The sequence below is a fragment of the Schistocerca americana genome, chromosome X (assembly GCF_021461395.2).
Source record: "Schistocerca americana isolate TAMUIC-IGC-003095 chromosome X, iqSchAmer2.1, whole genome shotgun sequence".
Classification (NCBI taxonomy): Eukaryota; Metazoa; Arthropoda; class Insecta; order Orthoptera; family Acrididae; genus Schistocerca; species Schistocerca americana.
Window position 1 is genome coordinate 191,436,747 of NC_060130.1, and position 144,179 is coordinate 191,580,925.

At 39.5% G+C, this 144,179-nt stretch overlaps 1 protein-coding gene across 1 annotated transcript; it reads right to left on the reverse strand.

The window, feature by feature from the left end:
- Window positions 1–444: 444 nt before the first annotated feature.
- On the reverse strand, window positions 445–68,523 carry LOC124555898 (unconventional myosin-Vb-like). Its single transcript, XM_047129957.1, has 8 exons — window positions 68,479–68,523; window positions 65,672–65,765; window positions 65,388–65,556; window positions 64,935–65,271; window positions 39,034–39,291; window positions 20,497–20,619; window positions 17,686–17,802; window positions 445–570 (listed from the first exon to the last, which is right to left on the reverse strand). Exons 1-8 carry the CDS (start codon window positions 68,521–68,523, stop codon window positions 445–447), a joined length of 1,269 nt encoding a protein of 422 aa, XP_046985913.1.
- Between the last annotated feature and the right edge of the window lie 75,656 nt (window positions 68,524–144,179).

The following is a 144,179-nucleotide window of genomic DNA, read 5'->3' on the forward strand; positions in this document are numbered from 1 at the left end:
TGAATTAGGACATTATACAGATCCAAACACACACAAAACACGACTACCTTCCCTCCCCCCCCCCCCCCCACACACACACACACACACACACACACCAATGAAAGCCAAACATTAATCACATATTTCAACAAAAGCCATATGCACACAAATTGCAAATATTTTAAATAATTATAAAAGATATTTTATATATAATTTTGATGAACAAAAAAACTGTAAGCAGATAGCTTAACATTATAACGAAATATTCAGAATGAAATGAACATTAGAGTGAAGGAATAAAGAAGTTTACATTTATAGGATGCTGATGACTGTTTAACATTAAATACATATATCATTACAATTTTTACATTTATTACTTCAGAACCCAGATCTCCAGAAGGAAATCTATGTAACCTTGTAGTAGGGCACATTTCTGTTTTCCCGATGAACTAGTGTCTCACAAGTTTAAACTTTTTTTAGCATTGGTAGGTTCAACACCTCTGGTACTTCTATATCTTCAAGATGGATTTTTGATGGATTAAAAGGAAATCTTACTGGGAACATGAATTTTGTGTCCATCAGCAATGTGGCCTGCAAGAGCAACAAGGTTATGCAAATAGTGATGAATAAAATACACAACATGAACCAGTGTACTTCCATAGCAAAACACAGATGATGTGACTTACCGAATGAAAGTGCTGGCAGGTCGATAGACACACAAACAAACACCAACATACACATGAAATTCAAGCTTTTGCAACAAACTGTTGCCTCATCAGGAAAGAGGGAAGGAGAGGGAAAGACAAAAGGATGTGAGTTTTAAGGGAGAGGGTAAGGAGTCATTCCAATCCCGGGAGCGGAAAGACTTACCTTAGGGGGAAAGAAGGGGCACACACACACACACACACACACACACACACACACACACACACACACACACAATGTGTACATGCGGATGGATATGTATGTGTGTGTGAGTGGGGGGGGGGGGGTGCGCGCGCGAGTGTATACCCCTTCTTTGTCCCTAAGGTAAGTCTTTCCGCTCCTGGGATTGGAATGACTCCTTACCCTCTCCCTTAAAACCCACATCCTTTTGTCTTTCCCTCTCCTTCCCTCTTTCCTAATGAGGCAACAGTTTGTTGCGAAAGCTTGAATTTCATGTGTATGTTTGTGTGTCTGTCGACGTGCCAGCACTTTCGTTCGGTAAGTCACATCATCTGTGTTTTTAGATATGTTTTTCCCACGTGGAATGTTTCCCTCTATTATATATATAAACTTCTGGAGGGGAGATGATGTATTCCCTTACCACAATGAGCAATTATGGGTACCAGGAAATGCCCACAGCATGCAGCACCATATTGCACAACATCAGTTCACAGCTAACATGTGGGTGGGTTTGGTCAGTGAGTGCTTCATTGAGCAGTACCTTTTACCATCCCACTTATTATCAGACTTTTCTGGAACAGGTTCTTCCCAGTTTGCTTGAAAATGCTACAGTAAATGTGACGCACAGCATGTGGTTCCAGCATAATGGGGTGCATGCTCATTTTGGATTGGCTATTCATAGGTCTTTGAATAAGTCATTACTGCATTAAGTGATTGGGCATGGTGGACCAGGTCACTGGATTTATTGAGTCTTGGTTTCTTTCTGTGAGAGCCATGAAATCTCTCATGTATCGTAAGCTTGTGTAGTCTGAAATGGATCTCGTCACAAGAATTTTCTTTGCAGGTGTTGCAATCAAAGAAACTCCTGGTGTGTTAGACCATGTCTGGCAATCAATGCATACTTTGATTTCATCATTGTTGAATGCTAAAATTATACTTTTATACTTGATGCTTGCCAATCAAATGAAATAATGTGGAAACGAACTCATCAGTCGGCATGTTAATGATTTCATGAATGTATTCAGAAAGAGTATTGCCCTGGGGGTCCTGAATAAACACAAAACATCTATGCCTTTTTGTAATATAAATATGTTATAATCACTAAATAGCACTTAACAGGAAAAACTGTACATTAACTCCTCACATTGGTGAAGAGCCTTCACACTTTTTTTTAACGTATTTGTTAAATCTTCTCAAAACATACCCAGCTGAAGTTCAACTGCTTGAGTTTTAGTACTCCTATAGCTACATGTCAACTTTTGCAGCCGGTCCTTAACATATGATAATCACAATTTGTTTGCCCTGTATTTTTTACTCATTTGTTAAAATACTATGATAGTACAAACTCACTGTTAAATTATCATATCTGTGCTTGTTTGTAATGTACCACTCTACACATCACTTCTGTAGCTTGGTAAGACAGTTTATATTTCTTATGAACTACTAGTGAATGCAACTCCCACAAACATTTGTATTTATTAGGGCCATGTGGAAGGCCCAGGCAAAGCTTTGGCCTAGTTGTACACCATGGAGGTGTACGTGAATAGTCCTCAAGTATAGGTGGTAAAGGCAAGGACTCCACTTCAGACAGAAGAGATCGGATGCAAACTGCACTTGTAAGCCCTGACCTGGGCTTCCAATGTGGGAATGAACCCCTGTGCATGCCTAACCTTCAATGGAGGGACTCCGGCCTCCACCAGGAAGCTGGTCACTGGACTCATGCTAAAAGCTCCTGTTGCTAGTTGAATGCCACGATGGTGTACTGGGTCGAGTAAATGCAATGCTGAGGGCACCGGTGTACCATAAATGAGACTCCCATATTCAAGGCAGGATTGAGCAAGGTCTCTGTAGAGCTGCAGCAGCATAGATCGATCTGCATCCCAGTTGGTGTTCCTCAGGCAGCAGAAGGCATTCAGGTGCTGCCAGCACTTCCATTTCAGCTGATGAAGATGAGGAAGCCACGTCAGTCGGGCATCAAAAACCAGTCTTAAGAATCTATACGTATCCACTACAGTGAGTGGATCATCATTAAGTTAAAAGATCTGGATGAATGGTACGACACTGACAGAAGTGCAAGACGCGCGACTTCACGGCTGAAAACTGGAAACACTGGGCTACAGCCCATGACTGCACCTTGTGGATGGCTCCCTGTAGGTGCCGCTTGTAACACCAGTACTGGAGGAGGTCATCTGCATACAGAGAAGGTGAGACCAACACCCGGCAGCTGCTGCTAAGACAGTTAATAGCCACTAAAAATAGAGATACACTCAATACAGAGCCCTGCGAGATCCCATTCTCCTGGATATGGGGGAACTATGGGAGGTGCCAACTTGGACACGGAAAGTACTGAGCAATAGGAAATTTAGGATAAAAATCTGGAGCGGGCTCTGGAGACCTCACTCATATAATGCGGCAAGGATATGATGTCACCAGGTCGTGTTGTAAGCTTTTCATTATTCAAAAAATTAGGTAACCAGATGTTGGTTTCTGGAAAAGGCTGTTCAGATTACAGACTTGAGGGAAACAGGTTATCAGTGGAAGAGTGACCCTGGTGGAAATCGCCCTGGCATGGAGCCAGTAGGCCACGTCCCTCCAGAACCTAACACAAACGCTGACTTACCATACATTCTAACAGCTTACAAAGAACGTTGGTGAGGCTGATGGGCCGATACCTATCCATATCAAGCGGGATTTTACTGGATTTGAGCACTGGAGTGATGGTGCTCTCCCATCATTGCGATGGAAAGATGCTATCGCACCAGATCTGGTTGAAGATGACAAGGAGATGTAGCTTGTAGTCAGACAAGAGATGTTTGATCATGTGACTGCAGATCTGATCTCACCCAGGAACTGTGTCAGGGCAACGTGCAAGGACGCAGAGGAGCTCCGACTTTGTAAATGGAGCATTATAAGGTCCATGGTGACACTGAGTGAACGAGAGGGCTTTCCTTTCCATCTGCTGTTTGAGGGTGCAAAATGCTGGGGGATAATTCTCCGACATGGAGGTTGGAGCATAATGCTCAGCAAAGTGCTCGGAAATTGCGTTTGTGTCAGTAGGTAACATGCCATTGATGTTAATGCCAGTAACACCTGTCATGGTCTGGTACCCACAAACACATCTGATCTTCATTCAGATTTGGGAAGGTGATATATGGCACCGAACGGTCGAGACACACCTCTCCCAACACGCCTGTTTCCATCTTTTTATAAGGTGGCAAACTGTTTTAAAAGCTATTAGGTGCTCTAGGGAAGGGTGCTGCTTATGTCGCTGTACAGCTCGCCGACACTCTTTAATGGCCTCAGCAATTTCTGATGACCACCAAGGTATTGACTTTCACTGGAGGGAACCCTAAAGAACAAGGGATTGTTTTTTTCGCCACAGGAATGATCATTATAGTGACCTGCTCAACTACCATTGATGGCACCTTGTGGGGGAGATTGAGTGGTGACAGCAGAAGTGAAAGCTTCCCAGTCTGCCTTGTTTAAAGCCCATCTTGTTGGACGTCCAGGAAGATGGGAAATTGGTCACTACCACACAAGTCGTCGTGGGCTCTCCAGTGGACAGGTGGGACAAGTCCTGGGCTGCAGAAGGATAAATCAATGATCGAATAAGTGCCATGAGCCACACTGAAATGTGTGGTGGCCCCAGTATTTAAGAGGCAGAGGTCGAGTTGAAACAGGAAAGTTTTGACATCTCTACCTCGGCCAGTAAGCACAGTGCCACCCCACTAGGGGATATGGCCATTCAAATCTCCCAAAAGTAGGAAAGGTTTAGGAAGTTGATGAATCAGTGCAGCCAATGTGTTCAGGGGTACTGCACCATCTGGAAGAAGATATATGTTGCAGACAGTTATTTCCTGTGTAGTTCTTTTCCTGACAGCCACGGCTTCAAGAAGGGTTTGAAGGGGCTCAGTTTCACTGCATATTGAGTTCAGGACATAGACACAAACTCTACCTGACACACTATAATAGGCAGTGCAGAAAGCAGGTGTAAAGCTTAACAGTTGCCGTAGCTCAGCCAGGTGGTAGAAGAAACCACAGCAATTCCACTGGAGGATGACGATATCGTGAGGTTGGAAAGGCATGAAGCATGCAATGAGGCAGGTTACGCCTCAGGATCACCTGCTGCCACCGATTGAGTATTTGTATCCATTCCTATTGTGGATGACGTGTCAGTGAGATCCAGGTCCTTAAGGGATAGCGAGATATCCACCTCAACTGCAGGTGCATAATTGGTCTCTGGAGGGTCCTTTTTCTTAGCAAACTTGTTTGTTTGCTTGCCCTCTTGCTTCTCTTTATGGGCTGGCTGGGAGTACTTCTCTGAAGTAGTTTCAGGCACAGAGGAAGACCGAGACGCTCTTCGTCAAGCAGCTTTTGGCTCCTTTAGCCACTGGTGTGTGTGTCCCCCCTGTGTCATTAGTAGACACCTTGAGAGAGAGGGTACCAAAGGACCCCTTCTGCATGAGAGGAGCTGGAGGAGGCTGTTGCTTCTCTGGCTGGAGAGAGGGGACTGATGTCCCCTGCATTTGGGGGGCCTTGCTCCCGAAGTAGGTACTATGGGAGAAACGAAAGGAGATTTTCCCCCTACCACCAAGGGGGCAGATGTATTCTGGTGGCCTGGAGGGCACCTGTTCGTGGCGCACAGTGTGTGGTATGGCTGGTACTTGTGATGGCAATTGTAATGTAGCAGCAGCACATGTGGACATCAACCAAATGGGGTGTTATCGATCAAATTTACATTTAGCCTCTTAGTAAGTCAACCAGTCCAAGGTCTTGTATTTCATGATTTTTAGCTCCTTTTGGAGTACTGTGCAGTCTGGTGAGCAGGGGGAGTGCTGCTCTCCACAGTTGATACACGTGGTAGGGAGTGTCTGGATGCAGTGGATGTCTGCAGTCTTGTCATGTGGCGGTGGAAATGCAGTGCCTGAATTTCCAGCATTAAATCACTGCATAGGGGGAGAGATGTATGGTTTATCATCACAGTGGTAAACCATCACCTTGACCTTTTCAGGCAATGAATCACCCTCAAAGGCCAAGATGAAGGCACCAGTAGCAACACTGTTGTCTTTGGGTCCCCTGTAAACGCACTAGATGAAATGAACACCCCGCCAATCTAGATTGCCACGTAGCTCATCATCAGACTGCAAGAATAGATCGGAATGGAAAATAATCTGCTGGACCATGTTGAGGCTTTCACGGGGAGTGATGGAAACTGGAATATCATGCAGCTGGTCACAAGCGAGTAACGCCCAGGATTGGGCTGGGGTGCTGTCTGAATCAAGACTGCACCACTGCTCATCTTGCACAGTGCTGTCACTTCCCCAAGCTTATCCTCAAGATGTTCAACAAAAAATTGAAGCTTCATAGGTAGAAAGGAGTCCCCGTCTATTCTGCTACAGACTAAATACCGAGGTGAATATGGCTCTCTTCTTTCTGTAGCCCACTGTTCCTCGCATGGTGTAGTGAGGGAGGGAAACAATTTAGTGTCATATCTGTCAGTATTCTACTTGATCTTGCCCTTCGCAGAGATTGCTGGTGGCATATGGTCACCAGCCTGAGATGGCTTAGTCAACTTCATTGCAGGTCATCTGCCCTGATGCCACCCTCTCCGATCAGGGGCTCTCCCCACAGGTGACACCCAGCCACAGCAAAGGCCACCTGGCATGATGACCATTGCTAGGAGTCCTGATGCTGCAGGAAGACAGGCATCTACTTCTTGGCATGCATGGGGAGTTTACAGTTCAGGCATCAGCAGTGCAATCCCTGTGTTGTCAGGGGGCTACTACCAAATGGGTACATGACAGCCCCACTACAATGGAGTGGCTACCATGCTGGATAGTGGGTGCAGAGAAATACAATACTGTCATGGGGGCGAATGAGGACAGGAGACAACAGAAGCAAGTTACATACCCTGTAAAGTGTCCTCGCGCAAATACTTGAGTTGCAGGTGGATATGCAAAGCCATGACAAGAGGTTCAGGAGATCGAATCTAAGGGCACTATGGACAACTCTTGCACCATGTAAGGTGTCCTTCCCCATATGGCCTGCACTTCTGTAGAATTTGCAAAGTGGCAGGTCAAATCAAAAAATGGGACCTGAACTTAAAGCGCCAAAAAGTGCGAGATTCCTTTTAGTCACCTATTACAACAGGCAGGGATACCTCAGTCCTATTCTAACCCCCGGACCCGCAGGGGGATCTCTGAACAGTCAAAGGGACTGTGTCTGTGATACAATATCCACAGTCAACCTCTCTCTTTAGGAGTTCTGGGAACCGGGGTGATGCAAAATGTTTTTTGATGTTTGTATAATCAGAACCAGCCAAGACCAAACCTTGTTAAGACAAGTCTGTGCATTTCATCTGTGGGGTGGAGCAACTCATTGTGAGCTACATATAGTATTGTCAGGAACCAGATTGAAGCATTGTTATGCTAGTAAATGTCTAGGTTCAAATCAGGTGAATCTGGTGGTAAAGACATCAACGTGAGGTAACTGTATTGCCTCCTAGATCACTACAGGATGTTTCCAGGCATGAGACATGGAAAGTTATGTTGGAAGATGCCATCACTGGCAGAAAGAAATCAAGCATGAAGGAATGTAAATGGTCTACAACAGTGTCCATATACTCCATAGCGTTAATGTGTCTTTGATTATTACTATACTTCCCACGAAAAACAAGGTGAATGTCCAACAGAGAATAAAACTACTCCAATTGGCCTGCATCCTGGCCTGTATATCCAGACACAATTACTGATCTTGTGTAACAAGAAATGTGAGCCATCTAACTAAGCAAGACATTTACATTGATTCATGGCTTAATCTCTCTGATTCTGTGGCCACTGCAATCACAACTGGCAGTGTCATTGGGTCAACATGTGAACACACAAGGGTTGTCTGTTGTGGCGGCTTATTTTCAATAATGTGCACAAAACTATGCATCCCTTAACACTTCTGCCTGTTCAGCACTGTGTCATCAGATCTACCACTGAGCACTCCCTGTCTGCCTTTACAGAGCTGGCAAGTCTCTGACCTCCACATTCTATGATCAGCCATGGTGATTCAGCATCTCATCACCTACCAGTGCTTTCGCCATCCTTCAACCACCACTTTCTGTAGGTGCTCATAACAGTTGCATGTTATAGGTGACCTTGGGGTGGACAGTTGGCTATGATGTCAGTATGGGAGACAGTGGGGAGTTCATGGCTGGTGAAGGACGAGGGAGAAGAGACTGTCAAAATTAATGTTTTATTCTGCACTGTTACATTATCACTGTGTCTATACTGGGAGATGGCCTTGCCCCATTCTATGGGTGTCAGCAATGCATGAAAGTGAAGAGTAATCTTGCAGAGGTAGCCAATCCTGCAAATGAGTTACTGCACCCAGGCAGCCTCTGCATGTGGCGCAGAGGCATGTCCACTGCAGTGGTGAGAAACAGCTGCTGTGCATAGGTTGCAATTTGTTGCCTTGTTGCCATCATGACAGGAGTTGGGCTGCTGCTGGAGTGAGCCAGGAAGGTCTGCTGCACTGTGGTACTAAATCTGAAGCACAGACTCCATGTCATCTCCTTGTCTGCTATAGCCCTGTGCCCTTGTGGAACTGCTGCTTGAGTAAAACTGCTACAAAATTGATGACACTAATGGGGGAAAAGAATTGCAACACCAAAAAATAATTGTATACTCTATAACTATTCATTTTCACTTTGTTACCTATCATGTTTGGTTGGTTACTTTGTTTAAAGGCAGGAGAAGGGACCAATCTATGAGGTCATCAGTCCCTTGTTCCTAACAACATAATGCCACAAGTGTGAGAATAAAACGGACGAAACATATAACACAAAACAGAAAGAAAGGAAAAGCCACAAGAATGAAGGGAAGGCAATGAACACTAAAAGGAACAAAAGAGGACAAGGAAACAACACGGACGCTAGAAACAGAAGAGAGTAAAACATGAAAGCAGATTACAGTGGCTAGCCAACCACGAGAAAAAAAGGGAAAGCCAGTCACTCTGCAACACATTAAAACCTCCACTCTAAAAGCACTACGGTGGAGGACACAAAGGGTCAAAGGACATGTACTAAAACCTAGATAGAAGTATAAAACCCACTCTCATGGATAAAATGTAAAACTAAAGCTGCTGTGGAGGCATTGTTCACCAACACCAAAGTCAGGGTGCTGGGAAAGTTAAAAGTCTGCTGCAGAGTGGCTAAAAGTGGACAGTCCGGCAAGAGGTGGACAATTGTCATTTAGGGGGCCACAGTGACACTGAGGTGGGTCCTCGCAATGGAGTAACCATGCGTTAGCCACATATGGCCAATGCGGAGCCGGCAGAGGACAACTGATTCCCTGCGAGAGGCTTGCATGGGTGACTTCCACACATTCATAGTGTCCTCAATGACATGCAGTTTGTTATGCATGCTGTTATCCATTCCGTCTCCCAAAGCCGGAAAAACCTGTGGTGTAAGACAGAACGCAGGTCAGCTTCGGAGATGCCTACCTCCAGAAGCGGTTTCTGCATTGCCTGTTTGGCCAGCCTGTCAGCAAGTTCGTTGCCGGGGATTCTGACGTATCCTGGCGTCCACACTACGACCACGGAACGGCGGGACTGTTCCAGAGGATAGATAGACTCCTGAAAGGACGCTACCAGAGGGTGGCAAGGGTAGCACTGGTCGATAGCTTGTAGGCTGCACAATGTGTCAGTTCACAGGAGAAATGACTCGCCACGGCATGAGTGGATGTACTCAAGAGCACGAGATATGGCCATCAGCTCTGAAGTGAAAACACTGCAGTCAACTGGCAAGGAGTGCTGCTCAGCATGTCCTCCATGAACATATGTGAAGCCTACATGACCATCAGCCATTGAGCCATCGGTGTAAACCGCTTCAGAGCCCCGGGACACGTCAAGAATTGGGAGGAAAGTGACAGTCGAGAGCGGCAAGGTTAACGCAGTCCTTAGGGCCATGCAAAAGGTCCAGACGAAGCTGCAGCCAAGGTGTACACCATGGAGGCATACGTGAACGGACCGCAACTAGAGCTGGTAAAGGGAAGGACTCCAGTTTGGAGAGAAGGGACCGCACGCAAACCACAATCATTAGCCCTGATCTGGGCCGCCGATGCGGGAGATGGACTGCCGCGGGCAGGAAAAGGAGATGGTAATTCGGATGCTCAGGGTAACTATGAGCAGTTGCGCACGTCCGATCTACAGTGGAGGGCACCAGCCTCCACCAGGACACTGGTCACTGGACTCGTACTAAAAGCTCGTGTCGCTAATAAAATCCCACAGTGGTGCACAGGGTGAGTAAATGCAATGTTGAAGGCACTGCTTAACCACAAACCACACTCCCATAGTCAATTAAGGTTTGGACAAGGGCTCTGTAGAGCTGCAGCAGTGTAGAGCAATCTGCACCCAAATTGATGTTGCTCAGGCATCGGAGGGCATTGAGATGCTGCCAGCACTTCTGCTTAAAGCTGACAAAGATGAGGGAGCCAAGTCAATCAAGCGTTGAAAAAAGTCCTAGGAATTGATATGTGTCTACTACAGTGAGTGAATCATCATTAAGGTAAAGTGCGGGTTCAGGATGAACAGTACGACGCCGACAGAAGTGCATGACACACAACTTTGTTGCTGAAAACTGGAAGCCATGGGCTAGAGCCCATGACTGTGCCTTGTGGATGGCTCCCTGTATGCGCCGCTCGGCAACAACAGTACTTTTGCAGCAGTACGAAATGCAGAAGTCGTCTGCAAACAGAGAAGGTGAGACAGAGGGCCCAACAGCTGCTGCTAGACCGTAAATCGCCACTAAAAATAGAGAGACACTCAATACAGAGCCCTGAGGGACTCCATTCTCCTGGATATGGATGGAACTATTGAGAGGCACCAACTTGGACATGGAAAGTACGGAGCGACAGGAAGTTTTGGATAAAAATCAGGAGTGGTCCATGGAGACCCCACTCATACAATGTGGCAAGGATATGATGTCGCCAAGTTGTGTCTTATGCTTTATGTAAGTAAAAAAAGACGGCAATCAGGTGTTGCTGTCTAGAAAAGGCCGTTCAGATGGCAGAATCTATGGACACCAGATTATCAGTGGTAGAGCGACCCTGGCGAAAGCCGCCCTGACATGGAGCCAGCAAGCCATGTGACTCGAGGACCCAGCCCAAACGCCGACATACCAGACATGCCAACAGCTTACAAAGAACGTTGGTGAGGCTGATGGGCCGATAGCTATCCACATCGAGCGGGTTTTTACCGGTTTTGAGTACCGGAATGATGGTGCTCTTCCGCCATTGCAATGGAAAGATGCCATAGCACCAGAGCTGGTTGAAGATGACGAGAAGATGTCACTTTTCGTCAGATCAGAGATGTTTAATTATCTGGCTGTGGATGTGATCAGGCCCAGGAGCTGTATCAGGGCAATGCACAAGGGCACAGAGGCACTCCCACTCTGTAAATGGGGCATTATAGGATTCACTGCAGCATGTAGTGAATGAGAGAACATTCTCTTCCAGCCGCTGTTTAAGTGTGCGAAAGGCTGCAGGGTAATTCTCCGACGCAAAGCGCAGGGCAAAGTGCAGGGCAAAGCGCTCAGCAATTGCCTTTGCGTCGGTACATAACTCACCATTTATGGTAACACCAGGGACAGCTGTTGGGGCCAGGTACCTGAAAAGACGTTTGATCTTTGCCCAGACTTGCGAAGGTGCCATGTGGCACCCAGTGGTGGAGACTTATCTCTCCCAACACTCCTTCTTCCGTTGTTTGATAAGGTAGTGAACACGGGCACGGAGCTGTTTAAAAGGTATGAGGTGCTCCAGGGAAGGGTGCCGCTTATGCTGCCGTAGAACTCGCTGACGCTCCTAAATTGCTTCAGCGACTTCCGGTGACCACCGAGTGACTGCCTTATGCCTCAGGCTGCCTGAAGAGTGAGGGATCGCGTTTTCTGCTGCAGAAACAATTGTGTTAGTCACCTGCTCAACCATCACATCGATGTTACCATGTGGGGGAGCTTCAGTGGTGATGGCAGAGCTGAAAGTTCCCCAGTCTACCTTTTTCAAAGCCCATCTGGGCAGGCGTCCTTGTGCCTGACGCTGGGGCAGTGACAGGAAGATGGGGAAGTGGTCACTATCACACAGGTAGCCATGTGCTATTCAGTGGATAGATAGGAGAAGTCCTGTGGTGCAAATTGATAAATCAATGGCTGAGTAACTACCATGAGCCACACTGAAATGTGTGGCGGCCCCATTATTTAAGAGGCAGATGTCGAATTGCGACAGTAAAGTTTCGACATCTCTGCCTCAGCCAGTAAGCATGGTACCACCCCGCAAGGGGTTATGGACATTAAAATCTGCCAGAAGTAGGAAAGGTTTAGGGAGTTGATCAATTAGTGCAGCTAATACATTCAGGGGCACTGCACCATCCATACATTGCAGACAGTTATTTCCTGCGTCGTCGTCGTTCTGACAACCACAGCTTCAAGAGGGGTTTGAAGGGGCACATGTTCACTACAGACTGAGTTTAGGACATAAACACAAACTCCACCTGACACACTATTATCGTTGTTATGGTTCCTGTAATATCCCTTATAGCCGCAGAGGGCAGGGGTTCGCATTGCTGGGAACCTGGTTTCGTGGAGTGTAATGCAGATAGCAGGTGTAAAGCTTAACAGTTGCCGTAGCTCAGCCAGGCAGTGGAAAAACAAGCCGTAGTTCGACTTGAGGATGACATCATGGGACTGGGAAGACATGGAACATTCAATGAGGCAGTTTAAGCCTCAGAGTCACCTGCTGCCTCCGATTTATTGCCTGAGCAGTCTATATCCATTGTGTCTGAGGGTCTGGTGAGATCTAGGTCCTCAGCAGACGCCTGAATCTCCACCTCATCATCAGACGCAGAGCTTGTAGGTAGCAGTGGTGTGGGTGCCACTGCAATTTCCTTCGTCTTAGGGGTTTTCTTTTTGGATTTCTCTCGCTGCTCCTTGTGTTTCCTGGCTGGGAGGACTTCACTGGCTCAGTCTCCGGGACTGATGATGAGCGTGAAGCCCTACGACCAGCTGCTTTTGGGCTCTTCAGCCACTGGCGGGCATCATCTTTCCCACTAGAAGAAACCTGGGAAGGGAGTGATCCAAGGGACCCCTTCCTAGCCAGAGAAGCTGAAGAAGACTTATGCTTCTCTGGCTTAGAAGTGGGGACGGACGTTCCCGATGGTTGGTGGAGTGTTGCTCCGAAAGTAGGTGGTGCAGGAGCAACAGGGAGGGAAATGCCCTCACCACCAAGGGGGCAGGTGTAGTCTTCTGGCTCTGAGAGGTGACTGGGGTTGGAGGAGCTGATGGTGCCAGAACTGTTGTAGCAGTGGTGTAAGATGATTTCATACACGCAGCATGCAAGCGTTCAAATTTTCTCTTAGCCTCAGTGTAGGTCAGACTGTCCAGGGTCTTGTACTCCATGATTTTCCTTTTTTACTGGAGAATCCTGCAGTCAGGCGAGCAAGGCGAGTGGTGCTCTCCACAGTTGACACAGATGGGAGATGGGGCACACGGAATATTGGGATGTAATGGGCGTCTGCAATCTCAGCACGTGACGCTGGAAATACAGCGGGAAGACATATGGCCGAACTTCCAGCACTTAAAGCACCACATCGGCGGAGTGATATAGGGCTTTACATCACACCATTAGACCATCACCTTGACCTTCTTGGGCATGGTATCACCGTCAAAGGCCAAGATGAAGGCACCGGTGGCAACCTGATTATCCTTCGGACCCCAGTGGACACGCCGGACGAAATGTACACCTCGCCACTCTAAATTGGCGCGCAGCTCATCGTCGGACTGCACAAGAAGGTCTCTGTGATATGATACCCTGGACCATATGTAAGCTCTTGTGGGGCATGATGGTTGCAGAAACATCCCCCAGCTTGTCACAACCAAGTAACTCCTGTGACTGGACAGAGGATGCGGTTTTGATCAAGACTGACCCAGATCTCATTTTGGACAAGCCCTCCACCTCCACGAACTTGTCCTCTAAATGCTCAACAAAAAAGTGAGGATTCATCGTCATGAAAGATTCCCCATCAGCTCTCGAACATTCAAGGTACTGGGGTGAATAAGATCCGTCGCCATTCTTAGCCTGACGTTCCTCCCATGGTGTGGCCGGGGAGGATAACGATTCTTATTCATAATTCTGTGCGTTGAATTTAGCTTGTGATCGCTTAGAGGCTGCTAGTGTTTCACCACCAGCAAGAGATGATGGACTACTCTTCATCGCTTGTCATTCACCCTGATGCCACCAACTCCGACCAGGGACCCTCCCCACGGGCGCCACCCAGCTGCAGTAAAGGCCACCTGGCAGGATGGCCATTGCTGGGAGACCCGATGCCCCAGGAGGATGGGCATCTACCACTTGGCATATATGGGGAGTTAATGGCACAGGCATCAACAGAGCGGTCCCTGTGTGGTCAGGGGCTACAACCAACAGGGTACATGGCAGCCCCACCATAACGGACTGGCTACCGTGCTGGATTTCAGGTGCCAAGAAGTCAACGCAGACATTGACACTGCGTAGTGCATGGTGGAACACGCACCCAGGAAGGTGTCCTCACCCAAGAGATGGAGAATGGGCAGGACTGCAATGCGACGACAAGAAAGTGGGCTAAAGATCTCAATGCATGATGGACACGATGTACCTTGTAAGACACCCTTCACCAATTGGCTCGCTGTTTGGGAAAATTTTTGAGAATGGAGGTCAAACCGTACAGGGGACCATCACATAAAGGCCGAAATGTGTGAAACTCTTTTTAGTCACTTCGTATGCCAGGCAGGAATACCTCACACCTGTTCTAACCCCCATACCTGAAGGGGGGGGGGGGGTATACATGTTTGTTATCTTGATATGGGTCTTATATTTTGGGAAATACCATTTTGACTATATGCATAATTTGAAAATGTATCCCAAGCCAAAACTTGTCAATGAGTAAATGAAAGTGAAATTTTCAACCTTGTCTGTTTTTCCATCGTATTGAATATTTGCTTCATTGTTCTGTCCCAGCTCATATTTATGTACATATTGACCTTGCATATTCTGTTGGCATAATCCGCTATGGCTTGTCAATGCCTCCTTGTAACAGTACTCAATCATTCCTGAAAGAACATTGCACAGCTCTGCTTCTTGTACCTCTTGAGAAGCCCCTAGTTTATCTGCTCAAACATTTATGATTTCTTAGTGCCTCTGTATATCCCACAGTAGTTTTCAGTTCTTCCACTAGATGTAATTTTGACACCAATAACAACTGAACATTGGACTAATCACCAATACCTGCTGACATCATTGGGTCCTCAACAAATACCACCACGTCCTCAGATGACCTTCCAGGAAAAGGATGGGGGGGGGGGGGGGCGTGCAGCAGCTGATCTATTACTTGGTCTGGTGCCTGGAGCAATGCCATTTCCTCATCCTTAACTGCAGTTTGCCCCCATTACTGTTTTATCTGCTGACAACTGTACTATCTTTTCTTTCAAAAAATGAACTGCCTTAAGCTCCAAACTGCACCATGTGTGACTGCCATTGCAACACCTTTACCCATCATCCACACACAATACACAAAGTATAAATATGCAACAGTTCACAACCTGAAAAAATAAATAAATTACAAACTACACCTTATCATTAACACTACACTCCATATACAGCCTTGTAACATGGCCATATTGTAGGACGTAAAGCAAGTTACATATATTCACTCAGCCCACACTGCAGAATTCCCGAGCAGATTACTTTGTGAATATCTAACATGCTCCATACACTGAGCCTTACCATTGTCCTGAAACTCAGACACATTATCCAGTTGCTCTGACCCAAAACAAATAACTTCAAGTTATTGTGATAGTTACTGCTAGATCCCATGTCTGTCACACACAACAAAGATAACCAATAGTTCTCTCATTCCCCCTACTGTGCTGACACTGTAGGCAGTGGTCCAGACATCGTGCTGCTGGGACAATGCACCATCTGGTGCCTATTGGAGACGCCACCAATTCTGGTGCCAATTATAGCCAAGCTTGAGATGGAGGGGCTACTACAATGTAAGGATGGCAGACAGCAAATGGTTGAGGCAAGGTAGCAGGCTGGTGAAGGTTCAGAAAGAGGTGGCTGCCAAAATTAATACTTTATTTCGCACTATTACGTTAGCACTGCATCAGTGCAAGGAGGTGACCATGCCCTCACTTCATGGGAAGAGGGCAGGTGGGCAGCAGGATGACAGCAAGCAATTGGCCAGCTGGCTGCAACCCACTCACACACAGCTATGCTGACACCTGCAGTTGGTGCTTGGCATATGACTGTCACAAGAGCCACAAACAACAGGTGTCAGTGGTGAATGAAGGCGAACAGGAATCTTACAGAGGTAGCCAATGAGTGACCATGCCCAAGTGGCTGCTGCTTGCAGGAACCAATTGCTCCCGGGACAAGAGTCCAGCTGCTGTCCATTGTACAACAATCTGTGCAACTACAGTGACATTATTTTTCTGCCGTGGGATATGCCTCTCCAGTGTGAAAGAGCAATAGATACAGGGCACAATGAAACCTTTAGGCTGACTCAATGCAATAAATTTTATTACCCAGCTGGAATAGTGCCATCCTTTCTACACAAAAAGGGGTAAAGGGGTGGGGTAGATGGGGGTAGGGCGAGAGAAAGGGGGAGGGGGAGGGTGAGGGCGAGGGCGAGAGAAAGGGGGATGGGGAGGGTGAGGGTGAGGGCGAGAGAAAGGGGGAAGGGGAGGGTGAGGGCGAGAGAAAGAGGGAGGGGGAGGGCGAGAGAAAGGGGGAGGTGGAGAGGAAGGGGGAGAGTTGGGCAGATCATGTAACCATTGTGGGGGCATACCCCTCCTACTCAATAGCTGAAGTGCAGGACTAGTTTCTTATGATCTTCCAAGATTCCTGCTGCAACACCTGTGAAGGCAACTTTTTAACTATAGAAGGAGAAACCACTCCGGACCACAGGAGGGCTGCCACTGAAGAGGAGACAGACTTCAAGAATACAGTCTTCAGTGTTATTCAGCAGCAGTTTTTGGTTACATGGATATGCATTTTCAGACTGCTTTTATTTTGCTGATTGCTTTGTTTCATGGTAAATATTTTTTCTTCCCGAAGGCTTATTCTTCCCCTCCCTGCTCCTGTAGAATTCTTACCCATACATATCTATAGGTACTAAGGTGCTGCAAAACTTTTTTTTGTCTTTTGGTAACGATAAACTAGCACTGCGATTTAACAGCTATGGTACTGCAGACACTGTTAGACACCATATCATTCTTTCTAAATGTTGAATATTTATTAGGTACTTACCATCTGCAAAGGGTAAACAGTTAGATGGGATTGAATATGGATATATGGCATTCACAACTAAGTATATTATAAACAAACAATAGTCTAAACCCACATTGCTAACAAAATTTCAGCTGTCATCCTTAGGGAATTGATTGGATGTCGTATCATTCAACCATCTTGCTGATCAGTGATATCACGCACAAAATACTAGATAGTGAGTAATAGTATAGGTCAGGGAGAAACTGTGGGAGATGTCACTGTCAAAACTATCGAGGTGGTCAGTCAGGAATTGGAACACTACTCTCAAAGAGCTCTCCAGGACTAATTAATTTTTATTGGACTACAAAAACATCATACTGCTGAGAGGAATTAAAATGAAGAAGGCTAATTGTGGTACCTTTGTCAGTGTAGAAAATGCAACACATTACATAGTTTATAGACGTCTAACAATTTCTCTAAAAGGTCCAGTAGTTATGAAACATTGCAAGAGCAGCAATTTGCTCTCATTTCTCCATACCTGTTTCTGAGGTTCACTTCTTTCCAGGAGTTTGGCCTGTATTCTACAAATAAAGCTGACAGGAACACATTCTTCAGATTCATCAATGGTTGTATACAGATTGAGTATTTTGATTATCTGAAAAACATGTGTAGCAGTTAGAACCATACAAAATAAAATGCAGTAATAACTACAGCAGAAATATTCATTAAATTAATAGCTGTACTACTACTACTGCTGCAACATTACATTTGTAAGGATGTCAACTTTCTCCTAACTTCAGTATCTGATAAAATGGAGACAGACAAAACTGTTCCTCAAAGAAGAATTTCAGAAGGAAGAATTAATTGTACATACAAATCGTACATAATTCAGAGACAACAGCTGATACTCATTAAGACTTCAAGCACATAAAATTCTGATGATATTCTGTCTGCAAGTATCATGTCACCATATCTGACATAACAAATGCAAACAGATTTGTGTTCTGACACTGACAATGGCAGATATCGTTAGCCATGAAAGCCCCATGCCTTTCTCGCATTTACTAATATAGATGAATGCCTGCAGTGTTGTGTATGCCATGAAGTATTTAATTTTGCCAATATGTATACCATACAACATGACTGTACGAAGACATCCTGAAAAGCAATGCCTCTGAATTTTCTACATGAAAACTCTAAGATTCTTAAATAAAACAAATATTCTTAGCAGTCTGTATCTCTATTCTCAGTATAGTCATCCTGGTAACACATTTCTCCCCGAGACGACAATTTCTTGGTACAGTCATTGCAGAATATTTGACCTGGTTGATGGACTCAGAACCTCACCTCGGCTTGTACCTCTTTTTCATTGTCAAAGTAACATATTTGAAGGTGTTCTTTAAGTTTTGGAAAAATGAAAACTTGATTGTGCCAAGTTGGAATTGTATGGAGGATGATGATGACAGTGAACCAAAGGTGGACGATTGTTTCAGATGTCACAATGCTAATTTGTGATGTACCTTTGTCATCCTAAAGGAGCAGCATGTGTGGACAAACTCTTCTAACCCAGAATCTGATTTTAATATGCTGTTTCTAATCCAGTGACATAATTACATTACTCACCACCATGTTACATCCTACAATTCAGAGACCTCTCATGGCAGAGGGCTGCAAATGTATAGAAATGAAGAATAAATATGTAGAATGTTAATAACATGTGCTTTATTTAAAATGCATTAAGAATTTATGTATAAAAAACTTGGAGGCATAACTTTTCAGCGCACCCTTGTACATGCTCCCACGCAGGGCATTAGGAGCAGATAGAGGGCAAAATACTCAGAGATCTAACAGACTTAAAAGAAAAATATCAAGAGGGTTACATCTGAAAAAAAATAATTTATTGTAGCAGTAAGTCTGGTAGCAGATGCATAATATTTGTCTCTAAAGGAGTTGCAGAGAATTTAAGGAGTTTCCGTTCCCAACAAATTGCAACTCACTGGAACTTGGACATGGCAACCATGGCAGGAGAAAGATATGGATGCAAAGTATGAGGACATACCTAACCACACCACAGTTAGCTTGATTGGTAACTTCTTGTTAATTACTTTCACATTTGTGAGCAAGCTTTTCCTTTTGCCAAAGTGATAGGGAAAGAAGTGTAATATCTGAAAGATTTAAAATGTTTATCAGAGCTAGCATTCCTAGCAGACATGAAAATACATCTGAACAATTTAAAATGTTACTGCAGTGGATGGAAAATTAAATGGTTGACGTGCAAAACAAAATCTGAATGTTCTTGGAAAACCTATGTTTGAGAAACAAATGAGAAACTGCAATTTAACATTTTTGGGTCACCTGGCTTCTTTAAGATTACTAGTTTTACTGATTACCAAGTCAAGATAAACCAGTTAAGCATGTCTTTAAAAAGGGACTGCAGGAGCTCAATATTTTGGAAATGGAAATTAAATTATTCAACAATCCTTTCCTGGTTTCATTCCATGGTCTGTCACCATTACCAAAGTTAAAATATGTGAATCTAGTATTTCTAACTTCAATGAAAGAAAGATACCACAGCACACTGACTTTGTCCTAGTGGGATTTTTCATTACAGCAAAAATGTTTCACAACCTATACAAAAATATGGTCATGATCATGTGCATGTTTGGGCATATATATACTAATGTGATCACTTTTTTTGTCCATAGCAAGAGTAAAAAGCAAAGAAGGGAGTTTTCTTTATGATGTTACAATGAATCTTCCACAGTAACACTGCAAACACTTTGACTCTCAATATTTCCTCTTAAAATGGAAAAACCTCAAACTTCAGAAGCCTAATGAACATATTACATACTATTAATAGAGTTCCTTATTATTTATTTCCCTTGCTTCCTGCATTTTTTAGTTAATGTAACATTCCAAATTTGTTGTTGGCAATAACATAATGTGCACCATTTATAGTTGTCAGATTACAAGGTGCTGCCGTGCAGGCTAATTCAGTTCCTCACTGACACCAACACTGGTTGGAGCAATCCACAAATTATTACAAGCACATAAGTTGGAACAACCTGTTCTAGCTGCAGAGAATTACATCATCAATTGCTGTATAATATACATATGAAGCACCAAGAAATGCAAATTACTTTAATGAAAAAACTACTGTAGCTCACAAGTCTTTATAAATATGTTTCTTCCTAACCCATATGGTATATAAACCAGTCTTTAACATGAGTGGATGCATTACTATGTAAGAACCATCACAATGGGCAATCTAATCATGTGCAAAATTTAATAAATCAGTTATAACTGACACCAATTTGAAACAATGATACAGTTAATTTTGAATACATACCTGCAACATTGAAAGTTTATCACACATATTGCATACATGCTGAACATCTTCATCCAGCTTACGAGCCTGTAGCAAGTGGGCAGCCTGAATTATGGGCTGTAATGTGATTGGCACATCAGTACACTGGAACAAATGTGATAATTAACCATTTAAAACACTGAATTTTGCTGCATTTAAAATTATTAAGAGAACACCAAGTACTATGTTTTGGTCTGTATTGAACAGCAGAATTGAATAGACATCCACAAAAGAAATCTGAATTCTTCAGTTTACCAAATGTGGGCACTGATATAATCAAGAAATCCACAAAAGAAATCTGAATTCTTCAGTTTACCAAATGTGGGCACTGATATAATCAAAAAATTTAATAAATCAGTTATAACTGACACCAATTTGAAACAATGATACAGTTAATTTTGAATACATACCTGCAACATTGAAAGTTTATCACACATATTGCATACATGCTGAACATCTTCATCCAGCTTACAAGCCTGTAGCAAGTGGGCAGCCTGAATTATGGGCTGTAATGTGGTTGGCACATCAGTACAGTGGAACAAATGTGATAATTAACCATTTAAAACACTGAATTTTGCTGCATTTAAAATTATTAAGAGAACACCAAGTACTATGTTTTGGTCTGTATTGAACAGCAGAATTGAATAGACATCCACAAAAGAAATCTGAATTCTTCAGTTTACCAAATGTGGGCACTGATATAATCAAGACATCCACAAAAGAAATCTGAATTCTTCAGTTTACCAAATGTGGGCACTGGACTTCTGCTGGTGATCATCTGAAGTACTATTTTATGTAAAAACTAGTGGAATACTGGTAAAAAAGATCTATGTAGATTCCCATTTCCTTTCAAATTTTAATGCTCTGTTGATAGTACAGCCAGGAAAGGGAGGAACACTTGTGATAATGTGAAAGGGTCAAAAAAGAAATCAGTGGTGAGGAGTAGAAAATTTAGGACTGGTCCTGTATGAAATTCCATGAACAAACACAGATGAATGATTTTAGTGTCACATGGACATCTTTGATTATTATTCACAAAAAAGGGGAGCACTCAACAACACAAATGTAGAGTTGGGTTCCTACAAATGATAGCTTTTCTCCTATAAAACTCTATTCCATGCAGGAGCACACAGATCCACTTCACTGCATTATTAAATCACTTAACTCAGTCACAAATGGGAAACTGGGATGGCTGGTGCAGTTATTCCTACTCACTGAAATGAATGGCTACAGATGACAGTGATAGACCACCAATATGATAGAAATATCAATAAACTGCCAAAACAATACTGATATTCATACATTGCTACTGTACCACTGATATTTTTCTCACTATACTGGCCTTTCATAATTATATTTGATACACATTTTTACTGGATACTGAATTAAATAATCACTGTTTTTCAGGTATCCCTGTTAGAGGGACTCTGTAAAATGAAGACTCATTAAGTACTGTTAATACCAGATTAATATGACACATAATAAAGAAGATTAGAGATTGTTACATTCATAAAATGACCAGTAAATATCAATGTGCAAAGCATGGTGTGCTCTGAAACATTTGTGCTTGCATCAGTGTTGTACTCTGTTGTTGGATCTTTCTTAATCTGTGTTACAGAGCAGACAAACTTTCAATCTCCATGTCCTTTGGTGGGGTGCAGACGTCCAACAATGTCACCTACTCATACTTTCACTGCCCTTCAACCACTTTCCATGGATACTGAGAACAGTAGCACACAAAGAGCTAACCAACTTAGGTTTCAAGTCATGATAACTGCCATTTGTAGTAGTAGTATTAGTAGTAGTAGTAGCAGCAGCAGCAGCAGCAGCAGCAGATTTATTCATCCGTAGATCTCTTATTACAAGGATATTGGACATGTAAAAGTATTTACAAGTTTAGAACAATTTAAAATAAGCTAATTAGTAGACACACACATTTCCAGACTTCTAGTTAGAGACAACCATTAGATTTACTCCTGGTAAAAATAAATTGTTAAATAATGTAATGCCACACTGTTCAGTCACATCTCACTATCAGTCACTGCACATGGGCCGTTTTCTGTACCGCAACTTCCCATTTGCTATCCTGAAAAACTGAATCAGCATTCCTCCATAAAGAGCGAGATATTGAGCTCAGAAAGAGGAAGAGACATTACTATTGTGCCATGCATAGCTTGGGGATAAGTATTTCTAGAAAGGAAAAGAGAAGGAAAAAACTAAGTGAAGGTGTTATGTGGAATGTGGAATGTTGTATGTTTTATCATCATCATCAGCATCATCATCATCATCATCATCATTTATTTATTTATTTATTTGTATAACTTTTTTTTATCAAACCCCTACTCTGTTTTAGCTAAGTAATCCTTCAATGTATAAAATATATTGTATAACAGGCACTTTTAGCTGTCTTTTTAAAGAAGTGTATATCTGCAATTTCTTTAATCTCTTTTGGTAATTTATTGTACAGTTTTATTCCTTGGTAGAAAGTGCTGTTTTGAGTTTTATGTTTCTTTTCTTGGTAAATGTAAGTTGAGTCTATCTCTTGTTGCATGGCCATGGACAGGGCTGTTTGTGCAGTAATTATGAATGTTATTTTTGATGTGTACAATTGACTGGTAAATGAATTCACAAGGAGCAGTTAAAATCCACAGTATTATGAACAGAACTTTACAAGTTTGAAAATTGTGTTCATATTTTGTGCATTTGTTCCCCAAAAAAGAATACCATAGCTAATCATTGAGTGTACATATGAATAATATGTAACTAAATGACACTGCATGTTACACACTGATGATAGGATTCTAAGGGCTGATGACATTCTGTTTGCAAGTACCTTTGTGTGTTCACACCACTTCAACTGAGAATCAATAGTCATTCCTAAAAATTTTGCATTTATTACACAGTCTATAGAGGTAAAATCTACATTTAACATGGTCATTTTTCCTCTTCAAACTGAAATTCATGGCATTAGTTTTCTTCATGTTAAATGTCACTTTATTGCTTATTGACCAATCACAAACTTCCTTGAGAGTTTCATTTGCTTTCTTGGCAAGGAGTTCACTTGTTTTCTCCACGACTATAATATTGCTGTCATCAGCGAAGACCATTTTTTCACCACGAGTAACACAAGTGGGAAAGTCATTGATGTGCTACCTTGTGGAACCACTATATTAGTGTATTTTGGTTCTGATAAGAGTTTTACTAAATGTTTAGTTCTATTTGAAGTATGTGTTCTCTATTCTTTGTGCCCTACCTGCTTCATATGATGGAAACCAGTCATTAGCTACTCCTCTTATTCCTAATGCTTCTAATTTATTTAATAGAATCTTGTGGTTGACTGTATCAAACGCCTTAGAAAGATCCAAAAATATGCCTGTGACATACTCATCTTTATCAAGAGCATCAAGTACAACTTTTGTGAATTCTTCTATCGCTGACTTCGTATTTTTGCCACTTTGTAAACCAAACTGTGATTCGCTTAAAAGATTGTATTTATTCAGGTAATTCATTAATCTGTCTTTCATAATTGCTTCTATTATTTTTGAGAATGCTGACAGCAGGGAAATGGGCTGGTAATTTTCTGTGTCTTCTGCATTATACTGTATTCCTTAAGCAAAGGTACAACTCTTGCCTGCTTTAACTGCTCTGGAAATATCCCTGATGCGAAGGATTCATTTATTATATTTGTTAAGGGGCCTTGTATAATCCCTATGCATTGTTTCAGTACAAACACTGGTACTTTATTTAAGCCTGCTGACAATTTATTTTTTAGTTACTGAACAGTTTTATTAACTTCATTCTCTGTGGTTGGAAAAAACATCATTGTATTTAGTGCAACATTATTTACAGGTGTTATATTTGTTTTGGGGAATTTTTGCTGTAACTTGTTGGCAATACTTGAAAAATGCTCATTTATATAGTTTTCTAAGCGTTGTGGATCATTTATTACCTTATCCCGCTCCCTTCGCAGTATGTTATTCTGCATTTGTTTGCCTCTCTCCATTTCCTTTTTTTATAACATCCAAGACTGTTTTGCTTTTATTCTCTGCATTATATATTATTTTATCATTAAATGACTTTTCTGCAGAAATCAGCACATTCCTGTAGGATCTTTTTGTATCTATGATAGAAATTTAAGAATTCTGGATCATTGCAAATCTTTTTGTTGGAACTGAGTTGTTTAAGTGTTTGGGAGGACTTCCTAATACCTGCTGTTATCCATCTGTTTTTGTGAGATGTTCATACAGACATGTCTACTTTTGGAAATGCCTTTTCAAAGTTAAATTCAAACAATGTGGAGAATTTAGAGAATTTCATATTCACATTGGTTTCCTTCTGATAGATGTCATTTGTAGACTTGGAGTTTAGGGAATGATTTGATGCCTGATTTTATTACTGTTATTTGACAGAGATTGTCTGATAGTTTGAGATCTTTTACAGCTAAATCACATTTTTCCCTGTCCATATTTGTGGCCACATGGTCAATTACTGATGCAGTCATTGTAGTAACCCTTGTTGCACTATTGACCAATAGGGACATGCCAAAACTTTGAAGGATGTTTATGAAGGTGCTGCTGGATTCATCTATGATATTAGTGTTTATGTTAATGTCCCCACACAGAATTACGTTGACCTTTGCACTTCAGACTACTTCTAGAACTTCTGTTAATTTATTGAAAAAAATGTCCACACTACTACTGGGAGATCTATACTCACACAAAAGGATTAATTTCTTGGTGATATCAAGCCCTGTTAATTCAGTAGCTGATATTTCAAAGTGTTTGTCTTCACTTACTGTACTGAGGTCATGTCTTCATTTGAACTGTATTCCTTTTCTAATATAAATGCATGATCCTCCACCTCTTGAAGTAGTTGCCATTTCATACAGTGATAATACTACATATTCGATTTCTATGTTTCTACACCAGTGCTCAGTAATACAAACTACTGTGCAGTTCAAAGATTGGAGCTCAACTTCTAATAGTTGTATTTTAATTTTTATTGATTGCATGTTTTGATGGAGGATTGTTAAGTCTGTGAAATGCCCCATGTTACTCTTTCCAATGGTTTATTTTTCTTTGCGACATCTGGTACGTGTGAAATTTGAAGTGTTAAAATATGTCTTGTGAGTGATTGTTTCAGTATTTTTTAAACTGCTCGAGATAATCTCTATGAGGGGAACCTGGTGTCTGGATTTATCCTAAAAAAGACCTACTTTTCCTACCTATGACATCAGTTATTTGACCATGTGTTGCCCAAGATCCACTCCCTATACTTTCATGAATCAGCTGTATCAATCTTCCCTTCCCAGTCCTGTTTAGGTGCAGGCCATGCCTAGTGAAACCCCATCTGTTGATAATCCCGATGGGCAGCAGAGAAACATGAGCAAAGTTGGTTGTCCTCAGAGCCATCCTTAACCCCACATTGATTCACCTCACAGCTCCATCAAGGTGTGGTTGATCATGAAGCAGGAACAGCTCAACAAAGTGTACGTTGGTGCCATGAGTCAGGGAAGCTATCTTGTCCATGTCACCACCTATGTCATATGCCCCATCCCTGTCCAAACTGTTTCCCATCCCACCCACTATCACTACATGGTCCTCTTCTGTGAAGTCCCTACATAAAGACCCTAGGTCCTCTATCAAATGACTTAGCCCTGCATTTGGATTGAAGATACTGGTGGCCTGGTACGCTGCCCCGAAACTTTCCTTTAGCTGAGGACCTACACCTCAACCATGGCTACTACCTAGCAGCAGCACTTTCTTCTTCCTAACACTTTGTACATTCCTAGGCTTCTTGGCCATGGTTGAAGTGTGCTGCATATTTCCTGCTCCTCATTCTACCTGAGGCACTTCTCCATGTAACTCTGGTAGTGGTAGATGCCTGTTTTTGCTGTTGACGATAAAACTGTCAGATCATGTTCTCTTTCTTCCTATCCTCCTACCAGCTGCCACTTCCCATCCACCCTCATCCCCCTATTTCCCTTGATCCTTATGAATTCCTTCCTTGCTCCCTCTGACTGTGTCTGAAGGGCATAGATTTTCCTTTCCTGTTCCCCAATCAAAATGTTCCTACTGCATACTCTGCAGTTCCAGGAGAGAGCCTCTTCTGTTCTCCCAAAATTCTCCCCATTTCTATGTTTGCTGTTTATTGTACATGAATAAACAAACATTGTTCTTTGGGCCACACTATTGTTTATGTCTAACATTATGACACAATTGGTGTTGAGTGTGATGTTCACTTCATCATGCTCAGTGTATTTGGTTTTTCTGTCAGTTCTCATGTCCATGCAAGCAGTGCTGAAATCTCTCCTTTAGGAAAAGGAGGCCCTTTCAGTTGCTACCACAAATTTGTCAGCCACACTGACTGTGTAGATAGGCTTCTATGTTGTCAGCATAACCACTACCCTTTCCCCATTATGGTGTTGGGTCTGAAGACAATTGGCTTATGAGAAGTGGCTTAGGTAACACCACTTTGTTTTTGGTGTCACCAGTGCAATCATGCTTAAGGCTTTGTTCACTTCTTGGATTTTCCCTCAAATTTACTATTTGTTGTTCCATCTTGTCCCACTCCAGGAACCATCATCACTTTCATTTGATGAAACGTGTAAGTGTGTAATTTCTCCAGTTATCACCAAAAGTGCATGCATGTAATTGCAGCACATGCTGAGTTCTATTGTTGACATAAATAGCCCCATCAGTCCTACGGCCTCAGTTGCAAATATCAGTTTGTTACTGATGCTTGTCAGGATTCACATGCTGAGTCTATGGTCTGTGTTGCCACCATTCGATTGGCTCCAGAAAGGAGGGGCATCAACACAGACTACAGTCTGATAATCTATTTTTGGCTGAAGTGTTGAATATTAGTCAATCTTTTGAGGCATCTCATGCTGTTGGTGATTAGACTGAGGCTTAGTATGATGTCACCACAGCAACTTCTGTTCCTGGTTGTTTGACATCAGTTAGTTCTTGGGGGAAGAAGGAGGGGAGGGTGGAGTATACCAATCAGATTCCTTTCAGAGTATGCGCTTTTCTTAGCAATTGTATACAACCACTCACTTGACGAAAGGTCTGTTCCTAAAGACTGGAAATAAGCACAGGTCACACCAATATTCAAGAAAGGAAATAGGAGTAACCCACTGAACTACAGACCCATATCATTGACCTCAATTTGCAGTAGGATTTTGGAGCATGTACTGTACTCTAACATTATGAATCACCTTTAAGAAAATGACTTATTGATACATAACCAACACGGATTCAGAAAATATTTTTCTTGTGCAATGCAGCTAGCTCTTTATTCCCATGAAGTAATGAGGGCTGTTGACAAGGTATCTCAGATCGATTCCATATTCCTAGATTTCCACAAGGCTTTTGATAGTGTTCCTCACAAGTGACTATTAATCAAATTGCGTGCATATGGAGTATTGTCTCAGTGGTGTGACTGGATTCACGATTTACTCTCAAAGAGGTCACAGTTCGTAGTGATGGACAGTAAATCATCAAGTAGAACAGACGTTATATCTGGTGTTCCACAAGGTAGTGTCATAGGCCCTCTGCTGTCCCTGATGTACATAAATTATCTAGGTGATAATCTGAGCAGCCCCCTTAGACTGTTTGCAGATGATGCTGTAATTTACTGTCTATTAAAATCATCAGACGATCAATTCCAATTACAAAATGATCTAGAGAGAATTTCTGTATGGTGGAAAAAGTGGCAATTGGCACCAAACAAAGAAAATTGTGAGGTCATCCACATGGGTACTAAAAGAAATCCAATAAACTTTGGGTATATGATAAATCGCACAAATCTAAAGCCTGTCAATTCAACTAAATACCTAGGAATTACAAGTATGAGTAACTTAAATTGGAAAGACCACATAGATAATATTTTTGGGGAAGGCGAAACAAAGACTGCGCTTTGTTGGCAGAATACTTAGAAGATACGACAAACCAACTAAAGAGACAGCCTACATTACACTTGTTCATCCTCTGCTGGAATATTGCTGTGCAGTGTGGGATCCTTACCACGTGGCATTGACGGAGGACATAGAAAAAGTGCAGGAAAGGGCAGCTTGTTTCGTGTTATTGCATAATAGGGGTGAGAGTGTCACCTGACATGATACGTGAGTTGGGGTGGCAGTCACTGAAACAAAGGCAGTTTTCTTTATGGCAAGATCTATTTATGAAAGTTCAATCACCAACTTTCTCTTACGAATGCGAAAATATTTTGTTGACAACCACCTATGTAGAGAGGAATGATCATCATAATAAAATAAGAGCTCGAATGGAAAGATTTAGGTGTTCTTGTTTCTGATGCACCCTTTGAGAGTGGAATGGTAGAAAAGTAGTATGAAAATGGTTCGATGAACCCTCTGCCAGGCACTTAAGTGTGAATTGCATAGTAACCATGTAGATGTAGATGGCAAGTTGCCCAGTGCCTAGGGCACATAGCCTTGACATGCTACATGAAACAGTGTGGGAAAGATGGGTGAGGTGGTTGGTTGTCATTTGTCACTGTCGATGAGGGTGCAGACGCTGCGTGCACTGTATATAATATTTTGCATGCATCATTCCAAGCCCTCTTCTGCAGGTGTTAATTGTGTGTCTCCAATGCTTATGACTTTTAACAAACTGTTTATTGAAGTGTGAGTAATAGACAAAGAGTTCAGGCAACAAGTGGACACACATACGCAGCTCTGACATTGCTAAACTTGTGAACCTATGTTAATTTGGTATGTTTGGCATTGTGTCTGTGTACTTAACATCTGGCGAGTTACAACTGAACAACGTATTCCAGCTTTGGGGCAATTTACAGCTTGCACTGTGTATAAATCTGTGGTTCATTCCTTAACTCTTCTGGTAGTGGATGATGCTGGTGCCAACAATTTATTTAGTCTGGATGCTTTCCATGTTTCTGGTTTTTTATTGCAGGTGCAGTGCACCTTGCTTCTGATGAGGTCCCTTTAGCAGCAGTCAGATTCGCAGATTCTGAGTTCACATTTTTTTATGTTTTAGGTTGTGCCACTAATTTTGCAGCCCACATTACCTTGAAACCTACTGTGCAGCCACATTTTTACATGTGTGCCCTATTCCTGTAGCTTCGAACAAACAAATGAAATCAGAATTGTATAGGCTGATGATTTTGGGGTCTTACAGCCTATTACAACAAATATGTGGCCTACCCTAACTGTCTGCTAAAAAATCAAATGGTGAATAGCGCCTCTGCAGTGACTATAAAGTTTCCGATAACACTCACACTATTATTGACACTCACCCTTTGCCCCATCAGGATGAGTTGTTGGTCAGACTTATAGGAGGCTAGTTATTTGCTAAAACTGAATTATCTGTAACCTATTTACAGGTTGCATTGGATGAGGATCCAAAAAGGCTCCTTGTGACTGGGATGCCCTTTGGGATATACCAAAATCAGTGCCTCCCATTTGGTGTGGCTGGCACACCTGTGATTTTTCAGCATTTTTGGAACAATTGATGATGTCTGTTCTGGCATGCATCAACTATCCTGATGATATTGTCATGATGGGTGCATCCAAGGAAGAGCATTTATGCAACTTATGCTACTTGGTCACGGCCTTACATACTGCACCCATCAATTGTGTATTTGGGGTTTGAGTTCTCTCAGGATAACATAAAGCAGGGTTGATCAAGATTTCAGCTCCCAGGCCATGCCCAGACACGAGGGCCAAAGTGCTCAGCCTCCCTTCATGTTTCCCCTATTGCCATGATACACTGTCTCAGTGCAAGGTGGGATAAGAGGGGAAAACGGAACACACCTCATTTAAATGGCAGTGCAAGCACACTGCATACTACGTGGTTTTATATTTCACATTTACCAACAACATAGCTAACAAAAAAACAAATTTTCGGTATTATTTAATTATTTTTGGCTCATTGAAGACATAATTTTTATCTGGTAGCAACTGTTGGTATATGGACAGATGCAGACAATTTCACAGTTTTGCACTCAAGTTGCCACATAATTGTGATTTATTTAGTTTCATAGTCAAAAAAATGTTTTCCACACAAATATGATGATTGAAGCATTGTAGCACTTTTGTAATCTCATTATGATGACTTTGAAACTCTACCTGGTGAAATATAGACATTCTGGTCAGTTTTAATGCAGAAAGATTTGTAATGAAAACTAGAATTACAAGGCAGTTCAATCAATTGCATCTGTATAAGATTAGGGGCACTTTCAACTGAAACAAAGGGTCTAAGAAATAGATGTACAATTGACAGTGTCCTCAAAATCTTTATAAAACTATCCTTGTAATTCTTGCAAGGCCACAATGGATTCCTCAAACCTTGTATTTTCTTCAATGCTAGTCAGCTTATGGAACTGGACTGTCTTTGCCAGAATGTATCCCTTCTACAACATGATTTTCTTTTCAAATGCATCCACATAAAATCAGAAAGAAGTGTGGATAGTGTGCAGTCGAGTCTACTTCAAATGCAAAGTCTGTACTCCATTGTGGATGTTCAAATTTTCATTCCTGCTCTCCTTTTTCCTTCATAAATTCAATAATAGTGACTTTTAAGTCAAGAAATCATTCCAGGCATGCCCCTTGACTTAATGAATGTACTTTCAGTAATATATGAAATCTCTGCACCCTTTGTTCAGGCCGGCCGAGGTGGCCGTGTGGTTCTAGGCGCTGCAGTTCGGAACCGCGGGACTGCTACGGTCGCAGGTTCAAATCCTGCCTCAGGCATGGATGTGTGTGATGTCCTTAGGTTAGTTAGGTTTAAGTAGTTCTACGTTCTAGGGGACTGATGACCTAAGATGTTAAGTCCCATAGTGCTCAGAGCCATTTGCACCCTTTGTTCGGTTCTATTGAAATCTATTGCAACTGACAATGGAATAATGTGTGTGACTTCAGAAATTTTACTGGTCATACCAGCAATTTCTTTAGGCACTCCTGGCCTGCAAATGCTATTTGACTTACAGAACAATGAATCCCATCTGTATCATCACAGTTTTTTGCTCTTTCATTGTCAACTAAACCTTCAAATTCTTGTTGCATAGTATTGTAATTTCATTTCATAGCAAATATACAGTACCTGTCACTTATGCGAACAGAGAATTCTCATCCCTCTCTTCTGTCATTCCTATTCACTTTAAAGGATTGCAGTGATGGATTGCTAGACTGCCTCTTTTTGTAAAACAACCAGTGGACCTTTGAACATCCTTCCATACCATCAACAAACAGCAAAGGTTAAACAGCACTGACAGTGCAATTCTGCCAAACTCAGAACTGAAAAATGCTGCACCACACTAGTAAATGAAATGTCACAACATTCCCTGTATGTCCAAGGAGGACTGAGCAAAGCCAAGTGACAGGCTGGGCCTTGTCCTGCCCGCAGTCCACACCCGTTGCATGCGTGAAATTTGGCACAATGTGGCTGGCCCTGTTGTAAAGCCTTCATGTCATCATGTTGCTGTCACAGCTCTTTGCCTCACCCTTCCAATGTCAAAGAACACCCAACTGCTTTTAGGGAAAATTGCTTACTACCATAAATTCATTCTGGCTGTGCCCACAGCGGACCATCCCCTCCACAAATTTCACCACAAGGACATTTCTTTTCACTGAACATCGGCCTGGCAGCATGCATTAATGCTTCTGAAATGTATGCTGCATTCTTCTCCTGGCATCCTGGCCACCAAATGGTCTTGGCTACAGGCTCCTCTAAGTATGGCCTGATGGTCGTGAGGATGGTTCTTAATGTCTGATAGTTGACATGTCAAAAATGCTCAATTCCACTCAGCAGCACTACTGCCTAGTTGAGGAGGAGGCATTGCTATCATCTATACCCTCAAAAAGTTTGATGTATTCTTGTATGGATCTAAGTTCCACCTCATTACTTACCACAAGCCCATGGTTCTGTTGTTTAGTCCTTCTGCTTTGTACTTTGACAAAGCAGCAGATTGCCTCCAGTGTGGGGCCTTGTTTCTGTCTCACTACAACTATGAAATACATTTTTGGCCTACTGCACAGCATGTCAATGTCAATGCACTGTCCCTGATTCTGACAGGGCCATACCCTACTTTTGATCAGGAAGAGTGCCTTTGTTTTCATTTAGATGTTGAGGCATAATGTATAGTGGAAGGGTTTCCTATTGCAGGCTTCTGGATTGCAGCTGCTGTTGCTGTCAACCTGACTTTGCACCAAGTTGTTCAACTTGGTTGGCCAGACAGGTCTTTGGGCAGGACTTCTGATTTTTTATGTAGCTATTCTGTCCTTTGTCACCACCTTCCAGTGTGTAATGGTGGTTTTCTCTTAGCAAATGATGGGCTGTCATCCAGGGTTGTGATTTCAGTGGCTGTAGAGTATGGTGTGCTTCAGTTCCTACAGCTGGGAAAGTGGAGGGCTCTTTTATACCAAGTCACTGACCCATCGACACATCTTCTGGCCTGGCATTGACGAAGACATTGTGCGTCTTGTCACGGCCTGCTGTCAGTGTGCAACCCATCAGGTGGTAAAGCTCTCTTCCTGGCCTAGGTGGTTAGTGACTTCAGCATTGGTGCAGTTCTGCCACTCTGAGGACCCAGATGTCTAGATGCTACCAACACCATTCTCACCGGCCCTCACTTATGGCACTTTGCAAGAGGTGGCCACTGCACATGTCAGGGGCCATGTCACTTCCACCTTTACTCATCAGTTCCAGGCCAGAATCTCCTCCCACATCCACCAGCATCTCCGATGCCCACCACATAGGTCATGGTTGTGTCATCATTTGCCCCAATTCCGTCATCAGATGAAAGCCCTTTTGGTAAGGGGGAGGGGTGCTATAATCCTGTACATATGGATATGATCCATGTTACCAGGTTACCAGTGCACTACACTCATGCTCTACCAATGGCATCTGTGCGAGATGGCCACCAGAGGCTGCCCGTAATTTGGGCATATGGTATGGCACATGGTGCATCTGCTGGAGATCTCCTCCATATAAGGACAGCACAGCAGGTGCTCATCCTCAGATTATGTTCTACTGTTTATTGTACCATTTGTGTGTTTGCTGTTTACTTGTATGTGGATAAACTAACTTTGTTCTTTGTGGCAGCACAACAGACAGGTAACAGCCAATCATCACAACTGTAGATAGAATGATATGGCATCTACACAATATTATTGAAACACATATGAAGATATATAAAATGATGAGACAGAGTGTCATTGTATGGTAACTGTTATATTTGACAAAAAAGATTGATGAAATTGATTTTAATGTTCTAATCTAACATCTGCATAAATGAACCTTAATTTGAAATGAGAATGAAAACTGTTTTGTCATTCAAAACTAAGGTGGTATTCTATATCATACGTTTATTGATTTAAACTATCCATTTACCTTTTTTCTTAAAGTCATGTAAAATGTTGCAGCACACATCTTAATGCATTATTTTCTTTTAAGAGATGTTGTGCAAGGTTGAACCCATCTTCCATAGTGTCCATCTTCTCTGGTGTTCTGACAACCTAACTGCCACAGATCTGCTTGACTGACCACTTATACTTTTCCAATATGTTTGCAGTTGATTTTGTACACACTGATCTGCTCTTAATATTTCATTGTGTCTTTAATTTAAAATAATGATTAAGTTATGGATATTGTTTGAAAATCAGATTTGGGTAATGGAACCAGTGAGAGGTGACACACCAAAGGAACTGAAAGCTGCTTACTTGTGACTGGATGGTACCATCCTGCACAGGTCACAGTAGAAGTAGCTGTTTTTCTGTAAGTGATAAGTAGACCTTTAATTGTGTTAATGGGAGATCCTTCTATGAAACATTTGCCAGATCACAATTAGAAAGTGCTGCTGCCAATAGTGATGCTATTTTGTGTGGTAAAATTAATACAATTATCAAGTTCAAGAGGAAACTTGTGTCTAGCGATGTTATCACTAACAAAGTCAAAAAATAAAAATGATTAAATAATTCTAAATTTCACAATCTGTATGAAGATCCAACTGCAGCTTCTAACAACCAAGAGGAACAAAACACTATAAAATCATGTGAAAATTTCGGTTCAGAAACCAGCAGCTGGACACTTGTAAATATGACTCCAATGGCTCCTAGATGTTTTGGTTTACCTATGTTACATACGTATGACAGCCAGTAGTGTCCAGTTTCTCTGCTTCTTGTTGATTACTATGGAAGAAACTAGATTACATCACAACAAGAAAACAAAACTTAATCTAATATTTGGCATCAGAAATTCCTCAGCTCTTGTAGCTAAAATTCAAACAATATTGGCTTTAACTACACTGCCTGACAAAAAAGTCACTTAATAGCCATGGTCAGATATCAATTTACTTTCATATACATATGCACGATTGTTAAGTAAGTAATGATTAGAGTTGCAGGTAGTCCATTACTGTTGTTTGAGTTAATTGTTGTTACCAAGCCTGGTAGGATATATAAGGAGCATGGACAGTGTAAGATGTTGAATGATCACTGTGAAGAACATGGAGGTGCCACATACTCTTTTTAGACAGTGTTATCAGCACCTGACAGAGTTTGAAAGGGGCCTCATTGTGGGTCTTCAATTGGCTGCCTCATCAGATTGTGCAATATCCAGATCTGATGGCATTTGTATGTGACAGTGACTATGTTTGACTGTATGGGAGTGTGAGGGCTCATATACTTATTGTTAATGTTTCGGTGAACTGCACCTAACCACCGCATAGAGGGACTGTCATAGTTTGCACTAACAACACTGTAACCCCTTCTGACTTACATCTGCCTTCCGAGAACAAATAATGAACTCTTGCTACATTCTGTGTCATTCCATACCATTGGTCAGAAACCGGCAGCAGTTTCTCCAGAGAATTACCATCCCATGAGGTTGTCATTAAAACCACAATAGAGACTTTTTTTTTTTTGGAGGCATGGTACGGCCAGGAAGAATAAATTGCTAATTAATGATGTCACATTGTCTTTGTTGATGAACTGAAGTTTGTACTACCCTGGATAACCATCATTGGTGAGTACAATGCCAGTCTGGGAGAGGTCTCATTCTTTCATGGTTTTGTAGTGGCACAAGGTGTTACTCCTGGCATTACGGAGTGTAAAGCCATTGGGTGTAACTCCAGGTAACAGGTTATACTGACACAGAAAACTCTGAAAGACAATGGTACATCACAGGAATTCTGTGTGTTACCTCTCATGTAAGAAGATTATGGTACCATTTTTCAACAGGATAATGGTCATTCACACATGATGTGTATCTATGAACTGTCTGCATGATGTTGAGGTTTGCCAGTGGCCAACAAAATCCCCAGAACTGCCCCTGATGGAATATGTGTGGAATCAGCTTGGATCTCAACTAACATCCCATGCTGGCATGCAGCATATGAAGGACTAGTTACAACAGTTGTGGGCCAACTTGTCTCAGGAGAGGTCACAAACTCCTTATGACACCTTTTCCAACCAAAGAAGTGCATACGTCCATCTCAGAGGGGTGCAACATCATACTGATAAGTGGACTCCTACTATTAAGCTCTTTGTAAATTTGATTCAGTTTTGTAACCACTGCTGTAACATCACGCAACTTCTCAAACTGTGAAGTTTATTTTTTTCCCCTTCTTGCAGGTTCACTTTCTTTGTCAGGTAGGGTAGTTTCATTTAACATCACTAGCTTGTATACAAATACTCCCACTGATGAGTGTAAAAACAATTCGAGATACCTTTTACACATACCTAAGCTGAATTCCATAGTGCTACACATCAACAATTACCAGTGAAACATATGCAAAACAGAATTATTTTCTGTTTGAGAACACTTACTACAGACCATCTAATGACATAGCTATGGATTTCTTTTATTAGTCCTAACTACATGGTGTTTTACAAACAAATTGAACAAGTGCTCTTCCTGTGAAAGCAACAATGAGCTGAAAAATTAAATACTGGATCAGGTATGTTGGCAATGTGAAGTGTTTATGGAATGGTATCACTAGATAAATGCATTCCTACAACATTTAAAGTCACAATACAAGGTGTACAACTTTGCTTACACTGTTTGCCAATAGGTGGCGACAATAGTAAGTAGCAGTCGAAACAAACAGATCGCAGACATCAGGCAGTTAGCTTGGACCTCAGTCAACATAACCTCAGTCAAACATTAGTCAATTTTTGTCTGCATCATGAAGTTGTACTTGATTGAAAATGTCATTTTATGAGCCTAATTCTCATGATTTGTGGGAGGTGTTACTGTTTTGTTTCAATATGAAGAAAACAGTGGTTGACTCTCATTGAATGCTCTCAAGTATGAATGGTAAGGATGCTATTAGTGAAAGAATGTGTCTTGAGCGGTTTCAATGCATCAAGAACAGTGATTTTAATGTCATTGACTGGCATAGTGGTGGAAGAGAGAGTGTTTTTGAAGATGCAGAATTGGAGACATTGCTGAGTAAAGACTCGTGTCAAACTCAAGAAGAATTGGCACAATTAGTGGGAGTGACACATCTAGCAATTTAAAAACTTCTCAAGGCTATGGGCATGATTCAGAAAGAAGGAAGTTGGGTCCCATGTGAGCTGAAACCAAGAGACGTTTAATGGTGTTTGTGGGTTTGTGAACAGTTGCCTTAAAGGCAAAAACAGAAGGGATTTCTGCATCATATTGTGACCAGGGACGAAAAATGGGTTCATTAAGATAACCCTAAATGCAAAAAATCATGGGGATATCCTGGCCATGCTTGAACATTGATGGCCAAACTGAATATTCATGGCTCCAAGATAATGCTTTGCATTTGGTGGGACCAGCTTGGCATTGTGTACTATGAGGTGTTAAAACCAAGTGAAACAATCACAGATGCTTGCTATCAAATGCAATTAGGTGCATTTGAGCGGAGCATTAGAAGACAAACGGCCGCAATACAGTGAGATGCACAATAAAATGATTTTGCAGCACAACAATGCTCAACCCCACGTTGCAAGAGAGGTCAAAACATTCGTGGAAACATTAAAATGGGAAGTCCTATCCCACCTGCTGTACTCTCCAGACATTGCTCCCTCTGACTATCACCTGTTTAGATCAATGGCACGTGGCCTGGCTGACCAACACTTATGATCTCATGAAGAAGCCACAAACTGGATCAATTCATGGATTGCTTCAAAAGATGAACAATTTTTTTGATGCAGGATTCATACACTGCCTGAAAGATGGGAGAAAGTAGTGGCCAGCAATGGAAAATACTTTGAATGAAACAAGTGTATCCATTTGTTTCATTAAAGCCTCAAATGTTGGGGAAAAATGGCGGAAGCAAAGTTGTACACCTTGTACAATAAAATCCAGTTCACTATGGAGATGGGAGGTTCTTCTGTAAATTATTTCAATACAGATCTACTGCTCCATACAATGAAACATCAGTCATGAAGTTAGTTTAATGTAAGTGTATCTGTCATGTTTTTAGAGTAGAAGGTATCCTATGCACCTGTACTGAGATACCTCACAATATTATCCCATATGACATCAAGGAAGTATATACAATTCAAAGTAAAGTAGTCAAAGCATACCACAGGTGCTGACTGTAGATACTGGTATTATTATTGTAAAGCATGTTATCTACATTCACCATTTGCAGATGAAATGTACATGCCTTCCACAAGAGTTGCCACACTTGTTTTCAGTCCTAGAAGTCTGACGTACCACACTACATGATTAGGACATTATTGATGGCTGTAATAACACCAATCCAAAAGGAATTATTCAATAGAAATTACTTATAGTACATTTTTATTGTAACAGAGTTACACTCTTATATGTGACACATCAACAGATTTCCCTCTGATATGTTATTTGTGGGGCTACATTATGCGGTTCCAGATGACAGTCTATTCCTTATGTTATCTGCAAGTTACTTTGGAGTCATCTGCTACACTTGATGACAAGTCATTGTTGAGTAACAGGAAAAGAGGGTGTCCCAAGGCAAAACACTGTATAATACCCCAAGTAAGTGACCTAATCAGACCAAATTTAATTTTTAGTTACATAATAGTCTAAAACAACATTATTTTTCCCACAACATAATGAGATTAAAGGGACTGCATTGCTTTCCCTAAATCCTTATTGTTGTTGATTTGACAATACAAAAGTGATTCCATAAGCCAAAGCCTATGAATACTCCACGTTTCATTAATGTTGTTCTTTGCAGGGAGGAGGAAAAAAAAATAGACTACTGATAACACTACATGTACCTGTAGTCTCATGTCACGACACCACTGTTCAAGATGTGATAGATTATATCTTATCTGCATTCCTTTACTCTAATGACACAAATCCTTTCGGAGCAGTAGGTTATTCACTGAAATGGCACAGATGAAGTAGAATACCTGCAAAATTAAAACACACAACTTCACTTAAAATGGTAACATTGTCATGGGTATTTTCTTTTATTTCTGGTTTGCAATCTACTAGAGACTTCAGTATTTAAAAAATACAGCAGTTCCCTTATAGTCTAGGATCATGCAACTTACTGTTAGAAAATTGGTCATCTCACCTGCCGAAATATCTGGACAGTAAGTTCTGGGTCAACACCATGGTTCCCCATAATTTTATAGATATAATTTAGTTCCTGCAAGAGTGCATCCAATGACTTCTGTACACCCAAAAATGGCTCAGAATCCCATGATGACAACACAGCTCTTCCTCTCTTTCCACTAGGTATCTGGCTTGTCAAGCCACTTATTTCTTCATGTTCAAGAATAGCTGGCACCACCAGTGGCTCTATCTTTTCTTGTATATGCCCAGCAAGACTCTGAACAATGGCATGTGAATGATATACATTATTTTGGGGACAGTTATTATATACCTTGTAGATGAATTCATAAAACTGCTACTTTCATAGATGAAATGAGACCAAAACAATCTGTTAAGGAAAACACAAAATAGGACTAAAACATGTTCTTACTTCAATCTTTTAATGCAGGTATTCAATCCTCTATATAGCCAACAGAAAAAAATCCCTACTTTATGTCCTCCATGCAATGATTTAAGAATTAATTAATTAATTGACAAAGGAAGCATATAATTGAGTCTGTAATGTTTCTCAGCACTTACATAAGAAAACCAAAGAGAATACAAAGACTATAAACCATGTCTTCAAAACTGAAGAAATTTAAAAAACCCACAAAACTTTAAACAGACCTGATAAACATTGTTTCTTCACCTCTGTGCACCTCTGTTGCATCTCATACTATGGTGTGCAAATCATCTCGGGGTATTACATGCTACACCATTTGGACAGTAATCCCAGAATCAGTCTGCACTTTCTTATCATGTAGCCGTGTAGTAGTTACACACTATAAGGGTACAATATTCAGGAGGTGTAATCTAATTTGAGCTAGAACTTGGGTATTATTTTGAATATTTCATAAATACAATAAGAAAATCAAGTGCCTATCACCCTCATGAAAATTTTCAAGTTTTGCCAAATGAACCTAGCTCCAACTACTCAAAAATTTGACACTGAACTGTGCAGTCTGTGCATGGTTCTTGGTAGAGTCACATTTCCATGATAACACTGTATAAAATTAGCTTGTTTCTTCATTCTTTGAGTACAGTATCTACGTCTTATTCAGTATTTAATCTGCATCAATAAGTTGTATTCCAATTCAAAAGCTATCCTATGCAATGACACACTAAGAAGCTGAGGTTAAGGAGGAGACTAAATTTCAGTTCAGACTAATTCTCATGAGTCTTGCAAGGAGCATATGAAGGTTACACTTGAAATGTAATGAAATCACTTTCTAGGCATAGCCTCATGAGGTAATCAGTTAGGTGGGAATTGTTATATAATACTCTCAGATGAAGAATTATTGCACTGTTAAACACAATGGGAGGACATTAGGTGGTATTTAAGAAAGATTCTCAGAAAGTTAAGATAGATCTGGATTTTGCACATGAAAAATTTAGACAGACACAAAATAGTTAACAGAAATCTATTCTATGGCTTGGGCATGCATAAAATACAGAGCATAAATTTTAATAAGTCACATATAGAGTGAGTAGGGAGAAATTTCAACACATAAATTGCCATGTTTACATTCCAAGTTACAAATATTGCTCAATGTTATGACCACCTGCATCCATGATAGCCTGGATACCATCTCAATTGTTTGCAGCACTTTTTGAACAGAGGACAATGGAATGTTCAGCAGTTGTGGCACAGCTTGAAGATCGTTACTGTGTCCAGCTTTCTCAGCCATGGCAACAGTACATTCTTCAACAACATGTGACACAACTGGCCACCGGCCTTTTTCAGGAGTAATTCCCAAATTGTCGGTTAGTTCTGACTTCTGAATCATATTCTTCAACACTGGTGTAGAAAGAGGACCTCTTCATATTTCTTTAATGCATGAGACTTGTGAAGAGCAGCAACACTAGTGCTGCTGTTTTGATAAAAAAAAGTTCTATGAGTAAAGCTCTGCTCACATGCCCAGACCCTTATTGACTGTCTGCAGCTGTAATGCACATTGATACTTACGTTTCAGCACTTTGTCTCTGTACTAGTATTCCTACTAATGGCAAGTCATGATACTACCACTATTGACAATGCAAATTCTGCAGCACACAGTCTGAACACTGTAAAGTTGGGTACCCATATGGTAAATGGTTTTCCACCTACACCTGCTCAAATAGCGAAGTTCAATAACAATGCTGTCCCTCCCCCTCCCTCTCCCTCTCCCATTTCCTGCCTCCTCCCTGGTTCGAATTCGGGTGTTCTAGAAAGTCATTCAAGTTCTCACTGCCATGAAGCCAAATAACAGAACTATCATCTACGTATCTGAAAAAACATGCTAGTTTGAGCTGCAGACTCCAAGGTGTGTTCCTCGAAATCTTCCATATACAAATTGGTAATGATGGGTGACAATGGGCTTCCCATTACAACTCCATCTGTCTGCTCACAGTACTGGTCATTGAATAAAAAGTAAGTGGGTGTCAACACAGTGCTTACTTTCTGCAGTTTTGCGTTGAAAATGGCAAGGTATGTTCCTGTTGAAGTATCTGCAGTTGTCAACGATGCCATCCAGCTGCATTCTCTTAAGCTATTTGAACACTGTATACGCCAGAAGAAACTAAATCTCACATTGTTAATTTCCTCCCAATAGAACTAATCACTGCTTGTGGAGGTTGGATAAATTCTGCAGCAGTACGGTAAGATTGCAATGTGGAGTGTCGTTTTTACTGCAGTGTTGTGATCAAAATACTGTTCCAACATTTGCCAAAGTAGTGCATCATATTAATTCTCCTGCCACTAGTCTTATCAAGCAATGCACAAGCCTAGATATTGTTTATGAGAGGATCCATTACACTCACTGACAGCTGGATTTTGTTTCCAAGGAATTATTTCAGCTTCATTTATCGCCTGCTTCAAAATTTCAACTTTTTCTTGGGATTGGTGGATGATGCTTCATGGCACTGGGAATTTCATTCTGTAACTGCCTGGCATTTGGCAAAGTTTGAATGTTTCTGTGACTTGGAATCTATACTGTATCTCAACATTCTGTGATATGTCTCATGGAGAAAGCTTTTTGATGAAGCAGCTTTATTGGTGCTCCAAAGCATTTGCCAGTGGTTGATTCTATAAGTTCTTTTGTAGACACTGTTTTTAAACTACCTCCTGATGTTGCAGAATTTACTAGGAGGAAGGCATATTGTGTGTTGACTGGGGGACATACACCCAAGAGTAATATCACAGCAGCTGAGAGGACTGCTTTATGTTCACTGAGAGTTGACCCAAAAAAAGGATGCAGTATTTACTGTCTGATTCCACATATCGCAGGATCGGTTCTTACCCAACAAAAAGTGTTGAGAGAAAGACTAACAACATCCTGGAGAAATTTCCTTATGGCAGGAGAATATCAAGAGCCTCAATTCTTATTGTGCTATTCTCTCTAGGGTACTTGGCCTCCCTAAGGTCCACAGGGAAGAGGCTCCTGTTCATAAGATTGTGATTAAGACTGTTGCTCTGACATTGTGTAGAAAAACACTGTTACTCTGTTGAGTCATATTGTAGGTCAATGTAAGCACCACGTTAAGAACTCAGCAGATTTTGTAGATCAGTTAGAGTGAATGCATTTGAATGACATATTCTTGTAAGTTTTGATGTGGTCTCTCTCTCTCTCTTCACTCATGTACCTCTGTCTGTTTCATTACAGTTGATTGAAGTTAGGATTGGTGCTGAATTAATGAACCCATTTCAACATGTGTTAACTCATTTCCTTTTTATTCAATGAGCAGTACTATGAGCAGACAGATGGAGTTGTCACTTATCATTGCCAGCTTGTTTATGGAAGATTTTGAAGAACTTACCTTTGAGTCTATGGCTTTGAAAACTGCATGTTTTTTTTTTTTCAGATATGTAGAAGATTCTTTTGTTCTTTGGCCTAATGGCAGCGAGAATTTGAATGACTTTCTAGAACACCTGAATTCAACCCACCTCAATATTCACTTCACAACAGTGGTGGAAAAGGATGGCTGTCTTCCATTGTTTGATGTGGTGGTTAGGAGGAAGGTGGATTGTACGTTGGGACATGCCAATCATAGGAAGCCTACCTACACTAACTTGTATCTGCAGGCTAATAGTTTTCACGATACAGCTTAACATAAAAGGGTACTTCAAACCTTGGTTCACAGGGCCCATGTCATCCTTGGCCCTGAGAGTTTGTCAGCAGAGTTAGTCCATCTTGAAGTCACCTTTTGTCAGAATGGTTATAGTGAAAGACAGATAAGACATATGTTGCACTCTTGACCAACTATGCACTGTGTGAGCCATGATAATACTGAGTTGGTACCAAATTCTACAGCTTTTTGGCCTTACACAGGAAGCATTTCAAACAGGATTGGTCATATCCTGTGGAAATACAATGTGATGTGTGTGTTTTAATAACCATTTAAAATTGGGGTCCTTTTAGGTAACATAAAGGATGATCTTGGTTCACGTAAGGTGGTTGTCTACTGTATTCCTTGCAGCTGTTTCATGTCATATATTGGTCAGACTATCAGGACTGTGAAAGGCCAATGTTCTGAGCATAAATGGCATGCACACTTACAACAGCCAAGTAAATCTGCCACTGCAGGACATTGTCTTGACACCAATCATTCTTTGGAATATAACAGAGATTCCTATATGCACTTCAAGCTATTGGGATAGTGTTCCTACGAAAGGTATTGAAATTGAGATATATATATATATATATATATATATATATATATATATATATATATAGATAGATAGAGAGAGAGAGAGAGAGAGAGAGAGAGAGAGAGAGAGAGAGAGAGAGAGAGTGTTGAGTTGGGTTGTTTGGGGGAAGAGACCAAGCAGCGAGGTCATCGGTCTCATCAGACTGGGAAAGGATGGGGAAGGAAGTCAGCCATGCCATTTCAAAGGAACCATCCCAGCATTTGCCTGGAGTGATGTTAGGGAAATCACGGAAAGCCTAAATCAGGATGGCCGGACGTGGGATTGAACAGTCGTCCTCCCGAATGTGAGTCCAGTGAGCCAATGTTATTCAATCTGTATATTGAGCAAGCAGTAGAGGAAACAAAAGAAAAATTCAGAGTAGGTGTTAAAATCCATGGAGAAGAAATAAAAACTTTGAGGTTCACCGATCACATTGTAATTCTGTCAGAGACAGCAAAGGACTTGGAAGAGCAGTTGAACGGAATGGACAGTGTCTTGAAACAAGGATATAAGATGAACATCAACAAAAGCAAAACGAGGATAATGGAATGTAGTCAAATTAAATCAGGTGATGGTGAAGGAATTAGATTAGGAAATGAGACACTTAAAGTAGTAAAGGAGTTTTGCTATTTGGGGAGCAAAATAACTAATGATGGACGAAGTAGAGAGGATATAAAATGTAGACTGGCAATGGCAAGGAAAGAGTTTCTGAAGAAGAGAAATTTGTTGACATCGAGTATAGATTTAAGTGTCAGGAAGTCGTTTCTGAAAGTATTTGTATGGAGTGTAGCCATGTATGGAAGTGAAACATGGACGATAAATACTTTGGACAAGAAGAGAATAGAAGCTTTCAAAATGTGGTGCTACAGAAGAATGCTGAAGATTATATTGGTAGATCACATAACTAATGAGGAGGTATTGAATAGAATTGGGGAGAAGAGGAGTTTGTGGCACAATTTGACAAGAAGAAGGTTCCGATTGGTAGGACATGTTCTGAGGCATCAAAGGATCACAAATTTAGCATTGGCCGGCACTGTGGAGGGTAAAAATCGTAGAGGGAGACCAAGAGATGAATACACTAAGCAGATTCAGAAGGATGTAGGTTGCAGTAAGTACTGGGAGATGAAGAAGCTTGCACAGGATAGGGTAGCATGGAGAGCTGCATCAAACCAGTCTCAGGACTGAAGACCACAACAACGACAACAACAACAACATGCCTTTTTCCACATTCAGACTAAAAAAAGAAAGAAATGTATTAGAGACAATATGGATGTCACGTCAAACCTTATTCTTTTTTAAATTTACAACTTTTTAAGGAAATATCCAGCAAAGTTTAACTTCTTGAACTGATGAAATACCAGGACCACAGAAATAAAAGGCCTCAAATGGCACATCTGATATCTGAAGGCAATGATTTGTTATCGGACCCACTTCAAACAAAATTCCCAATTGAACTACATGACAGAAGCTGTCAATTTCATACAGAGCAACACAGCAAAATCATGTCCACTGCTCATAATAGTTATTCACTACTGAATTTTGCAATGATACATCAAATGAGACGTTATTAGAACCAGCTTCTCTCAAAAGTGGAGAAGTTTTCAGTATGACAGTTCTTATCTAATATACAAGTGAACCTTCCAAATTTCAATCTAAAATACTGTTACACCAAACTTCTTGTTTGCCTATAGTAACTGTTCAGAATGGGAATTGCAATTAAAAATCATGGCAGATGTGGAAAGCCATTAAGTAACATTGCTTTTAGTGGCATAAATACCTCAGTGTCACTGACATTCATTAAAAATAATTATTGTATGGGAACTGAATGTGATGAATGAAGGTGGTGCTCATTGTAATGTGCAATAAGCCATTTGGACCATGTATATTCTCAAATTTACAATCTCATCCATTTTTCAATCTTATTTGAAATGTTTTAAACTCTGACTGTATAATATGTCATGCTAACACAATTAACCCCTGTGATAAAAGAATTTCATAAAAATTACTGTACTACAAAAAACAAAAAAAAAGCTTTGTTCATGTGAATACATATATTATCATAATTGTTCTATTGTGCTGCTGAGTGAATTTCATTTTCTGTAAATTATTCTTGATTTAATGTTCTGTTTTGCTCTTAGTATGCCTAAATCTTTACTGATGTACTATGAAATGATGTGAAGAGGGTGCCAGTTGGTTGTATGTTGTCTGTCGGGAAGAAAGGAAGGAAAAATGTTAAGTTGTCTGGAGTTTCAGACAAATGGAATGTATTTTGCTGAGTGAACATTGTAGTTGACGTCAGCAAGGCATATAGGACTATTAAAATTTAAAACTACATATGAATCAGTTTGTAGTCTATGTCATTTCAAGAAGCATGTCAATCTATAGGGTTTCCAGAACTAAAAGAGAACCTGGCTTCCACACAGAAGAAATTCAAGCAACGGATTGAAGGAGATCCTTTAAAAAAGGAAACAAGAAGAGTATTTTTTCTTTAAATCTACCACTAGATCTGCCCAACAGTATTTCTACTCGATGAACAATTATTACAATTTACAGTCATCCAATGTGCATAACAAAGGAGGTCGTTAAAGTGGTGCCCTTGTGGCCAGGATACTTATACGTTTGGATTTTTGACAGTGTTTATGTTTCAGGTGATCAAAAAGCATATAATTGTGTTGCAAAGTGTAATGATTTTAAACCAAATATTGTTTGACATAGTACATGTTGAGAAGTTTTGGAATGACACAACACTATGGACATACATGGTTTTAAAAGGTTGAAACATTATTACGAAAGTTGACACCACCTACCCAATCCAGGACAATAATAAGCTAAGTACCAATTAAAAATTTATTTTTGTACTTTCTCAGTGCAATGTTGTGTGGACATTCTAACTGGTATTTTTTATAGCACTGATAATTTATGAACAAATTTACAACAAATGGATCATGATCAGAACAATGAAATAAATATGCTGAAGCTACCAGCTTCAACTAATGACTTTAAAAAGGACATAGCCAATAAAGGCATGTTTCAGGATGCATTAGGCAATAGTTGACCAAAACAGTTATATGAAATCCATGCAGAATCGAAATTTTTAGACAGTAGTGTGTTATATTTGAGTCCAGACCATGAGAAACAAGTACAGTTGCACATAAGTGAAACAATGCCGAGTGAAAAACCGAAACAGTTGAATTTACAAGACATGTTTACTGCATTAATGTCATCAATTAAACAAAGAGTGAAAAACTGACATTGATAGAGAAAAATAGTGAAAAAACTGTCATTGGTAGAGAAAAATAGTGAAAAAACTGTCATTGGTAGAGAAAAATAGTGAAAAAACTGTCATTGGTAGAGAAAAATAGTGAAAAAACTGTCATTGACAGAGAAAAATAGTGAAAAAGTTGAAAGTCAATAGTCTGAGAATGTAATGTCATTAGAGCAGAGCTAAATGCACAAATTTCAGATATTAAAAAAGACTTAGTTGGTGTTTTTTCTCAAGTGAAAGCTACAGATGAACATGTGAAAAAAGTAGAGGGGAAGTTAGAGGCTTCAGAATCCAAAATTCAATCATTAGAGACAAAACCATAGGAAGTAGACAAGGGTCTCAGATCTGAGATAGGTGCTTTTGAAGTTAGATGTAACGATGCTGTTGGAGACACTAGTAAACAAGCTGTAAACTTTATAAATAAGCAAAATGAAAAAATAGACAGTGTTGCCTCAGAAACAGATTAAAAAAAGTTCAGAAAATATCTGAGATAACAGACCCAAATGTGTTAGACTTACATAGTGATGTCACTATTATCAAAAAACAAGATGGGCTTATCTAAAAAAATTCTGCAATGTAGGACACCCAAGCTTTCCTACTATACCACTAAAATGTTTCCTCGGTGACAAGCATTTCCATCCAGTTGATTTTATATGACATTGCCATGATAGTTTTCTCCCTGGTATGAGTGATGAATTAAAAATTAAGTTTATTAAAAGATCATTAGAAGGGGAAGGGCTGTCATAGGCCACCCAACTTGACTGTAACAATTTAACCATGGATGAATTCAAAAAGTGTTTCTGGAAAAAGTTTTGGTCTGACACTGAACAGGCACAGATAAAGAGTGAGTTTTTAAATGGTCCGATGTACAGGGAGCAGAATGGGGATATGAAAGAGTTTTGCGAAGACCAGATCATGAAACATTCTCACTTAGACCAACCTTTTCATGAATTAACTCACATAGGTGCACTTAAGAGAAGGCTACCAGAAATAATTGAAATGGGGTTACTCTATGGGCCAGATGATTCTGTAGACCAGTCCTGAAATATGTAGAGACGTTGGACAGGGTGTGTAACAGGTTTGGCCACCACAGTACAGATTCCAGGAGGCTTAACTGGAGTAATCACAATAATAACAGAAATTCAAATAATAATGTCTGTTTTAACCAAGGACATAACAACAACATCCTGGCAAGGAATGACAGGAATCCAAATAATTTTAGAAATTATCAGGATGTAGCATCAAACCATGGGGACCAACAGTTTTATGAGAATAGAAATTCTGGGAACAGAAATGGTGATGGGAATTTTGAAAATAGTGGTGGAAAATGGACAAATAGTAACTAGTCCCCCACACATGTGAGAGATAATGATAGCAGAGGTGATAGATAAAACTGAAACTCTCTCGGTTGGTGGAAACATTGGTGAACAGTCATTTTTGACAGTAAACAGTAACATAAAACATATACAACACTGATTATGTAAAATTCAGAGAGTTAACAACTATTTGATTATTTTATGAGTACAAAAGTAATCAGAAGGATGTTTTTCTGTTTATAGTGAAAAAAGGTTTTTTGATTATAGCAAAAAGGTAAGGTAATGGAATTTTACAAAATGCACAAGTGTATCAAATTATTTTGAGTACCCTGAGCAACCAGTAAACATGAAAGTGTAAAAGGTTGTATAATGGCAGGAGTAATGAGATTAGTACACTGCATGTGCACAATTTTTTGGGAATATTGAGGAAGTATAGGGTATATATAGGTATTAGTAGAAGAATACACCAGAGCTATTTAGCATCATGCACTAGCTTGTAAAGGGTTTGTATAATGTAATAAGTGAAAGTACAGTTGCCTAGTGAAGTGTATTTGAAAGTAATGAAGTGATTGTAGGGAGTGTTACCTTTCAGACCCTTAACCCTTATGTGGTCATGTGGCTTTTCGTAACATTAATAGTCGCGTAGGGTGTTGCTAACACCCAAAATAATAGTGGCTATAATGACACAGTTGTGCAGCATATCACTGATATGAATATGTTTACTTCACAAATGGCTATTTAGAATGTTATCTCCCAGTATATTAGTGTTTTATTTAATATTACTTTAGTATTAAACTGAGTTATTTGAAACATATGCAGTAATTCCCATTTTCTTACAATATTTTGTTTAATTATTTATTTCTGTTATTCTTCATACTGTATTACAGGTGTAAGACATTATACTTATAATTAAAAATTTGTTCAGTCAATTCATACAAACATTTTACGAAATCAGTCACTATCACTGGCTGCAAGGGGTGCGTTATCATAGCTCATTCAAAAAAATAGGGCAAGTGACCAGCGTGTAGTTTTTCTTGAGGTTGAATAAGTAGCGCACATTTCATCTATTGTGTCCACACCTGATTTGGTATTATTGTACATCGTTATAATTTCTTGTTTCTTTTCCTCTGCAGTATTAGTGTCAATGGCACAGTCATGATGCAAAGATGAAAGAAGAATAATGTTTTTGCTCTTCTTTGGCACATATGAAACTATGGTGATATCCTTTCTGAATCCAAAAAGGCTGCTTCTAAGTTCATGACCTCTCGAGCAAACAAAGTCTGGAGGGATCTCCCTCTTATTCTTTCTAAAAGTTCCTACTATTGTACGTTTCTTTTTCAGGAGCTCTTCAGTCAGTGGTATGGAACAAAACCAGTTGTCTAGTGTCACATTGCGTCCTGTGCCTCTGATAGGCTGTACAAGTCTACTTACTATATACTTAGGTGAGTTTGACAGTGCATAGGGACCCTCTGGCTGTTTACCCAACATAGATTTCCATCCCCGAAGTATACCATGTTCTAGCGTCACATAAGGTGAAAATTTTCAAACTACATTTTGCAGGCTTGCTTGGTATATATGGTCGGAAACTGCATTTGCCTCTAAATGCAACCAGTTGTTCATCCACTGTTGTATATTCAGACAGTATAATTACTGACACAGATTGACATGAGTAATTCAAATACTTCTCTGAATGCAGCTAGGTGATAGAATTTCATTCAATTGTTATTTGCTCTCTCGAGCCATTTAACTGTAGCATACCTCTTCATTATTTCACTCACATTTCCAGAAAGTAGTGTAAAGTTTAAGTTGTTGTTTCAGAAAATTCACGCTGTTGTTTCTCTTTACATACAGTTGCGTATAGGCCAAATTTGTGGAATCATATTTTCGTGTTTACCTGTAATTTAATTGACTTATTCTTAATCAACCATTACGTTTATCATGAGTGAAAAGTGCTTGACTTGCCATAGAATCTTAGATCGGTGCTTTGGGGTGACAGGTGCTGTAGTTTTTTCCATGTGGGCGACTGTAGTGGTGTGGGAGTGGGGGAAGTAAATGATACTCTTCAGTGGTTTCATAGGATACGTAGTAGAGGTAGGAAGATACTAGAACAGGAGGGGAAAATTGGCACCCTTCAGGCTGAGTTAGATGAGGCCAGGGGAGATCTTGACATGTTAAGGAGGGAGAAGGGCAAAAACAGGCGAGAAGTGGCAACAGGAGGAACAGGCCTAGAACTTTGTCTGACAGCTTCGTGGTGAATATGGAAAATAGATTTGACCTGTTGCTTCGGTTAGAAGCTGGTGAGCCTCAAGCAGTTGCAGGTGTAGACAGGGCACAACAAACTTTCAGCAGCAAATTGAAAAGTAGGATTGTAGGGAAATCGGTAAAGAGAAAGAGAGTGTTGGTGTTAGGTAGTTCCCATGGAAGAGGTGTTGGCCAAGTTTTGCAGGATGAACTAGGATGAGAATAGCAGGTCACCAATTTTTTTAAATCTAGTGCTGGTCTGGAGCAGGTGACAGAGGATTTAGGATCACTTTGCAAAGATTTCACTACGGAAGACACCGTGGTTACAGTGGGTGGGCCAGGTAAGATATTGACAGAGTTCCTGGGTACAGTACATAGTATGACCTGGCAAAGATTGCATCAGCATCAAACCATACTAGTGTTGAGTCTGTATATGCTCTTGGGCACCATGACCAACCCAATTTGAACTCTTCTGTCAGTAGAGTTAATTTGGAGTTGGAATGGCTGCTTATGTCAGGTACAGGGTCACACATTGCTGTGGTTCCTGTTGGTTCTCTCAATATGTGGGATTATACTAAGCATGGCCTTCACCTCAACAGAAAAGGGAAGGATAAACTGGCTGAGTAAATAGCAGCACAGTTAAAGGGGGGAGGGACTGTCATGAGTGATAAAATACCAGTGGTTATAGTGTTCAGGGAAGACTCTTTTTAGGGTAGGGAGGACAGAAAGAAACCAAGTTTTAAGAGAGGTTAGGATTGAGACAAACCTTCAGTTTGAGAAAGAAACCAAAAAAACATAATTCTAGCTTGTTACATCAGCATAAACAGCTGCTGGTTAAGAATTTTTAACAATCAGCAGAAGTCTCAACTCTACCAAATTTTAACTCTGTCAATGTGAAATGTCAGCTGTTTTTATTGCATCAAAATATTCAAGGACTGAGAAATAACATTAATGAAGTAATTAGCTGCATAGATTAATTAGAGTCCTCAAACCCAGCTGACGTAATCTGCCTCTCTGAAAATCATGTGACCACTGGTATAGTACTTTTAAGTGTTACAGGGTTTAGGTTAGCATGTCACCTTTGTAGAGCAGAAATGGAGAAAGGAGGAGTTGTCACAGTCATCAGGAACTGTCATAAATTTAAGAACATAGACATTCATAAATTTTGCCTAGAATGGCATATGGAAGCATGTGCAACAGAAGCAGAATTTCATAAACAAATCCTTCATAATATTAAGTATATATCGAGCACATGCAGGCAAACTTTAATCTGTTCATAATCCACACTGAATCTGTACTGGCCCAGTTAACAACCAAAAACAACTTCAGTGTAGATTTGCTTGAAGACTCTTCCAATATGAACTTATTTGAGTTAGTAAGACTATAATTCAACTTAACCCCCCTTTAAAGTTCCCAACTAGGGTAGCCAATTACTCACAAACAGCTACTGATAATATCTTTATAGAAAAGTCCAATGAACAAAATTATATTACAAAACCAATAGTCAATGGCCTCTCAGAGCATGGCATGCAGTTCCTTCTGTTAAATGTTAATACTGAACAGGATATAAAATATGTTAAATCTGAACTCAAGAGGGTAATCAATAAGGCAAAAACTGATTATCTTAGGACACTCCTCAGAGACATTCATTGGAGTGATGTTTACAGTGCTCATGACATGAATGAAAAGTATAACACTTTTGCAAATAAAGTGCTTACCTTATTTGAACACACTTTTCCCCTAAAACTAGCCAAGGTTAGAGCACAGTCTACAAAGAAGTCATGGATTACTCAAGGAATAGAGGTATCTTGTAAAACAAAAAGAAAACTGTATCTGTCAATCCAAAACAGTTCTGATGATGATGCTATAACACATCACAAGAGATACTGCAAAATATTAAAGACTGTAATACGGGCATCAAAGCAAATATATTACATGGAAAAGATAGTCATATCAGATAACAAAATAAAGACAACATGGGATATAGTGAAGTGGGAGACTGGTACAACCAGATATGAAGCGGGGCAAATAGCATTAAGAGTAAATAATACATTGGTGACAGATGTGTATAATGTTGCAGAACTTCTTAACAAACATTTTATAACTGTTACTGAAAAGATGGGGTTGCCAGGTTCTGTAGATGCTGCCGTGAGATACCTTAGACCAGACATTTCAAGTAACTTCCATAATATGAATCTGACCCTCACTACCCCAACAGAAGTAATGTCTATTTTGGCCCACCCCATTAGCTGTGCGGTCTAACGCACTGCTAGTCACTGCCAGTCCCTGGCACGAATCTGCCCGATGGATTAGTGTCGAAGTCCGGTATGCCGGCCAGTCTATGGATGGTTTTTAAGGCAGTTTTCCATCTGCCTCAGCGAATGCGGGCTGGTTCCCCTTATTCTGCCTCAGTTACGCTATGTCAGCGATTGCTGTGCAAAAATTTTCTCCGCGTATGTGTACACCATATTTAGTCTACCACAAAAACATAAAACATTGGGGGTACACTCTGGTGTGAAGCGTTACTAGGGAAGAGGGTCCACTGGGGGCCGAACTGCACAATAACTCTGGGTTTGGTGTGGGGCGGTAGTGGGGTGAGTGGACTGCTGTAGCCTGTTGTCGGGTTGTAAACCACTGAGGGCTATGGCATGGATAAAGCCTCTCCATCATTTCTAGGTTCCCAGTTCCACACAATACAATACGATACAACGTCCATCATAAAATCCTGAAAATCAAAAACATCTGGTAAGTATGATGAAATATCAACACAGTTAATTAAAGGATGTGATTCTGAGTTAAGTAATATATTAAGCTATCTGTGTAACCAGTTATTTATCAGTGGAATCTTATCACAAATAACATACTGTCATAGTTGCAGTTCAGATTTCTAAAGGGTTCTGATACTGAGAAGGCTATCTACACTTACAGTGAAAATGTACTTAATTCATTAGACAAAAAAATTGCAAGTAACTGGTATATTTTGTGATCTGTCAGAGGTATTTGACTGTGTAAATCACAATATCCTTTTAAGTAAATTACAGTATTATGGTGTAACAGGAAATGCTGCAAAATGGTTCAAATCTAATATCTCTGGCAGGAAACAAAGGGTGTTATTAAGAAAGAAACATGTATTGAGCTATTAGGCATCAGCCAACTGGGAAGTAATTACGTATGGGGTCCCACGAGGTTCCATCTTAGGGTCCTTACTTTTTCTTGTGTATATCAATGGCCTTTCATCAGTAACATTACCAGATGCCAAGTTCATTTTGTTTGCCGATGATACAAACATTGAAATAAATAGCAAATCAAGTGTAGTCTTAGAAAGACTGGCTAATAAAATATTTGTGGACATTAATCACTGGTTCCTATCCAATTCTTTGTCACTAAACTTCGAAAAAACACACTAAATGCAGTTCAGAACTTGTAAGGAGTGTCCCACGAGTATACGCCTAACAGATGACGACAAGCAGATAGAAGAAGTGGACAGTGTTAAATTCTTAGGATTACAACTTGATAATAAATTCAACTGGGAGGAGCACACCTCAGAACTGCAGAAGTGTCTAACCAAATCTCTATTTTCAATGCGAATTCTGTCAGACATAGGAGATATAAAAATGAAAAACCTGGCATACTATGACTACTTTCACTCCATCATGTCATATGGGATTATTTTTTGGGGTAATTCATCAAGCCAAGCTAAAGCAACGTGCAATAAGAGTTATGTGTGGTATGAACTCAAGAACATCCTGTAGAGGCCTGTTAAGGGAACTAGGGATACTAACTACTGCTTCCCAATATATTTATTCATTAATGAAATTTGTCATTAAAAATATATCACTTTTTCAAAAAAAAAAAAACAGCACAGTTAATGGAATCAATACTACAAATAAGAATAAACTTCACAAGGATTTGACGTCACTTACTCTTGTAAAAAAAGGTGTGCCTTATTCAGGAACACACATTTCCAATAACTTGCCAACAGCCATAAAAAACATAACAACCAATGAAATTCAGTTTAAGAGAAGCCTAAAGGATTTATTGGTGGCCAACTCCTCCTACTCCATTGATGAATTTCTCAGTAGAACCAACAGATTTTTGTGTGTGTTACAATCAAACTTCTGCACCATTTCAGTGCAGTAATGTGTTCATTGTAAATAAGTACTGTAGTAGTTATATGTTTATTACTTTATAAATAAAATAAACATTTTTTAAAAATTTTAAATTCTGTGTATTAATGTGACCTTAGTAGATGAGTGCTGTAAAATGATCCTTTTATATGGTGTTCATTAAAAAAATGACAATCATTCCACTTGGGACCTTTGGAAGGTACATTAGCTTATGTGTTTTAGTTGTAAATACTGTATTTGTCATGTATTATTGTTTGTCTGACATGTTCTACATCCTGGAGGACCTTCTCATTACGAATCAAAAGGAATGACAGTAAATCTAATCTAATGTCTTCTACTACATGACGTTATTTTGTGAAGTTTATCTATTCTGCAGGATGAAGCAGGTGATTTTTGTAGGTGATTATTAGCATCATTATTATTATTATTATTCTTTCTTTTCTCAGACGTTATGTCTGGTCAAAAATGGAAAGTGACGCAGACCTTGGTCAAGCGTCACTTCCTTTTAACTGTACAGTATATGTTACATTGCATTTAAGAACTTTCGGGTAATTGAACATGTATCAATAATTACAGATTTCTGTAGTTGTATATATAAGTTTGGATGTAGCTGTACTGCGTTGATGTACTGGTGGATATTGTGTGGTATGACTCCTGTAGTTGACAGTATAATTGGTATAATGTCACCTTTATCCTGATGCCACATGTCCTTGACTTCCTCAGCCAGTTGGATGTATTTTTCAATTTTTTCTCCTGTTTTCTTTTGTATATTTGTTGTATTGGGTATGGATATTTCGATTAGTTGTGTTGATTTCTTCTTTTTATTGGTGAGTATGATGTCAGGTTTGTTATGTGGTGTTGTTTTATCTGTTATAATGGTTCTGTTCCAGTATAATTTGTATTCATCATTCTCCAGTACACTTTGTGGAGCATACTTGTATGTGGGAACATATTGTTTTATTAGTTTATGTTTTATGGCAAGTTGTTGATGTATTATTTTTGCTACATTGTCATGTCTTCTGGTGTATTCTGTATTTGCTAGTATTGTACATCCGCTTGTGATGTGATCTACTGTCTCTATTTGTTGTTTGCAAAGTCTGCATTTATCTGTTGTGGTGTTGGGATCTTTAATAATATGCTTGCTGTAATATCTGGTGTTTATTGTTTGATCCTGTATTGCAATCATGAACCCTTCCATCTCACTGTAAATATTGCCTTTTGTTAGCCATGTGTTGGATGTGTCTTGATCGATGTGTGGCTGTGTTAGATGATACAGATCACAAAGTACCAGATACCCAGAATTAAAATTTTTAACAGAACAATGACTAGCTGATCAGATCCGTGTAATAATCAAAAGTAACAGGATACCCCAGTCAGAATCAGAAAACATGAAACAACAAGTACAACAAATACTGGAACAAAATAATATGCAATCAGAAGAAGAATAAAATACAGTAATGGACTCAAACAGCCCAGAGCAAACAAACAAAGAACACCATGCATCAATTAAACAATCAGAGGAAAACGAAATCTTAAGACAGCCACCAGAACAAGTACAAATACAACATGAAGTGACACACATGTTAGATATAGAAGAAAAATTTCAGCTGACATATACAGAATACAAAGACACAAATACAGACATTAGACCATTCTTGCATAGACCACCAAATAACCCACAAGTCGAAACAACAATAACAACTATCAACACAATCATACACAACAAAATAATTGAATACAACTATGGAAGAGTTACAACTAACGGTTTATATAGGAGCACTCACTACACTAAATATACACACTAGGTAGAGATCAGAACCAACCAACACACAGATGAAACCCATAAAACCAGCATGGCAACACAGGCTACAGATCAGAATAGAAAAACTGAGAAAAAACATCGGACAGCTAACACAATTTATAAGAAATGAAATATCAGAATATCAGACAAAAATCAAAAATGGTTAGGTAAAATCACACAACAAGAAGTGATAGAGCAATTAGATGAAAAGAAGCAGAAGTTACAAGCATTGGCCAAACATCTTAGAAGATACAAAAAAAGTAAAAATAGAAGGAAACAAAACCAAACATTCAACACAAACCAAAAGAAATTTTACAATACAATAGATAACACACACATTAAAATAGACAATCCACCAAACATAACAGACATGGAACACTTCTGGAGCAACATATGGTCAAACCCGGTACAACATAACAGGCATGCACGGTAGATACAAGCAGAAACAGATACGTACAAGATGATACCACAAATGCCTGAAGTGATAATTTTGCAACATGAAGTCACCCAAGCAATTAACTCTATGCACAATTGGAAAGCCCCTGGAAAAGATAAAATAGCAAATTTCTGGCTAAAGAAGTTCACCTCAACACATTCACATCTAACTAAATTATTTAACAGTTACATTGCAGACCCATACACATTCCCTGATACACTTACACATGGAATAACTTATCTGAAACCTAAAGATCAAGCAGACACAGCAAACCCAGCTAAATATCGCCCCATAACATGCCTACCAACAATATACAAAATATTAACTTCAGTCATTACACAGAAATTAGTGACACATACAACACAGAACAAAATTATAAATGAAGAACAAAAAGGCTGTTGCAAAGGAGCACGAGGATGTAAAGAGCAATTGATAATAGATGCAGAGGTGACATATCAAGCTAAAACTAAACAAAGGTCGCTACACTACGCATACATTGATTACCAAAAAGCTTTTGATGGTGTACCCCATTCATGGTTACTACAAATATTGGAAATATACAAAGTAGATCCTAAATTGATACGGTTCCTAAACATAGTAATGAAAAATTGGAAAACCACACTTAATATCCAAACAAATTCAAATAATATCACATCACAGCCAATGCAGATTAAGCGTGGAACATACCAAGGAGACTCATTAAGTCCTTTCTGGTTCTGCCTTGCTCTGAACCCACAATCCAACATGCTAGATAATACAAATTATGGATACAATATTATTGGAATATACCCACACAAAATCACACATCTGCTGTACATGGATGATCTAAAACTACTGGCAGCAGCAAATCAACAACTCAACGAATTACTAAAGATAACAGAAGTATTCAGCAATGATATAAATATGGCTTTTGGAATGGACAAATGTAAGAAAAGTAGCATAGTCAAGGAAAAACACACTAAACAAGAAGATTATATATTGGATAACCACAGCGACTGCTTAGAAGCGATGGAAAAAACAGATGCCTATAAATATCTAGGATACAGACAAAAAATAGGAATAGATAATACAAATATTAAAGAAGAACTAAAAGAAAAATGTAGACAAAGACTAACAAAAATACTGAAAACAGAATTGACAGCAAGAAACAAGACAAAAGCTATAAATACTTATGCTATACCAATATTGACCTACTCATTTGGAGTAGTGAAATGGAGTAACACAGACCTAGAAGCACTCAACACACTTACACGATCACAATGCCCCAAATATAGAACACATCACATACATTCAGCAACTGAAAGATTCACATTAAGCAGAAAGGAAGGAGGAAGGGGATTTATCGACATAAAAAACCTACCTTATGGACAGGTAGACAATTTAAGAAAATTCTTTCTAGAACAAGCAGAAACTAGCAAAATACACAAAGCAATCACTCATATAAATACATCAGCTACACCACTGCAATTTCATAACCACTTCTACAACCGTTTAGATCACATAACATCAACAGATACGAAGAAAGTAAATTGGAAAAAGAAAACACTACATGGCAAGCACCCGTATCATCTAACACAGCCACACATTGATCAAGACGCATCCAACACATGGCTAACAAAAGGCAATATATACAGTGAGATGGAAGGATTCATGATTGCAATACAGGATCAAACAATAAACACCAGATATTACAGCAAGCGTATTATTAAAGATCCCAATACCACAACAGATAAATGCAGACTTTGCAAACAACAAATAGAAACAGTAGATCACATCACAAGTGGATGTACAATACTAGCAAATACAGAATACCCCAGAAGACATGAAAATGTAGCAAAAATAATACATCAACAGCTTGCCTTACAACATAAACTTATAAAACAACATGTTCCCACATACAAGTATGCACCACAAAATGTACTGGAGAATGATGAATACAAATTATACTGGAACAGAACCATTATAACAGATAAAACAACACCACATAACAAACCTGACATCATACTCACCAATAAAAAGAAGAAATCAACACAACTAATTGAAATATCCATACCCAATACAACAAATATACAAAAGAAAACAGGAGAAAAAATTGAAAAATACATCCAACTGGCTGAGGAAGTCAAGGACATGTGGCATCAGGATAAAGTTGACATTATACCAATTATACTGTCAACTACAGGAGCCATACCACACAATATCCACCAGTACATAAATGCAATACAGCTACATCCAAACTTATATATACAACTACAGAAATCTGTAATTATTGACACTTGTTCATTTACCCGAAAGTTCCTAAATGCAATGTAACATATACTGTACAGTTAAAAGGAAGTCGCGCTTGATCAAGGTCCGCGTCACTTCCATTTTTAACCAGACATAACATCTGAGACAAGAAAGAAATAATAATAATAACAATAATAATCCCCGTGGAGGCCTGGGAAAAGAATAGGCCTCTGGTATGTTCTGCCAGTTGTAAAAGGCGACAAAAAGAACAAACCACTAATAGGGCTAACCCCCCTTTTAGTGTGATTAGTTGGTTCAGGACAGAACTAATGAAGCCTCGGACAAGCGCTGTCATGGTCGGGGACGACACTTGAACCCTATGCCCATCCATAATGGTAATGACACTGCTAGCCACACGAAAAATGAGTTAAATCCCAATAGAGGTGTTTTGCAGGACATGCTTCGTGCAACCACCATAGAAGGAAAACAAAGACAGAGGACGAGATGGTCTGATGAAGTTAACCGACACCTCATGTTCTGTTATTACCAAGCAACAAACTTAGGAACCAACACAACTGGATACAGATCACAATATTTTAATGTGTGTGTTATCTATTATTATTATTATTATTAAGTATTTAATTAAGTTTTTAGTGGAGTAATAAGGTGATATTATGAGGATAATAGGTAAAGTTATTATGTTGATACAATGAGGAGATATTAGATGTATTTAATGAAGTATTTATGTATTACTTATGTGATGAGGAGAATGATGTTGGGTAGGGACTGGATAGGGAACATGTCTTTTTCTTACCGTGGAGAAAGTTTATGAAAGACACATATAGTCAGCAAGGTTTGTAGTGCAAGTTGTTTTTGGTCTGAAGTAACAGATGCAAGTAAATACTCAGTTAAATTTATGCAGAAAGGTTGGGTCTATGTGAAGTGTGACACCTTTTGTAATTAGGCAACATGTCAGTAATCTGTGCACTGGAAAGTGATTAAGTGTCTTGTTGGAAATTAATGTGAAGAATGTGACACTTTCAAATAGGAAGTAAGCTGGAGAATGTTTTTAGGGAATTAACAACTATACCTATACACCACTACATACTTGTACACTGTTGAAAGATAATGAGAAGTCAGAAATGTTTATTTCTGAACTTACGAAATCTTTTTACTTACACTGAATCATACAAGGTAAGTCACGAAAACACATCTGAACACTTGTGGGTAGATGTATTCAATATTCAAAAGGCTCTATAAATTGAACTACTTATTGTATCAGACTATATACTTGAGACATATAACTGTTCTGTTACTATTTCTGAAAATCTGATGAATGATGGGAGTTATATAGTTACTTTTCTGAAAACATGATGAGGTATATACTAAGTTTTTGAAACATTTTACCCCAGATGGCAGACTTATAATGAATTTGTTTTGTGCTTGATGTGCACCAAGTGTTACAACCCAATAGTGGCTTACTGAAACATGTAATGATCAACATTTAATTGTACAGAAATTCTAGTTTTTAAGTTTTTAAAGTGTTTCACCACAACCATATCCCACACAATGACTTTTAAATATCTAAGTGGTGTTACATATTTTCTTTGCTGTTTTGTTATTTATGTAAGCAACTATGAGTATGGGTGTGATTCTTGAATGATACTAACAGGTACAAAGACTACTTTGCCACTGAATACTATACCCACACCGCATAAAAAAAAAACTGCATAACACTATCATTTTTGTAAATACCTTGAAGATACTGTCTGATAACTAGTAATATATGTATACTATTCTTTGTCTTTGAACTACTTGTAAACAGAAGGCACCATGCGATTTTATATAGATGTTTATGACACAAAGCAAGCAAATCCTATTTTCACCGAAGTGCGTAAAAGATATCGGGCGAGTTATTGACATCTGTGGGCACTTGCTTCCCTAAATTTGATACATAATATCATCTGTGTACAGTATATAATTTTGTGTATTACCTTTGTGGACGTTGTCCAATTAAATCCGGTTTTAAGTGAATATTCAACCAGAAATGGTATGTAAATTTCAGACAACACCATGATCTGGAGAGGATATTTTCATTTTTATGGTTTCAGTGTTTGTTATATGACATGTTCTATGGACATTTACCATAGTGTTAATAAATATGTTATTTCATTGATGTTGTATATTATCCTCACCCACGAGTTGAACCAAACTGATAGTGAACTGGGCTGTGTGTTTAAACACACTACATGGTACCCTCAACTGGACTTGGACTTAAATTGTCATAAAGAACTTTTAGTTAAGTGCTAGATTTTACAATGTGGTATCCCGAATTGAAGCTGTGCCATGTTAGCACACCGGACTTATATTTGAACTACTATACACACAATCTAGTATCCTGGAACTGAGTAGTGCTTATGTAGCACACAAAACTTTAACAAATGCCTTGACGTTTTAGTAGTGTCTATGCTGCACACAGTATTTCATGAACTACTGACAATGTAAAATAGTACTGTAGCCACGGTAGTGCCAAAAAGGTACAGAGGACTTGTTTCTAAGATATGGTATCGCATTTTTCAGTAGCGAAATTGGTATAGTAATCTACAATAGTGCAAATGATATAGTATTTTACAGTTATGATGAAAGTAACAGAAAAGACTGTTTTCAAAATAGTATTAACTTTTCAAAAAATTTAGTAACTTTAGGAAGTCAATTGAATAAGAAAACAAATCATTTATCTTAGAATTTTCTGCATCCAAGTTAAAATTTTCAGATTGCTGAGTGTTAGTTTTAGTCTTGTTACCCTTAATGCATTAATATTTGCTTTACAGTTTTTGTCTTAGTGTAAGTATTTTTCTTTAATATTGCTAATTAGTAGTTATACAAAATTCATCAGCATTATGACATCGGACCTTTTTTTTTTTTTTTTTTGCGAGAAGTAACCCATTCAAATTTATTTATTTACTTTTTTCCAGATGAGTTAGTATTTGCTTTTGCCTAAGGGTTTGCCTGGTATTCTTTTCACTCAAACTTCATATCAGTTAAGAAGTCATTTTTATGTTTCTCTGGTTTCTTGTTGAAATGCAGATTCTGAAAGCCTTGTTTATCTTGGAATTTTCTCATGAAATATTTCACATATGTGGTTAGGGAACATTGGATTCTGAATTTTATACACTGAAAAATGTTGTTGGAAATATCCTTGGAGCTGTGTCCACTCCTAAAAATCAAGACCATCAACAGTATGAAGAAATCTTTGTTTATGTGAATATATATTTTCATAATTGTTCCATTGTGATGATGATGATGACAAAAATTGCTGTCCATCTAACACTGGTGGCTCATGCAAAATTTTACCGATGTGCTACAATACTACAAATATAAACAGATTTTTTTTGACTGTATCGTCATGACAGGATTGACTTAATACTGTTGTGATATTAGCTTTACATAACGAACTAAGCTCATGTATGATATTTTTATCTACATCTATGTAGATACTCGGCAGTTGGTCACATGATGCATGGCAGAGTGTAGCCTTCACCAGTGGTAGTCATTCCCTTTCCTGCTACACTCAAAATATAGCAAGGGAGAAATGACTGTCCACCTTTGTGTGGGCCCTAATTTCACATGTCTTATCTTCTTGGTACTCATATGGAAAATATATTTGGTGGCAGTAGAATCATTCTGTAGTCAGAGTCAAATACCATTTCTCTAAATTTTCTCAATAGTTTTCCTCAAAAACATCGTCTTCCCATTTGAGTCGCTAAAGTATCTCCATAATTCTTGTGTGTTGTTCAAACCAACTGCTAACAAGTCTAGCAACACACCTCTGAACTGCTTCAATGTCTTCCTTTAATATGATCTGCTGCAGATCCAAAATACTCAAGCAATATTTGAGAATAGATCACTAGTATCCTATATGACATCCTTTTTTCAGGTAACCACAAAACTGGTTATCATCCACCTTCACTACCACAATCCTCACATGCACATTCCATTTCATATTGCTTTGCAACATTACATTCACATGTTTAAATGATTTGACTATGCCTAGTGGCACACTACTAATGCTGTTACAGAACAATTTTCTTTCCCTGCTCATCCACATTAACTTACATTTTTGTACATGAAGAGATAGCTGCCATTCATGACAACTAGGAATCTTCAAATAAATTTGTAGTTGAAATATGGACAACAAGCAACCCTATAATGGATGACGATAATGAAAATTTGTGCTGGGCTGGGATTTGAACCCTGATTTTCTGCTTATTGCAAGATGTCATCTTACCATTAAGCTATCCAAGCATGCCTCATGGGCAGACTCGATCTTCTATATGTTGTTAACCATGTGTCTATAACCTACACTAGTACATCCATTATGTCTATTCCCATACAGGGGAGACATTTTAAATGAAAGTCACTTGCCCAGTGTTGGCAGTTAAATAAGATATTGCAGTGCCTGTGTTGTTCAGAAGTACAATGTAGTGGTCTGTCTGACATGTATGTATGTCCAGAGGACCACTGCATCACACCTCTTACAAAAACAAGCAGTGCAATATTGTATCTTAAGTAGAAATCTTGTCTAAGGCATCTTGTATCCCATTACAGTCACACAACAGTGAAATCTTTCTGTACATCACAGCATTATCAGTAAATAAACAGATTGCTGCCCACCCAATATGTTTATGATTTCCATTGTTTCTTTTTTGTTAATGCATTGATGTCCTAGATCTTTCACCCCTTCTACCCCATGCATTACTGTTCATGAATAACAAACATGGAAAGCAAATAACACACTGTACACATCACAAACACAAATCCAATGCTCTTCATACACTTTCATACTAAATCTCCTCATATACTCACTTTTTTACCACCACCTACAACCTTTTGACTTACAAGTGTAGTAATCTTAACTAAACTGAATATATTAATTTTACCAATATAAATTTAACTGTTTAAATGTATTTAAAATTTTATAATTGAAACTTTATCATTATGACGGGGGAAAAGAAGCACAGTGCAGCAAGAATCAAATGTGAGCTGACAAACTGCCAGCTGGTATGCTTGACCAGTGCACCATGGAACTGATATGTCAAGTATTGCTCACAAATCCCTCATACTTTACTCACAAATTATTAGAGAGAACTTTACATTTTTTATGGCCCATGCCTTTTGTATGGGATCACGTCCAAATGATTAGGCTATCACGAGTTCTGTGCTCATTGTGTTCCAAAACGACTTTCTGAGAATCACAGAACTCAGCTGATGACTGCTTCTCTTGACAGTCTTCTCTTAATGTGTAGAAATTAGGGATTAAGTTGGGTAAGAGGATTGTTGAGGGAGAATTATGGTGAATTAGTGGGGAGTTACTCTTTGTATAACAGTGCAGATGGAGATGACACAGTGATTAACATGTTGAGAATTGATGGAAGAAGTAATTAGTATCTCTGGTGTAGTGTTTTAGGCTGGAAGCAGTAGACTATAGGTGTTGATAAGCAAGAGTGAAAATTTCTTCAGTGGGTTCATAGCAACAAGCCATAATGAGATGTATTGAATGGTTGGACTTACGAGTTTCAGAAGAAAGTAGAAATTGGTGCACAGGTGGTCTTAGGACTGAGAAATGAGAAATTCCACAGAGTATTTTTTAGAAGCAATTGGAGGCCATGCTACACTTCTTGACTGCAGTCGATGCAGCAAGTCTTGTCTATTGATTACATTACCACCACCAATTATCATCATCATCTGGAATCTGTTGTTTGTACAACAGCTACAAAATTGCAGTAAATATAAGGCATACCTGGTAGATTTCTACAGCTGTATCTGAAAGAACTTCTCTGTATTCAGTGAGATCAAAATTCTGTAGACACTGTTCATTCTGTAGTGATGTGTTTTCAGTTTGGAATGTTTTGTCTCCACTATACTGTTTCAGATTATGCAGAAGCCTCACAGTATTTGAAAGCCACAAAACCATTGTATCAATATCATCATGGCCTTTCTTAGTAACTTTTTCAATGGTGTAGATAGTTGCTGTCAGGAGTAACTGTACTTTCTCATAATCATTTTGACAGTCGGCATGCCTAATGTACATGAACAAAATCCTGGCAGTAATGTTACAGCAATATGTGGCTTTAATTCTGCAATTAAAAGAACGTAAAATTCATAAACAATGGAAGTACTTCAATAAAGAGAACACATGAGTGAACATAATGAAAAATTATTCAGGCATATATATTGACCAAATATCACATGCCTAACAATATGTCTAATATCCTCTTTGTGAAACTCAAAAATTCCTTGGTAATGTCTTTCCTTCTTTCTTATACCTCTTCTGTTATTCCTTTGATCTTGCCTCTTCACTAGCACTTCCTCTATTGAGTTTTCAGCTGTTTCAGCATTGTTATCTAATTTGCTGGAAAACACTAGGGGAAAAAAGTAATATTGTTTCTGGAGCAGTTACACAATCATTATAACAGCACCTCTCAAAATATGGAATAATTTTAACATCCTGTTTATTGGTCTTCAAAATATACTTACACCCTGCATCCCTCAGCACTTCAGTTTGCAATTTTAAGCTGTTCCGGCATTTTGAAAGTTCCTCTTTAGCTAAATCTAATTTTTCTTGAAGAACCTGGAATTTGTACACAACACATTTAGAAATAATTAATATATCCAAAATGTATTTTGCCATTTGCACTGATTGTGGTAAAAGTATAAGGAAACATAACTGTATTTGCAGGCAATGGATTGGGAAAAAATAACAAAAAATAATAAATGTGGGATTAATTATAAAACTGCTGAGGAAATGATTGCACTACAAATTGCATCTATTTGCAAACCATTACAAGAAAAATTCCAGTGATGATGTTAGATGAAAAAGATCTTGCATTTCTCCTTGGACCATACTGATTTTTTCAATAATGATGGATGTGCAGGATTTATGTAAAGTTCCTTATTATCAAGTGAGAAGGTATCATGAAAGGTTATCCTCAGGAGTCACATTCTCTGGCCACATAAGTTGGAACAATATAGTCATAAGATATATTCATTGTATCTCTGTCAATTAAACCTTATACTTATTTCCTCACAAATCATTTGTACATTGGGTGACGTTTAACAAAACACAAGAAACTAAATACAGTTCATCAGCATTCTTAAAATAGGGACTTCATAGTTCAAGGATATATTAAACAGGTTGGGAAGCCACAGAAGATGATCACAGCATTTACAATCATATAGTCATATCAGGAGGGTGAAATCTGTAACTCTGGGCGTACCAAGAGTATCCTGAGAGGAAGCATTCAGTAAGTAATGTAAAGTAGGAGTACAATGCTTTAACATTTCTGGCTCGGTTCTTTACTGCATTATGAACATGAAATCTGCAGCTAAATGACAGATGCAAAGCTGCCATGATTTTTCTATGCTGAAACCAGTAGGTTGTATACCATAATCAAAGAAATGAAGCAGATGATGCAATACTGGTAGAAACTATACTGCTTTCAGAATAAGATTTTCACTCTGCAGCGGAGTGTGTGCCTGTCAGGAAGTTTCACTATACTGCTTGCATATAGTGGCAATGAACTGCTAACTCATTACAAAAACAGCAATAAATTGGATAATAATATTTTAAAATATAACAACTGGAATTTACATAATTATTCGTGGTATTAGCAAAGTTTTCTCAGATGAGCTGCAGCTTGGCACAGGGTAAATGACAGCCAGTTGAGTCTTTAATTAGTACCCAACACATTCAACATGTCTGCAACACATATCATTGTAAATATAATGCTTTCAATCAAAATTTCCATAATCAATCTAATGTTCATGACAATTTTCGTAACACATGTATATCTTCCAACATGCCTGTGTGAGAAGTGAAACCATTACAGATATGTTGACATTACAACATTTTATTTCTGCGTAAAGAATATTTCACATCAAGTTGCTGTTAACCTAATAAAAATGTACTGGTAATCTAATAACTTACATATTCACACACGCCTTATTGCCACATTCTGCAAAGTAGACGTGAAAGTTAATTTAGCATCAGTTCCAGTCAACTCTACTCTTCATGAAAGAATGCCACTGACATAGGAATGAAGGTGAGTGACCATTATGTGGAATCGTGATGAGGTTGGGTGAATGTGCATTGCTGTTGTTCAACTTTTAACATATTGTTTCTCAGCCACTCATGTGCACTAGTCCTGTCCATTATCTTAGTTGCCTCAGCCAGTTTCCAGCTGCAGAGCTTCATGATAAACCAAGTTACTTCTCATACTACAGGAAACAGACTCAGAAGGAGTATGGATTTCAGTTTGAACTTTTCAGTGCTCCAGGCAAGTGTGTTTTTAAGTGCAAGTACATTTCTTAGGTAAGCACAGCCCTTCTATCAGATTGGAGTGACATTAGTTAGCTGGAAATTAGTGTTTGAGACAGTGAGATCAATGTGGGAATGTTTAGCTTCAATAGAAATTTTTAGAGTAATGTCTTTGTGTGAGTCTTTCTCCATTTACATTGACTTTGAACTTCCTTTTTAGTTATTATTGACAACAGCTGCCAGTAGCCAGCTGGAGGTGATGTATTCAACTGACAGCATTTGTCATTTTCCAGTCCAGAGCTCATATCTCTGAATCTGTCCTGAAAGTAGTTTGGTAAGGACAGGGTTTTCAATTATTGACTCTGGAGTAGTGAGAAGTTCAACCCTCTCTCACAGGTCAAGTCAAGGCTGGCAACCCTTATTTCAACTGACTGGGTAGTGTGGCAGTGCCGAGAAGTTATCCAGTTCTACTAATAATGCTTCAGAGTGAATCTACAGAGCAGTAAATCACATTATTTGTGTAGCACACTGGCCATTGCTAAGAGTAGTGCATTCCAACTGCTGCCATGGATGGAATTGCATGCAATGCCACAGAAGCTCTGACATATGGACAAAAAGGATGTTTCAAACCCAACATTGCATAGTAATGAATGCAGCCATAAGGGTGATTGTTGTTTTAGTAATATAGTGGAGTTTAATAGCTGTTATTAAAATAGAATAAAAAGTTATGAAAGTAGTGATAAAATTATAATATGGTTTATAGGAAATTAGGAGTAGCATAGTATACAAATACTAGTTTGACAAAGAGAGAATGAAATTTTTCACAGAAAAAAAACAAACATGAAGAAATTAAGACTGAAGATGAGTTGTGTAACAACTGCAGGTGTAAATTGATTCCAATAGAAAATAAATGGTTTTTTTATTAACAAGAATATGAATTTTATTGGCTGGAAAGACAATTTCTGTCAGAGTTTTGCTTAATTGAATAATAAAGGTAATTATCTCATGTTAGTGCGTAGGTGCTCACCCAGAGGATACCAGCTTCAATGGTGATGATGGAAGAAAGTTTCATCACAGGAATCTGGACAAGGGGATGAGGCAGGGAAAAGGTGGAAGCAGAGAAGAGAGGTGGGGTAACATCCCTAAAGTGTGTCACTCAGTCATTATGAGAGGGTATTTTGTACTGTTGGTTATTCCTCAATCAAATGTGAATGTAAAGTTTTACAAACACCCTCTAAGGATTTGATTTGAAGAATGAAGTATGTGAAGTGAGAGTTTACTTTCATTCCATGCTAATCTGCAATGACAGAAAAATACTGCACTGCAAAAGCACTCAGCACAGTCAACTACACAAGAAAAAAAAGAGAAAAAATGAAAAAAAGAAAGAAGAAAAATGAAATGGACACTTCACTGCTGGGTCACAAGATGAAAGCAACGAACATATTCCACTAGTACCTGACAGAGAAAGCAGCATGGTATTTGTGCCCAGCCATGAAGTTCAGCATTAAGTAAGGGACTAACTGGAAACATCTAAAGAATTGGCATAATTATGAACTCTTAAAAAGACCACAGAAAACTACAAATATTATTGCTGATTTGGCCTCAGTCCTCTATGAATTCTCCTATTGTTAAGTTTTGTTACTCAGAAGAAAGCATAGAATTATACATTGTTTCCCCATTATAGCAGTCTGTATTATCACCTCTTCATGCATGTGTGTTTCCTCCTAAGACATCCTGTACATGCTATAAGCTGTTTTAATGAAGTTTTTAAACATTAATATGATCTGAATTAATATTCACCAGCTTTTCTGAAGTCACTCTTATAATTTCATGTTGCATAAAAGGGGGGGCTTTTAGTTAAGCTTGGAGATAAAAGCTTGTGCTGATTATCATTCTCCTCTCTGAGTTTCTCATTTTCTTGTTGGAGTTGTTCTCTTTCTGCTTGCCACTTATTTTTCTCTTGGTGCAATTCATCTTCCAGCTGCCTACATGAATTTACAGTTTAAAGAGTTAATGATTCCCAGACTTAACTAACAAAAATAAGATATGGTACTGCATTTTTGCACATACCTGTTTATCTTCTTCTGTGCTTCAAATGCCAGTACTAGCTCCACAACCTCATTTATTAAGTGTACATGACTTCCATAGTTGATACTAGCAACATTCTTCAAACTTTCAGTTTGCTTTGCTAGAATACTGTGTAACTGAATGCATTCCTCTCGCCATCTGTCAACTTCAAGTTGCAGCTGATTGTACTGCTCTGAATGAGAAAAAATTTATAACACTGTCATAAATAAATGAAATTAATACTAATTCAAGTATAACAAAATAACACCAGTCGTGTAGAAAATCAGATGTTATGCTGTTGAACAGTCACCTGTGAATGTCAAGTTACCATCCCTAGAGTATTTGGAAACACAGACTTAAAATGCACATCAGGAACACATTCTCAAACATTATATCTATTATATTTGTTTTAGTGTTATAGCAATTTTATACCTTTAGCATGTAGTATGATAGAATAATTATTTCTGTCTAGAACTGGCAGTATTTGTAAAAACCTGCACTTACAGAAGTCCTCAATTATTAGAAAGAGCGTCTATGGAGGGAAAAAAAACTGTTTTTCAGAATGAAAACCATGAACTTGGCCATTTGGGAACAACAGCAACAAGAAAGATCCTTACTATGATGAAGGAACAATTTGAACTTACTTAACAATTCTTCTCGTCCTGGTCCATCATCTAATGTTTGATTAGAACAGCAATCATCGAATGATAGCTGAAGTTTAGTCATATTTGCATGTAATCTTCGATTTTCCACTTCCAGTTGCTGCAACTGAAATTGAAATATAAAAGGTGTCTCAAGAATGATGCCTCAGAGATAACAGATACTTAAAACAGAATTAAACTGACTCAACACTGCTCAGTTTATGTTCCTGGCTCAAAAAAGATTTTTATGTAATGATGTCACTTATCATTTTTTATGTACAATTTGAGGTACCTTAATATGCAGTGGTCTTTGTAGTATTGCATACTTGAGATTACCACAGAGTCTGTCACACATCTATAAGTATGAAGAACATTGTCTCTTAACTGTGTCCACATTGGAGTCTATTTCTCGACAGAGTATTTGTTAAACAGACATGCTGTAAAAATGTCAACTTTCTCTGGTCCTCTTCCATAACAGTTAGTTGAAAATGGAGCTATTTATACTTTTTAACACTACTGGTGAATGGGGTTGTTCATATTAGTAATTGGGTCTTTTGCAGCTCTGTTTATTTTATAATCAGTTTCATCATACCAATAATAAAGACCCACAGCCACTGCACATACCAAATGTTTAACAGTGTCATGTGTAGCCTGCAACATCAAATGTTGCCCAAAGAAATAGTTGTTTTATGTTATGGACTAAAATCTACATCCAAGTTTTATTTCAGTTTCAACACCATGTCTAAATGCCATAATAAACATTTTTAAAATACTCTAATGCTAACTATGAATGAACACTTTTTAAAAAAACAAAAATGATGACATTGTAGCCTCGTTGCCTGGGAGGCCCCATCCAGGAAAGTTCAGCCCCGGGTTGCAAGTCTTATTTCAGGTGACGCAACGTTGGGTGGCTTGCATGTCAGTGGTGGTGGTGGTAGTGGTGGTGGTGATGGTGACACAACACGGCCGGAAATCGAACCTGGGCCCACTGCGTGGCAGGCAAACACATTGCCACTCAGCTAAGCAGGTTGACTACTAATAACAAATCAACATACATACACTGCAGACCACCATATAGTGCACAGCAGAGGATACTTTGTGCCACTATTAATCACTTCCTCTCCTGTTTGACTTGCAAATGGAGCAATGAAGAAATGAATATCTAAAAGCCTCCATACAGGCCCTAATTTCTTACATCTTATCTTCATGATCCTTATGTGAAATGCATGTTGGTAGCAGTAGATTCATTATGTAGTCAGACTCAAATGTTGGTTCTTTAAATTTCAGGAATAATGCCTTGCAGAAAGAGCATTATCTTTCCTCAAGGGATTCTCATTTAAGTTCATAAAGCATCTTCATAACACTTGTGTGCTGATGGTGCCATGTACCCCTCATTCACCTAAAGGGATCAGCAACCCCTCAGACACTGAACCATCATGGGCTTGCATATGTACAAGGTATTGCCTCACTGCATTGAACTGATCACATAAAGGATGACAGACAGCAGGACGAGTACCACCAGAGGTCCTCCACGTCAGGGACCTATTTCCCCAACTGGGTTGTGTGCAGAACTGGATTGGCATGAATGCCTCCATGTCCCATCTATACAGGACAGTGCAAGCCAACACGATTTGACGGTTCACCACACCAGGGTTCTGGGCCAATTCACACACAAGCTCTAAGCAGCTAATCAGTCAGGGCCTGATCAGAAGCCCCCACAGTAGCACTTATAACTTTCCAGTGATATCCTGAGACATACCTGTCAACCAGCTATGTTGAGCACTCAACCTCTGTCATTAGGGACTATCTGTGGCATGGTCTTCATGCCCCACAATGTTTATTCATTGAGTGTTCCAGGTGTGTGCCTGTTAGTGTCAGAGAAGTTGTATTATATTTTATTGAGAAGAGTTTTCCTTTGTTATTAAATCTCTCTATTGTGGTTGTAATAGACCCTTGTTCTTGTTTAGCTGTATCTTACTATTTCTTATGCTTCATGTCTTCCTTTAATCCAACCTGATGGGGATGCCAAATACTTGAATGAATGAATAGCACTAGCATTCTATACACCATCTCCTTTATGGATGAGCTACACTTTGCCAAAATTCTTCAACTAAAATGAAGTCTACCATTCACCTTCCCTACTGCCATTCTGAGGTATTTATTCCACTTCATATCTACATCTACATCCAATCATTTCACTTATGTCATACTGCACAACCACAGAAAAAAAACCTATACAAAGGGTAGAAACTGGCACATCCCCATTATGATTACAAAAGTGGCCTCCTGCTGCTGCTCATTTGATACAGAAGTCTTATGATAACACAGCTATAAAACATTCTCATAAAAATTGGAGTATGCCATGCTGAAACTTTTGCTTCCACTGATAGAAATGCATTGCACAGAAGCTCGTTAAAAAGTGTATAATCAACTGCTTGAAATATTTCTCAATAATAGTTGCAAAGAGGATCCAAGTTTGTACCATTTATCCATCTTATTTGCTAAGTGAATAACAATTTCTGATAATTAGACAAAGTCAATTAGCAACAGTTAGAAAAAGTACCCTTTTAAGAAAGTGTCATTTGCAGCCTGTCTAAGTTTTTTCATTTATCATGGTATAGTTCTCTAACTGGATTCTTTCATGTCATGGTATAGTCCTCTAAATACATGTTTACATTAAGAATATCCCTCCTAACAAATCTTTCTTACTACTATATTGAAAGTCATTACTGAATTGAATCTTTACAATAGGAAATGTTCCCATACATCACAGCTATTAACTACAGGCAGTGTAGATAACTGTTATGAGCCTGTAACAAGAGGACTGAGTGGAGAGCAAAAAGTTTCACTTCTTAATCAATACTGGTTCTATGATACTGGTATAGGATAATTGCGGATTAGAAACTGACATTTGTTTTATGTGGGTGACATGAGCTGCGTACAATTTAATAAAGTATTGAGGAAGATTAGCTCAACATCCTTCTGGTAATGACAAATCAACCATAACCTCCTCAACAGTGATATCTCATCATTCACTATAATTGATTTAGGAAAAATAAAAAACATGTGTTTGAAACCTGGGAAAATAGGCAACTTTATCTCCACAAAAAATTAAGACCTGCCATGCAAGTGCATGAGGTCGGGCTTGCTGATCACAGCTTACTGTAATTGTGATAGTGCTATAGGTTAACATCAACAGTGATCTGATAAACAATTAACCATTATGATAAAATTCTCTTGGCCTCACAATAACATCAAATGGTGTAAAATCATCAAGCCCTTGGGCCAAGTACTCCTCTGCCATTGTCAAGTGGTGACTATCTTTTGGTTGCTGCCATCATACTTATACAGCAGTGCTTCCTTCTTTGTTGTCACTGGTGTTTGCTCCACTGCCATATAGTGTAATACTTTCATTGCACACCCACAGCACCCACTTCAATTTTCTGATGGTAGGGTCCCAAGGCTTGCTTAACTATAGGCCATCAACTTCATTGAGAGTGTTGTTACAAATTTTTATCTCTATTGCTTTTTTAATTATGATATCCTAGAAACAACACATCTGTGTAATAACTGTTGTCTTTTTGAATGAAATGTGATGTCTGTTTTCCAGAGCATGCTCTGCTACCACTGATCCCTCAGGGTAACAAAAGTGAAAGTATCTTGTGTTCTACTCAGCACTGTTCATTAGTATGCACAGTCTGTCCAACATAAAAATATCCACACCCACACAGTATTTTATGTACTACTGGCATCCAAACACCCATACCATCTTTCAAAGGACTGATGAGTTGTGAAACTTTTGTTGGAGCCCTGATGACCGAATCTATTTCATGCCTCTTTAGGAAATGGCTGATCTTTCCCATTATTGAGCCATAGAATGGAAAAAACACAAGCTTATATTTCTTCTCGTGGCCCTTCAGCTTCTATGTTTCCGGGAAGATGGCTTTTGAAATCTGGCGATTGTTGTAGCCGTTTTCCTTGAATACTTTCTGTAAGTGACTCAGTTCCTTTGGCAACCTTCCAGTGTATGAGAGAGCTTTCTATTGATGCACCAAGGTCCTCAGAACAAAACATTTCCGTGACAGATCGTGATAGCTGTTAGCTTGCAGATCCTGATGTGTGTGGGTGGATTTCCAGTAAACACTGTGACTGAGACACACATTGCCTTACAGCAGATTAGGACATCAAGGAACAGCAAGGCACTATAGGTCTCCACCTCAATTGTGAACTTTATATTGTCATGGATATTGTTGATGTGATCCAAGAATTACCCCAGTTTTTTCACATCAATGAGACCAGATGATGAATGTGTCATTGATGTAATGATAAAAGCAAACAGACTTTGCAGGAGGCATGTCCAGCATGATGTTCTCCATAAACAAGTTGGGTATAACTAGAGCTAATGGACTTTCCAATGTGAGGCCGTCCATCTGATTTTGTATGATGGAGAATATAGAATGTTTTAATCAGACAAATGCTTTTCACTGGATGTGGCTCCTGCAAAGCCTAGTTGCTTTTATCATTACATTGACAATACATTCATCATCTGGTCTCATGAATGTAAAAAGCTTGGGGAATTCTTGGACCACATCAACAATATCCATGACAACATCAAATTCACAGTGGAGGTAGAGACTGGTAGCGCCTTGCACTTCCTTGATGTCCTCATCTGCCATAAGGCAATTTGTGTGTCAGCCACAGTGTTTACTGGAAACCCACCCACACATACTGCAGATACCTGCACATTAACAGCTATCACTATCTGTCACAAAAATATTCTGTTCTGAGGATCTTAGTGCATTGTGTGGAAGGTGTCTCAGATGCTGAAAACCTGCTGAAGGAACTGAGCCACATACAGAAAGTATTCAAGGAAAACAGATACACTAGTTACCAGATTTCACAAACCACCTTCCTGAAAACACAGGAGCAGAAGAACCCTGAATAAAACTCAATGAAGCTTATGTTTTTTTCTGTTCTGTGGCTCATTAATCAGAAATATTAGCCACTTCTTAAAGGGGTATGAAACAGATTCAGTCTACAGGCCTCCAACAAAAATTTGACAACTCACGAGACCTGTAAAAGTGATGTAGGCCTCAAAATGCCAGGAGTATATAAAATACTGTGTGAGCATTGACAGTTTTCTGTCAGACAGAACATGAGAGATGCTTTCCCCTGTCATGTCATAAGAAATCAGTGATAGTAGAGCATGCTCTAGAGTATTCACATCATACACGTACATTCACATCATACTGCATTCAAAGAGACATCATTTATTACATGGACTAGTTGTTTCTGGGATAGCATAATTAAAGAAGTGATAGATAAAAGTTTGTGAAAACACCCTCAGCAAAGGTGGTAGCCTACCGTTGAGCAAGGATTGTAAGACAGCCACAGAAAGCTGAAGCAGGTGCAGCAGGGGCGCAATGCAAACATTACCCTATATGGTGCTGGAGTGAGCACCTGTGACATCATGTAAGGCAGTGCAGCAGTAAAGGATGTTAGCGGCAACCAAAAGACAGTCACTACTTGACAGTTGCCAAGGAGCACTTGACTGAAAGCTTGTGAGTTTTAAACTACTTGCTGCAACTGGAAGTTCAAGAGAGTTTTAGTGGTACATATCACTGCAAAACCATGCATTAATATAAATCCTCCACAATATTTTAAATGACTCCACATCATACTTAATCAACATGGAATGAGGTTCAGAAATGTTATATTTATGTATGGCCAACTTCACTGATTTGTACATCACTAAAACTAACCGACTTACAGCTAAGATCTTCCCAATTTCATATTCAAAAAAGATAAAAGGAGCACTAACAACTAGCCCCATGTTAGCACTTTGCCGTCCTCACATCTCGTACAAATTTATACACTTGGCGCCGGCAGCACTAATTCAGATTACTTGGCTTGTCACTGGCCACTTGTCACCTTTCCATAGATGACAAGCTTCTAAAACATTGACTTTTGTGAGCTTTAATTTTCCAGAAATCCTCTATTTTGCCATGTCATTCCACAAACTCAAATTTTCTTTTCAAGTAACTTCTTTACAAGTTCTACACTGTTGTAATAATCAGCCATGCAGAAGTGGTGCCACTTTCCCTCAGAAGGTATCAATAGTTCCATCACTGTTTTTGCTAAAGGCTGTCCAGCACCAGAATATATCTCGAATGAAGAAATGTATCCTGTACTCAAATCACACAGCATCCGAATGAGTATGCTGTATTTCATAATTTTTGATGGATTATAAACTTTAAAATTTAACTGTCCACCCAATGGTGTCATTCCTTCATCAGTTGAGATGTTCTGACTTGGATTAAACATTTCTTCAAACTTTTTGGAATTGCACTTTGACTAGCCGGTCGGCATTATCCGGTTTACTGTTGCTGTTGGAAAAATGTAAAAATGATAATATTTGTCTGAATCGGTTGCAGGACATTACTATGAAATAAACACAAGTGACCTCAACTTACAACATTAGTCTTCCTTCTTCTCTGACTTTTGAACTATGAAAATGAAATGTGCATGTGGCATATTTTGCCAGGGGTACCCTTTCAGGGAGTTTGTCAGCTGCAAGTCGTTTTAGTTGATTTCATTTTGATGACTTACATGCCGGTATTGATGAGGACAAAACAATACCCAGTCCCCAAGCAGAGGAAACTGCTGACTCTGCTGGTAATCAAATCCAGGCCCCTTAAATGTCATTCAGCCACACTGACCACTAAACTATGAAGGTGGGAGTGAACTATGAAATGCAGTTAAAAAAAGTTCATAATTGAAGTATCAAAAATTTCAGTTATATGCTTAAAATAATTAGACATCACTTTTGATTATAGATCTTCACAGTTATTAATTTACAAGATATGTCCACAAAGCAAGTTCCATTTGCTTATATAAAACAAACGTGCACAGACACAGACAGAAAAAATATTTATTGTAAAAAATCTGCAACTGTTAAACTACTTTTTTACATAGCTTCTAAAATTTTGTAGACACTTGTCATACCGTGGCACAAGTTTTTGTATGCCTTCTTCATAGAAGGTTACCACCTGTGTATTCAACTATGTGGTAACATGTTCTTTTAGCTTGTCATTATCATTGAAGTGTTGACTACCAAGGACAGATTTTAGGTGTAAGAAGAGAGCTAGGAGCAAGGTCTGGGCTGTACAGAGGATGATCAAATGCATCCCAGTGAAATTCTCATAAGAGCTGTGAGGTGGGGGAAAAAACACCACCTTTTGACAGTAATCCTTGGCGCTTGTTCTGTATTGCGCGGCACAATTTCTTGATGGTCTCTCAGTAACCATGTGCATTGATTTCTTACCATGAGGCCAATCAATCAATCAATCAGCAAAATGCCTTTTCTGTCCCAAAAAACGGTGCACATGACTTTCAGAGGTGTCAAGATTTGCTTAGGCTTAACCTTTGTTGGGGATGAAGTGTGCCTCCATTCCATTGATTGCTGTTTTGTTTCAGGGGTGTCTTACATTACCCAAGTTTCATCCCCCCCCCCCCCCCCCCATGACTATCTGAGAAAGAAAACCATCGATTTCTTCACTGTACTGTGTCAAAAACTGAAGTGCACTGCCCATCCATTGTTTTTTGTGTTTTTCAGCAAGAAATTTGGGTACCCAACATGAGCAAAGTTTCTGAAGTTTCAGTTTTTCAGTAACAATTTCATGAATTAGTGATAGTGAGATTTGCAGAACTTTCATAGCAAGGGCACTAAGTGTAAACTTATGGTTGTGCTTAATCTTCTCTTAAATTGTGTGAACCAGTTCATCAGTAACCACAGATGGGCGTTCACTCCATTCTTCATCGTGAACTTGATCACGTCCTTCATTTAACAGTCTGACCCATCTTCTAACCATTGAATCACTCATAGCATTTTGTCCATAAACCTCACAGATTTGCCAATGAATTTCCTTTGGTTTAACTTTCTTTGCATTTAGAAAATGAATCACAGATCTGATTTCACACGTGACGGCATTTTCAATTATGGCTGACATTATAAAGAAGCACTACAAAGCACATGTCGGCAGTAGCAATTTGAAAATGGCTTACATGTCCTCTCATTGAGGCAGAGTAAGTGCCACAGATAGAAATAGAAACAGAACTTAATTTGTGGACTACCCTCGTATTATTCAGTGTGGTCATTTAAAGATACAGAAGGGATGAAATTATCATGACTAGACTTTTGAAAATATATTTCTCATTTATCTGAAACAACTCTGTATCTTTATAGTAATTCTACTTTTTTAATAAAAATAAGGAAATGTGATTTTTGGATTATCTTAGAAGAGAATAATTTACAATAAGCACTGTAACTACTCACACCTCAAGTGGAGGGTCATTACTACAGTAGCACCGGCAATGCCTGAATGATAAATTCTGATTTAAAGACCCTGTAGTTAGGTCACTATTCCCATTTAATTCTGTTCTTTGATGTGGCCAGTATTCATGAAGAACATATTTCTGTCAGTCTAATGTGATATTTTATAGTTTTAAACAAATGAAATGGTAGTTTCATCCCAAAAACAACATTGTGGTGTACATACAGAAGGGAAAAAGCAGGGTTAATAGCACTGGGGGGAGTTTAAAATATTGCTTCTTTGGAAACAGCTCATACAAAATAATACCAGTTTTTAAATTTTTCATAAAACACAGTTTTTAAACTAAGTATAGCATCACCTGGTTCCTTTAGCGGCTGTGAGGAAGTACATGAACAATGAGTATTATACAACTATTTTTTAACACTGGTACAGTTTCAAGAAAATCTGCACATGAAAGAAATATTTTATGTACATCATGTTCCTAGCCAAGCATGTTACTCATATTCACTATCCATCAGAACTGCTAAAAACAGTTAAAGTTCAGCACACAGATTATTCCTCGCTGATAAGCTCGGCAATATTTACAGTTAACAGTGACTAAAATAGCTTTTTATGGATTTAAAATTTTTATTCAGTCATAGTCAGAGGAACAATACAATTCGTTTCTACATCTTATGTTCTCAAAGTCTCACACTATTTACTGACAACAGAAGTAAAATTATGCATCTTTCCATAGTATAGTTAACACCATAATCTTGAATTATGATGGAAATAAATTTTTTCAAGTCTCTGTTCCTTTTTACCTACATTTTAGCCCAAGAAATATTTTATACTTCAGCTAAAGCCAATGACTGATGTAGAAATATCTAGTAGGTGTTACACAAAATATATAACAGGAAAAACAAAAAGAGTCATTAAGATGAAAAGTTCACCTCATGCAGATCTTCTCAAAGGGTGGGTCTGCCTATCACATTTATGATGGATTTACTAATAACCTCATTTGTTTTACTTTTAGCCATCTGAGGGCATATTAGTATTAAATTTTTGAAAATAAAAAAGTGATTTTTGATTAACAATCAATAGTAGTCAGCAGAGAAAATAATATTTCAATAATTTACTTGAATTTGCAAGATGAGCACCAAACTTCTGCCTGATACATGATACCCACAGTTAACAAATGTTACATTACAGATTTTAAACCAATACATAATAATAATCTTTCACACAAATAAGAAGATATAAGTAATGTCATTATGTTGAGTCATAAATAGAAAAACATGGCGTAAGAGCAAAAAATAAAAGAATTAGAAACTATCAAAGCAAGTTCATCCCCCCCCCCCTCTCCCCCTTTCAATAGGCAATTACATTTTAAAATCAAAGGTTTACTGTCAGTCATGAATCACAGCAGTTTGACAGCCTCCAGATAATCATGGCTTTCCAAAGTTGCTAAGGCTGCATATGATATGATGTGTTATTTCTTCATTAATTTTCATTTTATTGACAATGAATCATTCTTTGATGTCAAATGTGATTGTCTGTATGAGACACTTGGAACACAGACACAGACACACACACACACACACACACACACACACACACACACACACACACACACTTAATAGGGAGCATGTCCACCGTTTTCACATGGATAACAGCGGTGAGGTGACACATAATGGCATGTAAGCAGTGAGGTCTTGGTAGGTCACTGTAGGGAGCTGGCAATACTTCTGGACACCCAAGGCACCCGATTTCCATAAATTCCAGGGGGGGGGGGGGGATGACCTCTGATGCCACATTCAATCAGGTTCAGATCTGGCTAATTGAGGTGGCCAGCACATCAATTGGAACTCACTACTGTGTTCCTTGAACCATTCTGTCACACTCATGGCCCTGTGATATATCACATTATCTTTTTGAAAAATGCCACTGCTGTCGGTAAACATGATTGTCATGAAGGGATACATGTGGTCTGATACCAATGTACGATACTCCTCATCTATCATGGCCTAGTGTAAGCTCCACTGGACCCGTGAGTGTCTACTTGAATGTTCCCCAAAGCATAATGGAGCCACTGCCAGCTTGTCTCCATTCCAAGTGAAGGTGTGAAGGAGATGTTCCACTGGAAGATGACAGATTTGCACCCACCCATTGGCATGATGATGATGGCATCGGGATTAAATGCTCTGCCACTGCACCAATGTACAGTGCCAATGGTCACTTGCTCTTTTCAATTGTAGTTGTTGATGTTGTGGTGTTAACATGGGCATATGCTTGGGTCATTGGCTGCAGAGGCCCATCATTACGAGTGTTCAGTGCACTGTGTTTTCAGACATACTTGTACTCTGCCTAGTATTTAAGACTGAGGATTGTTTTGCTACAGTTTACTGCCTGTTCTGTTTTACCAGTCTGCTCAGCCTACAACGTCTGACATCTGTTATGAGTGGCAGTCCCTCAACCCCATGACGTTTGGATGTGGTATCACCATGTGTTGAAGGCAATCACCACAGCACTTCTCAAATACCTGACAAGTTGTGGAGTTTCCAATATGCTCATGCTGAGCCTCGGGCCATTACCATCTGCCCTCACTGCCGTCAGTCAAACTCAGACTGCGCACCTTCCCCATTCTACACGCGCACACGCACACATGCACACACAGTGTGTGTGTGTGTGTGTGTGTGTGTGTGTGTGTGTGTGTGTGTAGCAGTCATTCCTCACAAGGTGACACTGCTATTGATGGAAGGTTGGTGACCATAATGTTCTGTGCATGTCAACCAGTAACTTGCAATGTCTCTGTAAAACAATGTTCAAATTACATTATCATGGCGAGTCCCAACAATTTAAAAAATTATATTATTTCTGACAAAAATCACTTACACAGAACAGACAGAAAGAAAGAAGTTAACTTGATTTCTTTATCATCACAGTAATTTCTTTTGTATGGTTGATATGGATATTGTGAAAAAGCAAAATGTTTAAAAAAATGAGACCATACTAACTGATACCCATATGAAATGAAACAGAAAATCCATTTTTAAATATCCTTATCAGGGTACAACTCCTTATTTACCTTTTAACATGAAATGCCTTAGTCTGAATGGAAATCTCTAGCTAAATAATAACAAAGGCTTGCTGGAGGCCCATTATGCACACAGTAACTAGTACAAAATTGATACTAAAAACCAGTCATATCTGTAAATCACTTACACATAGCAGATCTGATATTCATTTACATGGCAGTACTGGCCAGAAACCAAATTCTTGTAACAACTTCCAGACTTATATTTGTACTGTTCATTTGCAGACAAACCACATTATGATTACAACAAAGTAATTTGGCACTCATAAGTGGCTGGAAGTAACTTGTCACTAAAAAAAGGAAAATAAAAAAAGCAGTCCTGCCTGAGTACAGGAGATACAACTTTACATTTAAGAGGCCTGGAGTAAATTATAATAGATACCTAGTTGGCAGACACTGAGGAATGACTACAAATGAAAAACAAGATCATCCTGAAATTAATCATGCAAGTTTTACCTAAGTGTTAATGAGGAACAGATGATGAAGAAGCAGTATAAGAGGAAGAAGGTGGCGAGATAAACAGAATACCAAAGATACGATAGAAATTTTTCTTTCATATTAGGCAAAAGTGAGAATACGGAGGAACAATCAATGTCCTTGAAAGAAAAATGACTTATGTATTTCAGTTTCTTCATGGTTACTGATCTGTCAGATGACAACATTTTATTTCTCTGTCTCCTGAATCCTATTTTTCTTGAAATAATTTTAACAAAAAGGAATAATAGTCTAGTAGTGCCATGACATTTAAATAAACCATCATTGTGGAGAATTAAGAGAGCTTAAAACACTGCTCCACATAGTATATACACATTCTTTGACTTTTAGAACAAAGTTTTGATTTCACAGATAGAGGAAGAAAAATGACAGTTGTGTTGCAAGTAAACAAAGTTGTCATGACAACATCTGTTTTTACATCTGCAAATATTTGTTGTTGACAGTGATTTAGGACATTATACAGATCCAAACACACACACACACACACACACAAAACCCCAGTACCTCCAGCCCTTTCCCCCCCACTCGCACATGAAAGCCAAACATTAATCACATATTTCAACAAAAGCCATATGTACACAAATTGCAAACATTTTAAATAATTATAAAAGATATTTTATATATAATATTTTTGATGAACAAAAAAAACTGTAAGCAGATAGATTAACATAATAACGATATATTAAGAATGAAATGAATATTAGAGTGAAGGAATAAAGAAGTTTACATTTATAGGATGCTGATGACTGTTTAACATTAAATACATATCTCATTACAATTTTTACATTTATTACTTCAGAACTCAGATCTCCAGAAGGAAATCTACGTAAACCTTGTAGTAGGGCACATTTCTGTTTTCCTGATGAACACTACTCTCACAAGTTGAAACTTTCTTCAGCATTGGTAGGTTCAACACCTCTGGTACTTCTATATCTTCAAGCTTGATTTTTGATGGATTAAAAGGAAATCTTACTGGGAACATGAATTTTGTGTCCATCAGCAATGTGGCCTGCAAGAGCAACAAGGTTATGCAAATAGTGATGAATAAAATACACAACATGAACCAGTGTACTTCCATAGCAAAACACCCATATACACACACACACACACACACACACACACACACACACACACACACACACACACACACACACTTCTGGAGGGGAGATGGTGTATTCCTTTACCACAATGAGCAGTTATGGGTACCTTGAAATGCTCGCGGCATGCAGCACCATATTGCACAACATCAATTCACAGCTAACATGTGGGTGGGTTTGGTCAGTGAGTGCTTCATTGAGCAGTACCTTTTACCATCCCACGTATTATCAGACTTTTCTGGAACAGGTTCTTCCCAGTTCGCTTGAAAATGCTACAGTAAATGTGACGCACAGCATGTGATTCCAGCATAATGGGGTGCATGCTCATTTTGGATTGGCTATTCATAGGTGTTTGAATAAGTCATTATTGCATTAATTGATTGGGCATGGTGGACCAGGTCACTCGATTTGAGTCTTGGTTTCTTTCTGGAGAGCCATGAAATCTCTCATGTATCGTAAGCTTGTGTAGTCTGAAATGGATCTCGTCACAAGAATATTCTTTGCAGGTGTTGCAATCAAAGAAAGTCCTGGTGTGTTTGACCATGTCTGGCAGTCAATGCATACTTTGATTTCATCATTGTTGAATGCTAAAATTATACTTTTATACTTGATGCTTGCCAATCAAATGAAATAATGTGGAAACGAACTCATCAGTTGGCATGTTAATAATTTCATGAATGTATTCAAAAAGAGTATTGCCTAGGGGTCCTGAATAAACACAAAACATCTATGGCTTTTTGTAATACAAATATGTTATAATCACTAAATAGCAATTAACAGGAAACACTGTACATTAACTCCTCACATTGGTGAAGAGCCTTCACACTTTTTTTTATGTATTTGTTAAATCTTCTCAAAACATACCCAGCTGAGTTCAACTGCTTGAGTTTTAGTACTCCTATAGCTACATGTCAACTTTTGCAGCCGGTCCTTAACATATGATAATCACAATTTGTTTGCCCTGTATTTTTTACTCATTTGTTAAAATACTATGATAGTACAAACTCACTGTTAAATTATCATATCTGTGCTTGTTTGTAATGTACCACTCCACACATCACTTGTGTAGCTTTGTAAGACAGTTTATATTTCTTATGAACTACTAGTGAATGCAACTCCCACAAACATTTGTATTTATTAGGGCCATGTGGAAGGTCCAGGCAAAGCTTTGGCCTAGTTGTACACCATGGAGGTGTACGTGAATAGACCTCAAGTATATTGTGGTAAAGGCGAGGACTCCACTTCAGATAGAAGAGATCGGATGCAAACTGCACTTGTAAGCCCTGACCTGGGCTTCCAATGTGGGAATGAACCCCTGTACATGCCTAACCTTCAATGGAGGGACTCCGGCCTCCACCAGGAAGCTGGTCACTGGACTTGTGCTAAAAGCTCCCGTTGCTAGTTGAATGCCACGATGGTGTACTGGGTCGAGTAAATGCAATACTGAGGGCACCGGTGTACCATAAACGAGACTCCCATATTCAAGGCAGGATTGAGCAAGGTCTCTGTAGAGCTGCAGTAGCATAGATCGATCTGCATCCCAGTTGGTGTTCCTCAGGCAGCAGAAGGCATTCAGGTGCTGCCAGCACTTCCATTTCAGCTGATGAAGATGAGGAAGCCACGTCAGTCGGGCATCAAAAACCAGTCTTAAGAATCTATACGTATCCTCTACAGTGAGTGGATCATCATTAAGTTAAAAGATCTGGATGAATGGTACGACACTGACAGAAGTGCAAGACGCACGACTTCGCGGCTGAAAACTGGAAGCACTGGGCTACAGCCCATGACTGCACCTTGTGGATGGCTCCCTGTAGGCGCCACTTGTAAAACCAGTACTGGAGGAGGTCATCTGCATACAGAGAAGGCGAGACCAACACCCGGCAGCTGCTTCTAGACAGTTAATAGTCACTAAAAATAGAGATACACTCAATACAGAGCCCTGCGGGATCCCATTCTCCTGGATATGGGGGAACTATGGGAGGTGCCAACTTGGACACGGAAAGTACTGAACAATAGGAAATTTAGGATAAAAATCTGGAGCGGGCCCTGGAGACCTCACTCATATAATGCGGCAAGGATATGATGTCAGCAGGTCATGTTGTAAGCTTTTCATAAATCAAAAAATTCGTCAACCAGATGTTGGTATCTGGAAAAGGCTGTTCAGATTACAGACTTGAGGGAAACAGGTTATCAGTGGAAGAGTGACCCTGGTGGAAATCGCCCTGGCATGGAGCAAGTAGGCCACGCCACTCCAGAACCTAACACAAACGCTGATTTACCATACATTCTAACAGCTTACAAAGAACGTTGGTGAGGCTGATGGGCCGATACCTATCCATATCAAGCGGGATTTTACTGGATTTGAGCACTGGAATGATGGTGCTCTCCCACCATTGCGATGGAAAGATGCTATCGCACCAGATCTGGTTGAAGATGACAAGGAGATGTAGCTTGTAGTCAGACAAGAGATGTTTGATCATGTTACTGCAGATCCGATCTCGTCCAGGAACTGTGTCAGGGCAATGTGCAAGGGTGCAGAGGAGCTCCGACTTTGTAAATGGTGCATTATAAGGTTCATGGTGACATTGAGTCAACGAGAGGGCTTTCCTTTCCATCTACTGTTTGAGGGTGCAATATGCTGGGGGATAATTCTCCGACATGGAGGTTGGGGCATAATGCTCAGCAAAGTGCTCGGAAATTGCATTTGTGTCAGTAGGTAACATGCCATTGATGTTAATGCCAGTAACACCTGTCAGGGTCTGGTACCCACAAACACATCTGATCTTCATTCAGATTTGGGAAGGTGATATATGGCACCGAATAGTCGAGACATACCTCTCCCAACATGCCTGTTTCCATCTTTTTATTAGGTGGTAAACGTGGGCACAGAGCTGTTTTAAAAGCTATTAGGTGCTCTAGGGAAGGGTGCTGCTTATCTCACTGTAGAGCTCGCTGACACTCTTTAATGGCCTCAGTGATTTCTTATTACCACCAAGGTATTGACTTTCACTGGAGGGAACCCTAAAGAACAAGGGATTGTGTTTTTCGCCACAGGAATGATCATTATAGTGACCTGCTCAACTACCATCGATGGCATCTTGTGGGGAGATTCAGTGGTGACAGCAGAAGTGAAAGCTTCCCAGTCTGCCTTGTTTAAAACCCATCTTGTTGGACGTCCAGGAAGATGGGAAAGTGGTCACTACCACACAAGTCGTCGTGGGCTCTCCAGTGGACAGGTGGGACAAGTCCTGGGCTGCAGAAGGATAAATCAATGATCGAATAAGTGCCATGAGCCACACTGAAATGTGTGGTGGCCCCAGTATTTAAGAGGCAGAGGTCGAGTTGAAACAGAAAAGTTTCGACATCTCTACCTTGGCCAGTAAGCACAGTGCCACCCCACTAGGGGATATGGCCATTAAAATCTCCCAAAAGTAGGAAAGGTTTAGGAAGTTGATGAATCAGTGCAGTCAATGTGTTCAGGGGTACTGCACCATCTGGAGGAAGATATATGTTGCAGACAGTTATTTCCTGCGTCGTCCTTTTCCTGACAGCCACAGCTTCAAGATGGGTTTGAAGGGGCTCAGTTTCACTGCATATTGAGTTCAGGACATAGACACAAACTCTACCTGACACACTATAATAGGCACTACTGTTCTTGTAATATCCCGTATAGCCATGGAGGGCAGGGGCTCACATTGCCGGGAACCAAGATTCCTGGAGCGCAGTGCAGAAAGCAGGTGTAAAGCTTAACAGTTGCCATAGCTCAGCCAGGTGGTGGAAAAAACTGCAGCAATTCCACTGGAGGATGACGATATCGTGAGGTTGGGAAGGCATGAAGCATGCAAGGAGGCAGGTTACACCTCAGGGTCACCTGCTGCCACCGATTGAGTATTTTTATCCATTCCTATTGTGGATGACATGTCAGTGAGATCCAGGTCCTTAAGGGATGGTGAGATATCCACCTCAACTGCAGGTGCATAATTGGTCTCTGGAGGGTCCTTTTTCTTAGCAAACTTCTTTGTTTGCTTGCCCTCTTGTTTCTCTTTATGGGCGCTGGGAGTACTTCTCTGAAGTAGTTTCAGGCACAGAGGAAGACCGAGAAGCCCTTCGTCCAGCAGCTTTTGGCTCCTTTAGCCACTGGTGTGTGACCCCCTGTGTCATTAGTAGAGACCTTGGGAGAGAGGGTACCAAAGGACCCCTTCTGCATGAGAGGAGCTGGAGGAGGCTGTTGCTTCTCTGGCTGGAGAGAGGGGTCTGATGTCCCCTGCATTTGGGGGGCCTTGCTCCCGAAGTAGGTACTATGGGAGGAACGAAAGGAGATTTTCCCCCTACCACCAAGGGGGCGAATGTATTCTGGTGGCCTGGAGGGCCCCCTGTTCATGGCGCACAGAGTGTGGTATGGGTGGTTCTTGTGATGGCAATTGTAATATAGCAGCAGCACATGTGGAGATCAACCAAATGGGGTGTTATCGATCAAATTTACGTTTAGCCTCTTAGTATGTCAACCGGTCCAAGGTCTTGTATTTCATGATTTTTAGCTCCTTTTGGAGTACTGTGCAGTCTGGTGAGCAGGGGGAGTGCTGCTCTCCACAGTTGATACACGTGGTAGGGAGTGTCTGGATGCAGTGGATGTCCGCAGTCTTGTCATGTGGTGGTGGAAATGCAATGGGAAGATGTGCCTGAATTTCCAGCATTAAAGCACTGCATAGGGGGAGGGATGTATGGTTTATCACCACAGTGGTAAACCATCACCTTGACCTTTTCAGGCAATGAATCGCCCTCAAAGGCCAAGATGAAGGCACCAGTAGCAACCCTGTTGTCCTTGGGTCCCCTGTAAACGCACTAGATGAAATGAACACCCCACCAATCTAGATTGCCACGTAGCTCATCATCAGACTGCAAGAGTAGATCGCAATGGAAAATAATCCGCTGGACCATGTTGAGGCTTTTATGGGGAGTGATGGAAACTGGAATATCATGCAGCTGGTCACAAGCGAGTAACGCCAGGATTGGGCTGGGGTGCTGTCTGAATAAAGACTGCACCACTGCTCTTCTTGCACAGTGCTGTCACTTCCCCAGGCTTATCCTCAAGATGATCAACAAAAAATTGAAGCTTCATAGGTAGAAAAGAGTCCCCGTCTATTCTGCTACAGACTAAATACCGAGGCGAATATGGCTCTCTTCTTTCTGTAGCCCACTGTTCCTCGCATGGTGTAGTGAGGGGGGGAAACAATTTAGTGTCATATCTGTCAGCATTGTACTCGATCTTGCCCTTCGCAGAGATTGCTGGTGGCATATGGTCACCAGCGAGAGATGACTTAGTCAACTTCATTGCAGGTCATCTGCCCTGATGCCACCCTCTCCGATCAGGGGCTCTCCCCATAGGTGACACCCAGCCACAGCAAAGGCCACCTGGCATGATGACCATTGCCAGGAGTCCTGATGCTGCAGGAAGACAGGCATCTACTTCTTGGCATACATGGGGAGTTTACAGTTCAGGCATCAGCAGTGCAATCCCTGTGATGTCAGGGGACTACTACCAAATGGGTACATGACAGCCCCACTACAACGGACTGGCTACCATGCTGGATAGTGGGTGCAGAGAAATACAATACTGTCATGGGGACGAATGAGGACAGGAGACAACAGAAGCAAGTGACATACCCTGTAAAGTGTCCTCGCGCAAATACTTGAGTTGCAGGTGGATATGCAAAGCCATGACAAGAGGTTCAGGCGATCGAATCTAAGGGCACTATGGACAACTCTTGCACCATGTAAGGTGTCCTTCCCCATATGGCCTGCACTTCTGTGGAATTTGGAAAGTGGCAGGTCAAATCATTAAATGGGACCAGAACTTATAGCGCCAAAAAGTGCGAGATTCCGTTTAGTCACCTATTACGACAGGCAGGGATACCTCAGTCCTATTCTAACCCCTGGACCCGCAGGGGGATCTCTGAACAGTCAAAGGGACTGTGTCTGTGATACAATATCCACAGTCAACATCTATCTTTAGGAGTTCTGGGAACCGGGGTGATGCAAAATGTTTTTTGATGTTTGTATAATCAGAACCAGCCAAGACCAAACCTTGTTAAGACAAGTCTGTGCATTTCATCTGTGGGGTGGAGCAACTCATTGTGAGCTACATATAGTATTGTCAGGAACCAGATTGAAGCATTGTTATGCTACTAAATGTGTAGGTTCAAATCAGGTGAATCTGGTGGTAAAGACATCAACGTAAGGTAACTGTATTGCCTCCTAGATCACTACAGGATGTTTCCAGGCATGAGACATGGAAAGTTATGTTGGAAGATGCCATCACTGGCAGAAAGAAATCAAGCATGAAGGAATGTAAATGGTCTACAACAGTGTCCATATACTCCATAGCTTTAATGTGTCTGATTATTTCTATACTTCCCACGAAAAACAAGGTGAATGTCCAACAGAGAATAAAACTACTCCAATTGGCCTGCATCCTGGCCTGTATATCCAGACACAATTACTGATCTTGTGTAACAAGAAATGTGATCCATCTAACTAAGCAAGACATTTACATTGATTCATGGCTTAATCTCCCTGATTCTGTGGCCACTGCAATCACAACTGGCAGTGTCATTGGGTCAACATGTGAACACACAAGGGTTGTCTGTTGTGGGGGCTTATTTTCAATAATGTGCACAAAACTATGCACCCCTTAACACTTCTGCCTGTTCAGCACTGTGTCATCAGATCTACCACTGAGCACTCCCTGTCTGCCTTTATAGGGCCGGCAAGTCTCTGACCTCCACATTCTATGACCAGCCATGGAGATTCAGCATCTTGTCACCTACCAGTGCTTTCACCATACTTCAACCACCACTTTCTGTAGGTGCTCATAACAGTTGCATGTTATAGGTGACCTTGGGGTGGACAGTTGGCTATGATGTCAGTATGGGAGACAGTGGGGAGTTCATGGTTGGTGAAGGACGAGAGAGAAGAGACTGTCAAAATTAATGTTTTGTTTTGCACTGTTACATTATCACTGTATCTATACTGGGAGATGGCCTTGCCCTGTTCTATGGGTGTCAGCAATGCATGAAGGTGAAGAGTAATCTTGCAGAGGTAGCCAATCCTGCAAATGAGTCACTGCACCCAGGCAGCCTCTGCATGTGGCACAGAGGCATGTCCACTGCGGTGGTGAGAAACAGCTGCTGTGCATAGGTTGCAATTTGTTGCCTCGTTGCCATCATGACAGGAGTTGGGCTGCTGCTGGAGTGAGCCAGGAAGGTCTGCTGCACTGTGGTACTAAATCTGAAGCACAGACTCCATGTCATCTCCTTGTCTGCTATAGCCCTGTGCCCTTGTGGAACTGCTGCTTGAGAAAAACTGCTACAAAATTGATGACACTAATGGGGGAAAAGAATCGCAACCCCAAAAAATAATTGTATACTCTATAACTATTCATTTTCACTTTGTTACCTATCATGTTTGGTTGGTTACTTTGTTTAAAGGCAGGAGAAGGGACCAAACTATGAGGTCATCGGTCCCTTGTTCCTAATAACATAATGCCACAAGTGTGAGAATAAAACGGACGAAACATATAACACAAAACAGAAAGAAAGGAAAAGCCACAAGAATGAAGGGAAGGCAATGAACACTAAAAGGAACAAAAGAGGACAAGGAAACAACACGGACGCTAGAAACAGAAGAGAGTAAAACATGAAAGCAGATTACAGTGGCTAGCCAACCACGAGAAAAAAAGGGAAAGCCAGTCACTCTGCAACACATTAAAACCTCCACCCTAAAAGTACTAGGGTGGAGGACACAAAGGGTCAAAGGACATGTACTAAAACCTAGATAGAAGTATAAAACCCACTCTCATGGATAAAACGTAAAACTAAAGCTGCTGTGGAGGCATTGTTGACCAACACCAAAGTCAGGGTGCTGGGAAAGTTAAAAGTCTGCTGCAGAGTGGCTAAAAGTGGGCAGTCCAGCAAGAGGTGGACAGCTGTCATTTAGGGGGCCACAGTGACACTGAGGTGGGTCCTCGCAGTGGAGTAACCATGCGTTAGCCACATATGGCCAATGCAGAGCTGGCAGAGGACAACTGATTCCCTGCGAGAGGCCTGCATGGAAGACTTCCACACATCCGTAGTGTCCTTAATGACATGCAGTTTGTTGTGCATGCTGTTATCCATTCCGTCTCCCAAAGCCGGAAAACCCTGTGGTGTAGGACAGAACGCAGGTCAGCTTTGGAGATGCCTACCTCCAGAAGCGGTTTCTGCATTGCCTGTTTGGCCAGCCTGTCAGCAACGATTCTGACGTATCCTGGTGTCCACACAAACACCACGGAATGGCGGGACTGTTCCAGAAGATAGATAGACTCCTGAATGGACGCTACCAGAGGGTGGCAAGGGTAGCACTGGTCGATAGCTTGTAGGCTGCTCAATGTGTCAGTTCACAGGAGAAATGACTCGCCACGGCATGAGTGGATGTACTCAAGAGCACGAGATATGGCCATCAGCTCTGAAGTGAAAACACTGCAGTCAACTGGCAAGGAGTGCTGCTCAGCATGTCCTCCATGAACATATGCGAAGCCTACATGACCACCAGCCATTGAGCCATTGGTGTAAACCGCTTCAGAGCCCCGGGACACGTCAAGAATTGAGAGGAAAGTGACAGTCGAGAGTGGCAAGGTTAACGGAGGCCTTAGGGCCATGCAAAAGGTCCAGACGAAGCTGCAGCCTAGGTGTACACCATGGAGGCATACGTGAACAGACCGCAACTAGAGCTGGTAAAGGGAAGGACTCCAGTTTGGAGAGAAGGGACCGCACGCAAACCACAATCATTAGCCCTGATCTGGGCCGCCGATGCGGGAGATGGACTGCCGTGGGCAGGAAAAGGAGATGGTAATTCGGATGCTCAGGGTAACTATGAGCAGTTGCGCACGTCCGATCTACAGTGGAGGGCACCAGCCTCCACCAGGAAACTGGTCACTGGACTCGTACTAAAAGCTCCTGTCGCTAATAAAATCCCACAGTGGTGCACAGGGTCGAGTAAATGCAATGTTGAAGGCGCTGCTTAACCATAAACCACACTCCCATAGTCAATTTAGGATTGGACAAGGGCTCTGTAGAGCTGCAGCAGTGTAGAGCGATCTGCACCCAAATTGGTGTTGCTCAGGCAACGGAGGGCATTGAGGTTCTGCGAGCACTTCTGCTTAAAGCTGACAAAGATGAGGGAGCCAAGTCAATCGAGCGTCGAAAAAAGTCCTAGGAATTCATATGTGTCTACTACAGTGAGTGGATCGTCATTAAGGTAAAGTGCGGGTTCCAGATGAACAGTACAACGCCGACAGAAGTGCATGACACACGACTTTGTGGCTGAAAACTTGAAGCCATGGGCTAGAGCCTATGACTGCACCTTGTGGATGGCTCCCTGTATGTGCCGCTCGGCAACAACAGTACTTCTGCAGCAGTACGAAATGCAGAAGTCGTCTGCAAACAGAGAAGGTGAGACAGAGGGCCCAACAGCTGCTGCTAGACCGTAAATCGCCACTAAAAATAGAGAGACACTCAATACAGAGCCCTGAGGGACTCCATTCTCCTGGATATGGATGGAACTATTGAGATGCACCAGCTTGGACATGGAAAGTACGGAGCGACAGGAAGTTTTGGATAAAAATCAGGAGTGGTCCATGGAGACCCCACTCATACAATGTAGCAAGGATATGATGTCGCCAAGTCATGTCTTATGCTTTATGTAAGTCAAAAAAAGACGGCAATCAGGTGTTGCTGTCAAGAAAAGGCTGTTCAGATGGCAGAATCTATGGACACAAGATTATCAGTGGTAGAGTGACCCTGGTGAAGGCCGCCCTGACATGGAGCCAGCAAGCCACGTGACTCGAGGACCCAGCCCAAATGCCGACATACCAGACATTCCAGCAGCTTACAAAGAACATTGGTGGGGCTGATGGGCCGATAGCTATCCACATCGAGCGGGTTTTTACCGGTTTTGAGTACCGGAATGATGGTGCTTTTGCGCCATTGCGATGGAAAGATGCCATAGCACCAGAGCTGGTTGAAGATGACGAGAAGATGTCACTTTTCGTCAGATCAGAGATGTTTAATTATCTGGCTGTGGATGTGATCAGGCCCAGGAGCTGTGTCAGGGCAATGTACAAGGGCACTGAGGAGCTCCCACTCTGTAAATGGGGCGTTATAGGATTCACTGCAGCATGTAGTGAATGAGAGGACATTCTCTTCCAGCCGCTGTTTAAGTGTGCGAAAGGCTGCAGGGTAATTCTCCAACGCAAAGTGCAGGTCAAAGTGCAGGTCAAAGTGCTTGGCAAAGTGCTCAGCAAAGTGCAGGTCAAAGTGCTCGGCAAAGTGCAGGTCAAAGTGCTCGGCAAAGTGCAGGTCAAAGTGCAGGTCAAAGTGCTCGGCAATTGCTTTTGCGTCGGTACATAACTCGCCATATACGGTAACACCAAGGACAGCTTTTGGGGCCTGGTACCTGAAAAGACGTTTGATCTTTGCCCAGACTTGCGAAGGTGCCATGTGGCACCCAGTGGTGGAGACTTATCTCTCCAAACACTCCTTCTTCCGTTGTTTGATAAGGTAGTGAACATGGACACGGAGCCGTTTAAAAGGTATGAGGCGCTCCAGGGAAGGGTGCCGCTTATGCTGCTGTAGAACTCGCTGATGCTCCTAAATTGCTTCAGCGACATCCGGCGACCACCAAGCGACTGCCTTACGCCTCAGGCAGCCTGAAGAGCGAGGGATCGCGTATTCTGCCGCAGAAACTATTGTGCTAGTCACCTGCTCAACCATCACATCGATGTTACCATGTGGGGGAGCTTCAGCGGTGACGGCAGAGCTGAAAGTTCGCCAGTCCACCTTTTTCAAAGCCCATCTGGGCAGGCGTCCTTGTGCCTGACGCTGGGGAAGTGGTCATTATCACACAAGTCGTCATGTCCTATTCAGTGGATAGATAGGAGAAGTCCTGTGGTGCAAATTGATAAATCAATGGCCGAGTAACTACCATGAGCCACATTGAAATGTGTGGCGGCCCCATTATTTAAGAGGTAGATGTCGAATTGCGACAGTAAAGTTTCGACATCTCTGCCTCAGCCAGTAAGCATGGTACCACCCCGCAAGGGGTTATGGACATTAAAATCTCCCAGAAATAGGAAAGGTTTAGGGAGTTGATCAATTAGTGCAGCTAATACATTCAGGGGCACTGCACCATCCAGAGGAAGATATACATTGCAGACAGTTATTTCGTGCGTTGTCCTTATTCTGACAACCACAGCTTCAAGAGGGGTTTGAAGGAGCACATGTTCACTACAGACTGAGTTTAGGACATAAACGCAAACTCCACCTGACACACTATTATCGTTGCTATGGTTCCTGTAATATCCCTTATAGCTGCAGAGGGCAGGGGTTCACATTGCTGGGAACCAGGTTTCCTGGAGGGTAATGCAGATAGCAGGTGTGAAGCTTAACAGTTGCCGTAGCTCAGCCAGGCGGTGGAAAAACAAGCCGTAGTTCAACTTGAGGATGACATCGTGAGACTGGGAAGACATGGAACATTCACTGAGACAGTTTACGCCTCAGAGTCACCTGCTGCCTCTGATTTATTGCCTGAGCAGTCTATATCCATTGTGTCTGAGGGTCTGGTGAGATCTAGGTCCTCAGCAGACGCCAGAATCTCCACCTCATCGTCAGAGGCAGAGCTTGTAGGTAGCAGTGGTGTGGGTGCCACTGAAATTTCCTTCGTCTTAGGGGTTTTCTTTTTGGATTTCTCTCGCTGCTCCTTGGGTTTCCCTGGCTGGGAGGACTTCACTGGCTCAGTCTCTGGGACTGATGATGAGCATGAAGCCCTACAACCAGCTCCTTTTGGGCTCTTCAGCCACTGGCGGGCGTCATCTTTCCCACTAGAAGAAACCTGGGAAGGGAGTGACCCAAGGGACCCCTTCCTAGCCAGAGAAGCTGAAGAAGACTTATGCTTCTCTGGCTTAGAAGTGGGGACGGACGTTCCCGATGGTTGGTGGAGTGTTGCTCCCAAAGTAGGTGGTGCAGGAGCAACAGGGAAGGAATCGCCCCCACCATCAACGGGGCAGGTGTAGTCTTCTGGCTCTGAGAGGTGACTGGGTTTGGAGGAGCTGATGGTGCCAGAACTGTTGTAGTGGTGGTGTAAGACGATGTCATACACGCAGCATGCAAGCGTTCAAATTTTCTCTTAGCCTCAGTGTAGGTCAGTATGTCCAGGGTCTTGTACTCCATGATTTTCCTTTTTTTCTGGAGAATCCTGCAGTCAGGCGAGCAAGGTGAATGGTGCTCTCCACAGTTGACACAGATGGGAGGTGGGGCACACAGAGTATTGGGATGTAATGGGCGTCTGCAATCTCAGCACGTGACGCTGGAAATACAGCGGGAAGACATATGGCCGAACTTCCAGCACTTAAAGCACCACATCGGCGGAGTGATATAGGGCTTTACATCACACCATTAGACCATCACCTTGGCCTTCTTGGGCAAGGTATCACCGTCAAAGGGCAAGATGAAGGCACCGGTGGCAACCTGATTATCCTTCGGACCCCAGTGGACACACTGGACGAAATGTACAGCTCACCGCTCTAAATTGGCACGCAGCTCATTGTCGGACTGCACAAGAAGGTATCTGTGATATATGATACCCTGGACCATATGTAAGCTCTTGTGGGGCATGATGGTTGCAGTAACATCCCCCAGCTTGTCACAAGCAAGTAACTCCTGTGATTGGACAGAGGATGCGGTTTTGATCAAGACTGACCCAGATCTCATTTTGGACAAGCCCTCCACCTCCATGAACTTGTCCTCTAAATGCTCAACAAAAAAGTGAGGATTCATCGTCATGAAAGATTCCCCATCAGCTCTCGAACATTCAAGGTACTGGGGTGAATAAGATCCGTCGCCATCCTTAGCCTGACGTTTCTCCCATGGTGTGGCCAGGGAGGATAACGATTCTTATTCATAATTCTGTGCGTTGAATTGAGCTTGTGATCGCTTAGAGGCTGCTAGTGTTTCACCACCAGCAAGAGATGATGGACTACGCTTCATCGCTTGTCATTCACCCAGATGCCACCAACTCCGACCAGGGACCCTCCCCACGGGTGCCACCCAGCTGCAGTAAAGGCCACCTGGCAGGATGGCCATTGCTGGGAGACCTGATGCCCCAGGAGGATGGGCATCTACCACTTGGCATACATGTGGAGTTAATGGCACAGGCATCAGCAGAGCTGTCCCTGTGTGGTCAGGGGCTACAACCAACAGGGTACATGGCAGCCCCACCATAACGGACTGGCTACTGTGTTGGATATCAGGTGCCAAGAAGTCAACGCAGACATTGACACTGCATAGTGCATGGTGGAACTCACACCCAGGAATTTGTCCTCACCCAAGAGATGGAGAATGGGCAGGACTGCAATGCGACAACAAGAAAGTGGGCTAAAGATCTCAATGCATGATGGACACGATGTACCTTTTAAGACACCCTTCACCAATTGGCTCGCTCTTCAGGAAAATTTTTGAGAATGGAGGTCAAACCATACAGGGGACCATCACATAAAGGCCGAAATGTGTGAAACTCTTTTTAGTCACTTCGTATGCCAGGCAGGAATACCTCAGACCTATTCTAACCCCCATACCTGCAGGGGGGGGGGGGGGGGTATACATGTTTGTTATCTTGATATGGGTCTTATATTTTGGGAAATACCATTTTGACTATCTGCATAATTTGAAAATGTATCCCAAGCCAAAACTTGTCAATGAGTAAATGAAAGTGAAATTTTCAGCCTTGTCTGTTTTTCCATTGTATTGAATATTTGCTTCATTCTTCTGTCCCAGCTCATATTTATGTACATATTCACCTTGCATATTCTGTTGGCATAATCTGCTATGGCTTGTCAATGCCTCCTTGTAACAGTACTCAATCATTCCTGAAAGAACATTGCACAGCTCTGCTTCTTGTACCTCTTGAGAAGCCCCTAGTTTATCTGCTCAAACATTTATGATTTCTTAGTGCCTTTGTATATCCCACAGTAGTTTTCAGTTCTTCCACTAGATGTAATTTTGACACCAACAACAACTGAACATTGGACTAATCACCAATACCTGCTGACATCATTGGGTTCTCAACAAATACCACCACGCCCTCAGATGACCTTCCAGGAAAAGGGAGAGGGGGGGGGGGGGCATGCAGCAGCTGATCTATTACTTGGTCTGGTGCCTGGAGCAATGCCATTTCCTCATCCTTAACTGCAGTTTGATCCCATTACTGTTTTATCTGCTGACAACTGTACTATCTTTTCTTTCAAAAAATGAACTGCCTTACGCTCCAAACTGCACCATGTGTGACTGCCATTGCAACACCTTTACTCATCATCCACACACAATACACAAAGTATAAATATGCAACAGTTCACAACCTGAAAAAATAAATAAATTACAAACTACACCTTATCATTAACACTACACTCCATATACAGCCTTGCAACATGGCCATATTGTAGGACGTAAAGCAAGTTACATATACTCACTCAGCCCACATTGCAGAATTCCCGAGCAGATTACTTTGTGAATATCTAACATGCTCCATATACTGAGCCTTACCATTGTCCTGAAACTCAGACACATTGTCCAGTTGCTCTGACCTAAACCAAATAACTTCAAGTTATGGTGATAGTTACTGCTAGATCCCATGTCTGTCACACACAACAAAGATAACCAATAGTTCTCTCACTCCCCCTACTGTGCTGACACTGTAGGCAGTGGTCCAGACATCGTGCTGCTTGGACAATGCACCATCTGGTGCCTACTGGAGACGCCACCAATTCTGGTGCCAATTATGGCCAAGCCTGAAATGGAGGGGCTACTGCAATGTAAGGATGGCAGACAGCAAATGGTTGAGGCAAGGTAGCAGGCTGGTGAAGGTTCAGAAAGAGGTGGCTGCCAAAATTAATATTTTATTTCGCACTATTACGTTAGCACTGCATCAGTGCAAGGAGGCGACCATGCCCTCACTTCATGGGAAGAGGGCAGGTGGTCAGCAGGATGACAGCAAGCAATTGGCCAGCTGGCTGCAACCCACTCACACACAGCTATGCTGACACCTGCAGTTGGTGCTTGGCATATGACTGTCACAAGAGCCACAAACAACAGGTGTCAGTGGTGAATGAAGGCGAACAGGAATCTTGCAGAGGTAGCCAATGAGTGACCACGCCCAAGTGGCTGCTGCTTGCAGGGACCAATTGCTCCCGGGACAAGAGTCCAGCTGCTGCCCACTGTACAACAATCTGTGCAACTACAGTGACATTATTTTTCTGCCGTGGAATATGCCTCTCTAGTGTGAAAGAGCAATGGGTACAGGGCACAATGAAACCTTTAGGCTGACTCAATGCAATAAATTTTATTACCCAGCTGGAATAGTGCCATCCTTTCTACACAAAAAGGGGTAAAGGGGTGGGGTAGATGGGGGTAGGGCGAGAGAAAGGGGCAGGGGGAGGGGGAGGGGGAGGGCGAGAGAAAGGGGGAGGGGGAGGGCGAGAGAAAGGGGGAGGGAGAGGGGGAGGGGGAGAGTTGGGCAGATCATGTAACCATTGTGGGGGCATACCCCTCGTACTCAATAGCTGAAGTACAGGACTAGTTTCCTATGATCTTCCAAGATTCCTGCTGCAACACCTGTGAAGACAAGTTTTTAACTACAGAAGGAGAAACCACTCTGGACCACAGGAGGGCTGCCACTGAAGAGGAGACAGACTTCAAGAATACAGTCTTCAGTGTTACCCAGCAGCAGTTTTTGGTTATACGGATATGCAATTTCAGACTGCTTTTATTTTGCTGATTGCTTTGTTTCATGGTAAATATTTTTTCTTCCTGAAGGCTTATTCTTCCCCTCCCTGCTCCTGTAGAATTCTTACCCATACATATCTATAGGTACTAAGGTGCTGCAAAACTTTTTTTTGTCTTTTGGTAACGATAAACTAGCACTGCAATTTAACAGCTATGGTACTGCAGAGACTGTTGGACACCATATCACTCTTTCTAAATCTTGAATATTTATTAGGTACTTACCATCTGCAAAGGGTAAACAGTTAGATGGGATTTAATATGGATATATGGCATTCACAACTAAGTATATAATAAACAAAAAATAGTCTAAACCCATGTAGCTAACAAAATTTCAGCTGTCATCCTTAGGGAATTGATTGGATGTCGTATCATTCAACCATCTTGCTTATCAGTGATATCACACACAAAATACCAGATAGTGAGTAATAGTATAGGTCAGGGAGAAACTGTGGGAGATGTCACTGTCAAAGCTATCGAGGTGGTCAGTCAGAAAATGGAACACTACTCTCAAAGAGCTCTCCAGGACTAATTAATTTTTCATTGGACTACAAAAACATCATACTGCTGAGAGGAATTAAATGAAGAAGGCTAATTGTGGTACCTTTGTCAGTGTAGAAAATGCAACACATTACATGGTTTATAGACGTCTAACAATTTCTCTAAAAGGTTCAGTAGTTATGAAACATTGCAAGAGCAGCAATTTGCTCTCATTTCTCCATACCTGTTTCTGAGGTTCACTTCTTTCCAGGAGCTTGGCCTGTATTCTACAAATAAAGCTGACAGGAACACATTCTGCAGATTCATCAATGGTTGTATACAGATTGAGTATTTTGATTATCTGAAAAACATGTGTAGCAGTTAGAACCATACAAAATAAAATACAGTAATAACAACAGCAGAAATATTCATTAAATTAATAGCTGTACTACTACTACTGCTGCAACATTACATTTGTAAGGATGTCAACTTTCTCCTAACTTCAGTATCTGATAAAATGGAGACAGACAAAACTGTTCCTCAAAGAAGAATTTCAGAAGGAAGAATTAATTGTACATACAAATAGTACATAATTCAGAGACAACAGCTGATACTCATTAAGACTTCAAGCACATAAAATTCTGATGATATTCTGTCTGCAAGTATCATGTCACCATATCTGATATAACGAATGCCAACACATTTGTGTTCTCACACTGACAATGGCAGATATCATTAGCCATGAAAGCCCCATGCCTTTGTTGCAGGAGGAGACAATTCCATTTACTTATATAGATGGATGCCTGCAGTGTTGTGTATGCCACGAAGTATTTAATTTTGCCAATATGTATACCATACAACATGACTGTACGAAGACATCCTGAAAAGCAATGCCTCTGAATTTTCTACACAAAAACTCTAAGATTCCTAAATAAAACAAATATTCTTAGCAGTCTGTATCTCTATTCTCAGTATAGTAATCCTGGTAACACATTTCTCCCTGAGACGACAATTTCTTGGTACAGTCATTGCAGAATATTTGACCTGCTTGATGGACCCAGAACCTCACCTCGGCTTGCACCTCTTTTTCATTGTCAAAGTAACATATTTGAAGGTGTTCTTTAAGTTTTGGGAAAATGAAAATTTGATTATGCCAAGTTGGAATTGTATGGAGGATGATGATGACAGTGAAACAAAGGTGGATGATTGTTGCAGATGTCACAATGCTAATTTGTGATCTACCTTTGTCATACTAAAGGAGCAGCATGTGTGGACAAACTCTTCTAACCCAGAATTTGATTTTAGCATGCTGTTTCTAATCCACTGACATAGTTACATTACTCACCACCATGTTACATGCTACAATTCAGAGACCTCTCATGGCAGAGGGCTGTAAATATATATAAATGAAGAATAAAGATGTAGAATGTTAATAACATGTGCTTTAATTAAAATGCATTAAGAATTTATGTATAAAAAACTTGGAGGCATAAATTTTCAGCACACCCTTGTACATGCTCCCACGCAGGGCATTAGGAGCAGATAGTGGGCAAAATACTCAGAGATCTAACAGACTTAAAAGCAAAATATCAAGAGGGTTACATCTGAAAAAAAAAGTTTATTGTAGCAATAAGTCTGGTAACAGATGCATAATATTTGTCTCGAAAGGAGTTACAGAGATTTTAAGGAGTTTCCCTTCCCAACAAATTGCAACTCGCTGGAACTTGGACATGGCAACCATGGCAGGAGAAAGATATGGATGCAAAGTATGAGGACATACCTAACCACACCACAGTTAGCTTGATTGGTAATTTCTTGTTAATTACTTTCACATTTGTGAGCAAGCTTTTCCATTTGCGAAAGTGATAGGGAAAGAAGTGTAATATCTGAAAGATTTAAAATGTTTATCAGAGCTAGCATTCCTGGCAGACATGAAAATATATCTGAACAATTTAAAATGTTACTGCAATGGATGGAGAATTAAATGGTTGATGTGCAAAACAAAATCTGAGTGTTCTTGGAAAAGCTATGTTTGAGACACAAATGAGAAACTGCAATTTAACATTTTTGGGTCACCTGGCTTCTTTAAGATTACTAGTTTTACTGATTACCAAGTCAAGATAAACCAGTTAAGCATGTCTTTAAAAAGGGACTGCAGGAGCTCAATATTTTGGAAATGGAAATTAAATTATTCAACAATCCTTTCCTGGTTTCATTCCATGATCTGTCACCACTACCAAAGTTAAAATATGTGAATCTTGTATTTCTAACTTCAATGGAAGAAAGATACCACAGCACACTGACTTTGTCCTAGTGGGATTTTTCATTACAGCAAAAATGTTTCACAACCTATACAAAAATATGGTCATGATCATGTGCATGTTTGGGTATAAATATACTAATGTTATCACTTTTTTTGTCCATAGCAAGAGTAAAAAGCAAAGAAGGGAGTTTTCTTTACGAGGTTGCAATGAATCTTCCACAGTAACACTGCAAACACTTTGATTCTCAATATTTCCTCTTAATATGGAAAAACCTCAAACTTCAGAAGCCTAATGAACATATTACATACTATTAATAGAGTTCCTTATTATTTACTTCCTTTGTTTCCTGCATTTTTTAGTTAATGTAACACTCCAAATGTGTTGTTGGCAATAACATGATGTGCACCAGTTATAGTTGTCAGATTACAAGGTGCTGCTGTGCAGGCTAATTTAATTCCTCACTGACACCAACACTGGTTGGAGCAATCCACAAATTATTACAAGCACATAAGTTGGAACAACCTGTTCTAGCTGCAGAGAATTACATCATCAGTTGCTGTATAATATACATATGAAGCACCAAGAAATGCTAATTACTTTAATGAAAAAACAACTGTAGCTCACAAGTCTTTATAAATATGTTTCTTCCTAACCCATATGGTATATAAACCAGTCTTTAACATGAGTGGATGCATTACTATGTAAGAACCATCACAGTGAGCAATCTAATCATGTGCAAAATTTAATAAATCAGTTATAACTGACACCAATTTGAAACAATGATACAGTTAATTTTGAATACATACCTGCAACATTGAAAGTTTATCACACATATTGCATACATGCTGAACATCTTCATCCAGCTTACAAGCCTGTAGCAAGTGGGCAGCCTGAATTATGGGCTGTAATGTGGTTGGCACATCAGTATACTGGAACAAATGCGATAATTAACCATTTGAAACACTGAATTTTGCTGCATTTAAAATAATTAAGAGAACACCAAGTACTATGTTTTGGTCTGTATTGAACAGCAGAATTGAATAGACATCCACAAAAGAAATCTCAATTCTTCAGTTTACCAAATGTGGGCACTGATATAATCAAGTTATGTGTCATAAGTGGACTTCTGCTGGTGATCATCTGAAGTACCATTTTATGTAAAAACTAGTGGAATACTGGTAAAAAAGATCTATGTAGATTCCCATTTCCTTTCAAATTTTAATGCTCTGTTGATAGTACAGCCAGGAAAGGGAGGAACACTTTTGATAATGTGAAAGGGTCAAAAAAGAAATCAGTGGTGAGGAGTAGAAAATTTAGGACTGGTCCTGTATGAAATTCCATGAACAAACACAGATGAATGATTTTAGTGTCACATGGACATCTTTGATTATTATTCACAAAAAAGGGGAGCACTCTACAACACAAATGTAGAGTGGGGTTCCTACAAATGATAGCTTTTCTCCTATAAAACTCTATTCCCTGCAGGAGTACACAGATCCTCTTCACTGCATTATTAAATCACTTAACTCAGTCACAAATGGGAAACTGGGATGGCTGGTGCAGTTATTCCTACTCACTGAAATGAATGGCTACAGATGACAGTGATAGACCACCAATATGTTAGAAATATCAATAAACTGCCAAAACAATACTGATATTCATACATTGCTACTATACCATTGATATTTTTCTCACTATACTGGCCTTTCATAATTATATTTGATACACATTTTTACTGGATACTGAATTAAATAATCACTGTTTTTCAGGTATCCCTGTTAGAGGGACTCTGTAAAATGAAGACTCATTAAGTACTGTCAATACCAGATTGATATGACACATAATAAAGAAGATTAGAGATTGTTACATTCATAAAATGACCAGTAAATATCAATGTGCAAAGCATGGTGCGCTCTGAAACATTTGTGCTTGCATCAGTGTTGCACTTTGTTGTTGGATCTTTCTTAATCTGTGTTACAGAGCAGACAAACTTTCAATCTCCATGTACTTTGGTGGGGTGCAAACGTCCAACAATGTCACCTACTCATATTTTCACTGCCCTTCAACCACTTTCCATGGATACTGATAACAGTAGCACACAATGAGCTAACCAACTTAGGTTTCAAGTCATAATAACTGCCATTTGTGGTGGTAGTAGTAGTAGTAGTAGTAGTAGTAGCAGCAGCAGCAGCAGCAGCAGCAGCAGATTTATTCATCCGTAGATCTATTATTACAAGGATATTGGACATGTCAAAGTATTTACAAGTTTAGAACAATTTAAAATAAGTTAGAGACAATCATTAGATTTACTCCTGGTAAAGAATACTTTTTTGGTTCCTCCATAATGAGTGAGATGTTGAGTGCAGAAAGATGAAGAGATGTTAGTATTGTGCTATGCGTAGCTTGCGGGTAAGTTTTTCTAGAAAGGAAAAGAGAAGGAACAAACAAGGTGAAGGTGTTATGTGGAATGTTGTATGTTTTATCATCGTCATCATCATCATCATCTATTTATTTATTTATTTATATAACTGTTTTTTTATCAAAGCCCTACTCTGTTTTAGCTAAGTAGTCCTTCAATGTATAAAATATATTGTATAACAGGTACTTCTTAGCTGTCTTTTTAAATAAGTGAATTTTTGTAATTTCTTTAATCTCATTTGGCAATTTATTTTGCAGTTTTATCCCGTGGTAGAAAATACTGTTTTGAGTTTTATGTTTATTTTTTCTTGGTAAATGTAAGTTGAGCCTCTCTCTTGTTGCATGGTCATGGACAGAGCTGTTTGTGCAGTAATTACCAATGTTATTTTTGATGTGTACAATTGACTGGTAAATGAATTCACAAGAAGCAGTTAAAATCCCCAGTGTTCTGAACAGATCTTTACAATGTGCTTGACTACTATTTTTGGTTATTATTCTTATGGCTCTTTTCTGGAGTTTGAAAATTGTGTTCATATTTTGTGCATTTGTTCCCCAAAAAATAATGCCATAGCTAAGAATTGAGTGTACATATGAATAATATGTAAGTAAATGACACTGTGTGTTACACACTGATGATAGGATTCTAAGGGCTGATGACATTCTGTTTGCAAGTAACTTTGTGTGTTCACACCACTTCAACTGAGAATCAATAGCCAGTTCTAAAAATTTTGCATTTATTTCACAGTCTATAGAGGTAAAATCTACATTTAATTTAACATGGTCATTTTTCCTCTTCAAACTGAAATTCATGGCATTAGTTTTCTTCATGTTAAATGTCATTTTATTGCTTATTGACCAATCATAAACTTCCTTGAGAGTTTCATTTGCTTTCTTGGCAAGGAGTTCTCTTGTTTTCTCAGTGACTATAATATTGCTGTCATCAGTGAAGACAATTTTTTCACCATGAGTAACACTAGTGGGAAAGTCATTGATGTATATCAGGAAAGTATTTGTCTCAATATGCTACCTTGTGGAACCACTATAGTAATGTATTTTGGTTCTGATAAGAGTTTTACTAAATGTTTAGTTCTATTTGAAGTATGTGTTATCTCTACTCTTTGTGCCCTATCTGCTTCGTATGATGGAAACCAGTCATTAGCTACTCCTCTTATTCCTAATGCTTCTAATTTATTTAATAGAATCTTGTGGTTGACTGTATCAAATGCCTTAGAAAGATCCAAAAATGTGCCTGTGACATACTCATCTTTATCAAGAGCATCAAGTACAAGTTTTGTGAATTCTACTATGGCTGACTTCGTATTTTTGCCACTTTGTAAATCAAATTGTGATTTGCTTAAAAGAATGTATTTATTCAGGTAATTCATTAATCTGTCTTTCATAATTGCTTCTATTATTTTTGAGAATGCTGACAGCAGAGAAATGGGCTGGTAATTTTCTATGTCTTCTGCACTGGATTTCTTAAGCAAAGGTACAACTCTTGCCTGTTTTAACTGCTCTGGAAATGTCCCTGATGTGAAGGATTCATTTATTATATTTGTTAAGGGGCCTTGTATAATCCCTATACATTGTTTCAGTACACACACTGGTACTTCATCTAAGCCTGCTGACCTTTTATTTTTTAGTTTTTGAATTGTTTTACTGACTTGATTCTCTGTGGTTGGAAGGAACATCATTGTATTAAGTGAAACATTATTTACAGGTGTTATATTTGTTTTGGGGAATTTTTGCTGTAACTTGTCTGCAATACTTGAAAAATGCTCATTTATATAGTTTGCTAAGTGTTGTGGATCATTTATTACCTTATCCTGCTCCCTTTGCAGTATGTTATTCTGCATTTGTTTGCCTCTTTCCATTTCCTTTTTTTATAACATCCAAGACTGCTTTGCTTTTGTTCTCTGCATTATATATTATTTTATCATTAAATGACTTTTCTGCAGCAGTCAGCACATTCTTATAGATCTTTTTGTATCTATGATAGAAATTTAAAAATTCTGGATCATTGCAAATATTTTTCTTGGGGTGTTTAAGTGTTTGGGAGGACTTCTTAATACCTGCTGTTATCCATCTGTTTTTGTGAGATGTTGATACAGACATGCATACTTCTGGAAATGTGGAGAATTTAGTGAATTTCATATTCACATTGGTTTCCTTATACACTGCATCCCGATTTTTGATAGATGTTGTTTGTAGCCTTGGAGTTTAGGGAATGATTCAATGCCTGATTTTTACTACTGTTATTTGACAGAGATTGTCTGATAGTTTGAGATCTTTTACAGCTAAATCACATTTTTCCCTGTCCATATTTGTGGCCACATGGTCAATTACTGATGCAGTCATTGTAGTAACCCTTGTTGCACTATTGACCAATAGGGACATGCCAAAACTTTGAAGGATGTTTATGAAGGTGCTGCTGGATTCATCTATGATATTAGTGTTGATGTTAATGTCCCCACACAGAATTACGTTGATCTTTGCACTTCAGACTACTTCTAGAACTTCTGTTAATTTATTGAAAAAAATGTCCACACTACTACTGGGAGATCTATACTCACACAAAAGGATTAATTTCTTGATTATATCAAGCCCTGTTAATTCAGTAGCTGATATTTCAAAGTGTTTGTCTTCACTTACTGTACTGAGGTCATGTCTTCATTTGAACTGTATTCCTTTTCTAATATAAATGCATGATCCTCCACTCCTTGAAGTAGTTGACCTTTCATACAATGATAATACTACATATTTGATTTCTGTGTCTCTACACCAGTGCTCAGTAATACAAACTACTGTGCAGTTCAAAGATTGGAGCTCAACTTCTAATAGTTGTATTTTAATTTTTATTGATTGCATGTTTTGATGGAGAATTGTTAAGTCTATGAAATGCCCCATGTTACTCTTTCCAATGGTTTATTTTTATTTGCGTCATCTGGTATGTGTGATATTTCAAGTGTTAAAATATGTCTTGTGAGTGATTGTTTCAGTATTTTTTAAACTGCTCAAGATAATCTTTATGATGGGAACCTGGTGTCTGGATTTATCCTAAAAAAGACCTACTTTTCCTACCTATGGCGACAGTTATTTGACCATGTGTGGCCAAAGATCCACTCCCTATACTTTCATGAATCAGCTGTACTAATCTTCCCTTCCCAGTCCTGTTTAGGTGCAGGCCATGCCTAGTCAAACCCCATCTGTTGATAATCCCGATGGGCAGCAGAGAAACATGAGCAAAGGTGGCTGTCCTCAGAGCCAGTCTTAACCCCACATTGATTCACGCCACAGCTCCATCAAGGTGTGGTTGATCATGAAGCAGGAACAGCTCAACAAAGTATACGTTGGTGACATGAGTCAGGGAAGGTATCTTGTCCAAGTCACCACCTATGTCATATGCCCCATCCCTGTCCAAACTGTTTCCCATCCCACCCACTATCACTACATGGTCCTCTACTGTAAAGTCCTTACATAAAGACCCTAGGTCCTCTATCAAATGACTTAGCCCTGCATTTGGCTTGAAGATACTGGTGGCCTGGTATGCTGCCCTTTAACTGAGGACCTACACCTCGACCATGGCTACTACCTAGCAGCAGCACTTTCTTCTTCCTAACACTTTGTACATTCCTAGACTTCTTGGCCATGGTTGAAGTGTGCTGCATATTTCCTGCTCCTCATTCTACCTGAGGCTCTTCTCCATGTAACTCTGGTAGTGGTAGATGCCTGTTTTTGCTGTTGACGATAAAACTGTCAGATCATATTCTCTTTCTTCCTATCCTCCTACCAGCTGCCACTTCCCATCCACCCTCATCCCCCTATTTCCCTTGATCCTTATGAATTCCTTCCTTGCTCCCTCTGACTGTGTCTGAAGGGCATAGATTTTCCTTTCCTGTTCCCCAATCAAAATGTTCCTACTGCATACTCTGCAGTTCCAGGAGAGAGCCTCTTCTGTTCTCCCAAAATTCTCCCCATTTCTATGTTTGCTGTTTATTGTACATGAATAAACAAACATTGTTCTTTGGGCCACACTATTGTTTATGTCTAACATTATGACACAATTGGTGTTGAGTGTGGTGTTCACTTCATCATGCTCAGTGTATTTGGTTTTTCTGTCAGTTCTCATGTCCATGTAAGCAGTACTGAAATCTCTCCTTTAGGAAAAGGAGGCCCTTTCAGTTGCTACCACAAATTTGTCAGCCACACTGACTGTGTAGATAGGCTTCTATGTTGTCAGCATAACCACTACCCTTTCCCCATTATGGTGTTGGGTCTGCAGACAATTGGCTTATGAGAAGTGGCTTAGGTAACACCACTTTGTTTTTGGTGTCACCAGTGCAATCATGTTTAAGGCTTTGTTCACTTCTTGGATTTTCCCTCAAATTTACCAGTTGTTGTTCCATCTTGTCCCACTCCAGGAACCATCATCACTTTCTTTGATGAAATATTTAAGTGTGTAATTTCTCCAGTTATCACCAAAAAAGTGCATGCATGTAATTGCAGAACATGTTGAGTTCTATTGTTGACATAAACAACCTTATCAGTCCTACAGCCTCAGTTGCAAATATCAGTTTGTGACTGATGCTTGTCAGGATTCACATGCTGATTCTATGGTCTGTGAAGCCACCATTTGATTCGCTCCAGAAAGGAGGGGCATCAACACAGACTACAGTCTGATACTCTATTTTTGGCTGAAGTGTTGAATATTAGTCAATCTTTTGAGGCATCTCATGCTGTTGGTGATTAGACTGAGGCTTGGTGTGATGTCACCACAGCAACGTCTGTTCCTGGTTGTTTGAAATCAGTTAGTTCTTGGGGGAAGGAGGAGGGGAGGGTGGAGTACACCACTCAGGTTCCTTTCAGAGTATGCAGTAACAATAGCGCTTCTCTTAGCAATTGTATACAACCACTCACTTGACGAAAGGTCTGTTCCTAAAGACTGGAAATAAGCACAGGTCACACCAATATTCAAGAAAGGAAATAGGAGTAACCCATTGAACTACAGACCCATATCACTGACGTCAATTTGCAGTAGGATTTTGGAGCATATACTGTACTCTAACATTATGAATCACCTTTAAGAAAATGACTTATTGATACATAACCAACACGGATTCAAAAATATCTTTTTTGTGCAATGCAGCTAGCTCTTTATTCCCATGAAGTAATGAGGGCTGTTGACAAGGGATCTCAGATCAATTCCATATTCCTAGATTTCCAGAAGGCTTTTGATACTGTTCCTAACAAGTGACTATTAATCAAATTGCGTGCATATGGAGTATTGTCTCAGTGGTGTGACTGGATTCGTGATTTCCTCTCAAAAAGGTCACAGTTCATATTGATAGATGGTAAATCATCAAGTAGAACAGAAGTTATATGTGGCGTTCCACAAGGTATTGTCATAGGCCCTCTGCTGTTCCTGATGTACATAAATTATCTAGGTGATAATCTGAGCAGCCCCCTTAGATTGTTTGCAGATGATGCTGTAATTTACTGTCTAGTAAAATCATCAGATGATCAATTCCAATTACAAAATGATCTAGAGAGAATTTCCATATGGTGGAAGAATTGGCAATTGGCACTAAACAAAGAAAAGTGTGAGGTCATCCACATGGGTACTAAAAGAAATCTGATAAACTTTGGGTATATGATAAATTGCACAAATCTAAAGGCTGTCAATTCAACTAAATACCTAGGAATTACAATTATGAGCAACGTAAATTGGAAAGACCACATAGATAATATTTTGGGGAAGATGAAACAAAGACTGCGCTTTGTTGGCAGAATACTTAGAAGATGCAACAAACCAACTAAAAAGACAGCCTACATTACACTTGTCCATCCTCTGCTGGAATATTGCTGTACAGTGTGGGATCCTTACCAGGTGGCATTGATGGAGGACATTGAAAAAGTGCAGAAAAGGGCAGCTCGTTTCATGTTATTGTGTAATAGGGGTGAGAGGTTCACCTGACATGATACGTGAGTTGGGGTGGCAGTCACAGAAACAAAGGCAGTTTTCTTTATGGCAAGATCTATTTATGAAAGTTCAATCACCAACTTTCTCTTCTGAATGCGAAAATATTTTGTTGACAACCACCTATATAGAGAGAAATGATCATCATAATAAAATAAGAGAAATCAGAGCTCGAACAGAAAGATTTAGGTGTTCCTTTTTCCCACACGCCATTTGAGAGTGGAATGGTAGAAAAGTTGTATGAAAATGGTTCGATAAACCCTCTGCCAGGCACTTAAGTGTAAATTTCAGAGTAACTATGTAGATGTAGATGTAGATGGCAAGTTGCCCAGTGCCTAGGGCACATGGCCTTGACATGCTACATGAAACAGTGTGGGAAAGATGAGTGAGGTAGTTGGTTGTCATTTGTCACTGTCCATGAGGATGCAGAAGCTGCATGCACTATATATAATATTTTGCATGCATCATTCCCAGCCCTCTTCTGCAGGTGTTAATTGTGTATCTCCAATGCTTATGACTTTTAACACACTGTTTATTGAAGTGTGAGTAATAGACAAAGAGTTCAGGCAACAAGTGGACACACATATACAGCACTGACATTGCTGAACTTGTTAACATATGTTGATTTGGTATGTTTGGCATTGTGTCTGTGTACTTAACATCTGGCGAGTTACAACTGAACAACGTATTTGAGTTTTGGGGCAATTTACAGCTTACACTGTGTATAAATCTGTGGTTTATTCCTTAACTCTTCTGGTAGTGGATGATGCTGGTGCCAACAATTTATTTGGTCTGGATGCTTTCCATGTTTCTGGTTTTTTATTGCAGATGCAGTGCACCTCGCTTCTGACGAGGTCCCTTTAGCAGCAGTTAGATTCGCAGATTCTGAGTTCACATTTTTTTATGTTTTAGGTTGTGCCACTAATTTTACAGCCCACATTACCTTGAAACCTACTGCGCAGCCACATTTTTACATGCGTACCCTATTCCTGTAGCTTCGAACAAACAAATGAAATCAGAATTTTATAATTATATAGGCTGATGATTTTGGGGTCTTACAGCCTATTACAACAAATATGTGGCCTATCCTCACTGTCTGCTAAGAAATCAAATGGTGAGTAGTGCCTCTGCAGTGACAAAGTTTCCGATAACACACACACTATTATTGACACTCACCCTTTGCCCCATCAGGATGAGTTGTTGGCCAGACTTATAGGAGGCTAGTTATTTGCTAAAACTGAATTATCTGAAACCTATTTACAGGTTTCATTGGATGAGGATCCAAAAAGGCTCCTTGTGACAGGGACGCCCTTTGGGATATACCAAAATCAGTGCCTCCCATTTGGTGTGGCTGGCACACCTGTGATTTTTCAGCATTTTTGGAACAGTTGATGATGTCTGTTCTGACATGCATCAACTATCCTGATGATATTGTCATGATGGGTGCATCCAAGGAAGAGCATTCATGCAACTTATGCTACTTGGTCATGGCCTTAAATACTGCAGCCATCAATTGTGTATTTGGGGTTTGAGTTCTTTCAGGATAACATAAAGCAGGGTTGATCAAGATTTTAGCTCCCAGGCCATGCCCAGAGACAAGGACCAAAGTGCTCAGCCTCCCTTCATGTTTCCCGTATTACCATGATACACTGTCTCAGCGCAAGGTGGGAGAAGAGGGGAAAACGGAACACACCTCATTTAAACGGCAGTGCAAGCACACTGCATACTACGTGGTTTTATATTTCACATTTACCAACAACATAGCTAACAAAAAAAACAAATTTTTGGTATTATTTAATTATTTTTGGCTCATTGAAGACATAATTTTTATCTGGTAGCAACTGTTGGTATATGGACAGATGCAGACAATTTCACAGTTTTGCACTCATGTTGCCACATAACTGTGACTTATTTAGTTTCATAGTAAAACAAAATGTTTTTCACACAAATATGATGATTGAAACATTGTAGCACTTTTGTAATCTCATTATGATGACTTTGAAACTCTACCTGGTGAAAGTAATATAGATGTTCTGGACAGTTTTAATGCAGAAAGATTTGTAATTAAAACTAGAATTACAAGGCAGTTCAATAAATTACATCTGTATAAGGCTGGGGGCACTTTCAATTGAAACAAAGGGTATAAAAAAACTGATGTACAATTGACAGTGTCCTCAAAATCTTTATAAAACTATCCTTGTAATTCTTGCAAGGCCACAATGGATTATTCAAACTTTGTATTTTCTTTCATGGCAGTCAGCTTACGGAACTGGACTGTCTTTGCCAGGATGTATCCCTTCTACAACACGATTTTCTTTTCAAATGCATCCACATAAAAACAGAAAGAAGTGTGAATAGTGAGGGGTCGAGTCTACTTCAAATGCAAAGTCTGCACTCCATTGTGGATGTTCAAATTTTCATTCCTGCTCTCCTTTTTCCTTCACAAATTCAACAATTGTGACTTTTAAGTCAAGAAATCATTCCAGGCATGCCCCTTGACTTAATGAATGTACTTTCAGCAATATATGAAGTCTCTGCACCCTTTGTTCAGTTCTATTGAAATGTATTCCAACTGACAATGGTATAATGTGTGTGACTTCAGAAATTTTACTGGTCGTGCCGTCAATTTCTTCAGGCACTCCAGGCCTGCAAATGTCTAGATGCTACCAGCACCATTCTCACTGGCCCTCACTTATGATGCTTTGCAAGAGCTGCACATGTCAGGGGCCATATCACTTCCACCTTTACTCACAAGTTCCAGGCCAGAATCTGCTCCCATATCCACCAACATCCACCAACATCTCCAATGCCCACCACATAGGTCATGGTTGTGTCATCATTTGCCCCAATGCTGGCATCAGGGGAGTAACCTTTTGGTAAGGGGGGAGGGGTGCTATAATCCTGTACAACATATATGGATATGATCCATGTTACCAGCTTACCAGTGCACTACAGTCATACTCTGCCAGTGGCATCTGTGCGAGATGGCCACTGGAGGCTGCCCATAACTTGGGCACATGGGTCATCTGCTGGAGATCTCCTCCATATAAGGACAGCAACAGCAGGTGCTCATCCTCAGATTATGTTCTACTGTTTATTGTACCATTTGTGTGTGTGTTGTTTACTTGTATGTGGTTAAACAAACTTTGTTCTTTGTGGCCACACTTTTGTTTGTGTCTGTCAGCACAACAGACAGGTAACAGCCAATCATCACAACTGTAGACAGAATGATGTGCCATCTAAACAATATTATTGATACACATACGAAGATACATAAAATGATGAGACAGAGTCATTGTATGACAACTGTTATATTTAATAAAAAAATAATAGTTAAACTGATTTTAAGGTTGTAATCTAACATCTGCATAGATGAACCTTAATTTGACATGAGAATGAAAACTGTGTTTTGTTCAAAAAATGTTCAAATGTGTGTGAAATCTTATGGGACTTGACTGCTAAGGTCATCAGTCCCTAAGCTTACACACTACTTAACCTAAATTATCCTAAGGACAAACACACACACCCATGCCCAAGGGAGGACTCAAACCTCCGCCAGGACCAGCCGCACAGTCCATGACTGCAGCGCCTTAGACCACTCGGCTAATCCCGTGCAGCCTGTGTTTTGTCATTTAAAACTAAGCTGGTATTCTATATCATATGTTTATTGATTTAAACTATCCGTTTCCCTTTTTTCTTAAAGTCATGTAAAATGTCACAGCGCACATCTTAATGCATTATTATTTCTTAAGAGATGTTGTGCAAGGTTGAACTCATCTTCCATAGTGTCCATCTTCTCTCATGTTCTGACAACCTAACTACCACAGATCTGCTTGACTGTGTTAGCAGTTGATTTTGTACACAGTGATCTGCTCTTAATATTTCATTGTGTCTTTAACATAAAATAATGATTACATTATGGATATTGTTTGAATATCAGATTTGGATAATGGAACCACACACCAAGGAATTGAAAGATTGTGGCTGGATGCTACCATCCTGCACAGGTCACAGTAGAAGTAGCTGTTTTTCTGTAAGTGATAAATAGACCTTTAATTGTGTTAATGGGAGATTCTTCTATGGAACATTTGCCATATCACAATTAAAAAGTGCTGCTGCCAGTAGTGGTGCTATCTTGTGTGGTGAAATTAATACAGTTATCAAGTTCAAGAGGAAACTTGTGTCCAGTGATGTTATCTCTAAAAAAGTCAAAAAATAAAAATTCCTAAATAATTCTAAATTTCACAATCTGCAAGAAGATCCAATTGCAGCTTCTAACAACCAAGAGGAACAAAACACTACAAAATCATGTGAAAATTTCAGCTCAGAAACCAACAGCTGGACACTTGTAAATATGAATCCAACGGCTCCTAGATGTTTTGGTTTACCTATGTTACATACAAATGACATCCAGTACAGCCAGAAGTGCCCTGTTTCTCTGCTTCTTGTTGATTACTAGGGAAGAAACTAGATTACACCACAAGAAGAAAACAAAACTTAAACTAATATTTGGCATCAGAAATTCCACAGCTCTTGTAGCTAAAATTCAAACAATATTGGTTTTAACTACACTGCCTGACAAAAAGTCACTTAACAGCCATGGTCAGATATCAATTTACTCTCATATACATATGCATGATTGTCAAGTACGTAATGATTAGAGTTGCAAGTAGTCCATTACTGTTGTTCGAGTTAAGTGTTGTTACCAAGCTTGGTAGGATATATAAGGAGCATGGACAGTGTAAGATGTTGAGTGATCACTGTGAAGAACATGGAGGTGCCGCATACTCTTTTTTTTAGATAGTGTTATCAGCACCTGACAGAGTTTGAAAGGGGCCTCATTGTGGGTCTTCAATTGGCTGGCTCATCAGATTGTGCAATATCCAGATTTGATGGCATTTGTATGTGACAGTGGCTATGTTTGACTGTATGGGAGTGTAAGGTCACATATAATTATTGTGAATGTTTTGGTGAACTGCACCTGACCACCACATAGAGGGACTGTCATATTTTGCACTAACCACACTGTAACCCCTCCTCACTTACACCTGCCTTCCCAGAACAAATAATGAACTCCTGCTACATTCTGTGTCATTCCACACCATTGGTCAGAAACCAGCAGCAGTTTGACCAGAGAATTACCATCCCATGAGGTGGTCATTAAAACCACAAACAGCCTTCTTTTTGGAGTGATGCTGTGGCCAGGAAGAATAAACTGCTAATTAATGTTGTCACATTGTCTTTGTTGATGAACTGAAGTTTTGTAATACCCTGGATGACCGCCATTGGTCAGTACAATGCCGGTCTGGGAGAGGTCCCATTCTTTCATGGTTTTGTAGAAGCACAAGGTGTTACTCCTGCATGCAGTATATTAAGGACTAGTTACAACAATTGTGGGCCAACTTGCCTCAGGAGAGGACACAAAGTCCTTATGATGCCTTTTCCAACCAAATTCGTGCATACATCCATTTCAGAGGGGTGCAACATCATACTGGTAAGTGGACTCATACTATTAAGTTCTTTGTAAATTTGATTCAGTTTTGTAACCACTGCTGTAACATCACATAACTTCTCAACCTGTGAAGTTTACTTTTTCCCCTTCTTGGAGCTTCACTTTTTTGTCATGTAGGATAGGTTTGTTCAACATCACTCGTTGTATACGAATACTCCCACTGATGGCTGTAAAAACAAATCGAGATACCATTTATACATACCTAAGCTGAATTTCATAGTGCTACACATCAACAATTACCACTGAAAAATGTGTAAAACAGAATTACTTTCTGTTTGAGAACACTTACTACAGACCATTTAATGACATAACTATGGATTTCTTTTATTAGTCCTACACTACATGATTTTTCACAGACAAATTGAACAAGCACTCTTCCTGTGAAAGCAACAAGAGCTGAAAAATTAAATACTGGATCAGATATGTGGGCAATGTGAAGTGTTTATGGAATAGTATCACTAGACAAATGCATTCCTACAAGATTTAAAGTCACAACACAAGGTGTACAACTTTGCTTCCACCGTTTGCCGATAGGTGGCGACAATGGTAAGTAGTGGTTGAAACAAAGAGATTGCAGACATCAGGCAGTTAGCTTGGACCACAGTCAACATAGCCTTATTCAAACATTAGTTGATTTTTGTCTGCATCATGAAGTTGTACTTGATTGCAAATGTCAGTTTACGAGCCCAATTCTCATCATTTGTGGGAGGTGATACTGTTTTGTTTCAATATGAAGAAAACAGCGGCTGAGCCTCATTGAATGCTCTCAGGTATGTATGGTAAGGATGCTATTAGTGAAATAATGTGTCTTGAGTGGTTTCAATGCTTCGAGAACGGTGATTTTAACGTCATAGACTGGCATAGTTGTGGAAGAGAGAACGCTTTTGAAGATGCAGAATTGGAGACATTGCTGAGTAGAGACTCGCTTAAAACTCAAGAAGAATTGTCACAATTAGTGGGAGTGACACATCAAGCAATTTCAAAACTTTGTAAGGCTATGGGCATGATTCAGAAAGAACAAACTTGGGTCCCGTGTGAACTGAAACCAAGAGACATTTAACGGGGTTTGTGTGTTTGTGATCAGTTGCTTCAAAGGCAAAAACCGAAGGGATTTCTGCATCACATTGTGATCAGGGACAAAAAATGGGTTCATTACAATAATCCTAAATGCAAAAAATCATGGAGATGTCCTTGCCATGCTTCTACGTCAATGGCCAAACCAAATATTCACGGCTCCAGCATCATGTTTTTCATTTGGTGGGACCACCTTGGCATAGTGTACTATGAGGTGTTAAAACCAAGTGAAACAGTCACAGGTGCTTGTTATCAAATGCAATTAATGTGTTTGAGCAGAGCATTAGAAGACAAACGGCCCTAATACAGTGAGATGCACAATAAAGTGATTTTGCAGCGCGACAACGCTTGACCCCACGTTGTAGAAGAGGTCAAAACATTTGTGGAAACGTTAAAATGGGCAGTCCTACCCCACCTGCAGTATTCTCGAGACATTTCTCCCTCTGACTATCACCTGTTTAGATCAATGGCATGTGGCCTGGCTGACCAACACTTCCAATCTCATGATGAAGTCACAAATTCGATCGATTCATGGATCACTTCAAAATATGAACAATTTTTTCGATGTGGGATTTGTACACTGCCTGAAAGATGGGAGAAAGTGGTGGCCAGCAATGGAAAAAAAATTGTTTCATTAAAGCCTCAAATGTTGGGGAAAAAACGGCGGAAGCAAAGTTGAACACTTTGTACAATAAAATACAATTCACTATGGAGATGGAAGGTTTTTCTGTAAATTATTTCAATACAGATCTAGTGCTCCATACAATGAAACATCAGTCATGAAGTTAGTTTAATCTAAGTGTATCTGTCATGTTTTTAGAGTAGAAGGTATCCTATGCAATATTATCGCATATGACATCAAGGAATTATACACGGTGGTCCATTGATAGTGACTGGGCCAAATATCTCACGAAATAAACATCAAACGAAAAAACTACAAAGAATGAAACTCATCTAGCTTGAAGGGGGAAACCAGATGGCACTACGGTTGACACACTAGATGGCGCTGCCATAGGTCAAACGAATATCAACTGTGTTTTTTAAAATAGGAAACCACATTTTTTATTACATATTCGTGTAGTACGTAACGTAATATGAATGTTGTAGTTGGACCACTTTTTTTGCTTTGTGATAGATAGCGCTGTAATGTAATGTTTCGCCAGTGTGGACGATATTTGCTTTGTGATACATTACCCACGTTAAAACGGACCGTTTACCAATTGTGGAAAGGTCGATATCATGTTGATGTATGGCTATTGTGATAAAAATGCCCAAAGGGTGTGTGCTATATATGCTGCTAGCTATCTTGGACGACATCATCCAAGTGTCTGGACAGTTCACCGGATAGCTACGTTACTTAAGGAAAGAGGAAGTTTTCAGCCACATGTGAAACGTCAGCCACAACCTGCAACAAATGATGATGTCAAAGTAGGTGTTTCAGCTGCTGTCACAGCTAATCCGCACATCTGTAGCAGACAAATTGCATGAGAATTGGGAATCTCAAAAATGTCTGTGTTGAGAATGCTGCCACTGGGCACAAGAGAAATTACTGGCCGATGACAGATTTTTTGCATGCGTTCTATTTAGCGATGAACCGTCATTCACCAACAGCTATAATGTAAACCGGCATAATATGCACTATTGGGCAATGGAAAATCCACGTTGGCTGTGGCAAGTGGAAAATCAGTGACCTTGGTGGGTTAATGTATGGTGCAGCATTATGGGAGGAAGGATAATTGGCCCCCATTTTATCGATAACAATCTAAATGGTGCAATGTATGCTGATTTCCTACATAATTTTCTGCCAATGTTACTACAAGATGTTTCACTGCATGACAGAATGGCGGTGTACTTCCAACATGATGGAAGTCCGGCACATAGGTCAGGTGCAGTTGAAGTGGTATTGAATAGCATATTTCATGACAGGTGGATTGGTTGTCAAACCACCATACCACGGCCCGCATGTTCGCCGGATCTGATGTCCCTGGATTTCTTTCTGTGGGGAAAGTTGAAGGATATTTTCTATCGTGATCCACTGACAACGTCTGACAACATGCGTCAGCTCATTGTCAATGCATGTGTGAACATTACGGAAGACGAACTACTCGCTGTCGAGAGGAAAGTCGTTACACGTATTGCCAAATGCATTGAGGTTGACGAACATCATTTTGAGCAATTATTGCAGTAATGTGGTTTTTACAGGTAATCATGCTGTAACAGCATGCATTCTCAGAAATGATAAGTTCACAAAGGTACATGTATCACATTAGAACAACCACAATAAAATGTTCAAATGTACCTACATTCTGTATTTTAATTTAAAAAACCTACCTGTTAGCAACTGTTTGTCTAAAATTGTGAGGCATATATTTGAGACTATTACAGCGCCATCTATCACAAAGTGAAAAAAGTGGTCCAACTAAAACATTTATATTTCTTTATGTACTACACGAATATGTAATAAAAATGGGGGTTCCTATTTAAAAAAAAATGCAGTTGATATCCATTTGAACTATGGCAGCGCCATCTAGCGGGCCAACCATAGCACCATCTGGTTTCCCCTTTCAAGCTAGACAAGTTTTGTTCAAAAAGTTTTTACGTTTCACACTTATTTCGTGAGATATTTGGCCCAGTAATGATCAATTGACCACCCTGTATACAATTCAAAGTGTAGATGTTGGTATTATAATTGTAAAGCATTTTATCTACATTCAGCATTTGCAGATGAAATGTACATGCCTTCCACAAGAGTTGCCACATTTGTCTTCAATCCTAGAAGTGTGATGTATCACACTACATGATTAAACCATTATTGATGGCTGTAATAACACCAATACAAAAGGAATTATTCAATAGAAATTACTTATAGTACATTTTTATTGTAACAGAGTTGCACTGTTAGATGTGACACATCAACAGATTTCCCTCTGATATGTTATTTGCGGGGCTACATTATGCAGTTCCAGATGACAGTCTATTCCTTATGTTATCTGCAAGTTACTTTGGAGTCATCTGCTACACTTAGTGACAAGTCACTGTTGAGCAACAGGAAAAGAGGGTGTCCCAGGGCAAAACACTGTAGATACCCCAAGTAAGTGACCTAATCAGACCAATTTTAATTTTTAGTTACATAACAGTGTACCTGTAGTCCCATGTCACGACACCACTGTTCAAGATGTGATAGATTATATCTTATCTGCATTCCTTTACTCCAATGACACAAATCCTTTCGGAGCATTAGGTTGTTCAGTGAAATGGCACAGATGTAGTAGAACATCTGGAAAATTAAAACACACAACTTCACTTAAAATGGTAACATTGTCATGGGAATTTTCTTTTATTTCTGGTTTGCAATCTACTAGAGACTTCAGTATTTACAAAATACAGCAGTTTCCTTCTAGTCTAGGATCATGTAACTTACTGTTAGAAAATTTGTAATCTCACCTACTGAAACATCTGGACAGTAAGTTCTGGGTCAACACCATGGTTCCCCACAATTTTATAGATATAATTTAGTTCCTGCAAGAGTGCATCCAATGACTTCTGTACATCCAAAAATGGCTCAGAATCTCTTGATGTCAACACAGCTCTTCCTCTCTTTCCACTAGCTATCTGGCTTGTCAAGCCACTTATTTCTTCATGTTCAAGAATAGCTGGCACCACCAGTGGCTCTATCTTTTCTTATATATGCCCAGCAAGACTCTGAATAATGGCATGTGAATCTTAGATGTTATTTTGGGGACAGTTAAATATACCTGGTAGATGAATTCATAAAGCTGCTACTTTCATAGATGAAATAAGACCAAAACAATCTGTTAAGGAAAACTCAAAATAAGATTAAAAATGTTCTTACTTCAAGCTTTTAATGCAGATATTCAATCCACTATATAGCCAACAGAACAAATCCCCACTTTATGTCCTCCATCCAATGATTTAAGAAATAAATAAATAAATAATTAACAAAGAAGCATATAATTGAGTCTGTAATGTTTCTCAGCACTTACATAAGTAAACCAAAGAGAATACAAAGACTATAAACTATGTCTTTGCTGTACTTTAGTGCATTCAGAGTTGAAGCAATTTACAAAATCCACCAAAATACGAACAGACCTGATCGACATTGTTTCTTCACTTCTGTGGACCTCTGTTGCATCTCATACTGTGGTGTTCATATAATCTCAGGGAGTATTACATACTACATCATTTGGACAGTAACCCCAGAGTCACTCTGCACTTTATCATGTAGCCGTGTAGTTGTCACACACTATGTTGTTGTTGTGGTCTTCAGTCCTGAGACTGGTTTGATGCAGCTCTCCATGCTACTCTATCCTGTGCAAGCTTCTTCGTCTCCCAGTACTTACTGCAACCTACGTCCTTCTGAATCTGCTTAATGTATTCATCTCTTGGTCTCCCTCTACGGTTTTTACCCTCTACACTGCCCTCCGATGCAAAATTTGTGATCCCTTGAAGCCTCAGAACATGTCCTACCAACCGGTCCCTTCTTCTTGTCAAGTTGTGCCACAAACTCCTCTTCTCCCCATTTCTATTCAATACCTCCTCATTAGTTATGCGATCTACCCATCTAGTCTTCAGCATTCTTCTGTAGCACCACATTTTGAAAGCTTCTATTCTCTTCTTGTCCAAACTATTTATCGTCCATGTTTCACTTCCATACATGGCTACACTCCATACAAATACTTTCAGAAATGACTTCCTAACATTTAAATCTATACTCGATACATTTAAATCTATACTCCTTTACTACTTTAAGTGTCTCATTTCCTAATCTAATACCCTCAGCATCACACGATTTAATTTGACTACATTCCATTATCCTCGTTTTGCTTTAGTTGATGTTCATATTATATCCTCCTTTCAAGACACTGTCCATTCTGTTCAACTGCTGTTCCAAGTCCTTAGCTGTCTCTGACAGAATTACAATGTCATTGGTGAACCTCAAAGTTTTTATTTCTTCTCCATGGATTTTAATACCTACTCTGAATTTTTCTTTTGTTTCCTTTACTGCTTGCTCAATATACAGATTGAACAACATCGGGGAGACGCTACAACCCTGTCTTACTCCCTTCCCAACCACTGCTTCCCTTTCATGCCCCTCGACTCTTATAACTGCCATCTGCTTTCTGTACAAATTGTAAATAGCCTTTTGCTCCCTGTATTTTACCCCTGCCACCTTCAGAATTTGAAAGAGAGTATTCCAGTCAACATTGTCAAAAGCTTTCTCTAAGTCTACAAATGCTAGGAATGTAGGTTTGCCTTTCCTTAATCTATTTTCTAAGATAAGTCGTAGGGTCAGTATTGCCTCACGTGTTCCAATATTTCTACAGAATCCAAACTGATCTCCCCCAAGGTTGGCTTCTACTAGTTTTTCCATTCGTCTGTAAAGAGTTCGCATTAGTATTTTGCAGCTGTGGCTTATTAAACTGATTGTTCGGTAATTTTCACATCTGTCAACACCTGCTTTCTTTGGGATTGGAAATATTATATTCTTTTTGAAGTCTGAGGCTATTTCGCCTGTCTCATACATCTTGCTCACCAGATGGTAGAGTTTTGTCAGGACTGGTTCTCCCAAGGCCCTCAGTAGTTCTAAAGGAATGTTGTCTACTCCCGTGGCCTTGTTTCGACTCGGGTCTTTCAGTGCTCTGTCAAACTCTTCACGCAGTATTGTATCTCCCATTTTGTCTTCATCTACATTCTCTTCCATTTCCAGAATATTGTTCTCAAGAATGTCGCCCTTGTATAGACCCTCTATATACTCCTTCCACCTTTCTGCTTTCCCTTCTTTGCTTAGAACTGGATTTCCATCTGAGCTCTTGATATTCACACAAGTGGTTCTCTTTTCTCCAAAGGTCTCTTTAATTTTCCTGTAGGCAGTATCTATCTTACCCCTAGTGAGATAAGCCTCTACATCCTTACATTTGTCCTCTTAGCCATCCCTGCTTAGCCATTTTGCACTTCCTGTCTATCTCATTTTTGAGACGTTTGTATTCCTTTTTGCCTGCTTCATTTACTGCATTTTTATGTTTTCTCCTTTCATGAATTAAATTCAATATTTCTTCTGTTACCCAAGGATTTCTACTAGCCCTTGTCTTTTTACCTACTTGATCTTCTGCTGCCTTCACTACTTCATCCCTCAGAGCTACCCATTCTTCTTCTACTGTATTCCTCCCCCCCCCCCCCCCCCTTTCTGTCAATCGTCCCCTTATGCTCTCCCTGAAACTCTGTACAACCTCTGGTTTTATCAGTTTGTCCAGGTCCCATCTCCTTAAATTCCCACCTTTTTACAGTTTCTTCAGTTTTAATCTACAGCTCATAGCCAATAGATTGTGGTCAGGGTCCACATATGCCCCTGGAAATGTCTTACAATTTAATACCTGGTTCCTAAATCTCTGTCTTACCATTGTATAATCTGATACTATTTAGTATCTCCAGGATTCTTCCATGTATACAACCTTCTTTTATGATTCTTGGACCAAGTGTTAGCTATGATTAAGTTATGCTCTGTGCAAAATTCTACCAGACAGCTTCCTCTTTCCTTTCTCTCCCCCAATCCATATTCACCCACTATGTTTCCTTCTCTCCCTTTTCCTACTCTCGAATTCCAGTCACCCATGACTATTTAATTTTCGTCTCCCTTCACTAACTGAATAATTTCTTTTATCTGATCATACATTTCATCAATTTCTTCATCATCTGCAGAGCTAGTTGGCATATAAACTTGTACTACTTTAGTAGGCATGGGCTTCATGTCTATCTTGGACACAATAATGCGTTCACTATGTAAGTGTACACTATTCAGTAGGTGTGATCTGATTTGAGCTAGAACTTAGGTATTATTTTGAATATGTCATAAATACAATGAGAAAATCAAGTGCCTATCACCTCCATGAAAATTTTCATGTTTTACCAAATGAACCTAGCTCCAACTACTCAAAAATTTGACACTGAACTGTGCAATCTGTGCATGGTTCTTAGTAGAGTCACATTTCCATGTTAACACTGTATAATATTAGCTTGTTTCTTCATACATTGAGTGCAGTATCTATGTCTTATTCAGTATTTAATCTGCATCAAGCTCTTGTGTTCCAATCCAAAAGCTATCCTATACAATGGCACACTAAGAACCTGAGGTTAAGGGGGAGACTAAATTTCAGTTCAGACTAATTCTTACGAATCTTGCAAGGAGCATATGGAGTTTACACTTGAAATGTAATGAAATAACATTCTAAGCATAGCCTCATGAGGTAATCAGTTAAGTGGGAATTCTTACATCATACTCTCAGGTCAGCTGATGAATAATTATTGCATCACTTAACACAATGGGAGAACATTAGGTGGTATTTAAGAAATATTCTCAGAAAGTTAAGTTAGATCTGGATTTTGCACATGAAAAATTTAGACAGACACAAAATAGTTAAAAGAAATCTGTTTGTGGCTTGGGCATGCATAAAATACAGAGCAGAAATTATAATAATCCACAAAGTGAGTGAGTAGGGAGAAATTTCAACACACAAATTGCCATGTTTATGTTCCAGGTTACAAATATTGCTCAGTGTTATGACCACCTGCACCCATGACAGCCTGGGTACCATCTCAATTGTTTGTATCTCTTTTTGAACAGAGGACAATGGAATGTTCAGCAGTTGTGGCACAGGTTGAAAATTGTTACTGCATCCAGCTTTTTCTGCCACGGCAACAGTACATTCTTCAACATGTGGCACAATTGGCCACCAGCCTTTTTCAGGAGTAATTTCCAAATTGCCAGTTAGTTCAGACTTCTGAATCATGTTCTTCAACACTGGTGTAGAAAGAGGACCTCTTCAATATTCTTTTAATGCCTGAGACTTGTGAAGAGCAACAACACTATTGCTGCTGTTTTGACAAAAAAGTTCTATGAGTAAAGCCCTGCTCACATGTCCAGACTCTTATTGACTGTCTGCAGCTGTAATGCACATTGATACTTACGTTTCAGCACTTTGTCTCTGTACCAGTATTCCTACTGATGGCAAGTCATGATACTAACACTACTGACAATGCAAATCCTGCGGCACACAGTCTGAATGCTGTAAAGTTGGGTACCAATACAGTAAATGGTTTTCCACCTACACTTGCTCAAATAGCGAAGTTCAATAACATTGCTCCCCATCCCTCACCTTTCCCCCCTACTCCCTGCATTGAATTCAGGTGTTCTAGAAAGTCATTCAAGTTCTCACTGCCATGAAGCCAAATAACAGAAGTATCATCTATGTATCTGAAAAAATGTGCAAGTTTCAGCTGCAGACTCCAAGGTGTGTTCCTCGAAATCTTCCATAAACAAATTGGCAATGATGGGTGACAACGGGCTTCCCATCGCAACTCCATCTGTCTGCTCGCAGTACTGGTCATTGAATAAAAAGTAAGTGGGTGTCAACACATCGCTTACTTTCTGCAGTTTTGCGTTGAAAATGGCAAGGTATGCTCCTGTTGAAGTATCTGCAGTTGTCAACGACGCCTCCCAGCTGCATTATCTTAAGTTATTTGAACACTGTATATGTCAGAAGAAACTAAGATCTCACATTGTTTATTTCTATTGGGAGGAAATTATCATTGCTTGTGGAGGTTGGATAAATTTTGCAGCAGTACAGTAAGATTAAAATATGCATTGTCATTTTTACTGCAGTGTTGTGATCAAAATATTGTTCCAACATTTGCCAAAGTAGCGCATCATATTAATTCTCCTGCCATCAGTCTTTATCAAGCAATGCACTGGCCTAGATATTGTTTATGAGAGGCTCTATTACACTCACTGACAGTTGGATTTTGTTTCCAAGGAATTGTTTCAGCTTCATTTAACAACTGCTTCAAAATTTCAGCTTTTTCTTGGGATTGGTTATGGTTTGGAAGTGGGTTACGTATTATTGAGTGTATATAGGCGGGATAAAATTGTATTACAGTAAAAAGGGGAAGGTGAATACAAAGTGAGACTACTGGTAAAAACAGAGAGAGAAAATAAAGAGAAAATAAGGCGACAGGAAAGATTTCGAAATGCAACAGCGACAATAACAAACGTAATTGTTGGGTTCGAATTAATGATATGGTTATAATAGAGGGATACATTTTTTGGTTGGCCTGTAGGAGGATGCTCTGAATAGCCTCTATTATAACTCACACCGGCTATTCAGAGCATCCTCCTACAAGCCAACCAAAAAATGTTTCCCTCTATTATAACCATCACACCGGCTATATATATATATATATAAATAATTGTTCTATTGTGCTGCTGAGTGAATTTCATTTTCTGTAAATTATTTTCAATTTAATGTTCTATTTTTCACTCCTAGTATGACTATATCTTTACTGATGTAGTATGGAATGATGTGAAGTGGGTGCCAGTTGGTTGTACATTGTCTGGCCGGAAGGAAGGAAGGACGGAAGGTAGGAAGGAAGGAGAGATGTAAAGGTGTCTGGAGTTTCATACAAATGGAATGTATTTCACTGAGTGAACATTGTAGTTGATGGCAGCAAGGCATCTAGGACTATTAAAAATGAAAATTACATATGAGTCAGTTGGTTGTCTATGTTATTTCAAGGAACACATCAACCTATAGAAATTCAAGCAACGGATTGAAGGATATCCTTAAAAAACAAGATTAGTATTTTTTTCTTTAAAACTACCACTAGATCCAAGCTTTCCTACTCAATGAACAATTATTACAATTAACAGTCATCCAATGTGCATAACAAAGGAGGTCGTTAAAGTGGTGCCCTTGTGACCAGGATATTTGTACGTTTGGATTTTTGACAGTGTTTATGTTTCAGGTGATCAAAAAGCATATAATTGTGTTGCAAAGTGGAATGATTTTAAACCAGATATTGTTTGACATAGTAAATGTTGAGAAGTTTTGAATGACACAACACTACAAACATACATGGTTTTAAAAGGCTGAAGCATTATTACGAAAGTTGACACCACCTACCCAATCCAGGACAATAATAAGCTAAGTACCACTTAAAACATTTATTTTTGTACTTTCTCAGTGCAGTGTTGTGTGGACATTTTGACTGGCATTTTTTCTAGCATTGTTAATTTATGAACAAATTTACAACAAATGGATCATGATAAGAACAATGAAATAAATATGCCGAAGCTACCAGCTTCAACTAATGACTTTAAACAGGACAGAGCCAATAAAGACATGTTTCAAGACACATTAGACAATAGTCAATCAAAACAATTAAATGAAATCCATGCAGACTCGAAATTTTTAGACAGTAGCATGTTCGATTCAAGTCCAGACCGTGAGAAACAAGTACAGTTGCACATAGTGAAACAATGCTGAGTGAAAAACCCAAACAGTTAAATTTACAAGACATGTTTACTGTATTAATGTCATCAATGAAAAAAAGTGAGAAACTATCATTGATAGAGGAAAATAGTGAAAAACAAACCTGTCATCGATAGAGAAAAGTAGTGAAAAAAAACCTGTCATCGATAGAGAAAAATAGTGAAAAACTTGGAAAAGTTGATAGTCTCAGAATGCAATGTAATTAGAGCAGAGCATTGTTACATCCTCTCGATACACCACAGCATCATCTGCAAAAAGCCTCAGTAAACTTCTGATGTCATCCAAAAGGTCATTTATGTATATTGTGAGTAGCAACGGTCCTATGACACTCCCCTGCGGCACAACTGAAATCACTCTTACTTCGGAAGACTTCTCTCCATTGAGAATGACATGCTGTGTTCTGTTATCTAGGAACTCTTCAATCCAATCACACAATTGGTCTGATAGTCCATATTCTCTTACTTTGTTCATTAAACGACTGTGGGGAACTGTATCAAATGCCTTGTGGAAGTCAAGAAACATGGCATCTACCTGTGAACCTGTGTCTATGGCCCTCTGAGTCTCATGGACGAATAGTGCGAGCTGGGTTTCACACGACCGTCTTTTTTGAAACCCATGCTGGTTCCTACAGAGTAGATTTCTAGTCTCCAGGAAAGTCATTATACTCGAATATAATACGTGTTCCCAAATTCTACAACTGATCGACATTAGAGATATAGGTCTATAGTTCTGCACATCTGTTTGACATCCATTCTTGAAAACGGGGATGACCTGTGCCCTTTTCCAATCCTTTGGAACGCTACGCTCTTCTAGAGACCTACGGTACACCGCTGCAAGAAGGGGGGCAAGTTCCTTCGCGTACTCTGTGTAAAACCGAACTGGTATCCCATCAGGTCCAGCGGCCTTTCCTCTTTTGAGTGATTTTAATTGTTCCTCTGTCCCTCTGTTGTCTATTTTGATATATACCATTTTGTCATCTGTGTGACAATCTAGAGAAGGAACTACAGTGCAGTCTTTCTCTGTGAAACAGCTTTGGAAAAAGACATTTAGTATTTCGGCCTTTAGTATGTCATCCTTTGTTTCAGTCACAGAGTGTCTGGACATTTTGTTTTGATCCACCTACCGCTTTGACATAAGACCAAAATTTCTTAGGATTTTCTGCCAAGTCAGTACATAGAACTTTACTCTCGAATTCATTGAACGACTCTCGCATAGCCCTCCTCACACTACATTTCAATTCGCGTAATTTTTGTTTGTCTGCAAGGGTTTGGCTATGTTTAAGTTTGCTGTGAAGTTCCCTTTGCTTCCGCAGCAGTTTTCTAACTCAGTTGTTGTACCACGGTGGCTCTTTTCCATCTCTTACGATCTTGCTTGGCACATACTCATCTAACGCATATTGTACGATGGTTTTAAACTTTGTCCACTGATCCTAAACACTATCTGTATTTGAGACAAAACTTTTGTGTTGAGCCGTCAGGTACTCTGTAATCTACTTTTTGTCACTTTTGCTAAATATTTCGGGCGCTGATAACCTCGCTGTTGTGCGCTCTAAAACACTAATCATCATCATCATCTTTTGCTAAATAGAAAAATCTTCCTACCTTTTTTAATATTTCTATTTATGGCTGAAATCATTGATGCAGTAACCGCTTTATGATCGCTGATTCCCTGTTCTGCGTTAACTGTTTCAAATAGTTCAGGTCTGTTCGTCACCAGAAGGTCTAATATGTTATCGCCACGAGTTGGTTCTCTGTTTAACTGCTCAAGGTAATTTTCAGATAAAGCACTTAAAAAAATTTCACTGGATTCTTTGTCCCTGCTACCCATTTTGAACGTTTGAGTCTCCCAGTCTATATCCGGTAAATTAAAATCTCCACCCAGAACTATAACATGGTGGGTAAATCTACTCGAAATATTTTCCAAATTATCCTTCAGGTGCTCAGCCACAACAGCTGCTGAGCCAGGGGGCCTATAGACACATCCAATTACCATGTCTGAGCCTGCATTAATCATGACCTTCACCCAAACTATTTTTCCTTCAATACTATTGCACTTCTTATCGTTATAAACACGCCTCCCCCTTCACTTCCAGCCTGTCTCTGTGGTATACATTCCAATCTCAGTTTAGGATTTCATTACTGTTTACGTCTGGTTTCAGCCAACTTTCTGTCCCTAGTACTATATGGGCGTTGTGACCGTTTATTAATGAGAGCAGTTCTGGGACCTTTCTGTAGATGCTCCTGCAGTTTACTATTAGCACATTAATATTGTTATTCCCTGTTGCATTTTGCCTACTCCTACCTTGCCGCCGTCTCAGGAGGCGTCTTGTCGGGCCTAGGGAGGGAATTCTCTAACCTAAAAAACCCACATGTGCACTCCACACGTATATTTGGTGAATATTGAGAAAGTATAGGGTATATATAGCTATTAGAAGAAGAATACACCTGAGATATTTAGTGTCATGCACTAGCTTGTAAAGTGTTTGTATAATGTAATAAGTGAAAGTACAGTTGCATAGTGAAGTATATTTGAAAGTAATGAAGTGATTGTAGGGAGTGTTACCTTTCTGACCCTTAACCCTTATGTGGTCGCGCGGTTATTCATAGTGTTAATAGTCATGCGGGGTGTTGCTAACACCCCAAATAATAGTGGCTATAATGACGTTGTTGTGCAGCATATCACTGATATGTATATGTTTACTTCACAAATGGTTATTTAGAATGTTATCTCCCAGTACATTATCATTTTATTTAATATTACTTTAGTATTAAACTGGGTTATTTGAAACATATGCAATAATTCCCATTTTCTAACAATATTTTGTTTAATTATTTATTTCTGTTATTCTTCATACTGTATTACAGGTGTAAGACATTATATTTATAAATGCACATTTGTTCAGTTAACTCATACAAACATTTTATGAAATCAGTCACTATCACTGACTGCAAGGGCCGCATTATCGTAACACTTTTCCCACACATTTCTCATGTGCTTTACACACATAACTTTCAAACATCAAGCACAGTGCAATTTAACTTTTATATCTTTACTCCGAGGACAAACTGTGCAGTGCCTGGGCTTAAGTATTCTTTGTTCAGAAGGTGGTGCATTGTTGCTGTCTTCAATTCTTGCCATTTTTGCGGCTTTCTGTTTAACTTGTTTAGGCAGGGAGTGAGTGGTTGCTCTCTTGCACACTATGGGATTTACTGATGACCTTCTGACATCACGTAAAAACATTCTTCGGAAAATACTCTCATTGTTGTTATTTGCATATATGATGAAGGCGTTAATGCAAGCAATGTCGATCATTCGGAAAAATAGGGCAAGTGGCCAGCGTCTAGTTTTTCCTTGAGGTTGAATAAGTAGCGCACATTTCATCTATTGCGTCCACACCTGTTTTGGTCTTATTGTACATCGTTATAATTTCTGGTTTATTTTCCTCCACAGTATTAGTGTCAATGGCACAATCATGATACAAAGATGAAAGAAGAATAATGTTTTTGCCCTTCTTTGGCACATATGAAACTATGGTGATATCCTTTCTGAATCCAAAAAGGCTGTTTCCAAGTTCATGACCTCTCGTGCAAACAAAGTCTGGAGGGAGCTCCCTCTTATTCTTTTTAAGAGTTCTTCTACTTTAAGTTTCTTTTTCAGGAGCTCTTCAGACAGTGGTATGGAACAAAACCAGTTGTCTAGTATCACATTGCGTCCTGTACCTTCGATAGGCCGTACAAGTCTAATTACTATCTCCTTAGGCGAGTTTGACAGTGCAAAGGGACCCTCTGGCTGTTTCCCAACATAGATTTCCATCCCCAAAGTATACCATGTTCTTGCGTCACATAAGGTGAAAATTTTCAAACCATATTTCACAGGCTTGCTTGGTATATACTGTTAGAAACTGCATTTGTCTCTAAATGTGACCAGTTGTTCATCCACTGTTGTATATTCAGACACCGTATAATTATTGACACAGTTTGACATGAATAATTCAAATACGTCTCTGAATGCAGCTAGGTGATCAAGTTCTCTATGATGTGGTCTGATTCGAATATCCTGAATCTCAAACAATGCAATTAGAAACGAAAGTGCTGTAAACTCATTGTTGTATGAAATATTGAAATTCCAAAACCATTTGTGTCCCATAAGTCTGCCAGGTTTTGGTGTCCTGTCCTGTAATGGCCAGCCAATAACAGAAGAAATTTTGATTTCTTCCTCATTTGTTGGTTTGGCATTACGGTCTCTTGTGAAATTTGATGCAATGTGTTGTATGTAAATATTTGTGCATGATGTAATCATTCTAATTATTATGTCACTTATAAATATCGAAAAACAGTCCACAGCAGTTTTCACAGATTTTGCGATAGCTTTCACACCAGGGAGATTAATGAGGTCTACACTTTTAATTCTTATGTTACAACTAGGACAACTTTTCATCCATTTTGTAACCTTATCCTTTCCAATAAAAAAATCATGCTTGCTTTCATTATCTGCTGTACTTATTCGCTGTTCCAGTTCCATGTTGTCTTCATCCTCCATTTCTGTGTCACTGTGATGAGAGAGAACTTCGCAACTGTCTGTTTACGCCTCTTCCTCTTCTCCTCCTTCAAAAGTTTTATCTAAGACCTCTTCCAGAAGCTTGCACACTCTTTCTTGTTCTATTTCATAACAACCCATAGCTTTTTTAACTGCAGAGAGTGACAAAATACAAGCAGCTGCTACGGAACACAACTGTGCGCTTTCTTGCAGCACTGCAACATAAAGAGGCCTGCGGGGTACCAACACCACCCCAAGGCACATTGTTGCGTGTTTTCTTGGAACTTGCCCTTCCATTGTGGATTCTATTGGTACTGAAAGCTTTCATATTATGTCCTAGAAAGGTACCAAAGAACATGACGTTATACTCATATCCATTATGTAATAATCCATCGATAAAGATGACTGGGGTGTTCTGAACACCCTGCGCGACTGCTTAAGGGTTAAGTTGAAGTAATATGACTGTATAAAGTAATGAGTTCTGCAAGCAATGCAGTTATTACATACAGTAAGATAATAAAACATGTAAATAGTGTAATGTCTGTTTCTATTGTTAGAGGAAAATCTATACCAATTATGAGGTTGGTAGCCCAGTAGCCAGGTGACTAGCACGAGTTTTTGGTGTTCTCATTAAGATAAGTCATTTTAGATTATAACAACATTTAATTTAGTACTGATTACATGGTAAATAGGTGTATTAGTGTGCTTTTTAAGCGTACCTTTTTAGGTTTCATTTTTCTTTACTTAATGTAGCAGAAAATGTGAAAAGATGATACAGTCGGGTTATAGTCATATTTTCTGTTTACGTCTTGCTGCAGAAAATCTATAGAATTTCATTTAATTGTTATTTGCTATCTCCAGCTATTCAACTGTAGCATACCTCTTCATTATTTAACTCACATTTCCAGAGAGTAGCATAAAGTTTAAGTTGTTGTTACAGAAACTTTGCGCTGTTGTTTCTGTTTACATACAGTTGCGTATAGGCTAAATTTGTGGAATCATCTTTTCGTGTTTAACTGTAATTTAACTGACTTATTTTTAATAAACTTTTACGTTTATCATAAGTGAAAAGTGCTTGACTTGCCATAGAATTGTTAGATCGGTGCTTTGGTGTGACGAGTGCTGTAGTTTTTTCCATGTGGGCGACTGTAGTGGCGTGGGAGTAGGGGAAGTAAATGAGACTCGTCAGTGGTTTCATAGGATATGTAATACAGATAGGAAAATACTATAACAGGAGGGGAAAATTGCCGCCCTTCAGGCTGAGTTAGACAAGACCACGGGAGATCTTGACACGTTAAGGAGGGAGAAGGGCGAAAAGAGGCGGGAAGTGGCAACACTAAGAACAGGCCTAGAACTTTGTCTGACAGCTTCGTGGTGAATGTGGAAAATAGATTTGACCTGTCGCTTCAGTTAGAAGCTGGTGAGCCTTAAGCAGTCGTAGGTGTAGACAGGGCACAACAAACTTTCAGCATCAAATTGAAAATTAGGAATATAGGGAAATCAGTAAAGAGTAAGAAAGTGTTGTTGTTAGGTAGTTCCCATGGAAGAGGTGTTGCCCAAGTTTTGCAGGATGAACTAGGATCAGAATACCAGGTCACCAATTTTTTTAAATCTAGTGCTGGTCTGGAGCAGGTGACAGAGGATTTAGGATCACTTTGCAAAGATTTCACTAAGGAAGACACTGTGGTTATAGTGGGTGGGCCAGGTATAGTATTGACAGAGTTCCTGGGTACTGTACAGAGTGTGACCTGGCAAAGATTGCATCAGCATCAAAGCATACTAATGTTGAGTTTGTATCTGTTCTTGGGCACCATGACTGACCTAATTTGAACTCCTCTGTCAGGAGAGTTAATTTTGAGCTGGAACAGCTGCTTATGTCAGGTGCAGGGTCACACATCTCTGTTGTTCCTGTTGGTTCTCTCGATATGTGGGATTATACTAGGCATGGCCTTCACCTCAACAAGAAAGGGAAGGATAAACTGATTGGGTAAATAGCAGGACAGTTAAAGGGGGGAGGCACTGTCATGAGTGATAAAATACCAGTGGTTTAGGGTTCAGAGAAGACCCTTTTTTAGGGTAGGGAGGACAGAAAGAAAGCAAGTTTTAAGAGGGGTTAGGATTGAGACAAACCTTCAGTTTGAGAAAGAAACCAAAAAAAAAACATAATTCTAGCTTGTTACATCAGCATAAACAGCTGTTGGTTAAGAATTTTCAACAATCAGCAGAAATCTCAACTCTACCAAATTTGAACTCTGTCAATGTGAAATGTCAGCTATTTTTATTGCATCAAAATATTCAAGGACAGAGAAATAACATTAATGAAGTAATTATCTGCATAGATGAATTAGAATCCTCAAACCCAGCTGACATAATCTGCCTCTCTGAAAATCATGTGACCACTGGTATAGTACTTTTAAGTGTTACAGGGTTTAGGTTAGCATCTCACTTTTGTAGAGCAGAAATGGAGAAAGGAGGAGTTGTCACAGTAATCAGGAACTGTCATAAATTTAAGAACATAGACATTCATAAATTTTTCTTAGAACGGCATATGGAAGCATGTGCAACATAAGCAGAATTTCACAAACAAATCCTTCATAATATTAAATGTATATTGAGCACCTGCAGGTAAACTTTAATCCATTCATAAACCACACCAAATCTGTACTGGCCCAGTTAACAACCAAAATCAAAGAAATAGTTTTTGCTGGTGACTTCAGGGTAGATTTTCTTGAAGACTCTCCCAATAAGAACTTACTTGAGATAGTAAGACTATCATTCAACTTAATTCCCACTGTAAAGTTCCCAACTAGTGTAGCCAATTGCTCACAAACAGCCATTGATAATATCTTTATAGAAAAGTCCAATGAAGAAAATTATATTACAAAACCAATAGTCAATGGCCTCTCAGAGCATGACATGCAGTTCCTTCTGTTATATGTTAATACTGAACAGGATATAAAATCTGTTAAATCTGAACTCAAGAGGGCAATCAATAAGGAAAAAATTGATTATTTTAGGACACTCCTCAGAGACATTCACTGGAGTGATGTTTGCAGTGCTCATGACATGAATGAAAAATATAACACTTTTGCTAATAAAGTGCTTACCTTATTTGAACACACTGTTCCCCCAAAACTAGCCAAGGTTAGAGCAAAGTCCACAATGAAGTCATGGATGACTCAAGGAATAGAGGTATCTTGTAAAACAAAAAGAAAACTGTGTCTGTCAATCCAAAACAGTTCTGATGATGATGATGCTATAGCACATTACAAGAGATACTGCAAAATATTAAAGACTGTAATACGGACATCAAAGCAAATATATTACAAGGAAAAGATAGTCAATCAGATAACAAAATAAAGACAACATGGGATATAGTGAAGTGGGAGACTTGTAGAACCAGGTATGAAGCGGGACAAATAGCATTAAGAGCAAATAATGCATTGATGACAGATGTGTATAATGTTTCAGAACTTTTTAACGAACATTTTATAACTGTTACTGAAAAGAGGGGGTTGCCAGGTTCTGTAGATGCTGCCATGGGATACCTTAGACCAGACATTTCAAGTAACTTCCATAATATGAATTTGACCCTCACTACCCCAACAGAAGTAATGTCCATTTTGGCCCACCCCATTACCCATGCAGTCTAATGCACTGCTTTCAGGGGGGGAGGGGGGGGGGGGGGAAGGCATGCCAGTCCCTGGCACAAACCTGCCCGATGGATTAGTGTCAAAGTCCGGTATGCCAGCCAGTCTGTGGATGGTTTTTAAGGCAGTTTTCCATCTGCCTCAGTGAATGCGGGCTGGTTCCCCTTATTCTGCCTCAGTTACACTATGTCAGCGATTTCTGTGCATAAACTCTCCCCACGTATGCGTACACCATATTTAGTCTACCACAAAAACGTAAAACATTGGGGCTACACTCTGGTGTGAAGCGTTACTAGGGAAGAGGGTCCACTGGGGGACGAACCGCACAATAACTCTGGGTTCAGTGTGGGGCGGTAGTGGGGTGAGTGGACAGCTGTAGCCTGTTGTTGGGTTGTAAACCACTGAGGGCTATGGCAGGGATAAAGCCTCTCCATTGTTTCTAGGTTCCCAGTTCCACACAACACAATATGATACAATGTCCATCATAAAATCTTTAAAATCAAAAACATCTGGTGGGTATGATGAAATATCAACACAGTTAATTAAAGAATGTGATTCTGAGTTAAGTAAGATATTAAGCTACCTGTGTAACCAGTCATTCATCAGTGGAATCTTATCACAAATAACATACTGTCAAAGTCGCAGTTCAGATTTCTAAAGGGTTCTGATATTCAGAAGGCTATCTACACTTACAGTGAAAATGTACTTAATTCATTAGACAAAAAATTGCAAGTAAGTGGTATATTTTGTGATCTCTCAGAGGCATTTGACTGTGTAAATCACATTATCCTTTTAAGTAAATTACAATATTATGGTATAACAGCAAACGCTGCAAAATGGTTCAAATCTAATATCTCTGGCAGGAAACAAAGGGTGTTATTAAGAAAGAGATGTTTATTGAGCTATTAGGCATCAGCCAACTGGGAACTAATTACATGTGGGGTCCCACAAGGTTCCATCTTAGGTTCCTTACTTTTTCTTGTGTATATCAATGACCTTTCATCAGTAACATTACCAGATGCCAAGTTCGTTTCATTTGTCGATGATACAAACATAGCAATAAATAGCAAATCAAGTGTAGTCTTAGAAAGATCAGCTAATAAAATAGTTTTGGACATTAATCACTGGTTCCTAGCCAATTATTAATCACTAAACTTGGAAAAAACACACTGCATGCAGATTAGAACCTGTAAGGGGTGTCCCACGAGTATATGCCCAACAGATGATGACAAGCAGATAGACGAAGTGAACAGTGTTAAATTTTTAGGATTACAACTTCATAATAAATTCAACTGGGAGGAGCACACCACAGAACTGCTGAAGCGTCTAACCAAATATCTGTTTTCAATGCGAATTCTGTCAGACATAGGAGATATAAAAATGAAAAAGCTGGCATACTACGATTACTTTCACTCCATCATGTCATATGTGATTATTTTTATGGTAATTCATCAAGCCAAGCTAAAGCTTTCTGGGCACAAAAACATGCAATAAGAGTTATATGTGGTATGAACTCAAGAACATCCTGCAGAGGCCTGTTTAGGGAACTAGGGATACTAACTACTGCTTCCCAATATATTTATTCATTAATGAAATTTGTCATTAAAAATATATCACTTTATCAAAAAAACAGTGCAGTTAATGGAATCAATACTAGAAATAAGAACAAACTTCACAAGAATTTGAAGTCACTTACTCTTGTAAAAAAAAGGTGTGCCTTATTCAGGAACACACATTTTCAATAACTTGCCAACAGCCATAAAAGGCATAACAACCAATGAAATTCAGTTTAAGAGAAGCCTGAAGGATTTATTGATGGCCAACTCCTCCTACTCCATTGATGAATTTCTCAGTAGAACCAACAGATTTTTGTGTGTGTTACAAACTTCTGCACCATTTCAGTGCAGTAATGTGTTCATTGTAAATAAGTACTGTGGTAGTTATATGTTTATTACCTTATAAATAAAATAAACATTTTTTTTTAAATTTTAAATTCTGTGTATTAATGTGACCTTAGTAAATGAGTGTTGTAAAATGATCCTTTCATATAGTGTTAATTTAAAAAATGACAATCATTCCACTTGGGACCTTTGGAAGATATAGTAGCATATGTGTTTTAGTTGTAAATACTGTATTTGTCATGTATTATTGTTTGTCTGAAATGTTCTACGTCCTGGAGGACCTCCTCATTACGAATCAATTGGAATGACAGTAAATCTAATCTAATGTCTTCTACTACTACGTGATGTTATTTTGTTTATCTATAGCACAAGATGAAGCAGGTCATTTTTCGCAGGAGGAGATGATTATTATTATTATTATTATTTCTTTACTTTCTCAGACGTTAAGTCTGGTTAAAAATGGGACGTGGCGCGGACCTTGATCAAGCGTCACTTCCTTTTAACTGTACGGTATATGTTATATTGCACTTAGGAACTTTCGGGTGATTGAACATGTATCAATAATTACGGATTTCTGTAATTGTATATAAAAGTTTGGATGTAGCTGTATTCTATTGATGTACTGGTGGATATTGTGTGGTATGACTCCTGTAGTTGGTAGTATAATTGGTATAATGTCAACTTTATTCTGATGCCACATGTCCTTGACTTCCTCAGCCAGTTGGATGTATTTTTCAATTTTTTCTCCCGTTTTCTTTTGTATATTTGTTGTATTGGGTATGGATATTTTGATTAGTTGTGTTAATTTCTTCTTTTTATTTGTGAGTATGATGTCAGGTTTGTTATGTGGTGTTGTTTTATCTGATGTAATGGTTCTGTTCCAGTATAATTTAAATTCATCATTCTCCAGTACATTTTGTGGTGCATACTTGTATGTGGGGACGTGTTGCTTTATAAGTTTATGTTGTAAGGCAAGCTGTTGATGTATTATTTTTGCTACATTGTCATGTCTTCTGGGGTATTCTGTATTTGCTAGTATTGTACATCCACTTGTGATGTGATCTACTGTTTCTATTTGTTGTTTGCAAAGTCTGCATTTATCTGTTGTGGTATTGGGATCTTTAATAATATGCTTGCTGTAATATCTGGTGTTTATTGTTTGATCCTGTATTGCAATCATGAATCCTTCCGTCTCACTGTATATATTGCCTTTTCTTAGCCACGTGTTGGATGCGTTTTGATCGATGTGTGGCTGTGTTAGATGATACGGGTGCTTGCTATGTAGTGTTTTCTTTTTCCAATTTACTTTCTTCATATCTGTTGATGTTACGTGATCTAAAGGGTTGTAAAGGTGGTTATGAAATTGCAGTGGTGTAGCCAATGTATTTATATGAGTGATTGCTTTGTGTATTTTGCTAGTTTCTGCTCGTTCTAGAGAGAATTTTCTTAAATTGCCTACCTGTCCATAATGTAGGTTTATTATGTCGATGAATCCCCTTCCTCCTTCCTTTCTGCTTAATGTGAATCTTTCTGTTGCTGAATGTATGTGATGTATTCTATATTTGTGGCATTGTGAACGTGTAAGTGTATTGGGTGCTTCTAGGTCTGTGTTACTCCATTTCACTACTCCAAATGAGTAGGTCAATATTGGTATAGCATAAGTATTTATAGCTTTTGTCTTGTTTCTTGCTGTCAATTCTGTTTTCAGTATTTTTGTTAGCCTTTGTCTATATTTTTCTGTTAGTTCTTCTTTAATATTTGTATTATCTATTCCTATTTTTTGTCTGTATCCTAGATATTTATAGGCATCTGTTTTTTCAATCGCTTCTATGGAGTCACTGTGGTTATTCAACATGTAATCTTCTTGTTTAGTGTGTTTTCCCTTGACTATGCTATTTTTCTTACATTTGTCTGTTCCAAAAGCCATATTTATATCATTGCTGAATACTTCTGTTATCTTTAGTAATTGGTTGAGTTGTTAATTGGTTGCTGGCAGTAGTTTTAGATCATCCATGTATAGCAAATGTGTGATTTTGTGTGGGTATGTTCCAGTAATATTATATCCATAATTTGTATTATTTAGTATGTTGGATAGTGGGTTCAGAGCAAGACAGAACCAGAAAGGACTTAATGAGTCTCCTTGGTATATTCCACGCTTAATCTGTATTGGCTGTGATGTGATGTTATCTGAATTTGTTTGAATATTAAGTGTGGTTTTCCAGTTTTTTATTACTATGTTTAGAAACTGTATTAATTTAGGATCTACTTTGTATATTTCCAATATCTGTAGTAACCATGAGTGGGGTACACTATCAAAGGCTTTTTGGTAATCAATGTATGCGTAGCGTAGCGACCTTTGTTTAGTTTTAGCTTGATATGTCACCTCTGTATCTATTATTAGTTGCTCTTTACATCCTCGTGCTCCTTTGCAGCAGCCTTTTTGTTCTTCATTTATAATTTTGTTCTGTGTTGTACGTGTCATTAACTTCTGTGTAATGACTGAAGTTAATATTTTGTAGATTGTTGGTAGGCATGTTATGGGGCGATATTTAGCTGGGTTTGCTGTGTCTGTTTGATCTTTAGGTTTCAGATACGTTATTCCATGTGCAAGTGTATCAGGGAATGCGTATGGTTCTGCAATGTAACTGTTAAATAATTTAGTTAGATGTGAATGTGTTGAGGTGAACTTTTTTAGCCAGTAATTTGCTATTTTATCATTTCCGGGGTCTTTACAATTGTGTGTAGAATTAATTGCTCGGGTGACTTCATGTTGCAAAATTATCACTTCAGGCATTTGTGGTATCATCTTGTATGTGTCTGTTTCTGCTTGTATCCACCGTGCATGTCTGTTATGTTGTACCGGGTTTGACCATATGTTGCTCCAGAAGTGTTCCATGTCTGTTATGTTTGGTGGATTGTCTATTTTAATGTGTGCGTTATCTATTGTTTGGTAAAATCTCTTTTGGTTTGTGTTGAATGTTTGGTTTTGTTTCCTTCTATTTTTACTTTTTTTGTATCCTCTAAGTTGTTTGGCCAATGCCTGTAATTTCTGCTTCTTTTCATCTAATTGCTCTATTGCTTCTTGTTGTGAGATTTTACCTAACCTTTTTCGTTTTTTGTCTGATATTTCATTTCTTATAAATTGTGTTAGATGTCCGATGTCTTTTCTCAGTTTTTCTATTCTGATCTGTAGCCTGTGTTGCCATGCTGGTTTTGTGGGTTTCTTCTGTGTGTTGGTTTGTTCTGATCTCTGCCTAGTGTGTATATTTAGTGTAGTGAGTGCTCCTATATAAACCAGTAGTTGTAACTCTTCCATAGTTGTATTTTCATTTATTTTGTTGTGTATGATTGTGTTGATAGTTTTTATTGTTGTTTCGAATTGTGGGTAATTTGGCGGTCTATGTAAGAATGGTCTGATGTCTGTATTTGTGTCTTTGTATTCTATATATGTCAGTTGAAATTTCTCTTCTATATATAACACGTGTGTCTCTTCGTGTTCTATTTGTGCTTGTTCTGGTGGCTGTCTTAAGATTTCATTTTCCTCTGATTGTTTAATTGATGCGTGTTGGTCTTTGTTTTTTTGCTCTGGGATGTTTGAGTCCATTACTGTACTTTCTTCTTCTTCTGATTGCACATTATTTTGTTCCAGTATTTGTTGTACTTGTTGTTTGATGTTTTCTAATTCTGACTGGGGTATCCTGTTATTTTTTATTATTACACGGATCTGATCAGCTAGTCGTTCTGTTAAAAATTTTAATTCCGGGTATCTGGTAATAAATGTTGTGTATACTTGTGATCTGTATCCAGTTGTGTTGGTTCCTAGGTTTGTTGCTTGGTAATAACAGAACATGAGGTGTCGATGAACTTCATCTGACCATCTCATCCTCTGACTTTGTTTTCCTTCTAGGGTGGTTGCAGGAAGCTTATCCTGCAAAACACCTCAATTTGGATTCAAATCATTTTCCAGTTGGCTAGCACTGTCGTTACCATTGTGGGCGGGCATAGGGTTATTATTATTATTATTATTATTATTATTATTATTATTATTATTATGATTCTTTCTTTTTCTCAGACGTTATGTCTGGTCAAAAATGGAAAGTGACGCGGACCTTGATCAAGCGTGACTTCCTTTTAACTGTATGGTATATGATATATTGCATTTAGGAACTTTCAGGTAATTTTTGTTATGTGGTGGTGTTTTATCCGTTATAATGGTTCTGTTCCAGTATAATTTGTATTCATCATTCTTCAGTACATTTTGTGGTGCATACTTGTATGTGGGAACGTGTTGTTTTATAAGTTTATGTTGTAAGGCAAGCTGTTGATGTATTATTTTTGCTATATTGTCATGTCTTCTGGGGCATTCTGTATTTGTTAGTATTGTACACCCACTTGTGATGTGATCTACTGTTTCTATTTGTTGTTTGCAAAGTCTGCATTTATCTGTTGTGGTATTGGGATCTGTAATAATATGCTTGCTGTAATATCTGGTGATTATTGTTTGATCCTGTATTGCAATCATGAATCCTTCCATCTCACTGTATATATTGCCATTTCTTAGCCATGTGTTGGATGCATCTTGATCGATGTGTGGCTGTGTTAGATGATACGGGTGATTGCCATGTAGTGTTTTCTTTTTCCAATTTACTTTCTTCGTATCTGTTGATGTTATGTGATCTAAAGGGTTGTAGAAGTGGTTATGAAATTGCATTGGTGTAGCCGATGTATTTATATGAGTGACTGCTTTGTGTGTTTTGCTAGTTTCTGCTCGTTCTAGAAAGAATTTTCTTAAATTGTCTACCTGTCCATAATGTAGGTTTATTATGTCGATAAATCCCCTTCCTCATTCCTTTCTGCTTAATGTTAATCTTTCAGTTGTTGAATGTGTGTGATGTATTCTGTATTTGTGGCATTGTGATCGTGTAAGTGTATTGAGTGCTTCTAGGTCTGTGTTACTCCATTTCACTGCTCCAAATGAGTAGGTCAATATTGGTATAGCATAAGTATTTATAGCTTTTGTCTTGTTTCTTGCTGTCAATTCTGTTTTCAGTATTTTTGTTAGCCTTTGTCTATATTTTTCTTTTAGTTCTTCTTTAATATTTGTATTATCTATTCCTATTTTTTGTCTGTAACCTAGATATTTATAGGCATCTGTTTTTTCCATCGCTTCTATGCAGTCGCTGTGGTTATCCAACATGTAATCTTCCTGTTTAGTGTGTTTTCCCTTGACTATGCTATTTTTCTTACATTTATCTGTTCCAAAAGCTATATTTATATCATTGCTGAATACTTCTTTTATCTTTAGTAATTGGTTGAGTTGTTGATTTGTTGCTGCCAGTAGTTTTAGATCATCCATGTATAGCAAATGTATGATTTTGTGTGGGTATGTTCCAGTAATATTGTATCCATAATTTTTATTATTTAGTATGTTGGATAGTGGGTTCAGAGCAAGGCAGAACCAGAAAGGACTTAATGGGTCGCCTTGGTATATTCCACACTTAATCTGTATTGGCTGTGATGTGATATTATTTGAATTTGTTTGGATATTAAGTGTGGTTTTCTAATTTTTCATTACTATGTTTAGAAACTGTATCAATTTAGGATCTACTTTGTATATTTCCAATATTTGTAGTAACCATGAGTGGGGTACACTATCAAAAGCTTTTTGGTAATCAATGTATGTGTAGTGTAGTGACCTTTGTTTAGTTTTAGCTTGATATGTCACCTCTGCATCTATTATCAGTTGCTCTTTACATCCTCGTGCTCCTTTGCAACAGCCTTTTTGTTCTTCATTTATAATTTTATTCTGTGTTGTATGTGTCATTAATTTCTGTGTAATGGCTGAAGTTAATATTTTGTATATTGTTGGTAGGCATGTTATGGGGCGATATTTAGCTGGGTTTGCTGTGTCTGTTTGATCTTTAGGTTTCAGATACGTTATTCCATGTGCAAGTGTATCAGGGAATGCGTATGGTTCTGCAATGTAACTGTTAAATAATTTAGTTAGATGTGAATGTGTTGAGGTGAACTTTTTTAGCCAGTAATTTGCTATTTTATCATTTCCGGGGTCTTTACAATTGTGTGTAGAATTAATTGCTCGGGTGACTTCATGTTGCAAAATTATCACTTCAGGCATTTGTGGTATCATCTTGTATGTGTCTGTTTCTGCTTGTATCCACCGTGCATGTCTGTTATGTTGTACCGGGTTTGACCATATGTTGCTCCAGAAGTGTTCCATGTCTGTTATGTTTGGTGGATTGTCTATTTTAATGTGTGCGTTATCTATTGTTTGGTAAAATCTCTTTTGGTTTGTGTTGAATGTTTGGTTTTGTTTCCTTCTATTTTTACTTTTTTTGTATCCTCTAAGTTGTTTGGCCAATGCCTGTAATTTCTGCTTCTTTTCATCTAATTGCTCTATTGCTTCTTGTTGTGAGATTTTACCTAACCTTTTTCGTTTTTTGTCTGATATTTCATTTCTTATAAATTGTGTTAGATGTCCGATGTCTTTTCTCAGTTTTTCTATTCTGATCTGTAGCCTGTGTTGCCATGCTGGTTTTGTGGGTTTCTTCTGTGTGTTGGTTTGTTCTGATCTCTGCCTAGTGTGTATATTTAGTGTAGTGAGTGCTCCTATATAAACCAGTAGTTGTAACTCTTCCATAGTTGTATTTTCATTTATTTTGTTGTGTATGATTGTGTTGATAGTTTTTATTGTTGTTTCGAATTGTGGGTAATTTGGCGGTCTAAGTAAGAATGGTCTGATGTCTGTATTTGTGTCTTTGTATTCTATATATGTCAGTTGAAATTTCTCTTCTATATATAACACGTGTGTCTCTTCGTGTTCTATTTGTGCTTGTTCTGGTGGCTGTCTTAAGATTTCGTTTTCCTCTGATTGTTTAATTGATGCGTGTTGGTCTTTGTTTTTTTGCTCTGGGATGTTTGAGTCCATTACTGTACTTTCTTCTTCTTCTGATTGCACATTATTTTGTTCCAGTATTTGT

Excerpts from the sequence above, each read along its gene's own strand:
- LOC124555898 (XM_047129957.1), bottom strand. The coding sequence starts at position 68,523 with ATGAAACTTTCTTCCATCATCACCATTGAAGCTGGTATCCTCTGG. Across the intron at positions 65,766-68,478 it reads TTGAAGCTGGTATCCTCTGG|GTTCTTCAAGAAAAATTAGA; the intron begins GTGAGCACCTAC and ends TACAAATTCCAG. Across the intron at positions 65,557-65,671 it reads AGTGCTGAGGGATGCAGGGT|TGTTTTCCAGCAAATTAGAT; the intron begins GTAAGTATATTT and ends TTTTTCCCCTAG.